At 41.9% G+C, this 144,179-nt stretch overlaps 1 protein-coding gene across 12 annotated transcripts; it reads left to right on the top strand.

Annotated features, from left to right (window-relative positions):
* The first annotated feature begins 13,119 nt into the window (after positions 1 to 13,119).
* On the top strand, positions 13,120 to 113,160 carry PKP4 (plakophilin 4). 12 transcript variants are annotated; one of them, XM_056861609.1, is made up of 22 exons: positions 13,120 to 13,250; positions 30,049 to 30,161; positions 51,795 to 51,829; positions 65,681 to 65,812; positions 65,916 to 66,106; positions 67,264 to 67,299; positions 67,501 to 67,819; positions 77,355 to 77,546; positions 79,070 to 79,286; positions 79,535 to 79,667; positions 82,210 to 82,423; positions 90,411 to 90,594; positions 94,879 to 94,996; positions 96,003 to 96,194; positions 96,393 to 96,566; positions 99,917 to 100,067; positions 104,264 to 104,459; positions 106,444 to 106,528; positions 106,662 to 106,779; positions 108,358 to 108,489; positions 110,508 to 110,581; positions 112,587 to 113,160. In XM_056861609.1, the coding sequence occupies exons 1-22, from the start codon at positions 13,125 to 13,127 to the stop codon at positions 112,833 to 112,835; spliced, it is 3,381 nt and encodes a 1,126-aa protein (XP_056717587.1). In that variant the 5' UTR covers positions 13,120 to 13,124; the 3' UTR covers positions 112,836 to 113,160. The 12 variants fall into 12 exon arrangements, with proteins under 12 accessions (XP_056717587.1, XP_056717590.1, XP_056717591.1 ...); XM_056861612.1 differs by having other exon boundaries at positions 65,916 to 65,980; XM_056861613.1 differs by having other exon boundaries at positions 65,681 to 65,806; positions 65,916 to 65,980.
* Positions 113,161 to 144,179: the final 31,019 nt, after the last annotated feature.

Below are 144,179 nucleotides of genomic sequence, written 5' to 3' on the forward strand. Positions count from 1 at the left end.
ATTAACATACTACAGCCTAGAAGCAGAGGCAATAGCTTTGTCACTTCCTATAAGTAACTTGCTGGACCTACAAGAAATGGATAACCACCGTAACTTAAAAAAACAAACAGACCTTAAAATGTGATTGTTGAGCAGCCTTGGGCCTTATTCTGTCTTGAATAATTGCTGTCTTGCCCCCCTTTTAAGGTTTTGTTTGATCATCAAGGGCTCTACTCTGAAGCCATTTAGCCAGGGAATGATTTTCCCCAAACCCTAAGGAGATTCAGTCAAGGTTTTTGGTTTATATGAAGTGATGACTTGTTGAAAGTGTATAAGTGATGCCTTGTACTAGTTTGTAAAATCCCAGATTCCTCGCTGCGGTAATGGGCAGTCCCCAGGAAATGGTTGACTCTATATTTATTTGCCTAGATTTGCAAGGCCGCCAAGAACTCATTGTGAGTACAGCTAAGGGACAGCAAAATGCATAGGTGCAGAGTTCCACAAAATGTCTGTGCTTACTAGCCAGTCATTTTTTTTTATAGTTGCCACATACTCTTACCCTTTCCCAGAGTTCTGTGGCACGTACAGGGGACTTGTGGGATGGACAATGGGGGGCATTCTCTGTTCTCATGCTGGGTTTTTGCAGAAGCTGAAATCCATGCCTTGCTATAGCTGCCCGCTGAAAAAGCCCATCCAATGTGGTATAGTGATTGGAGAGTTGGACTACTATCTGGGAGACCCATGTTCAAATCCCCACTCATGCCATGGAAGCCTGCAGGGTAACCTTGGGCCATTCACACCCTCTTTGCCTAACCTACATCACAGGATTGTTGTGGTGTAGTGGTTAAGAGCGCGAACTCTAATCTGGAGAACCAGGTTTGATTCCCACTCTTCCACATGAAGCCTGCTGGGTGACTTTGGGCTAGTCACAGTTCTCTCAAAATTCAGCCCCACCTACCTCACAATGTGTCTGTTGTGGGTAGGGGAAGGGAAGGTGATTGTAAGTCGCTTTGAGACTCCTTAAAGGTAGAGAAAAGCACAGTATAAAAAACAACTCTTCTACTACTACTACTACTACTACTACTAACTACATGGAGGAAATGCAAAAGATGTAAGCTGCTTGGGGTCTGCACTGGGGAGAGAAGGCTGAGAAATGCCCCTGTTTTTGTTTTTCCTTCTCACAGAAATTGGGAGAGACAGGTTTCTTTCTATTACAGACCTTTTGGCAGAAGTACCTGCAGCGGCTTACTGTTGCTTCCCTCTCCAGATCTTGCCAATTTCCTGTAGAAATGGAGAACTGCCATCCAACTGCCACCCCTTCATCCTGAGCTCTGCAAGAATTGCAGAGGCGAGAGAAAGAGGAATATTTTATCTGCCTTCATGTTCCCCTCTGCAATTCATGGAGGACTTTGAGGGTTGGGGCTGGAGGGAGGGGCCTTTGTGCTGGCTGGAGTAGAAGCACTTGTTGCGATCAGGCAAGTAGATTTATGGAAGCCTGCATATTCAAATTGAAAATTCAAAAATTAAATGAAGCACATATTAAAGGAAATGGAATTTTAAGGAAATCATATTTTCTTCTCAGCTTTCAAATTATAATGGCAGTGGGAAAGGCTGAGAACTATTTGAAAGTGCTCTGTTGCTTGGAGGGAAAGGCAGGGAAGGGAAATAGAAGTTACTATAATTTATGAAAAATCTTACGAGCCTGCACTGATAAAATATGCTGCCACCTACACAAGGCAGGAAATCACTGATCATATGAAAGCATCTGTGCAGTCTAGCCTTATTGTGGCTAAGGCAAGAGAAATGCCCCAGCCTACATTCTCTTACTATGCTGCGGAACAAAAATAGTGTTGCATCAGATTATCTTTAAAATTCTGCCTAATTTCACTTCATTTCCAGAGGAAGCTTACTATAAATCTTTTTTGCCCAGGTTTGAATCATTTTCTTGGCTTTCTATAGCCCAGATTTTGGCTTACTATTGCCTTTCAACCTTGTGAATCCTTGGTGGGAAGCAAGGAAGGCATAAGGAAGCAAAACCAGGTGGGTGGCAAAGCATCATATGAGGGAAAAGATCAGGGCAGGTATTTTCAATGAGGCTTCAAGTCAAGGTGGCTTGATCTAAATTGCCAAAAAAGGGCAGACTGTCAATTTTTTAAAAAAATTGCTCATTAAAAAAAATGCCTACTTATTAAAAAGAAATGCTGCAGCCATAACAGCCTATTTATTCCAATTGAAATAGAATCTTAAGGCAACCTTCAAGCGCAAATGTTTTTTAAGTGTTTAAAGTTAATTTGTTTTACTGGTTTAGTAAATATGTAAGAAATTGTTTATTTTTAGGTAATTTATAGTGCAATATTCAGTAGGTCTATTCGGAGGGGCTTACTCCCAGGAAATTGTTCATAGGATTGTAGTGTTCATGACTACAAACAGGGTCAACCTACAACCATGACAGATTTTGTAGAGGGGTGCTGTCTAGGCTTAGCATGATAAGATGCTGCTACTTTATCATTTCAGAGGGGTAGGTAGCCATGTTAACAAGGCAATCCTATCCACAGTTAATGTAGCCTAAGCCTGTTGAAATAGTGAGTTAAAACTAAATAAAACATGGGGTTGCACTACTAGTTTATTGCACAAAAACGAGCAAGAGACTTGTGACACTTTAAAAAGACTAGCAAAATTCTGTTTGAGCATTCACTTTCATGAAGAGGTAGACTCCAGTCTCCAAAAGCCTATGCTAGAAAAACATTTTGTTACTCCTTAAGATGCCACGACATGACTTCTTTTACAGAGATCCTTTCTACTTTCATCTGCCCCTTCCCCATGGTCATATAGGTGCCCTGTCCCATGCTAAAAAAAAAAAAATTAATAATCTGTGGCTGGTTGTAGCTCCTGAGCATATGAGTGAAAGGTCCCCCACCAGATCTGTGGGCAACACTTCTGACTTTCCCTGCTCTTGGTATCAAGCCACAATGTAGTATGGTGGTGACTAGTGAAATGTTTTCCATACCGTTCTTTCTTTACAAAGGAAAGCAGCTTTTCATAAATTCATGATTGGGTTGGAAATTCAGTTTTAACAGATCAGGTTTTGCATTAAGTTCAGATCTGGTTCCAAACCAGCCTGTTTTAATTTTTAAAAAATGCTATTTGATTTTTTGAAATCAGCTGTTTTTGCTCATCCTGCATTTAGGTCGAAGACGTTATGTAAGGTCTAGTAACTAAAAAAAAATTGCTTTCTAAACACTTTGCAAATGTTGCTGTATCCTATTTGACATGGTGTGGTAGAATAAAATTAGGGGATTCATATTCTATAAAAATCAAATACTCTTCATTACAACCTTTTGTTCATCACTGTTAACATGAAATAGAATATGTGTGTATACTTAATTCTGGTAGAGAGTATGCTTACTGGTGGCACATGTACAGTTTTCTTGCCTCTGGAGCTCAGATTTGCAGCTTGCTGATTGGCCGGACCTCATGTCAGTCACAAAACCAGCTTCTCTTTCCCTCCTCCAGGAATATTTTCAAGAATTAAAAAAAAAACCCAATTATGTCAGTTAAGCTGAACAGATAAAGGTGTGAAGTGTTTGATGAGCCTCAGCCCCCTCCCTACAGTAATTCAGCCTGTTAGCCTGATGCACTCATGACTAGCGTATGACAGGCAGTTTGGTAGCTCTATGTGTCCTTCGAAGAGCAGTGTGGGAGGGGGAGCAGATAACGGAGCAGAGTTCACCCACCTACACTTCTTCTTTTCTTTTGTTTGCAGGTATAGTTGTATGCAATTGTTCATCAACTGAACGCATGCTTTATTGGATTGACTCAATAAAGGAAGCCACAGATCTGAACAAGGCTGTCAAAGATAGGACATTTTGGAGGACTTTCATTCATAGGGTCGCCATGAGTCGGAAGCGACTTGACAGCACTTAACACACACACACACACACACACACACTAGATTAACCATAGATATTTACTCAGGGTGACTACAGATATTCCAAGATGTGCTGGTGGAACAGTCATATGGAGTTCAGTGTGTCTTCTTCCTAATGTCTCCTGTGAATGTTGGCCGCTTGCTGGGTGAATAGGAGCTTTGGCCTAGTTGTCTTTACACTGTTGCACAGTATGCAAAAAAAGGCACACACAACTTGTAATGTTTTTTTTTTCTGTTTACCTTTCAGATCAAAATCCAAACCCATAGAGATAAGCCACCCAACTATACTATATATTTAGCTAAGTAGTACCATTTATTTGGAGCCACAGATGAATAGTTGGTTGTCAGTGCATAATTTTATCTTTTGCTAAACCTGTATTTAGAGCATGCAGTAATAAAAGTAGTTAAACATTATATGTGCAGGAAGAAGAAAATATATTGCTTTGTACAAACTAGCTATAAGGTGTGTTTGATCACTATAGTGTTTTGGCGTGAGCTTGTTTTCAGCAATCATTTATTTTCAGTAAACAATTTGTTTTGTCAGGTTTTCATACAAAACATGGTTATTGTTATCCTAAACTTTGTAGTAGTATAACTCAGTTTTCTAATGGTGTACTTCTCAATTTTTAATTTTAAACTTAATTTAGCAACATATTCATTCCATTCTTTGCACTTATTTGCTGGCACTGCAAGTCATTTAAGCAGTGTGTTGGAGAAGATTCTTTAATTAAAACCAACAGGCTGTAATTATCAGATATCCAGTACCAATGTTACAATGAAGGTGAAATTGTCTGAATAAAATGAGTCCTAATAAGCCTTGGGGGACGCAAGGTTTTATCCTTCTCAGTGAGTGTATTTATTTTTTGATGTAACAACTCATGCATTGCGGAATGTGCAAGCAATAAGCTGAAACACACTTTTTATATTGCTCAGCTGAAACATCTCTTAAAAAAAAAGCAGTAATGCTACAGGGACAAAACCTGCATTTCATATAGTTAGTATAATTTTGGTATGCATCAGGGTCCCTGACGTGGTGCCTGTGGGCCCCAGGGCACCCACCAGCACCTTTCCTGGTTCCCGTCAAGTGTTTTTACAAATTGGGAGGGACCAAGAGGAGCAGGTATTCTGATTGGCCATTGGAAATCTGATTGGCTGGGCAGATTTAAAATATCATTGTTTGGCGGAAGCTGCCACCAATGTTGGTTTTATTCTTTATCGCACTCCTCTTTCCCAGTGTATTTTGAAACATTACTCCTCACGTCCCCTGCACTTGGGCTTTTTGTGTGTTTGTGTGGTTCTTGCTCGGAGGAGGAAGGCATCTAGCTTCTTGGGTGATTCCCAGTGGGTGCTCAGGGAAGCAGGGACTAATCTTCAATTTCCTATCTCCTGAGTGGGAATTTCACACTCCTCCTCAGTTTGTTTTCTGCCTTGCCAAGGAGAGCAGCAGCAAAGTAGCTCTCTGCTGCAGTTAGGCCACTTAGCTTAGGAAAGTTTTTCCTCTTAGCACTCCTTCGTTTTTTTCTTTTCTATCTATGCTCCCCTTCTGAGCCAACCCTCACCCCCTCTGTGCTTACTGCCTGTAACTGTGCAGACGTTCATTTTATTTATATTCCTACTCCTACAACTCCCCTACAACTTATTCCTGCCAAAACAAACAAAACAAGATGGCAGATCACTAGGAGAGTAGTGCAGATGGCTTCATCTCAGAGGAAGACCTGGACCCAGGTCTCCTCACAACCCTGCGACAGCCAAAAGATGACCCCTACTGCCACCGCAATCATGGTAGAGCGGAGGAGATGAGTGAGGGCAAGCCAACCATGTTAAAAAAGGCGAGACACGGTGCCCAAAAAAGGTGCAAAAATGGCTTTGGCAAATCCTTTGGCCCCCAGGGCTACCAGTTTGGCCTCAAGGGTACGTCCAGCTCCCCCAAAGCTATATTCCATTGGCACACATGGCTTCTTCTGAGATTCCTTCGATGGGTAACGTAAAGCCTTCACTTTTGATTTCATCTGCTGGAGGGGTGCAGTTGTGGAGATACTTAAAATGCACTGAAGGAGGGCTTGCAATTGCTCCAAATGCCTTCATCCGTCCCATCCATGTGGGAATCGCAGAGTTCTCCAAGATCCCCCCCAGCAAGGACCATCGTCTTAGGACAGCGCAGGGGTGGGACTGCAAAGCCATTAACAGGGATAATGGCTTACCAAGGCATTGAGGAAGCCCGTGCCTTCGGGCACCCACTCTGGCTGCATAGCAGAGGATGCCCCCTCCTCACAAGCCTCTGATGATGATGAGGTCAGAGAGGAAGGCTAGTTCTCCTCAGGAGAAGAGGAACCAGCAATGGAGGAACAACAAACTAGACTCTTTAATAGGGATGCATTTCAGTCCCTGCTGGCCAAGGCCATTCTGGCATTAGATCTGTCTGAGGACCCTGACTCATTAGAGGAGCCACAGGGCAAGAGATCTCGGCCAAAAGGCTCCAAAGAATCCCCCCCTCCCCTAGGAAATCAACTTCTGTTAAAGCAGCGCTGTTCCCGGAATACTTTGAGTCCTCGGTTAGGGCCAAAATGGGATAAATCCCTGGCAAACACTACCAATCAATCACTACCAAGAGGTTTTACAACCAGCCAAACCAGTCCATACCAGCCAAAGATTCTGCAAAAGAAGGACAAGAGACCTAGCCAAGGATCAGTAGTACTTCAATGACAGTCCAGTCCAGATTTTCGTGGACGGCAGTCTAACTGCATTGGGGGGCTCCCTTCTAGGTCACCCAGCCCAAGGCTTGTGGTCCATGGCGGAACCTCAACATCAATGTCCTGGAACTCAGGGCCATCAACAGAGCACTCCAGGAATTCTAGCCTCTAGTCAAAGGCATACATATTGTCATCAGAACAGACAGCATTTTGGCCAAAGCCTACATAAACAAGGGGGATCCAGATCTTCCTCCCTACACAAGGAAGCCAACAAAATCCTGACATGGGTGGAGGCTCGTCTTCTGTCCATTTTGCAGAGCACATACAGGGGTTGCTCAATATCCAGGCCAACTAGCTAAGTTGTCAGGTTGTCAGGTCATAGACAAAAACAAGTCTGTGGTTGATCAAAAAGGAGGTATTCCTACAGATAGTGGGCAGATTCGGGCAGCTGCAGGTGGACTTGTTCGCATTAGCCTCCAAGCATCGTTTACCGCGTTCTCCCACTATCACCACCTAAGGGTGGAGCAGATAGACACTCTCCTATTCCTTTGGCCTCCAGATTTTTCCCCTGGTTTCTAGTCTGTTCATTGCCTCAATCTCTGAATTTATCCACAAAGGGGGAATGTTGAGAATTAGATATATTGATGGTGTGGTGAAGTGGGTGGTACTGCCCACTTTGGGAACCACTGTTTTAATGCATTGTCTTTTATTGAATCTTAATATCTCAAGTTGATAATACTGAAGTCTTATTTATGGTACTGTTTGTCATATTGTCTATTTATTTGAAGTAGATTAGTTCCAAAATTAAAGGAAAGCCTCTACTGTCAACATAGGTTCTCTGAAAGGACATAACAGTCTGCGTTGACCTGTGTAGGTTATTTTTTTAAAATGTGTAGCAAACATCAGCTTCTTTTAAGAAGTTAAAAGCAAATCATGGACTCTGGAAATGTGAAACTTAAAAATGAAAGTGAAGCGTAACTGTGTTTTAATAGTGCTTCTCTAAGCCAAGCCTACTGAGTCACAAGTTTATACACTGCAGTTATACCTTGAGGTCATGTCGCTTCTCCCAATATAATCCTGTGAAAGTAGAAGTGATTCTTCTCCATTACGCTCCAGAAGTCCAAGTATCTCTTTCATGTTTGTCTTTTCTCTTCCTCACTGCTGTTAAGGCACTTGGACTGTTTGCTGACTGAATTTCCATTGCATGGGAAGCGATAATATTAAAATGTCATAAACATTAAGATAAGTATCTGGAAAATAAGTATCTGGAAAATATGAACCCAAAGCATGGTATTCTGAGGTCTTGATAATTTGAATGTTTATCTGGGCAGTTTCTTTAGCTGACTGCCTGCAGAAGTTTCTTCCTGATGATTGTACATTCTCGATAACAAATTTGCATTTACTGGCAACCATGCAAAACAATGATGAAAGAAGTCAATCGTTTGGAAACGATAATACATAATTACATTAACAGTGCTAAATTAAGAGCCTTAGGAATCTACCATAAACAGACTGCTTTTGGTCACTATATCAGTATTGGGAAGGTCTTCGTATTGTTTGGATAATAAGGAAGGTGTTTGATGATAAATCTGCCATATGTATAAAAGCTGTTCATCAAACTCATACTTATGTAGTGGGGAAAAATATTTTTCATCGTGAATAGTGAAGTGAAGACTTCAAAGAAGTTCCCTCACTTTAGAGACACCGTCGACAAACTGAAAGCATAACTGTTAAAAGTGCAGAAGCTGTACTGATGGGAATTTCCTCTCTTGTATGAGAAATGGAAAAGAACAGAAAAGTAAGGCAAGTTCATTTACGGTAGCGTGTGGAAGGGAGGGACTTGGTGGTTTATCTGGCCATAAAAACTCTTCCAGAGACGTGCTGTAATATTGCTTTAGTACAGCTGACTAGAACGGAGGTGATTCTAAAGCTTGGTTAAAGGACAAAGGATAGTAAAACTAATAACATTCACTTTAACTAGAATCCTTAAATTTTTAGACTGGCTTTAGGAATTGCCTTAACAATACCTGAAATCAATAGTCATAATCAGGGTGGATTTGATTTAAATCAGATTAATTTAAATCATGATTTATATCACGATTTCAATCACTAGTCAGTAAGACTTGATTTAAATCATGGTTTTCTACTTAAAGACTCATACTTGCTGGTATAATCTTAATATTTACAACCAGATGAAGGTTTCAATTTTAGAGCAATAACTTTTCAGATTATTATATCAAAATTACTGATTACTATTAGAAATACATAATTATGAAATTATTGCGAGGTGAATGATCTCTAGTTTCATGCAAGTCTACCAGGACTTGCATTTCTTTGTTGCAGTGTTTGCATTTTGCATGCCTGCCTGCCTTACCCATAGGTAGAGGAACTTCATTAAAACATTCCCAAACTGGGTCTCTTTACAGCCTGCTGCCATTATAGATTTTCTCCTCGAAGGAGAGAATATGATAAACCTCAGGCTATACACACAGGGATACCAAGACTTGTGGAGTATTCTGCTTCAAAGGGTTCACTTTCATTTTTAATGCTTGCCTCTCCCTCCTCACACTTAGCTTCTCATGCAGATCTGTTCCACTCCAAACAAACTTCTGTTCATTTAACTTCTTGAAACTTAGCACTTAAGAGGTAAGGGGTTGATTCTGTGTACACAGATTTGCAAAGGAGCAATGAGATTAAGGTCTTTTCTCAACTCTGTATGTTTATTTTATAACATTTTTACTGTGAAGAAGAGGTATGTTATCTTTGCAGACACAAATTCACAGTTTTGAGAACTGCAAAACCAAGCACCTGTGATAATATCTTCTTGATGGAAAAATTGCCCAAAATAATCTTACAGAAACTTCTGGAAGAGCATGACAATGTGAATGGATTAATGGAATTCATTTACAAAAAAATGTAAACATATTGCATGATATACAGTCTCATGCTGTCCCGGGACGAGCCCCTCTCAGGGCTGCCCGGGCCGTAGCCAGCCCCCCACCCACCCTGCCGAGCAAAGGCCACTCACCTCGGGGGGGGGGGTAACCGGGCGACGGGGAAGCCAGGCCCTGGGAGGACAGGCCCGGTGCCGGCTGCTCATCCCTGTCTTCCTCCCCAGGGGCCGAACGAGGCAACGCGGAAGCGCAGCCCCCAGGAGATGGCGGCCTCGGGCGCTTGGCCCCAGCACCGGCCGCGGTGCGAGAGAGGCGCGCCACCCCACCCCGCTCAACAGCTGAGCGTCGGGCGAGCCCGGGCGGGGCAGGAGAGGGCGCGCCGATCAGCGGCCTCACCGGCAGCCACGTGACCACCCGCCGCCCTTATAGGGAACTTCCGGGGGCGGGGCTGGAGGAGGAAGGGGCGGGATCTCTCTGGCCTGGAGGAGATATAAGGCCAGAGAGGAGCCTCGTCGAGAGACAGCAGGAGGAAGGTGGGAGAGAGGGAGCTGTCTCCCGTCATCCTGGCTGTTTCCAAGGGGGAGACCAGCTCAGATTCCCCCTCGGACTGGTCCGAAGCCGAGGAGGCTCCTCCGGCCGGGCCTTTCCCCAGGACAGAGACCCCGGGGGCGATGGCGACGCCCGGGAGGCGTGACACATGCAGCATAATTAAAAAACTAATCCTTAATTCATGATGAATAACATTTTGAATATAATGTGTCTTAATAGAAGACCATTTAAACAGTCTTTAGATAGATTTCCTCAAAAAGCATTTTATTTCAAAAATTCCTATTTAAATTTTTAAAAATCCAATTTAAATTTTAAAAATTATTTTTGTATTCTTTAATCATTGATTTTTATCCACCCTGGTTATTAGTGCAGGTTTTTAGCTAGACCTCAATTTTGCTATGTGAAATCTTTACTGAGATGCTTCTTCCCTCCCTCCCCCCCCCCCCGACCAGGTCGTATCTGACTTACGGCGACCCTGGCGGGGTCTTCCAGGCAAGAGACATTCAGAGGTGGTTTGCTATTGCCTGCCTCCACATCACGATCCTGGTATTCCTTGGATGTCTCCCATCCAAATACTTGCCAGGGTGTCTACCCTGCTTAGCTTCTGAGATCTTATGAGATCAGGCTAGCCTGGGCTATTCTAACAAAGCCTAATTCCCCAGAAGAACTTCGGGATAGTGTCCTAAACTGGGACAAAATAGCAAAGTTTGCAGATACTATGAATAAAACGTATAAAATGGATCCAGCACAATTCTTGATGGAATTCATAAGAACATTGTCCAATAAAACGGCAGATACAAATTAATATTGAGAAGTACAGAACGAATTGCTCTAGTAAAAATTGTCCAAATACAGACTGAAGCAGTATTTCAAATTCTTAAACAGCAGCATTGCCATTTTTAGAATGGGATGTTTCCAGCTGTGGTTCCAAGTACACACATGGAGTTAGCCACTAAAGTAATTGTTATCACAAATGCAGCTTTGCAATTCTTTGTTCTTTGAAAATATTGATGGTTACAGCCATCAAAAGGCAAGCATGTGTACATCAATGAGAACTACACTGCAATTAATAGGTTAATATAGGAGAAATGGCTCAAATATACCATGTATATTTTTACTTCTTGTTATTGGTTCACAAAAGCTGTGTAACCTAACCTTACCGGAAAGGTATGGAGGCAGTTAATTTTAGTTACCTGTCTTGTTTCGGAAGAGCTATGAGGTGGAATACTACTGTGAAACGTAGAAAAGATGCAGTATAGGAGCATACGATGGTTATGTGACCGTGAAATAAAGAAATACATGTGACCTTGAAGTAATGAAATATATCTTGCAGGCTTGTAAGTTGCCATTCACCTGCTTGTCTCTTCTTGTAGCATCTCCTTCAGGCAAGGACGCATTCATAAATGCGAGGACTTGGTTCTGACTTCTTTACTAGACCATAGATGTACAGCAGTTTACCAAGTGCAGAGTAGATCGAACAGAGGGCTAATAAAACTTTATGGGTTAGTAACTTCTGTGGTAATTTTCTGGATGGCAGTTCACAGATATGTCTGGAGTATAACAAGTGTAACATGATAGTCACAAGGAATGTGGTCAGCCAAACAAATCTGATAACTTAGGATAATAATGAAAAGGGGCTCTGAAGACTTCAGGTTTTGTGTTCCTCCTCTTATGATTTCTTGTCTGCATGAACCTTAAGAAATATATGTATTTCTTAAGTAGTGATCTTGTTTCTGTTGCTCAGCTACTTCTCCAATACTTTGTATAGCTGGTAGGGTATGAGCTTTCGTGAGCCACAGCTCACTTCTTCAGATACAGCTAGAATGTGAATCCATTGGTCTTTAAGTAGAGGAACAGTATGTAAATGTGAATAGCAGGCTTGATTGTGCAAATGTGAATAGCAGGCTTAAGGTGCTACTGGACTCTTGCCCTTTTTGACTACTGCAAACAGACTAACACGGCTACCCACTTTGTATAGCTGCATGAGGTCTTCACGTTATAATGCAATAGTGGCAGGCAGCTCCTGGGTTTTGACAATGTAGTTATTTTTGTTAATGGTACTCTGTGGCAGTGAAGGTTATTTAAGCATACCTTTGTAGAAATCTTGCATTGCCATGAAAATATACTACCTGATCAATAGTGAATCTGTTCTATAATTGTTAAATGACAGCGAATGCTTATGCTTTATTGCTGAAAAACACCTTTGTTTTAACCACTGTCACTAGTACATCTAGAGAGCCAGTGTGGTGTAGTGGTTAAGGTGTTGGACTCAGGTTCAAATCCCCACTCGCTCCATGGAAGCTTGCTGGGTGACCTTGGGCCAGTCACACAGTCCTGACCCTGGATAATATTGGGATGGGAGACCTCCAATAGATGCAGGCAATGGCAAACCACCTCCGAACTTCTCTTGCCTTGAAAACTGTACGGGATTGCCATAAGTCAGTGGTGAGTTGATGCCCCCCTCCCCCAAAAGCAACAACTAGTACATATACAACAAAATTACTGTTAAGGCTGAACTTTCTTAAACTTGTTTTGCACATAATGAAGATATCGAGTTATTTGCTTGTGAACGTTTGGTATAAAAGAGAAATCTTTCGTTCTAGTCCACAGTTCCCCATGAGAGCATTTTTTGACATAATGGTACTTTTCTAACCTGTTAAGTGGTATAAGAGTAGCAACTTCCCCTCTTGTTTTCAAAGACCCCAAACATTCTATGGAATTTTTAGGGGTTTGTAGTGTATTAATGAAGACTCACTCTTTTGATATGAACCTGTACACCAGCTTCGATTTTCTCAGTGGACCTTGCTCAGTATCCCATCACTTATGGAAGGCACTGTAGGACTGTCTTGTTCCAGATGTCATATAATTAATTGTAATGGGATTTTGTTGCAGAGAGCTTGGAAATTGTTTTTAAATTGGGTTTTTTTTTTTTTTTTGGTATGGTATTTGAACTTGGTATAAGCTAGTTCTGGCTTATAGACGGGAAAGGTGGGGCACGAATATTTCAGGTAATAACTAAAAAGCAAGAAGTCAACTGAATGAACAAACCCCAACTATCAAACTAATTTTCTTTTTATAGGCAACATGCCAGCTCCTGAGCAGACCCCCTTGGAGGAAGGGCTGCAGCAGAATCCCCAGGAATCTTCCACAAGCACGGGCATGGAAACAGAGGCTACTGCTACCACTATTCTGGCTTCTGTAAAAGAACAGGTATTTAAAAAAAAAAAAAACCTATCTGAGGCTTCACGTGTGAGCAAGCTTAAAAGGGACGTCCTAATTGGGTGGTCTTGGCACAGCCTACCTATTTATATAGCATCTTACTATTAAAAAGCATTGCCCATAAGCATCGATAAGCTACAGTCAGTCCTGTTAATGTGACTGCGGATTAATCTCTGCTGCGGAATGTATTCAGTCACAAGATAGAATGTTTTGATGCTTACAGAGTAGTTGAAAATTAAGTGATTGCCGCAGTCTGCATTGATATTCGGGGGAGTGGGTAATAATTACCAAGACTGGCTTCCCTGTTTTCTTTGGCAAAGTCACCATTTTAGCAGACAGGTATACTTGATAGGGAATCTGCAAAGCTTTTGACTTAGTCAGATATGATGCCCTGATAATAGGATTGGAGGCTCAAAAAGGCTGGGGACCCCTGTAATAGAGGCTGAACATAGTGGAATGATAGAGTTGGAAGGGACCAGCAGGGTCATCTAGTCCAACCCCCTGCACAATGCAGGAAATTCACAACTACCTCCCCCACACACACCCAGCGATCCCTACTCCATGCCCAAAAGATGGCCAAGATGCCCTCCCTCTCATGAACTGCCTAAGGTCATAGAATCAGCATTGCTGACAGATGGCCATCTAGCCTCTGCTTAAAAACCTTCGGGGAAAGAGCCCTTACCACCTCCTGAAGAAGCCTGTTCCACTGAGGAACTGCTCTGTTAGAAAAAAGTTTGGATTTAGGAAGTTGTATTTTGGCTCTCGTGCCCTGACCTGGATGGCCCAGGCTAGCCTGATCTTGTCAGATCTCAGAAGCTAAGCAGGGTCAGCCCTGGTTAGTATTTGGATGGGAGACCACCAAGGAAGTCCAGGGTTGCTATACAGGGGAGGGCACTGGCAAACCACCTCTTTTAGTCTCTTGCCATGAAAACCTCATAAGGGGTTGCCATAAGTCAGCTGCGACTTGACGGTACTTTACACACACACATTTTGGCTCTCACAGGTTCAATTCTTGTACTTGTCCAAAGACAGTTGTTGTTCATGCCAGGCAAATATTTATTTTATATTTTATTTTATTTTAACTTTGCTTATATCCTGCCTGTCTCTCCAATGGGGACCAAAACCTTCTTATGTTGTTCCAATCTCCTCCATTTTATCCTTGCAACAACAGCCCTGTGAGGTAGGTTATGCTGAGAGTGTGCGACTGGCCCAGGATCACCCACGAGCCTCCATATCAGAGTAGGGATTCAAACGTGGCTCTCAGATCCCAGTCTAACATTCTAACCACTACATGATCTGGCTATCAGTGAACAGCATGACTGAAAGAAAGCCAAATATTGCAGGTAATATAAATTGGGTTTTTAAAAAATGCATCACAGGTGAAGATAATATACTCATCATCTTCAATATGAAAGTAAATCTAAGACTTGGTGCAGCTAATAATTTCCTAGGAAAATTACATTCCCATAAAAATGGCACCATTATCTGTGAAGTTTGAAGAGAAAGTTAGCAAAGGACACCAGACTGTCCTTTCACCAATGAATACTTTATAGTAGTACCTACGGTTTTTAATTTTCTTTATATGCTCCAGTAGCTGGTCTAGTAGTAATTTGTGGTAACATTTGTATGTTTTACTCCACTCCTTAATCCAAACATTTTGCTCCAAAGTAGCTAACAGCACTGAAATAAGGACCAATTAAGATGTTATACAGGGCAGGGGTATTCAGTAAGGGTTGCATCTATGATGGAAAGCTGCCTGTCTGTTGCTGCTCCTCCTTCCAAAGGCCTTGATTTCGGTGGCTGATAGCTGGAGATGGAAGCATGGATGTGAGCTTGAAGCAGAATTTTTTCTGGGAAACGTTCTGATTCTCTAATGTGATCTGATTGGCATATTTGGTTGTCTTATTTGTTTTCCCCATAGAGATGAGGAAATTCCTAGGATATCATGATGTCACTGGTACAAACCAGAAGTGATATCAGGACATTGCACTTCATGCAACATCATTCCCCACACCACCACCAAAGGTCTCCTTTTGGCTGCTGCTGTTCAGCTAGCAACCCTAAGCCAACTGAATTGTGAACAGAGGAGCTGAACTGAGCACAGGGGTTTGTCAGTGCTTCATATCCTATATTTAGCCCACAAGAGCACTGACAACTGTAGATAAACAGTCTGTATGTACAAATGCGGGAGGAACATTGTTAGATAGGAGGGTTTTCTGCTGAAATTACACAACTGAAACATGCCTTTTATTGAATGTCGGTTGTTAATACAGCCATGATGATGATGAGTAGGATGCCCACCTCCCTCCCAAGAAGGAAGTACCAGTCACTTGGCTTCTGGCCCTTAGAGCAATAATAATTTTTATCGGTATAATGTCGCAATATGTCCAACATTCTTTCCCCCCTACTAAATCATGGGGGATGGGGGGAAGAGTGTCCTTATTGTATGTCTAAAGATTTGATTCTTCATTCGATTCCACTTTGTACCATCCATGTGAAATTTGTTACAGAGGATCTGTCTTGCGAGGGACGTAATCTGACTCGGGTTCCAGTTTATTTGTGAACTAGAAGCGGTGTTTGCAAGGCCAGTTGCTTGCTCACAGATCCTTCAATATCTCCTTTACAGCTTCCATTTTATTCATTTATTTTTACAAAAAAAGTTCCTGGGATGATTCACCCTTGCTCCTTCTGTCAAAATCAATTGAGCATTAGTAAAATAATTGTACTGCAAACACCCCAATTAAATTTTATATTGAATTAAGGGCAAATTATTCTGAACATTTCTGGTGGGTACCTCCTTCATGGAACGTATGCCCTAAAGAAAAATGGCTGTCACCTGGAGTGACATGTATCATTTGGACCTTGCTGGACACTGTGTGTTTTTTTTCCAAATGAGATGGCCTTCCATTCCTTCCTTCTTCCCAGAATGCAAATGCTGCAACCTAATACAACAGTTAAACTAGAGCCCATGATCCTGTCAGTACTTAATACCCAAGGCTGCCAAACAAGGGTCTTAAGATCTTGATCTGGAAAATCTGTCTTTTTTTCTTTTTTTGCACTTTGCTTTTTAAATATTGTAATGCCTAGTCTTATGAAGAGTTCTTTTGAGCTCAGAAGCTTGCACAGTGTTGTTGTTGTTTTTGTCATTTTGTTTGGCCCTCATAAATGTTATTATCTGGATTTTGCTTCTTGCAGTGACATGCAGACATTCCTTGGTTGGTTTTAGGCTTCTTTTCCCAGCACTGGTAGCCTTTGGTTGCGATCTCTCAGCTGTACTATTTTGCTCTTTTGGAAGTACACACTTCCAAAAATGAAACTTGAAGTGGCTGCAGCCTCCACTTCAAATGCCATTTCTAGCAATATGGGGACCTGAGATGCTCCTCGTTTCAGGTGGTTTTATCCAGCGTTGCTGATTTGTGTGAAATTCTGATTGACTTGCTTGGTAACATTTGATTTATGTTTCCCACCCCCTTTCCTAACATCTTCCTGGATTTCCCACTTATTTTAAACCAGTATCCCTGTATGTTCTACGGTTGGGGTGTTGAACTCTTTTGTTACGAGGGCAGGATATGACATAAATACATCTTGGTCGGGTGGGGCCATGCCTCACCAGCCCAGATTGGGAGCGGGGGAGTGGTGGTTGCCTCAGCTGGTGAGCCCACAGCTGGTTCGCCAGCCCAGATTGGGACTGGAGGGGGGTGGGTGCCTCGGCTGGCTCCCAGGCGGGATAAGAGCTCTCAAGGGGCTGGGTCCGATACCTAGGGCATATGTTTGACATCCCTATGGGATCCTAGCTTCTCAGAAAGTATAGAAGGGACTGTTATTTGCAGTCGATCAGCTACAATACTTAAGTTGCGTAAATCCACACATGCCCTTCAGTTCCAATAAAATTATGCAAGAACCAACTGGGTTAACGAACGTTAAGCTGTAAATATTTAGGTTTAAGTTTATATATTTGCTTCACTTGTACCCCACTTTTCTCCTCACTGGGGGATCTAAAGCAGCTTATATTTGTCTTCTTTTTTCCATGTTATCTTTACATAGGGTTGCCAGGTCCCTCTTCCCTACCAGTGGGAGGTTTTTGGGGCGGAGCCTGAGAAGGGCGGGGTTTGGAGAGGGGAGAGACTTCAATGCCATAGAGTCCAATGGCCAAACCGGCCATTTTCTCCAGGTGAACGGATCTCTATCGGCTGGAGATCAGTTGTAATAGCAGGAGATCTCCATTTAGTACCTGGAGGTTGGCAACCCTATCTACAACAGCCCTGTGAGGGGTTAGGTTAGGCTGAGTGTATGGCTGACCCAAGGTCACCCAGAAAATGTCCTGGCTGGAGTGGGGACTGGAATTTAGGTAACCGTTCACAAGACACTGGTCTGTCTTGGGATATCCACAGTCTACAACATGCCTGGCTTTCAAACCATCTGTTCACTAAGACTTTCAGAGAATTCTACATCTTCCCCCAAAGAGGCTTGGCATCAGCCAAATTCATCAGATAAGTGTGTACCAAATGTTTGCCCACGCTGCACCTGATGAGTTTCTGTCTGGATACTTCTCTCTTCCCCTCAGCTGAAAAACGTTTGCGCAGAGGTATGTGGGACCTGTCCCTTGTGCTTGTTTACATAGTACAGAAGTTGAGCTGTGGTTCTGTCTACCGTTTCTCTTCCACAAGCATATTCAGAATAGGAAAAGGTAAAGGTAGACCCCTATGCAAGCACCGGGTCATTCCTGACCCATGGGGTGACATCACATCCCGATGTTTACTAGGCAGACTATATATATATGGGGTGGTTTGCCATTACCTTCCCCAGTCTTCTTCCCTTTACCCCCAGCAAGCTGGGTACTCATTTTACCGACCTCGGAAGGATGGAAGGCTGAGTCAACCTTGAGCCAGCTACCTGAAACAGAAGGGGTTACCGTACTTTGTATTCCCAGCGATGTATTAAGAGTTTGAAAATGTTGTAAAAAACATCGCTTTAAAAGGGTTTTTGGATACCACGCCTTATAAATGGTTGGGACGTCTTCACAACTAAAGGGGCCAAACAAAGTGCAAACAGTATTTTTTATAACATTTTCAAACTCTTAATACATCACTGGGAATACAAGTGCGGTAACCCCCAGACTTCCGTTGGGACCGAACTCAGGTCGTGAGCAGAGCTTGGACTGCAGTACGGCAGCTTACCACTCTGTGCCACGGGGCTCCTAATAGAAAGAATAGAAATAAACCTTTAAATTGTATAGTCCTGTAGCATGAATAGCCTCAACACTACTCTCTCCTGTGAGGTTCCAGCCAGGAAAGGTGCTCATTGTAGTTTATTCCTGAAGGTCATCTCTGCGCTGGGATCGTTTCTTGACAGGCAGAATATTACTGCTCACTGGCCGTAAGATTCCCTTCCAATAGTCACTTTGTCATAAACTATTTGTTGCTGGTGAACCTGTCAAGCAGAGGCGCAGATGTAATTGCTTTTAACAAGAGAAAATTATTAGGTAACAGGAAAGAACTGGTAGCTACTTGGCTAATGTCTGGTTAATTTAAAACTTAATGTTCCGCCTCTCCTTGGTAAAGCGTGTCCATTTGAATAAATGCATTGAGCTGAATACCTACGAAGGGGGAAGCTGTTCCTTCCTGTTAAGAGTACAAATTTCGAAATAGCAGCTAGTATTCCCAAAACTTGTCCTTCAGGGCACATGAGTCAGTTTCAGATGAACAGGGAGCCTTGTCTCTTCCTTGGAAGAGACAGAATTGAGGGCATTAAGAAATCACATGCAGTTTTTAAAGATTCAGTCTTCTGTTGATATTACTGTGTCAGTGTTGGGTAATTAAACACTTCTTCCTGTATGGCAGAGGGCCCAGAGTTGAATGTTTTCCAATACAATTATGTACACTTTATTCAGCTCAAACTGAGGCTTCAGTGTTTTATTTTTTGCTTCTTGAGCGTCCTTTTTATGTTGATAATTCTTATTTATAATGGACTTCTGTTTGCAAAGTAATTAAGGCGGCTGCGCCTTACCTATTTGAACAACTTTGGAGGTGACTATGTAAACGTTTTATGTAAATATACGTCTTCTAACAGGAGTAAAACTGGAAGAATAGAAACACAATGAAACTGCGAATAAAATCTCACAACAGGAATTGAAAGGAGTGCAGGGTAAAATTAAAAAAAAAAATGCTTAGCCTATGAAGTTTACCTTTTAATCTTCCCTCTTTTATTTATTGGTTTGGGTTTTTTATTGTTTATTTATTGTTTGGTTTTTTAGCCCCACCCTTCCCAACCAAAGTTAGGCTCAGGGCGGCTAACAACCAGTGAACTATACAGTTAAATAAAAACCCTTTACAAATGTATAGGCTAACATTTAAAATCCTATTCGTCCCACAAGATACGTAAAGGTAAAGGCCCCCCACCCCAAAAAAGGAAGACTTATTCTATTCTAGAACGGTTTTTGATGTTATTTTGGTGAAAGGGTGACATTCAACAGTGAAGGTATTTTCAACATTACATTACATATTGGCAATTTTTAGTCTGTCATTCACAGCATTAAAAACAGAAAACCTCCCTCTTGGCTTACTGTCCTATATGTTAATTTTGATTTACTAGAGAGTAAGTATCTTGTAAAGGTCCCCTGTGTAAGCACCGGGTCATTCCTGACCCATGGGGTGACATCACATCCCGACGTTTTCTAGGCAGACTTTGTTTATGGGGTGGTTTTCCAGTGCCTTCCCCAGTCATCTTTCCTTTACCCCCAGCAAGCATGGGGCTCCTTGGCGCAGAGTGGTAAGCTGCAGTGATGCAGTCCAAAGCTTTGCTCACGACCTGAGTTCGATCTTGACGGAAGTCGGTTTCAGGTAGCCGGCTCAAGGTTGACTCAGCCTTCCATCCTTCCGAGGTTGGTCAAATGAGTACCCAGCTTGCTGGGGGTAAAGGAAAGATGACTGGGGAAGGCACTGGAAAACCACCCCATAAACAAAGTCTGCCTAGAAAACGTCGGGATGGGTCAGGAATGACCCGGTGCTTAAACAGGGGACCTTTACAAGATACTTACTCTCTAGTAAATCAAAATTAACATATAGGACAGTAAGCCAAGAGGGAGGTTTTCTGTTTTTAATGCTGTGAATGACAGACTAGAAATTGCCAACATGTAATGTAATGTAATGTTGAAAATACCTTAACTGTTGAATGTCATCTTTTCACCAAAATAACATCAAAAACCGTTCTAGAATAGAATAAGTCTTTCTTTTTTGGGGTGGGGGGGAATCCTGTGGCAGTTTCGATGACCAAAAAAATCCGTTATAACATTAGCTTTCCAATAAAGCAGTAGTCTGTTTCATAAGGTTTATGAATATTGTAAAGAAAATAGATATAGCTCATCCTCTCCATATCCCCCCACCTCCTAGTGCTACCCTGAATATTCATTTTTGAGAGACAAGGGCAAAATTTTGACCATTGTGTTTTGTATTTAATACTAGAATATCCTAAATATCTGCCTGTAGGAGTAAAATCATAGATCTGTGGAATGGCTGCTTCTGTATGTAAATATGTAAATACTATGGTTATCAGCAAATGAGCTGCTACATTGGCAAGCTAAAGGAATGACACCCACTGAGCTTTGAGGTTCCTGTTTATCATAAAAGGAAAGTCTTTGCTCTGCCTCCAGCAGCTTATTCTGAATGCAAACAACAGCACACACACCCCACATACAAACATTATAGGAAAATTTCAGCAATTGCAGTTGCTGGTTTATACCTATGTTTCCGGAATAAGACCTGTATTACAAGTGTGCTAAGGTATCGGCATTCATCTTCATGATCAAGGATAGCTATTATTAATAGATTACTGTTGATAAAAAGGAGTTGCCTATTAAATTATTATTTTTGTATTGTAGGACAGATGTGTTAGTGAGACAGAAGATGTCCAGCTTCAGTCTCCTCCAAACCATGCATTAGGCCTATATTAGCATTTCCATGTATCACATTTACCCCACCTCCCCAATCCAGTATTATTAGTGTAATTAACAAAAGGAATGTTCAAAATGGGTTATATTATTAGTGATTCATCAGATGATGAGCGACGGGTGATGTACAATGTGCAATGTTTATTTGGTACTTTATTATGCTGATAATGTATTCAGTTTATTTTAGGCCATGTTATTTTTCTTTTTCCTTTTTCCTTCTATTTTTAATTAATGTTATATAGGTACCTTTATTGCTTAGTTATTTTATGCTGACCAATGGCCGTAACAATAAATTACGATTACTAGTGTAATTAACATGTGCTGACGCTTGCGCTGATTCCTCAAAATTAACTTTCACTGTTTTGAAGTGTTTTGAGCCAGAGACCCCAACATCTTCCTTCCCTGAGGAGTCCTTTAAAATTCTGGGAATCACCTTTCCCTGGGATCCCCATGGACTATTAGCCATGCTGATTGGGGGTGGGGGGGGGGACACAAAACAACCCTGGTTTCCCTTCTGGCAGCAGAGCAGAATTGAGGGGAGGGGATCAAGGGGAAGATCTGCCTCCATCAGTGCCTTCCGTTGACTTAATTACCAGATCCAACCCTTTGGATCCTCCCAAGGCATTTCCTGCAATGTGTAAACTGGCTGTTTTGCAGCAGGGCAATGGGTGTTGGGAGAAAGGCGTACTTTACTTTGAAAGCACTTCTCTTACGAGGAAGGAGCCTGAAGTAGAATTCTCCCATAATAACCTCTTTGCAGAATGACAGTTGTTAATGTTAAATGCCTCTTGGCCTAGCATCGTGAGGACAGAAACTTCACAGTGTGTATGTGTGTTGTTTTAACAAATACAAGTGGGAGGGAAATAGTACATTGAGGCAATTCAGTTATTCTATGATGGATTTAGGTGATCAGCTCTGAATTTAGTTCTTATTGTTGCAGAGACGGCATTCTTTCTGCTGTCACGGCCTATCCTTTCCTCTCCTCATAGCATTCTGGGTAATTTATAGAGGGGGAAAAGTAGCAATATAGGGTTCTGTAGGAAATAATGAGATTTCCAGACAACTGGTTCTTTAAAGTAAGGTACCTTTTAAAGATTAATTCCTCTTAATTTCTGCCAATACAAAAGAATAATTTCTGTTATCTGCTAAATGCATTCTTTGTGCTGCTTAAATACTTCATCTTATTGGTCAGCACTTCCTGAAATGGAGTTGGCTGTGTTCATCATGAAAGCTTATCTTGTCCACATTGATCCTTTGTTTAATGGAGACATTGAATTTTTAAATCAAATGTCCATAATGAAGGTTATAAAACGAATAAATGGAATTGTAACACATACCGTCAAATAGACTGTTTGGTGTTATCTAAACTGAATCTTACCCCTTCCCCCTTAACAAAAGGCTTTTAATAGAATTGCAGTGAGGTCAGGCCTTGATTTCATTTTCAGATACTTTTGTGCATTTTTCAAAAGTGTGTGTTTTAGGGGGAAAGAACCATGCACCTTGCATTCCACATGCTCCAATTTGTGTACTAATTACTGGTTTCATTTTGTAGCTGCTTCCACACATAGCAGATGAACATGTATACCTTTAAAAGGGTATTTGTTTACTTGTGTATAATTTCACACCCGTTTTTTTAATAGGGTCCCAGTACCTTATACTATGTCAATTATATTGTGGATAAAAACGTTTACAATGGGTAGGCAATATAGCTGTATTAAGCTGCAAGACTGATAGCCATTTTCAGTTAATGTTTAGTTTCTCGAGCATTGGTATGGCAATTCCAAATTTACTGCTTACTGGCATTCATTTGATCACCATAAATCATTTTGTCTCAAAGGTTGGGGAACTGAAATGTGCCTGAAAGCTGCTTTTAAAAGTTAAAAAGATTCCCTAGTAAGGGAAAGAAATAATTGAGAAAGTGGTTGAAGGTCAAATGTAACTCTGGTAAATTTGAGACTAATGGGCAGGGTAATTAACTGGAGTGGTAAATTTGTCATTTGGGAAGCCAAGTTTCTACTGATAAAGCCAGTTTATGTCAGCCAATTGAAGAACAAGCATTTAAGGTACCATAATGTTTGAGAGTAGATGTGACACTAGGCCAGTTGTAATATGTTAACATATTCCTGCAAGACTTGGAAGATTAATAAACTGGCAAGGGGGATTATAGGTGTGTGAGACCACATCTATATTAGAAATGTGAAGCAATGCCACTTGCAATGTATGGAATTTAGCCAGCCAGTGTACAGGTTGATAATAGGCATGGATAGTGGAATCAGGAGGCAAGCATATTGCATACCACTGTTCAGTTGGAAGAAAGCAGATTAGAGTGGAAATGGTTTTGGATCTGGCCCAGTCGAAGCATGTTGGAGGTATTTGTCCGCAATGAGAGTCATTGTTACCTCCATGGTGCCACCAACAGAAGACTTTAAAATGTATGGAGAACAGATGGTCCAGGTGGCGCGTTCTTTAGACATCGAAGTGACTACAGCAGAGCTCTGTCCAAAGGACAAGCTCCTGGGATGCCTCTACTCGGACTCACTGGGAGTCATAGCTTTTCCTTTTAGTTAAAGAGCTACTGACGGGTTTTTATTTTCATTTTCTTAATAAAAGTTGACAACTTGGAGCAGAGGGCCTGGAGGGATTTGGAGGGGCCAGGCCATCCCAAGTCTCATTGTGGCAGTAGCACCCTAGCACTGTATTCCCATTTTATATTTAGAATCACATTTTTTTTTGCTACAGTGACGGGTATGAGCTTATGCGTATAATTTGCTATTAAACATATTAGGATATTTCTGGCATGACAGTGAAAAAACTAATAGTTGCCATAAAACCAAAATTAATTTTAGATGTTCAGTCTTCAAGTAGCACGTAGTGGTAGTGACCTGTGCTGTTTACGTTAAGAGGTTTGTAACTATTTTTTTCTCCTATAAGAAGCTCCTTTTCCTGATCTTATAATAAAAAGAACCAGTTTGGTTATATGTCGGTGAGGTTTACTTTTTATTCATTTCAAAGTCCATCAAAAGACAAGATGTACTGCAAGCACAGTAATACGTTGGCATTAGATCTTTTGTGGGACAGAGTTGAGGGGCATCGGGGAAAAACAATTTGAAATGTGGTTTTGTGCCTCAAAATGAAGATTCTTAGAAAAGCACTTGCCCTTTGTGTGTGTGTGTGTGTGTTTGGTGCAGGAATATGTAGTTACTGTATTTTAATGATCAAAGGCGTAAGTACAGTATGTCTGCAAGTAATCACTTTAATGGCTGACATTCTAGCATCCATTAAAGTTATTTTATGGATGGCTGTTACATGCTGTATAATGTTTGTTTGTTCTGAAGTCTGACCTTGCCTATAAATGCCAGTTTGCAGATTTAAAACCTTCAACACAAATTACATGTTAGTCCTCCAATATCCCCATTAATGTCCTTTATAGAGGCATATTATGATAAGAATGTGAGAAAAAATAATGACTATAACATATGGAGATATGATAAATTTTCAAACAGAAATTAGGTCTTGGCAAAAGATAAAGGATGAAGACATAAAGTACAATGGCTACTATATTTTCAACTAATTTCCAGATTAAAAAAGGACATTCATACAGGAAGAGGCATAATAAGGGAACTGACTGAATTTGAAAAGGTGATAACACAGCAAAAAGAATATTTATTAGTATGAATTTATAAGCTATCAGTCTGATACAGAAACAGAACAAGTTAGAACATGTATGGTTAAATGGATGCAAAATTTTGAGGAAGAAATCTCTCCAACAATGGGAAAACATGGACGAAAAATATAAAATTTACAGCCAGTCAAACATTAAGAGAAAACTAGTATAAAATGTTTTATTGGTGGTATATTACTCCAAAGGATATTGAGAAGATGGACAAGAACTGTAAACGGAAATGTAAGGAAGTGGACAGCATGTTTTATCATATGGTGGACGTGTAGCAAGACAAAAAAAATACTGGAAAATTCATGCTGAATTCCAGAAAACTTTAAAAATTAAATTATCTATAGAAGCAAAGTGTTATTGGGTATTTTACCAAAAAATATTCCAAAAATCTTGGAAGAACCGTTCCCCTCTATGTTATCCTTACAGCAGCCACCCAGTTGGGACAGTCATGCTTTCAGCCAAACCTACCTAAGGTCATCAAGTGAGCTTCCATGTCAAAGGGAGGATCTGAACCTGGGTCTCCCAGATCCTAGTCTACCAGAAAAATATAGTTGTTGTCAAAGAGAACTTTAAAGTAGAGGGATACTGCTATTCCTAAAGTTGAAGAACAACCTCTATAATTTGTTTGAATTGGCAATGGTCAGTTTAATTAATGTAAAACTGGGTTGAATTCTGGGGATGACCTAAGAAAAGAAATTCCATAGTAATTAGAGTCAGCAAGTTGTGTGCAGTGTTGCTAGTGGAACATTGGATGGGAATGTAGTGGTTGGAATTTAAAGGAAAAGATACAGAATAAAACATATTCAGGTGTGGAGAATATCAAGATCTGAGGACTGAATGATGCAGTGTATGTTCTGTTGTCAAGATTACTACAGTATTAATGCGCAATTATGCACAGCACAACTATGTTACCGTAGCTTTTATTGCGTTGTCTTTAGCAACTGTCTTTTAAGTGTTGATAGCTTGCACGGGTGAAAGTCATCATATTGCAAACTGCACAAATGGAGCTATGTAGTTTGTCAAATTTAATATGGTACTGTTCAGTAGTGACAGTTCACAAATTGTGCTGTGAGTCACCAAGCAGTAAGTAATCAGCTGGTGAGAAATAAAAAAGTGAACAAAGAAACCAACCTAGAGATAACTCAGAGTTACTTTTGTATTCCATTTCTCAATAATTTTATGACGAAAGAACCAGTTACTCCAAGAGCAGAACAGTTCTCTAAACCTGTGATGATACCCTTTTGGTCACTTGCGTGAACTTGCTTAATCCTACGGCTGCCTTCTAGAACTCTAGGGATCTTCGGTTGTTGATTGTGTCAATTAATTTCCACGTAAGTACTTAAACCTTGAGGGTTTAGCTGCAAAAAGGTTCAGATTTATTAAGGTTTTTTGTGGGTGGAATTCATTACTTTATGCAGGAACAGTTTTGAAATACTACTACTTCTGAACTGCTGTCTCAAAGCAGATTTGTAGAAGCAGGAAATGTTGGTGATTTTATGGCACTGAAATATAGTTGCTTATTTCTGTTTGACTGATTCATAGGCTTCATAGCTGCTAAAGAAAAAGGGATCTCGCTTCTTTATTGCCATCTTAATGAAGCCATGCGCTGTGGTGGTTCTGAGCAGGAAGGGGTGCTGGCTGACTTCCCCAGAAGGCTGCTTTTCTCCCTGCCTCTTCCCCCCATCCCCCAAAAAAGACAGTGAGTCTGCCCCTCAAAGGTCACATTCCAGGAGAGCGGCTGTGTTTGGCGTGGCTGTTGTATGAGTGTGTCAGAGCAAGAGAACAATTCTTCAGTCTTAGTCTGGACACAGGAGTGGGGGCCTAGTTGGCTTCCAAGAGGCCAAGAAAGCTTAATGCTGTTTTGGACGAGCCAGTGCTGTACTACAATGCAGTCCACTCTTTGCTTGAAGAAACCTGCCCAGCTCCTTAACGCATACCCTTAACTAACACATACTTCAGTAAAAGCAAACAGAAGCCAGAGTTAAGGATATTTCCAAGACAGCTTTTTTTCCTTCTCCGTTGGGCTCAGCAACTTCTGCTTTACCCCTTCCACCCTCACCTAGCCACAGTGATCCATGCGACGGTCACCTCCAGACTGGATTACTGTAACTCGCTCTACGCAGGGCTGCCTTTGAGCCTGTTCTGGAAGTTACCGCAGGTCCAGAATGCGCCTGCATGGCTTTTCACAGGGGCCCTGTGAAGAGTGCACATTCAACCTGTGCTCTGGCAGCTGCACTGGCTCTCAGTTGCTTTCTGGATAAAGTTAAAGGTACTGGTACTCGCCTTTAAAGCACTAAACATTCTGGGACCTTCATATCTTTTGGGACCTCCTTCTCCAATATATTCACCCCAGAGAGCTCTTCATTCGTCTTCTGATAATTTACTGGTGGTCCCTGGCCTAAAGGCCGTCCAGCTGTCCTCGATTACAGCCAGGTCCTTTTTGGCTCTGGCCCCTGCCTGGTGGAACTCTCCGTTGAAGGAGGCCCAGGCCATAAAAGATCCGGCTTAGGGTCTGCAAGATGGAGTTGTTCCACCAGGCCCATAATTGAAGACAGCTAAAGTTCAAATGGGCTAAAACAGACTGCTGGCCTGGTCTGTGAAGAGCCCCCTCTGCTTTTGCCACTCAGTCTACCCCCATGCCCCCTGACCAGCTCTTTTAGATTACGATCTGGCTGTGGCTGGTTGTTATGCTCCCTGGCCACTGCTAGTATTGTGTTTTAGCTGGGGAGGATTGTTTGATCTCCGATTTTAAGTGCCATTACTTTGTTTTTAGATGTAATGTGTGAATCGTGGTATTTTAACAAAGTGTATTCTAAGTGTTAGTGTATATTTTGTTAGCTGCCCTGAGCCCTGCTATGCAGGGAGAGGGCGGGATACAAGTGTAAATAAATACATTATCAAAAAAATAAAATATTAAAAGATATCCCTTCAACTAAAAAAAAAGAGAGAGAAGGGTCTATTTGACTAGGGCAGTGATCTGGCATGGCCTTCCAATGGGTTTTGTGGTGCCTGTTTGCTTCTTTTCCAGGCAGCGAACCAATCCTGGCTTTCATCTACCTCTCTGGAGCAGATGAATCCAGAAACAACTGACTTCCTAGAGAATGATTGGCTTGCAGCGTCCCAACTTTGTGTGATCGGCCCCAGTACCCTATGGAAGCCATTTCCTGATGGACTCCAGACAATCAATTTGAAATGCAGCTGTTTTGTGGTGGTTCCTACTCTGTTCTCAAAATGCTAAAAGTGCCCACACGCTCAACAAGATTGGGGACTCCTAAGGCTTGTTTACTCCTAAGTAAACAAAGTCTGCCTAGTAAACGTCTGGTTGTGACGTCACCCCATGGGTCAGGAATGACCCAGTGCTTGCACAGGGGACCTTTATCTTACCTTTAAGGCAAAACATTACTACTTACTTTGAGCCCTGTTTGAGGAAAGGGGGGTGAATGGGATGTTACCAATTGTATTCACAACAACGGACATCCCATGAAACACTCACATAAATCTCTTGATATTTTAAAACTTTAATGAGCTACTGGGCTGCATTATTAGGGGAAGATTTAAATAGGTATAGGGTTTAAAGAGTCCTTTAAATAGGTATAGGGTTTAAAGAGTCCTTTAAACCATGATAGGGTTTAAAGAGTCCTTTGCTTATATTATGGCTTTGCGCAAGACTGGATTTGTAAGTGGAGGCTGAAGCTGCTAGCTATTCAACTCCCACTCACTCAAAACATTGCCTTGTGAAAGTAACTTTTTTTCCTTATCTGTTCTGTTGCTGGGCACATTCTTTGCTCATGCTCCACCTTCAGGGTGTGTCCAACCCTGGCTCTCGCACCGCTCGGCTCAGATGTATCGCTGCCAGATTATTAGCTGCTGAGGGGGTCTAAGTGCTGCCGCTGCCATTGTGAGTTGCTATTAGAGTTATGCATGACCTCACTGCCTGATGTTTTGTGGCTGGCACCACCTCTTGTGGCAGCCGTGTTGAGACTGCGCCCATTGCACTGTGTCAGAATTCCAAAGGTGCCAGTAGACTCAAAGATTGAGTACCCTTGGCTTAGATCATAAAAGCTTTTATCACAGACTTTAAGGAGCTGCACGATTCCGTTTTAGTTTTGCTCTGACAGACTAACAGAATAAGTCCTCTGGGATTTTTCCCTTGTCTGCCACACTTCTTCAAATGACTCAGGAGAGCATGTGGGTGAAGAGAGAATCCTTGAGCAAAGGCTGGAGTGTATATGAACTGCCTATACTGACTCAGTCACTAGAACAGCATTGGCTGTGTTGTCTGAGATTGGCTCTCTCATGTCTCCTGCAGAAAAAGGTTCCCTCTGCAGTCCTCCTCCTTGCAATCCTTTAACTGGAAGCGGGACTTAGGCTCTCACATGCAAGGCATAACCTGTGACATGAGCTACTGCCCCCTCTCCTTCACACTTCCTTCTGTCTGTTGCGATGTTTCCCGGCTTCCTGATCTAGCCAGGGGAGAGGTGGCTGCCGGACAAGCGAGGTGTCCACATGAGCAGATGGATATGGGTGAGGCATGCAGGTTACTAGTCTCCTGGGTGGCTTCTGCTCATCTCATGCAAGGGCATTTCAAAGATACTTTCAGCGTTGGTTGCTGTCGGATTATATATGCTCTGAGCAGAAACTCACACATGCTCTATAAAGTACATGTCTCCGTGAAAGATGCTAGCGATATGTGGACTGTTTTCCAACCACAAAGCTTTGTATGCATACCACTGCACCCTCAGCTGTATGCAAACATGATATAACCCTAACATGCAAGTTTTACAGTGACTAAGGAAACACATGTTGCACCTGCTTTTTCTTTGGAGCAGCCTTTAAGGACAGTAAGAAAGTGTTTAACACATAACCATTTTGCTAAGCACGCCTTAGGAATCTTCAGGCTTATGTACTCCCTCACTCTTTGCTTGAAGCTAGGAAATTAAATGCTACTGTGCCAAACCAGGGTTTGTTACAACCAGACTGCAAGCTACAGTTTGTAGGTTCTGTGCTTTCACATGAGTCAGAACTGCTAGGAAAGATTCATGGTTTATTAGTGCCGTTTATATTGTGGTTTTCAGTTCTTTGCTCTGCAACATATACAAACATAATTTTGTTTTCTCTCCTGTAGCACTTTAAAAAAAAAGCATCTTCAAAAAATTCTTTTTGAATTGCAGGAGCTCCAGTTTCAAAGGCTCACCAGAGAGCTTGAGGTAGAAAGACAAATTGTTGCCAGCCAGTTGGAAAGATGCAGGCTTGGAGCAGAATCACCAAGCATTGCAAGCACAAGGTATGATCCTCCTGTTACTTCCAGATGTTTTAACCAACTAAATACTTTGAATAAAGTTTTTAATTGTGTGTATTCTCACTGTATTATCTTAAAGGTCTCCTCTCTTTTTAAATGTTTGGATATCACATGGCATATTCAGATGTGATTGTCATGTCACTGTTTGCATCTGGTTAGTTCATGTCGATGTTATGTAACTTGTGGCTGCCTGAACACAGTGGGTAACAATTTTGTGTTTCAGTGATTTACTGGACTGGACCATGTATTAAGTGGTAGGTTGCCACAATGTAACTCTGTGATAGGCTGGTCATCCACAAAGGGTCCTTACCCCATAGCGAGGGCAATTCTACCACATCTCTTCTTTCCCAGACTTCCATTTGGAAGCAGATATATTGGTAAAATGCTTCTGCTTACATCTCATGATGTCACATGGTAAAGAGGACTATGCTAATAGTTCACAGTGCAGGTTTAGAGTTTAGAGTTTAGGCACTGCATAGCACAAGTTGCAGATACTTTCCACAGAAATTTAATGGAGATACATTGTGGTCCAGGATTTGAGTATTTCTTCAGTTTGTTTATTGTGCAAATCAGGAGGAGCTGGTGGTGGTCTTTGGACTCCTAGCATGTTCCTGTAGTTTGTCTAAAAGGAGAAGATTTAATTCAATGTGGCATTAGCAATGTTAATGGAATGCAGTCTACTCTGGTGTCGGTCAGCATAAAAATGAGACTGCAGTGAAATCCCATAAACCAGTTTTTTAGTAAAACATGAGCACACTAACTCCTAGCTTTTCAAAACAGATGAGTTGAAAAATACTTCTACAGAACCATGGTATAAGGAATTTTATAACGTAGTTTAAAAACTATTACTGATACTCATCAGCTACTGTATGATGAAGTCAGATTCAGAATCGTAATGAAACTTTCTTTTCTTTGGGAGCAATCTGAATACTAAGACTGTCAGTGCAGCAAAAAAAAAAGATCAACAACATAGGCTGATGAAACAGGAACAGTGCCATTCTTCATCCTATTTTTATGCCTTTGTTCTGTTCTCTGCAGTAGCTCAGCCTACTAAGAGAAATGCTGGTGTATCAAGCTTTCTTAGGACAAAAGGGTGGAGCGGTATGCAAGTCCAGTACCATTAAATAGTAATAAAATTAGCATATTCAAGTATTGGTATTCTGTATTGATTTGTAACACCAAATACCACAGTTAAAGGTAAAGGTAGTCCCCTGTGCAAGCACTGGGTCATTCCTGACCCGTTGGGTGATGTCACATCCCAGCGTTTACTAGGTAGACTTTGTTTACAGGGTAGTTTGCCAGTTCCTTCCCCAGTCATCTTCCCTTTACCCCACAAGCTGGGTACTCATTTTACCAAACTCAGAAGGATGGAAGGCTTAGTCAACCTTGAGCTGGCTACCTGAAACCAACTTCCATTGGGATCGAACTCAGGTTGTGAGCAGACCTTGGGCTGCAGTACTGCAGCTTGCCACTCTGCGCCACGGGGCTCCAAATACCACAGTTAGTAGGGTTCATTTTCGATGTGTGCAGTCCCACATAGCGACTGCGCATGTGCAGGCCAACTTTGGATCAGTCATAAACTGAAAGTTCTCTAGGGGCGCTGTGCACTGGAATTGCAGGAAGGCTTTCCTGCCCCATCCATCATGTACTCAAGCGCACACATGCCCCTCTCCCTCAGTTCCTCTTTTGCCGCCTTAGGAGTCAGTCGTGTTTTCTGTAGCTCCTCTTCGCATCATCATTTTCGAGGCCCTGGTCGTTCCTGTGGTCTTTGATACTGTTGGACTTGTGGGTAGGGCATCTTGAAGTGTTGAGTGATTGCTGTCACATTTTCGGGGAGGCAGCAATCCTGTCAATCTATTGCTTTCTTCTAAATTGAATAGTAGAAGGGTGCTTGAAATAGTTTGCTTCTTTTTTGTGGGTGGTCTAGTGCTGTATGCTAGATATTGTTTTGACTTATTGTCGAAGGCTTTCACGGTCAGAGTTCATTGGTTCTTGTAGTTTATCCGGGCTGTGTAACCGTGGTCTTGGAATTTTCTTTCCTGACGTTTCGCCAGCAACTGTGGCAGGCATCTTCAGAGGATTAATCCTGCCACAGTTGCTGGCGAAACGTCAGGAAAGAAAATTCCAAGACCACGGTTACACAGCCCAGATAACCTACAAGAACCAATTGTTTTGACTGTTTGGGTTTTTGTAAATCACCTAATGCTGTTAAATGTTCCATCTTGCAAGGAGGCCCTGCAAGCCTCTAAACATAGTAGGGCATTCCCTGAGCTCTGGAATTGCTCTGGCCCCATTTTTACAGACATTCTGCTGAGCAGTGGGGTATTTGGGAGGGGGAGGTTCCAGGGCTTTTAATTGAAAGAACTGTTTTTAATCTGAGTTGCTGATTGACCTTGTACACTGTTTTCATTTTTTAACTATGTGTTGCAGATTAAATAATATTTTAATAGCTTTATAATTAGTGAATTTTGCTTGTGTTTTGATTTCATATCGGTTGTAAACCACTTTAAAATCCTGGAACAAATTTTTAAACGCACACCCCTGAGCTTTGAACTTGGTCTTTATTAACGGGGGAGTGCAATTCCAGCTAGAACAGGGCTGATTCAGGAAGACCAACATGGGCTTGTTAATAACCAAGTGCAATTTAGATTTATTTAGATTGAATGTCAGTGTCCTGGCCCTAATCCAACTCATGGCCACCTCCACTGTTTCAGGATGTCCACTGCTTCACATGACTAAGTTCAGAATGAGAAAAAGAGCCGGCCATCACCTGCAGATCAGTGACGCCTTAGTCCCAAACTTCAGACAGTCCTCCCAATTGGTTTCATTGAGATGTTAAATATCACCACAGGCGGTCTAGACACCCACAGGACCCCGTATTTTAGATGGCATGCACACAAGCAGTTGCCTACCAGTTCTCCTTTGAGAACCAGTTCACCAGGAAGGTTTGGGAACCATAATAGTGCAGTGACTTTACCTAACGGTCCATAAGGATTCTGTGGTTCATGGTATCAAAAGCCGCATTTGTTTTAACAGCTCTCCATGAGCAGACACCACTTTAAGATGCTCTCCAAGCTCTAGTTTCTCTGATGCTCTCCAAACTCTAGTTTCTCTGATTAGTGAACACAGATATGAAGAAAAATGGTTTTGTGAAATAGCAGAGCAAATATTTGTTCTATTCTAACCTTCATTTTGAACCTCAAAGCTTCTTTGTCCCCTATGCCTGTTTTCTGATTACAGAAGAACCTTGATACTTATGTGTAGTAAGGTGTTTAGTTAGAAAAATAGCTGCTTCTGAATTTTTGACAGGTTGCATAAAACATACATATGAAAAATTGACTTAATTTGTTGCTAATGGTTTTTCCTAAGCCTTCATTTCCTTAATTATGTGGACAGCCACCTATTAAACAAGAGTAATCATTACACTTGTTTGTGGCAGATGCTGATAAGTACAAAAGCACCCAACCCCACACAATCCCCATTATTGTGGCACTCTATTAGGGCAAAAAATACTTGGTCAAGCATATTCTTAGACAAGGACCAAAAAATGATGTGTAAGGTACCAATAAAACAAGAAATGTGTTCCAACTCAAAAATAATTCAGTTACTTCAGCTCTGTTCCTCCGTTTTATCAATGTAACCCTGAGTTCAAGTTTCCGGGTACTCAAAGTCTTTGTTTAGCATATCCTCCTGTTGGTATGAGCGCAGTTTCACTGCCATTTCTCATGTGTCAGTCTCACAGGTATGGTTGGTGCATTACTCTAGGCATGTTTCAGTGGTGTGAAAGCAAAATTATCTACTAGGTCTTGGATCTTAAGCTGTCTTTCCACTTGCACCCTTCCTCATCCAATTGGGAGGCGGTCCACACTTCTCTAGCACCCGGCATTTTTCAACCCATCAAAAGACATTGGTATAGCATGAGCAGAAGTACCTAATCTCAGAGGAGTGAGCTCCACAGCAGACTGTCTCCACAACAGAAAGGGGTGCTGCGCTAGGGGAATCAACTCTCTACTTTAAATGCTTCATGACTGATAGTACAATTTTTTTTGCCCTAAATCTTCAAATACCTCCAAATCTTTATATATATTCCACTAAATTATTGAATAATATATGCTAGTTATGGATGCTGTTACCATAAAATGATCCCATCATTTATAAGGCGCTTGCCAAGGTGATGAAATAATAGTACTGCACGTAAAACCTGATCATTTGTTACTTTCTGCCCAGAGTGTACCTGAGTTTGCATGTCTCCTCCCTTGATTATCAGTAGAAGTGAATGACTGATTGGGAAAATTCCAAGAGCAAGGGAAGGAATATATATATTTAAAGTTAAACTCTGAGACGAAATTTAAAAAAAAACATGTTTATATTTGTATATATATAATTATAAGCAGAAAAGTATATGTACTAGAATGAATTTAAGGTCTTTATGTGCTACAGAAAGCTGAACAATCATGCAAATTCAAGATTTATAAAGTTAACCAATTAGAGAAGAAGGAGGGAAAATAGAGCTGTCATATCGGTCCCTTAGCCTGGTTAGAGAAAAACCAATCAGACAACAGGGACAATGTAGCAATCCTGTTGGCCCTTTAGCAAACTTTCATAAGAGCCAATTACTAGTTAGTTAGTTTTAAAAAAAAATAGAGACAGAGGAAGAGCTCTGAAGAACTTCAGAAGACAGAGCTGAAGTCCACATAACTGCAGCGGAGAATTCCCTCCAGGAGGTGGAAGGTGCTTGAGGAAGCTGTAGACCAAGGAGGGCTGAATAGCTGTGGAGAGAGCTAGGCCCCAACAACCTGACTACAGCCCGTCTCAAAGAGGTCCACAAAGGGGGATGCTACATTGAAGTGCAGGGAAGAGGAGAACGCTGGCAGAAAAGGCCTCAAAAGAATTGTAAGTTGGAATTAATATGGAATAAGAACAAAGACATTTCTCCTGTATCCAGTTCTGTATTTTTCTATTGTTATCAAGTTGGTGTTAAACATTAAAGAATACAGGTCTTTGGATCTGAAGAGAAACGAGTTGTTCTTTTACTTGGGAAGCGAGCACCTAAGGCCTAACTACGTTAACCAACCCTGAGTATCCTGACAACTCCTCCACTTATTTTAGATTAGGACCCAACCTTCCTCCCATCCCAAGTAGCTTTTGTACTTCAAGTAACAGTGGAACAGACACCAATCTTATTCCAATTTTGCTTCTATCACCCTTTGTCATCGTGCTTCTGTGGGTAGCAAACTTAATCATGCAGGATGGTGCAGCTCTCGACAACCTAATGGCAGTGTTCATGTAAATGTTCTCTGTTATCACTCTTTTGCAGTATCTCTATTAAGTTTCTGCTCTAGAGAAGGAAAAGGCATTTATGGTTTATTGTATTAGTTTTGAAGGATGCCTATTTTCACATATCTATCCATATACAACACAGAAAGTGTCTCTGGTTTAGATAAGAAACTGTAGTTTGCCAGTACATAGTCAGCCACAGCACTCGGGGTGAATGGCACCAGTAATAGCATACTTCTGGCTAAAATGATGTAACATTTTCCCCTACTTGGTTGATGGTGGCTTCGTCAAAGGAAACCCTTTGCAACCACCTGAAAATTGCCATCCACCTGTAAGAAGCTGAGTTTGGCTGTCAATTAGGAAAAATCCAGGCTCATCCCAGCTCAGAACGTTCAATTTATAGGGGCTATCCTAGACTTTAGGAGAGCTAAGGGTTATCTCCCCATGGAAAGGGTTACCTTCTCCTCTGGACACGTTCCAGCTCAACCTCTACTTCATTCAGTTTGAAGCCTCCCTCTACCACCCTAAGAAACCTTCTGAAGGAAGTGGCTCTTCCACCAGAGGAAGAGCCTCTTCTATCGGAGGAAAGCTCCGTAGGTTAGATGTTGCATATGCTGAGGTACTGTACTTACAGATGGGCAGAAGAAATAAATCCAGGCCCTAATATAAATTTTTCATAATATGCCTCATAAACTGGCTGACAGCACAGCAAATTGTGTTAATATTTGTAAACTGCCTACCTGTTGCTTGTACCTGTATGTTGTTGTTCAGTTAAACTGTTTATTGCCAAGAGGCCTTATAATGTGAAGCAAAAAAAAATATTGAATTGACATTCTGTAGAGTCCTTGAGATCTGGAAACATACTCAGTGCAAAGGCATCAAGTTTATTGGACTTTTGCATTCTCTGTAATAATTCTTTAATTTAAAAGACAGTAATGGAAAACTTCTAAATATGAAGAAATACTCTAAACCACAGTTTATGGTATTCTCAGAGAAACAAAGTTTTTGAGATTAAACTGTGTAAAAAAAAAACTAAGAATTTGTCTAACAGCACCGAAGAATAAAAAACACCATTTTCATGCACACTCTGGATTTAAACGTTGGCCTCTCAAATGTCTTGTTTTATGTCTTAAAAACTTGAATCACCAGAACAATTTCTCGCTTTCTTCCATTGCAGTCACTAGAGCCTCTGATTATCCCCCAGTGAGTGATGCAAGTGTTGGCAAGGAAGCTATTTCAAATGTTTAAAGGGCTTGGCCATCCAATTATTCTCTAGCTTGTCATCAACCACAGTTCTGAACAGTTACTGCATGCAGAATTGAACTCCTAATATCTAATCCCTATTGTGATTGTTCTGTTTGGTGACTAGATATGTTGGTTTATTCATAATTTACTGGAACAAAATTTGAAAATATGGGCATGTAAAGTTAGTATATCATTTGTTGAGGCTTTTCATGATCTCCAAGAGAATTCCCTTTAACTTCACCATTGGCTCGTGCAGATGGTATCAAATCTAGTTCATTGCTCAAGTCTTGATTGAACTTGACTTCTAAGCGAGTATCTACTTTTTCACATGTTGGTTTGTATTACCTTGGGTTGGATTTAGTGGGATTTTAGCTGCATTTCTCTCTTCACTGCAGTCCCGTACACTAGAAAGTCACACTTGTTACATTCAGTATCTGTGTGGGATGTGGGCAGGTGCTGCAGCCAGAAGGAGGAATTGTGAGAAATTAGTCCTCTTTCACTAACAGAGCAAAACCTTATATAAGTAAGTGTATGGGTGAGACAGAATGAGTAATTTTTGCTGTTCCCTCTTTGTGATAGAAGTCACCTGTGCCACATCCCACACTATTATGGGGGTCCCATTGACTATTGTCAAAGACTTTTGAGAGTTACAGGGAGCTGTTCTGAGAAAGGCAGCAAAGATCTCCTGCTGATGAATGATGGCATCTTATCCATTGTAATTATACTAGTATACAAGTGTTAATTATACTAGTTTAACTATTCAAGGCAAAGCTATTTGCTTCCATTTATATCGTACATACAAAAAATCAAGAGGAAATATAGGGAAAGACCCAGTTCTTTGGTGATTCTGTTACTCATGTACATTATAAGGGTGTGTAAATATGACCTTATACCACCAACTTTCCGTGCAAGTCCAAACTATCTTTAGCATTCTGAACAATTCTAATTACTAGGATTGTAACCTGTTTTTGAGAAGAGGCTCCAATAATAATGAGTGTAAGTTGCTTCTTTCCCGACTTTGTAATGGGATGGAGGTGTAGAGCTACTGGTCAGGCATAGCTATGGCCTCTCACCTTCTTACCTCAAATGTGTGACTTGTAGCGTACATCACCAGAGGGCTGATCATCCATAAGCTGAGGTTTTGAAGGACCACAGGAAGGGTAGGTCTTCGTGCAGTTACCATCTTTTAGCTGTCGGAATGCTTTTAGAGTCTTCCTGAGTAGGTTTGGATACTTAGCCCCCTTATTGGCTAATAAGGCACTAAAGCATTTCTACTTTCTACTTTCAATTTCTACTTTTTCCCTGTGTGGTGTTGGAAAATGTTACCCTCTGTAGTGGAAAGTATATCTAATTATAATAGAACTACCTATTCCTTCCATTAATTCAGTCCACTGATTTTAAAAGGGGCAAGTTACTAGCCCAGAAGGTTCTGGGCTAGTAACCAGCCATTTTCCAAACTGGAAGCAAAGGCTCCTCTTCAGATTGTGTTGTGTGGATACCCATTTGTATCATGAAACATCTTGACTAACATCAGGAAGACCTTGTCTTCACTCTAAACATTATTAAATGTTTTGGTTACAAATGATGGATTGGATTCAGAGTCATGCTTCCACAGGTGCAAGGATTTCCATACACAGAGTGCAAATTTTCTGCCTCCCTTGTTCCGCAGCAGCCCAAAATGCCTTCCTTGTCTGTTGGTGTCCCTTATACCCCAAGAAGAGGACTTCAGGGGCATTTCAGGCTACCGTGACAGGAGATGCACCCAGGAAAATGTGTTCTGTGGGTGGAAATCCTTGTGCTTGCGGAATGTCTAATCTGGATCCAAACCAATAAGACAAGGTTTAATCTAAAACCTTTAAAGCTTTTTTTATTGCAAGTTTGTTTTAAAATAGCAAGTATAGAAGAGTACAGTAAACAGTAGACCAATACCTCAGCCAGTGAATACTGGAGAAGTACATCTCCAAAAGAGCATTTTATTTGGAGCAGTTCATTGAAGCAGAGCTCTTGAAGCAGCCATTTTTAATTGCTTCTTCTCATTGCCATTTTGTGCACAAACATTTTATGCCACAAGTCAATTTCCTCTGGGATGTAAAAATCCAAATGGTAATGGTCCCTACCAGCTGGAATTAAAAATGTATATCTAAATCTCCTGTAGAGCAGTTATGCTTTAGGTAATTCACCCTGTTTTCCCATTAAACTGAAGCATTCAAGCTGGCTGCAACAACCTAATGCTGTGGCCATATGAATACTTTGGTTTTAAACTTGAACAACTTTCAAAACTAGTTAGGGTGGTTTATTTGCTTTGTCGGTTGTAATGGATCATTCCTTGTTCCACAATATAAATCAAAACATTGTTTTTATTTATGTGTGGAGTTTTAATGAAGTACACTCATACTGAATGCTTGAAAAGTCACCATAACCGTTTCCCCCCCTACTATCTGTAGCATTTTATCTGAGGAACAGAAGCCTAGTAGGACAGGCTTTTAGCAAGACAGCTGCCACTGTATATGTTAGCTGAGTGCTTAGCAGCATGACACACAGTATATCTGTCCCTTGAAGATGCACTGGTGTCAGATATAATATTCCAATAAACTTTAAAATCACTGTCTTGGTGAATTATTGGGAAGGGGGTTGTAATAGCAAGCTTGATTAGACAAGTTGATCAGAAGAAAGTACTGCATATAGGCCTTTTTTCTTACTGATAGGAATTCTCATCCCCCATGTAAGGAAGCTTCCTCTATTGACTTTCGGTGGTATAGACAGTAAATAATGGGGTGTGAATGCACAAAGCTTCTCTTCATGATAATGGTAGAATAATTTCTGCATGGCGGAATTACCATGTTCATCGCAACACTCTGGATTAGGCTCCATGGCTTCCTCTCCAAAAAGTGTGCGTGTGTGTATATATATGTGTGTGTGTGTGTGTGTGTAAATATATATATATATTACAGTTTATAGTAAGAATATATATATATAATTCTGAGGTGTCATGGAAGGCTGCAGCAAGCCAGTGGTTTTACTTTTGTGATTAAGCCATTCTGGACTAGTAACTCTGTTGGGAATGTTCTAATATTTAAGAAAGCATCGGGCGCAATACTGAATAGAGTATTATAAGAACTCGCCCTTGTTTGGTGTTGTTGGTGTTGTTTTTTGTCTCCTGTTACAAAACTAGCCTTGTAAGATTTTATGTAAATAAAGTAGCGTACTGACTTGCCAGGAAGAAAAGGGCCAGTTAACCTACAGAGACCTTGCTCGCTTTGTTGGATCCATTTATGTAAATAATTTCACAAACGGTATAAAAAGCATTTTCTTCACAGGCTGCATTCTACTTCTTATTTTTTTTTAAATCCAATTCCTCGGAAGCTTGTGGCAGGTTATGTGCATACAGCCAAAACAGGCCTGACCTTCCTCCTGCACCTGTCAAGATTGGATCTCCAGTGAGGTGACAATTAAACAAAAGCAAATGAAGAGTTATCCTGAGCTATGTTTGGTTTGCCACGTTCACACACATTTGTCCTCTGTGAAGATGGCAGGGCTCTTTTTCCAGCAAAGCCAATCAACCAATTGTTCGAGGTAGCACAGTGAGGAAAGTGCCAATGCCCTGCATGGGTTCAGGTCATTTGTTCCCAGGTCTCGCTCTGAGGGAAGGGCACCTTGGAAACTCTGGGTGATTCCTATTGCACGCTCAGGGAGGCAGGACCAACTCTTCATTTCCTGTCTCCTGGGCAAGAATCACCCTGCTGGCTCAGTTTCAATCAATCAATACCTTTATTGGCATAATCGTAACAAATTCTACTTAAAATTTACCAATCAAAAGACCACGATATCTAGAGTATTTGCAATTATCACATCGTTAAGTAAAGCACGCTGGTGGGTGAGCCCATTCAGTGCGCTGTTCCTAATGAAACTTCAAGAAATCTAACTACTGACCAATGAGTATTACAATCATTCAGCAAATAGCGTACAAGCCTCGCATCAGTTTGAGCTCTACTGTCTTTTAGAAGGGGTTTTATATATTTCTCTCTTGCCAAGGTATGTAATTCGCAGTGCAAAAGGATGTGGGCTACTGATTCAAGTTGTTTTTTTGAGCAGGAGCAGAGTCTCATAAGGAGTATTGATATATCTGCCTCTAGGCTCAGTTTCCTTCCTGCCTCACCAGGGAGAGCAACTTTACAGCGCATCTCTGTGCTGAGATCTAGGCTTTTAGGAAATTCCTTCTAATTTCTCTCTTACTGCCTATTCTAGCCTACCTTAAACTTAATCCTACCTCCTAATCCTCTCTTCTGGCGTTACCTCTGCCTTGATAATCTTCGACTCTGTCATTGCTTTGTATCTTTCTGTCTTGTTTGACGTGACAAAATGGCGGCTGGATGAAATAGAAAGGAAGATGGTTTCCTATCCAAAGAGGACTCTGACCTGGAGCTGGTTCGATCGATCGCCCCACAGGACAACGAGCCCTCTAACAGCTGCTCCCATAGTCTCTTAGAGGACCTCTTAGAGGAGGAACAGGAGTCCAACACACCTAAATGACCACTGAGTGAAGAGCTTGACGTTGAGCCCTCTATAGTTGAGGATCAGCAGCCTAGGCTTTTCTTGGCTGAGAATTACCAGGGCCTGCTATCCCAAGGTTATCATGGCTCTAGACTTAACTGAGGTGTCTCATTCTGCCAAATGAGTCTAAGTGTAAATCAAGGCCAAAGGGAAAAAAGGTATTCTTCCATAGACTCCACAATCAAAGTACAACCAGCAAAATACCATTTCCTGAATACCTTGAAAAAACAGTGAAAGCGGAATGGGACAAACCTGTTGCCAACAGACAGTTCCTAGCTAACACTAAGAAGTCATATACGTTAGCTGCTCCACATGCAATGGAGATGCTACAAATGCCCCTAGTGGATGCCCCAGTACCTGCCAGTTAGTCCTCGGACTTACTTTCTGAGGATGGAGTTGAGTCAAACACATGGCCAAACACTTTTGCATGGAAACGCTGCACTCCAGTGTGGAGTCTCTAAGGCCCAGAGCCTTCATGACAGCAGTAGATGCCCTCCGATGTGCATCACTTCCTAACATGGCACCTTAATGTTGTATTGATAGCCCTCACCAAACTTGGTTTCGAGCCACTACAGGAGGTTCCCCTAAAAGTTTTGAATGATGGTTCTTTTCTTGATGGCCATCACATCAGCCTGTAGGGGGTCAGAGCTGGGGGCCGTCTCCATCAGAAAGGGACTGTATTTTCCATGGGGATAAGATGGTGCCGAGACTGGACCCCACCTTTGTTCCTAAAGTTAATTCCACCTTTCATCGCAAGAATTTCAGTTTTGTTTTGTCCTCAACCCAAGTTCCAAAAGGAAAGGGAGTGGTATTCTCTTGTTCTACGTAGAGCTCTGAGAATATACATCAGAAAAACTGAAGGAATTAGGTGGTCAGATTTGCTGTTCATTTCAATCCCTAATCCCAGAAAAGGGAAGAAGATGTCAAGAGCAGCATTGAGTTATACAATCAGACAATGTATCGCTCAACGATACAGTTCCAGCAGCATCCCTGTTCCAGAAGGCATCACAGTGGACTTGGTCCGCAGAACGGCAACTACAGTGGTATTCAACAAACAAGATTCTGTAGAAGACATCGGCCATGCTGCAACCTGGTCATCAGTACCCATCTATGTTAAACACTATAAGATAAATACTTTCACCTCTGCAGATGCGACCTTTGGCCATAGAGTGTTACAACACATTGTGGATGACTACTAAATCCCACCCGGAATCAGTAGCTCTTGGAGATCCCACAGTTTCCAAGATGCCCTTCCCTCAGACCGAAAACGGAACATTGATTACTTTCCATGAGAATTCATTCTGCTCTGAGGTAAGAAGGGCATCTTGCCTGCCCAAAGTTGGAAGAAGGAAGGCGAACTACTTGGGAGAAGAATATAGTGGGATACCAGGAGTTCCGCTTATTAAGCAGGAAGACTACAATCCACAATCTACAAAAAGGAGGGTCTGTTTTCTTCAGACGTTCTTTTCTCTCTTCTTTCTGTTTGGTCGGTACCTTACCTTGACTCCTTGTTGGCTTTGTTCTTTAGACATTTACCTTTTACACGTGTTATGACCATTGTAGTTTCTATTATATCTGTTCCTGTCATTAGTTAGCTCAGTAAGTATGAAACTGAGCCAGCAGGGCGACTCCCACCCAGGAGACAAGAAATGAAGAGTAGATCCTGCCTCCACAAGCATGCAATGGGAATCACCCACAGTTTCCAAGATGCCCTTCTTACCTCAGAGCAGAAGGAATCCTCACAGTAAGTAATCAAGGTTCCGTTATCACCACTGGCAGAGTCCAATAAGGGATGGGTGTACCTTGTACAAGGTGACCAAATGCATCAAACTCGCCCTTTAGCTATAGCTGCAGTCCATTTGGATCTAGGCTGAGCTTTTGTTTCGTTCTTGTTAGTGAGACTTAAAGCCTGAACATGGCCAGAGTCATGAGACCCTTGGCATACTGTGACTTGATGGACCAGTGGATTCTAGGCAAGCACAGGACATTTAGTGTACCTTTCAGTTTTACCTGTTTGTTGTTTACATTATACTGGTACTTTTGTAAGCCTCTTTGGATCCCCGCTGGGGAAAAAGAGGGGTAAGAAATATAAATCAATCAATCTGGAGGGGCAATATGATGATGGTGGCAACCAACATCTTATTCTAGAGTTTGTGATTATTAGTTTTTTAGCACAAAGCCTCTAAAAATATACCCCACGGAACTCAAGCCTCAATAAAATTTCATCTGAATGGATCCTAGAACATTTTCAATAGAGATGTGATAATGAATTGCCAAAACTGGAAAATATAAAAGTTGGAATTAATACATTGTCATGAAGTCTTGTGTATTTTTTATCTTTATGGTTTGTTAAATAACATTCAGAAAATGCATTGCATTTAAATATTCTCATCTATATACTTGTTACTTTTCAGCAAATTATGAGTGATAGTCCCAAGTATGGTGTTTTCTCCCATAAAATACTTTAAATATAAAACTAACTGCCAAACATTCCTCTGCTATTCTGCCTTGTCACATAAAGATGTTGATATTACTGTTTAAACCTTTTTGAGCAGGATCATAATTTGATCTTTAAGGAAATCCCTAACAATAAGAAATTCAGATTTTATAGGCATGCATGATATTTTTTCCTGTTCTGTGTCTTGTGTGTGTTGGGCTGGCCATGACTTTGTGAAATGAAAGCTTGGGGCCCCTGAGAAGTCATGTGTGTGTGTGTAGGGGGGATCATTAAACTATGTAGAACCTCCCCTCCTAATCCTATCTGCCAGAATTCTACAAACCCACAGGGTGAATTTTCCTCATTGTCCTCCATTTCTCCCTCCTTTTTGGCTATTGGTGGTGGAAAGTGCCTTCAAATCGCAGCTGATTTGTGGCAACCCCATAGAGTTTTCAAGGCAAGAGACATTCAGAGGTAACTTGCCATTGTGCCTTGCCTCCTCATGGGCTGGGAGAGTTCTCCACAGGCTTCATGTGGAGGAGTGGGGAATTGAATCTGGTTTTTCAAATTAGAGTCTACCGCTGTTAACTACTATACCACGCTGGCCCTCCTTTGGCTATTGGCTGCTTCCAATGTTCTGTGCCCCTTGGGCATGCTTAATCCACATTAAGTGAAGTTTTTTGAGGTGGCGGTTTCTTCCTCTAGGGTAGTGTGTCCTTCCTTGTCTATGAATGTTTGTGATGTGAATGTCGGTGATGTTTGCCGCTTTTGTGATTGGTATAGAGGCCTGTCACTTCATTATTAGGTACAGTGATATCAAGTATGGTTTTCATGTGCAAAAATAATAAAATCTTGATTCCCTCCACACGCACACACAAACTTATCTTTAGCTAAACTAATTAACACTGCAAGTGAAACTGGTATGGTTTTGAAAAGTAGTGTATGCAGCCCTCTGAAGATTATCTATTAAAGTGTATTTGAAAATAACCAATATGTTAACAGTATTGAATGTGATGTTTGTCTATGAAACCTTGTTCACTGTCTGAAAGTTAAACAGACGTGCTTAGTGACATACTCTTCTTCCACCACCACCCCAACCTTCAAGCTGCCACTGCTTCCATAACCCCAACTAAATGTATTTTAGCATACACATCTGATTTGTTTAATGCACTTTTCATTAAGCGGCTGGTACAGTATTATGTTGTGGTAAAATGTTATTTCCCCCCTCTGTATGTTTTTTATGGTGAAGCAGAAGAACGGGGCAGCTGTTAAACGATAAAATTCACATGTTTGATTTCAGGAATAGGCATCTGAAAGTGCCCAGGCAAGCTTAATCTACATTACTGGACTTCAGTTAGTGAAGCAGGAGGGAAAAAATAAGTGGTTATGACCTGAACTAAGGTTGGTCATACCATTGCCACTGTTCCTTTAACTGCTTGTTCAGATTTTGTAGAAAGATGGGAGGAAGAGATGGAAGGAGATTTTAGAAATAGGTGTACATGATTAAGAAAAAATATGAGGTTTTAGTTATTTGTTCTTAAACTGAAAGCTGCTACTTTATAGTCAGTCTTTAGAATGCCCCAGCCCTCCCTCACTTGATTCTTTTGCTGCTCTGAACTAAGACAGCAACCATTCTGGAATTAATTTAAGAAGACATAATTAAGAACAACATTTATGATGTAACAGCTATAAATTTATGCAACAATATACAGCAATTGAAAGGCATGCTTGGTTCACCTAACAAACCCCAGCTGGTAAGTGGGTGTTAATAGCTTTAGTTCAGATACGTAGATTTTATTTTCAGGAACTGTTTGATCGTTCTATCAAACTACAAAATGTTAAAGATGGCAATGGTACACTTCACTACTGTCTACATCAAATGAGGACAGGGTGGAGAAGGGTGACATTCTTTTGGGACAAATTTCAGTTAATGAAAGACCGGGGGTGAGGGAGCTGCCCTGTCAATCAAGCCTTTATTTTATTACTTGGGGTTGGCTGATAAAGTATACTGCTATGAAAATATTTACTCTCTTGTGATAACACTCCATACCTCTTGAGGTAGGTTTTCCTCAGATTTCAGGCAGCTTGGAGAAATGGTAGAGGCTTTTTGAAGGAGCAAAGAAGGAATGGCGGTAGGAGAGGGCTGACCAGTTTAAGTTAGCCATATACCCAGGTTATGCGTAATTCAAATGGTTTCCCTCAGGTGGTAGTCAGTGCATTTCTGTGACCTTCATAAAAGTAATGTTTACTTCTTTCTGGCCAAACCTATGTCCCTTTGCTGGAAAGGTGTGATATTGTATCAGACCATAAGATGTACAGTGCCCCACATTGGTAATCTTTTTCAGGAACCTCCAATTAGTGCTTATCTCTCTGAAATAGGGTTGCCAGGTCCCTCTTTGCCACCAGCAGGAGGTTTTTGGGGCGGAGCCTGAGAAGGGCAGGGTTGAGGCAGGGGAGATACTTCAATGCCATGGAGACCAATTGCCAAAGCCGCTATTTTCTCCAGGTGAACTGATCTCTATCGGCGGGAGATCAGTTGTAATAGCAGGAGATCTCCTGCTACTACCTGGAGGTTGGCAACCCTACTCTGAAAGGCAGCTCCTGTTACTGTAAATCATTAGACCTGTTGCTGGAGGTTTTCTGTTCCTTCAACCAAGGAGTTATTCCCTTCCCACTTTTGTCTGTATCCCTCATCTATAACTATGATAGTGGAAGCAACTAACTGGAAAGATGAGGAGGATAATACTTTATCAAAGGTTGAGAGAAGGGATAGGTGAGGTGGAAATTACGCCTATCACTCTCTCCAAGGAATATAACTGTTCAGCACAGTATACATTCTTTTGTGTACTAAAAATCTCCTGGTTTCTTCTTCAGATGCACATGTCCTCGTAAACGTGATCTGTAACTGAACTAACCAGTTTGTTTAGTACTAATGGCTGTGTTTGAAAGAAAATGAGATTCAGGACCTCTGCTAATTAGAGGTTTTTTTTAAAGCAAGTAATTAAACTATTGTACAGATGCCACATTTACATTAGAAGATATATTGCAATCATTGTAAAGTATTCTTATTCAGAAATTGGTACTTGGGCATGAGAAAATGAGACACCACTGGGGAAGAGAAATTGATTTATGAGTTTAGAAACAAGAGTTTAAAAATTGGGTGTTTTCAATTATTTATGCACATTTAGATTGTGAGCAACTATTTCTGGGGTTCATATTAACCAACAGACTTTATTCAATCCCTCCATATTTCTTTTAGTTATTGGTTAAGCCAATCGAAATGGTAGACTAGGTAGTGATGAAGATTCATATATATATATTAGTACTATTGATCTGTTAAAAGAGCCTTGATACTCTCTCCTTAATTTCACTAACAGTTCCATAAAGGCACACGGTTAAAGCAATAAACTAGACTGAAAATGAAGAAATAGTAACATCTGCTATCAGGATTCTCTCATGTACTAACACATATCTGATAACTTGTCTGCCTTCCTTTCCTTTTCTGTCTCTTGCGTTCTTAAGGAACATGTATTTATATTTTGGTTTTAGATTGTAAATCTGTGAGGTGGAGTTTCTTTTCAATGTAACTGTTGTACAGTGCATTGTGTCTGAGGTGACTTATAAAAACAATTATTGTTGAAGGAGATTGGTCACTTGAGAATATTTGTGATGGTAACTTATAATCATACTTCCCGTGTGTGCATTTTTAATTAACTTTGCCAGAATTCCTTCTAATTCAGTAGTTTAGGGAACTTCTGGCACAAATACATAAGAATTGCTTCAATCTGACCAAGATTAATTTAGTCGAGGGGTTTATCCCATTCGGCCCTAACTGAGAACTCAAAGTAATCTGGAAATACCACTGCTTTAACAGAAGTTGATTTCCTGGGGTGGGGGGTGGATCTTTGGAGCCTTTTGGCCGAGATCTCGAACTCTGTGGCTCCTCTAGTGAGTCAGGGTCCTCAGACAGATCTAAAGGCAGAATGGCCTTGGCCAGCAGGGACTGAAATTCATTCCCATTAAAGAGTCTGGTTTGTTGTCCCTCCACTGCTGGCTCCCCTTCTCCCAAGGAGAACTCTCCTTCCTCTCTGACCTAATCATCAGAGGCTTATGAGGATGGGGAATGCTCTGCTATGCAGCCGGAATGGGTGCCCAAAGGGACAGCCTTCCCCACCGCCTTGGTAAGCCGTTGTCACTGTTAATGGCTTGCAGTCCCACCCCTGTGCTGTCCTGAGATGATGGTCCTTGCTGGGGGGAGCTTGGGAGAGAACCCTGTGATGCCCACATGGATGAGACAGATTAAACCTTTTGGAGTGATTGCACTGAGAGGGCAAGGGCCAGCTAAGAAGGGGAGCCTGGATAGAAAAGGGGGGAGAACAAAGGAGTGCTAAGAGGAAAAGCTTTCCTAAGCTAAATGGCCTAATTGCAGCAGAGAGCTACTTTGCTGCTGCTTTTCCTGGTGAGGCATGAAACAAACTGAGGAGGAGTGGGAGAGTCCTGCTTAGGAGACAGGAAGTTGAAGATTAGTTCCTGCTTCCCTGAACAACCAGTGGGAATCACCCAAGATGCAAGATGCCCTCCTCCTCAGAGCGAGAACCGAACAAACACACAAAAAGCCCAAGTGCAGGGGATGTGAGGAGTAATTTTTAAAAATACACTGGGAAAGAGGAGTGCGAGAGAATAAAACCAACATTGGTGGCAGCTTCCACCAAACAATGTTATTTTAATCTGCACAGCCAATCAGAATCCCTGCTGGGCAGGAGCTCCACTTGGTCCCCTCCCCTTTGTAAAAACATTTGGTGGGAACCAGGAAAGGTGCTGGTGGGTGCCCTGGTGCCCACAGGCACCAAGTTGGGGGCCCTGGTGCACTCCAAAATTATACTGACTATATGAAATGTGGGTTTTGTCCCTGAAGCATTACTGCTTTTTTTTTTAAGAGAGATGCTTCAGTTAAGCAATGTAAAAGGTGTGTTTCAGCTTATCACTTGCACATTCTGCAGTGCATGACTAGTTACAACAACAAAAAATACACTCACTGACCAGGATAAAACCTTGTGTGCCCCTCAAGGCTTATTAGGACTCATTGTTATTCCTTTATTTTCTGCTCAAGGCTATAACTGTATGAGCAATGATAAGACAGATACTCTATCATCTATCAATTTAAAAATGCTTCATTTTTTAAAACGTTTTTTTGAAAATGCTTCATTTTTGAAAACATTTTTATCTACTTGAATAAAGAATGTACAAGGGGATAATGTAAATTATACACATTTTGAGGATTACTGTAACTGTGAAGGTCTGTCTATTAATGTAGCGAAATCTAAGGTTCTGATATTTAGTAAAAGGAAAAAAAGGCTAATCTTCAGATGGCGTATAGCAGGCCAATCTATGGAACAGGTTACTCAATTCAAGTACTTGGGAATCCATTTCGATGCATCCCTCACATGGAAATAACATATGGACCTGGTGGGAAATAATGCTTTGAAAGTCTGTACGACAATTGTAAAATACTTTTATATAGCAGGAGGTAGATTTGTCCCCTCGGCTCTAAAGGTATATAATGCCAAGGTCTTGGAGGGCAGATATTAAAAAGTGCCATACTCAAATAGAACAATTATATGCTCACATGACAAAAAGACTTTATTAAACTGGCATCAACTGTTAACTTCTGCTAACCATCTACTTCCTTGATACAAAAAGTAGACAGGAAGTAATGACAAAGCAATGCATGGAGGGATAAGTAGAACAAATATATTCATGGCAAAATAAAAGTCTCTAGGAGAGGAGCAAAAGCGACTATGCAATATTACAACATCAGTCATGGTCTGCGTTGTACCATATTTGCACACATTGAAGAACTGAGTAAGATCCCCCCCTTTTTGCAAATGGTAGGCTGAGCCATCTGTGTTCACCTTAGATTAGGTATTGTGTCCTACTGTTTTGCTCTCTGTTACAATATCTCACGAGCGCCTATGCAGATGTAATATTTCCAAGTTCCTTAACTGTTCTTAAGAAATCTGGAATGGACTGCATTATAGGAATGGGGCAGCATATTTCTTCCTCCCCATGCAAATAGTTCTTTCACTTTATCATGATTAAGTTATTCCCTAAGGCATAGGGTGGCTTGGGTCTTAGCTGTCTGTGGTTAATGCTGACCACCTGCTAAGTATTCAGATAACATTATAGAGTTAACAAGATTCTCTTGCAGTGGACAGAGCAGTCTTCAGAGTACATTAGGCAAAAGCAGTTTCTCCATTCTTTCTAGCAAAAGCTGGCTCCATCCCCTTGGCTTTCTTTTTTCAATCCCCCCCCCCTTTCTGGGAACTTCAAACTTTAGGAGGGCCTGAGACATTTTTTGCAAGTGAGATGTTAATATGGCAAGATTCTAGTACAGGCAAGCCTATGGAGATTTGGATATTTTATTCATTTGCATCTGAAGTCATAACGACCGTGTTTCTAGTGGTTCATCCAAAATATGTTTCCTTAGTACTAATTCCTAATGATTTCAATGAATCACCTTCTTCTTAATTATTGGGATAAAAATGTATGCTGTAAACAGAAATGCGAAAACCATGCAATGAGTCAGGGTGCAATTGGTACCCTATCTACAGCCATTTTTTCTATTCCAGGCTGAGTCAGTTGCAGAAGCCTTCTTTGTTGCCTTTAATTCTGTTTACGGGAAGTTAGTATATATATATTGAAATAAGTAGTCCATTTCTATGTCTGGTATTTAGGATAGTGAGATGATAGTGCTAAACCCTTTCTTTCCCCAGAGACTTGCAGTCTGTAAAACGGATATGGATTAAGTGGTTTTCCTTCTAATTTTATTTTTTCCTGTAAATACATCTGAACATTTCAGTGTGAAAACTCCATCTATGTATTTGACTGTGCTATTTTGGCAACTGACAGAAATTGGCTTTGAATGGGTGCAAATTAATGCCTTATTAGCAAATCTCATATTGTAAAGGAATAAACAAGTTTACATGAATGAATCCTCCAGTGAAATATGTTATTGAAAAGTAATCTTTTTATTATTCTACATGCTGGAAGGGAAGAATACAGTTTGATTGTTTGTTTCCACATAGCGAATACAAAACATGGATGCAATCCTGTTTAATTTTCTAGTTGTAATTTATAGGATGTTAGCAGTGCAATCCCAGATCTGCACCCTTCTAACTCCATTGAAGTCAAATGGCTAAAAAGGGTATACTCTGCTTAGGACTGCACTGTAAAATGTATAACTTTCTAGCAAGATTGCATCCTACATTTGTTACTGTTTCCTGTGTTGATTTTCAGAAACCATAACAAATTGGATAAGTAATATTTTTGGTGTATCTGATTTTGTTAATTGGAAATGGGAGGTGTGTTTTGGGCCTGCCACAGATACTTCATCCCTTTTCATCTGCTAAATCAGGTTCTTTCATAACTTGGGTAAGCAGATGGGGAGGGCTGGGTGTGGGTACAGGGGATGCATACAGGCTTCTGGTTCTCTAAACCAAAGCTTCTTAAACTGTGGGTCGCGACCCCATGTGGGGTTGCATAACTGAATGTGGGGGCCGCAAAAAATTTGGAAACAGTAAAAGGTTTCTTTATGATTTATTATCAGTAAATGTTTTATTTGTATACCTATTTTGTGTGTAAAGTGTCGTCAAGTCGCAGCTGACTTATGGCGACCCCTTTTGGGATTTTCACGCCAAGAGACTAACAGGTGGTTTGTCAGTGCCTTCCTCTGCACATCAACCCTGGTATTCCTTGGTGGTCTCCCATCCAAATACTAACCAGGGCTGACCCTGCTTAGCTTCTGAGATCTGACGAGATCAGGCTAGCCTGGGCCATCCAGGTCAGGGCATATACCTATATACCCAGGGTCATGTAAAAATTTCTTGGGCGAAAAGGGGTCGCAAGTGGAACCAGTTTAAGAAGCCCTGCTCTAGACTGCCCTAACACACTGTAGGTGTTTATCTGAGAGGACGGAAAGGAAAAAGGATTCTGTTGAACCCTATAGGGATTCTTCTGTATGCAAGTATTGATCATGCCTTATGTGACTGTAAAATGAAAAGTAAGCTTTTAAAAAGTCTTAAGGCTTGTTTTTGTTTCCTTCTCTATAGCTCTACAGAAAAATCATTTCCCTGGAGATCTGCAGGTACAGTTGTTTGTATGTATGATGTACATCTCAAATGCAACATGTTTCTTAATTTTGCTCACAAGTTAATAACGATGCTAACTCAAACCGGAATGTTTTGTTGAATGCAAGATACTGTTGATTTTATTCATGTTGAAATGTTTTACTCAGTAAAATACTTTGAATGTTTCTGATATATGTTTTTGCGTATACACTAAAAGCAAACCTTACAGATTTATCAAAACAATTTGTAAGTATTGTCGAAGGCTTTCACGGTCAGAGTTCATTGGTTCTTGTAGGTTATCCGGGCTGCGTAACCGTGGTCTTGGTATTTTCTTTCCTGACGTTTCGCCAGCAGCTGCGGCAGGCATCTTCAGAGGAGTAACACTGAAGGACAGTGTCTCTCAGTGTCAAGTGTGTAGGAAGAGTAATGTATAGTCAGAAAGGGGTTGGGTTTGAGCTGAATCATTGTCCTGCAAAAAGTATCAAAGGTAATGTGCTAATCATTGTCCTGTAAGTATCAAGATAATGTGCTAATGATACCACACCCTCATTAGCACATTATCTTGATACTTACAGGACAATGATTAGCACATTACCTTTGATACTTTTTGCAGGACAATGATTCAGCTCAAACCCAACCCCTTTCTGACTATATATTACTCTTCCTACACACTTGTCACTGAGACACTGTCCTTCAGTGTTACTCCTCTGAAGATGCCTGCCGCAGCTGCTGGCGAAACGTCAGGAAAGAAAATACCAAGACCACGGTTACGCAGCCCGGATAACCTACAAGAACCAACAATTTGTAAGGTTTGCTTTTAGTGTATATACTGTTTAAGTGGTCGTAGCTTCTTAAACACCCATTCTTAGCAATGTGTAAGGGGTGTGTCATATTATGATTGTGTACTGCTTATCATTTCTGTACAGGAAAACAATAGGGTCATGAGTGCATGGTCTGTTTCAGCATAAGTATACTGCCCTGCTGTCTGCAGTGTGGCTATATGAGATACATAGTGTCATTAATGGCATAATTACCGTGTCGATTAAAGTGAGCAGGGTCTTTCTTATGGGGTACATGTGGCTACAGATTACAGTGATGTAAAGCTACTGTTTGAAGTATGTTGTAATGCTGAAGTTTTCAAACTGTGTTCCCTAATGGTCAGTATTGAAGGATAATTTGCATGAAAGAAAGTATGTGTGCCAGTATAATCTTTTTCTCTGTAGTGCACATAATTCAGTTTGCAAGACCTGAGTAAAGTTAACAGCAGGACTTTTTGGAGGTCATTAATTGATAGGGTTGCTATAAGTCAGAAATGACTTGCTAGCGCACAACACACAGTGCACGGAATTACATTCCGTGCAATCCAAAGCAGAGATATACTCTTAAAGTCTGTTGAAATCAATGAGCTTAGAAGGATCTAACCTTGTTAAGGGTTGCACTGATTTTCATAGTTTGATTGATGACCCCAACAGGGCTCACTGGCATCTCAATAAGTGTGTGCCAGATACAGAGATCTAAAATATTTAGATATCAAATTAAACTTTACAAGATTGAATATTTAAAATAACCTATTATCATCAAACACATCATCTATGGATACTAACATCTGGAGATTGAGTCCATGAACAGACAAGACAGATCTTTCTACCCAGCACTACTCCTCATAGGTCCCCTGCTAATTATAACATAATGTTATAAAACCAAACATATCCTTGAAAATATGTTGTATGAGGTAACAATATATATAGGAATCATCAAATGCTATATATTTTCTTACATTAAAAAATCCATGCTACATATTTAGAGTGAGTAGAACTTTATCTTAAAACCTTTTACCCATTCCAGAAAAGCTTTTTTCCCAGTACTTCCCAAAATTTCCCAATTTTGGGGGGAGTAGGTCCTTGGTGGGAGGGAAGAGTTTCTCCCCTATTTTTCCCACCCTTCATATCTTCTGGGCCTTTATATCTCTAGCCCTGGAACATGTCCCAGAATTCTCTGAAATGTGCAGGGCTTCCTTAGCAGACAAACTGACATGACTTGTTTATTGTGGGAAACAATAGTAAATCTGCCTACCGTATCTTCTTATTCTGTGTAGCGTGACCTCAGTAAATCAAGCCAGTCCCTAGCAGGAGGTGGAAAGGTTCTAATTGGTTTGATATAGACATTACATTATGACTTCAAAGAAAATAAAAAAAAGTTATACAGTGATCTTAAAAATGGTGCCTATGGATGCCATGGTGCTTGCTGACGTTGTTGCTAGTGCTTGCTTGTTCCTTCCTGGAAGCACAGATCCAGTCTTGGCTTTTTTTCACATGTGAAGCAAGATGTTCTTCAGAAGACCTTTGGAGACATTACCTTTGGTCTACAGGAAAAACCCATGTACTAATAGCTGCCTCAGTCATATTTGCTTGGAACCTCTCAGTGTTTAATGATTGAGTCCATCTCTTGGCAGCCATTTTGTGGTGATCTCCCCTATGCTTTTTCCCAATTCCAAGAAAGCCGATACTGTTCAACGAGGTTGGGGATCCTGCTTATTAAACAGCATATGGTGAACTTGAAATGTCCCCGGTGTGTTGAACGCTTTGTTAACAAAAGAAGATGCTAGTTTTTTTAAGCAGTAACTATATAAATCATAGGTTTTATGTTCTACATTCAAGTTGGAATCCCTTGAGAAGTGACAAGCGTCATCATGTAAGAATTTATGTATGTATTTTGTTACATCCACCTTACCTCTTTTTAAAACTATGAAGTTTGGGGATGGTGTTGGAGAGGCTTGACCCAGGAACTTGGGATATCTCCTGCTCAGAATGGGGTTATACTCCCCCTAAAGTTCGTAGCTTGGGGGGGCTGCTAGACCCAGCCCTCCTGCTGGATAAAAAGATGGCACGGGGTGCCTTTCACCAGCTGTGGCTGGTGAGCCAGATGTGGCCGCTTCTAGGTGAGAAATGTCTTGCCACTGTGGTGCCTGCCTTGGTAATCATCTAGATTAGATTACTGAAATGTTCTCTACATGGGACTGCCTTTGAAGACTGTCTGGGAGCTACAGTTGGTACAGAATGCTGGGACCAGAACATTGACTGGGTTGTAGGGACCATGTCACTCCAGTCTTGTTCCATCTACACTGGCTCCCAGATTTCTTCTGAACTCAATTCAAGGTCCTGGTATTGACCTTTGAAGCCTTATATGGTATGGGGCCAGCATACCAGAAGGATCACCTTCTCCCATATGAACCTACCCTTCCACTCAGGTCATCTTTGGAGGCCCTGCTTCAGGTGCCCCCACCACCTGAGGCTAGATGGCTGGCAACCTGAGAAAGGACCTTCTTGACAGTGGTACCAAAACTTTGGAACTTCCTCCCCTAAAAGTTTCATCCGTCTCCCTCTATTGTCTTCCACCATTGCGTGAAGACTTTTGTTTTGGTCAGCATTCCCCCAATAACTGCTGTTGGTGCTCCTCCTTGGATTTGTTTTTATGTGTGTCTGTGTGTTTATATGTTTTTAATTATTTAAATATTTTATATAGACACTGTTTTAATGTCGTAAACGTTTTAATGTTCTTGGGGACCCTATATGGGAGGAAAGGTGGCATAGAAATGTTTTTAATTAATTAACAGAATAAAACTTGTGTTAGCAGTAATGTTTTTTCCAAATAAAGTTTTAAAATATTAATGCAGCAGATATATGTTGGAAATATTTGTATATGCTTAGTTGTCCTTTTAAAAACCTCTTAATTTTTAAGGTGGTTGTTCATTCTTCCACGATGTCTGTCACTCAAATTTGAGGTGATACTTCAAACTTTTATTTCTTAATAACTTCCATCACATTATATCTTTTTACATTTTATTACTGCTCAGAGAATATACTCTGTTCAGCATTTTTCTCTTCAGACCATATTCCTGAGAGCCATACTTATGGTCTCCCACTGTGTTCCTAATGCAGTTTTGCATCCAGAAGCAGGTTAAATGTATCTGGAAGCTTGTGCAGGGATAAACAGGATCAATTACTTGCTGAAACTTGTTTGCTCTCCTGTGGGTCTTACACCTTTAACACTAACAGACCCCTTTCAGAGAAATTAGGATCCGTTGGATATACTCCTAGTAGCTTCATAGCCTTGGGTTATTCCAGAACTAAAACAGAAACTAAGGAAAGGATATGGGACACTAAACTTCAACACCATTTAAGTTCTGCTGCAAAGTACCATAACTTCAGGAACAAGAAACTGGTGTTGTCAGACTTTACAGTTCAGGTATTGATTCCCAAACACGGTGTAGTTTTCATTTTGGCCTGTTTCAATGTTCTTCCATGCGCTTTATTAGAAGGGATGTACCATGGTGTGCCACTTCAGGAGCGTTTGTGCCCTTGCGCCACTGGGAAAATTGAAGCGGTTGGGCATGTGTTCTTGCATGGTCCCTTCTAAAATGACCTTAGATACGTATGTAGAAAAGAGCAAGAGTCCAGTAGCACCTTAAAGACTAACAAAAATATTTTCTGACAGGGTATGAGCTTTCGTGAGCCATAGCTCACTTCTTCAGATACCATATTTATTACAGCTATCCTCCAGGCAGAATGGTGGAATGATATACCTCCTTTCTTATGGAAGATCTTAAATCTGAAACCTTGGATAAATTGCCAGATTCTGTGCAGATGCCAAAGTCCACAGAGGTTCAATATTGATTCAGTGATACTTATTGGCTTTTTATATATATATTTTATTGGAAGACCATATGTTCTGGTAGCCACTCTGTTCACGTAAGTTTTGTCTGCTGGTTTATGACTGTATGGCTGGTTTATGCTCCTCCTATTCTGTTCTGTCAGTGTGTATCCAGTACTCTGACCTTAGACACCATTGGCCATCTTTAGCATATTGAGTCTTCTACATTGTTGTTGCTTGTTCTCTAACAATAAAATTGCAAACATTTCTTGTTTGTTTGTTTTTCAAACATGTATCCTCTAAAGTCCCCCCCCCATACACACACTCCTTTTGGTTGAGCCAGCATGGTGTAGTGGTTGAGAGCGGCGGACTCTAATCTGGAGAACCGGGTTTGATTCCTCACTCCTCCACATGAGCGGCGGACTCTAATCTGGTGAACCAGGTTTGCTTCCCCACTCCTCCTCATAAAGACTGCTGGGTGACCTTGGGCTAGTCACGCTCTCTCAGCCCCACCCACCTCACAAGGTGTCTGTTGTGGGGAGGGAAAGGGAAGGTGATTGTAAGCCGCTTTGACACTCCTTAAAGGTAGAGAAAAGCGGCATATAAAAACCAGCTTTTCATTGTTGTGTCTATGGTGCAGTCCTGTATGGAAACTGCGCAGGCACAGGCCAGCCGCAGGAACTCTTCCAAGCTTTTCTTGAAGCTTCAGAGCTATCGGAGTGCTCTCCTGCCCCTTCCCTGCCGAGGGCAGACTCCCATTTTTCTGTCCAGGGGGTCATGTGATGGGGCGGGGCGAGCGCTCCTCCCTGAGTTCTTGCCTCAGAAATTTTGCCATCCAGCACTACTGGATTTCCCTGTGAATTAGGATTTAAGAAACTGAGCTTTTGGTTCCTTTATTTCATCTGGAGCTAATCTCTTAGCTCAAACCAATGTGAATACATTTTGAAGGAGATTTGGGGACTTTTTTCTTTGTTGCCAGGCTTCAAGAAGATTTGGAGTTGCTTTCAGGGTGTAGATTAAGCTTCAGCTGCCTCTGCACCAGCTGTATTTACCTTCCTAAAATACATCAGCTGTGGGAGCAAAAACATTCACAATAGGTTTGTGTTGCTGAAATATGACCATTGTGCAGTCTACAATGGAACTGCACAGATTGAGTGCCTGTGAGAAGTACCCGTTGAAGTATAATAGAATGACTGAGTTGCAGGGATATATAAGTAGCTTGCTGTTTCCCTTCCCTTTAACCTTGCCAGTCTAGCACTGTAGCATGGTTGCCCTAACTTCAGAGATTTGAGGCTAGGGGAGCAGGGGCTGGTCATCCAACTTCGAGCATGTGTAGAATATAGGAGTATGATACGTTTTTCTCCTTCCCCGTGCTGCAGATGAAAATTTAAAGAAAACTAAACTTGAAGTTGGGGGATGCTTACCTCATAGATTCAATAAGGTTTTAGGGGATTCAGTCACCTAAAGAACAGAGAGCCCTTGGAAGAGATGATTGATTAAGAATGGAAGAAGCTAAATATCCCCTCCCTTAGACTCTCTTTGCTTCAAAGTAATCAGAGCCTTTATAATCTTATATTAACCTTGCCTGGTGTGGGAGAGGTTTATGGTATGAGAATGGATGCTTCCTGGCACGCAGATCCCTATCTCCAGTTATATAGGGCTTCAGCAGTCCAATCCCCCCTTTTCTCTCCCTTCCCCCCCTCCCAACTTTAACTGGCACATTTACTTTCAACATGCTAATTGTTCCTTGGGCCACTGGCAAGGAGAGCTCATGTTAAAAACGATTTTTTTTTCCTGCATGCTTGCAGTCCCCCAAGTAAGAAGAAATGCTGACCTTGCCAATGGGTGGCCTCATTTTGCTGCCGTACTATGTGGCCATCAAACTTGCTGTTTTACAGTAATTAATTCTACCTTTTAAAAAAACTGTATGGGAAAGGCAGAAGGTTGCCCTAAAAGCTTCTAGTACCATAGTTCCCTTAAATCACCTGTTAGTTATGCAAAAGGATTGCCTGGGGTTTAACAAGACCAATTAATTCATTGAGGAAGGAGTTCCCGCTTATGACTTTTATGCCTTCTGTGCTTTTTCTACTGTGCCTATATTATTCGAACTGTAGGAGCCTTTGAAGCAAGTATGTTTGTTTTATATCTAAAGTACAAGCATAAATATCATAGCTAGCAACACATTCATCAACATCTGCTTCAGAATTTTTCTGCTTAGGAAATACGTGATGTTCAGCTTTGGAGAATAAATTTGAGAATAAAACAGCACCTGCTTAGCACAAAGAAATCCTTTTTTAACGTATTTAATGTTCACATACAAAAGTATTTCTCTTGCACAATTACTTAAAATTACTTCTTCCTGTAGCTTATTTCAAGTATTAGAATCTAATTCTCTGTGCCTAGTGAAATATAGTTGGATGCAATAAAGCATGAATGGGACAAGGACTCACATTGGATATCTTCCTCTTTTCCGTTCCATTTGCCTACTGAAAAGCTGATCTGAGTATCCAGGTGGGGTCAGGAAGACTCTGCGCATTAGACATGTATCACTTCTTGGTTTGGCCCAAAGCCAAAGAGAAATAGCTTGAATGTAAGGAGGAAATCCTCCTTTCTCCACTTTGCACTTATGCTAAAGGAACTGCTGACAGGTTCTATAGTATTATGAGCCTGTTCACCATCTAGGATCCCCCCAAGCAGCTTTGTGGTTGAGTCTTCTTTAAACTGTCAGATTGGCCACAGCCCACACCAGATCTTTTTGGGTGGCAGATGGGATGGAGAATAAGAATACTCAAGCAATACAGTGCCAAACAATTGGAAGCTTACTAAATGAAGCCAGGTTTTCTGAGCACCTACACAATGAGCAGTGTCCTCAAGGGAGAAAGCAAGAAGCCAAAGAGATTGAGCAAGAGGAAAGACTAAGGCTGCAGCAGCTCCAGGCAAGAAATCTAGCTCCCAAGGCAGAGGCTGAACCATCAGGGCAAAAGGGAAGAACAGAGGGAAATAAATCTCATTATGTTCTGAAAGACACTTGATGAAGTGGACACTTGATGAATGGATAGCTTCTATAGCAGCACGCAACAGTTTAGCCAGTGGAAGTGTGATGACCAGTTGAGGATATTCTGATCCCAGTTATAGAACCAGTGTCTTGACTGAAAACAAGATTTCTTTGTGTCAGTGTTTAGTAAGGGGGCGGTGTGGGGAGGTTGGTTGATGAGTTGTGTGACTTTACAAAGGGAAAGAGATTCCTGTGGAAATTTCCCAACAAGGTGGGGCAGTTATCCAGGTGGAGAGGAGTATATTTCTGGAGAATCTTGATTAACATTCTGGTAGCTCAATTCTGGGTGAGACTTGGCTTCTCTCTGGAACAGCAGTTTTTCTTAGTAAGTGCAATGGAATTAGGTGGGGTCCTGCTTACCCAGCTGGCTTTCTTGTGTTTGTTGTGGTGACGAGCTACATCTTGTTCATGGCCTTTTCGAAGTTAAGGAGCAGAAAAGCTGGTGGTGTATCAAGATAGAATGGAGGGTTACAAGAAAGGCATAAAAGCCAAAAGTGGAGGCCTGGTGGCAACCAAATAGGAAAGAACACAGGGGGCTTGAACTTGAAGTGAAAACAAAATATACCACCCACACGCTTACGTATAACCACAAAAGGAATAAGAGGTCACACAAGGTGACAGAGTTTCTGTTCATTCCACTTTATTGCTGCAGCCTCTCTTGCTATGCCCCACTTTTTTCCTGAGGGTCCCTCACCCCTTCTTTTACTCTTTTTTTCTCTTGCACTTTACTTTCTGTAATCATGTTTCATCTTCGTGGCTTCTGTGCAGTCCCACATTCGCAGGCCAGCCACGGTAAAGATTGCCAAAGCTTTCTAGCAGACTAAGAGCGCCCTCCTCTCTCTGGCCAAAACGGCCACCTGGCCAGGAGGAGGGGCGCTATTCCCTCTGCTCTTTTTTGCTGCCACGAAGAGAGGATCTCCATGGCTGTTCTGTGCTTTTCGTCGCCTCATTCTTGAGGCTGAGGGGACTTCTTTCTCTCATCAGTAGTCATTCTAGTGAAGAATAAACGACATTTAAAGAAGATAACGCTTCTTGGCTTCTACCTTGTCGTTATGGCTCAGAAAGTGCCTCCTCAGGATTGTGCCAACTGTGGCTTTAAAATGGTGCTGATAAAACGCCCATTCTCTGTTCCTTATCTGCCTAAGGGATCACAGGGCGGAACTGCCTGCTCTTTCTGTCACTCATTTACCCTGAAGGCATGATCTGATAGAGTTGGAGAAGAGCTCTTTTTCAATGGCTTTGGCTGCGGGCCAGCCTGAATGAAGGCACCTTTCCCCCTCTGTGGCGAGGGGTGATCTGACGGAGCCTCGGATTCACTGGCTCTTTTTCAAAGGCTTCGGCTTCACGCCCGCCTGGATGAAGGCACATTGCCCCTACTTGGCTGCATCAGCTCTGAGGGGAGAGACCTGGAGATGTTGCCTGACAGAGGCCTCCAATTCAGAATGGCTTTTTTCTAAGGATTTGCCCGACTGACTGGAAGAATCCCTCCCCCTACCACCTGGCCTTAGTTGGATCTGAGAGCCTGGAGTTGTGGCCTGATGGGGAGCCTCTTCTAAAGGCTTAGCTATGCCTCAGTGAAGGAACTTTTCCCTGGCTGCCCTCAGTTTCAAAGTGAAATCCTTGGAGGCATGGGTTAGCAGAGACTTTCATTCTTGATGGCTCTTGGTGAAAGGTGTTATATATCAGGAGGGCCTTGTGTTTTTTAGTTGGGGTTGTTTGGACTCTTCAGCCCTTGTAGTTTTTGGAGAGTTGCTGCAGTGAGTGGAGTTTCCTGTTCTTGTTGTGTTCTGAGACAACAAGCAGGCTTAAGGCCTGCCCAGCTTCATTTTACTACTCTACACAGCAGCCTTGGTCCACTATTTTGCGGCAGTCTCTCAGCACTGATACATAATCCTAAGGTGCTTTCAGCACAGGTGCTGTTTCAAACAGAGGCAAGGCTTGCTATTGTCTTCTCCATGGGGGGCTTAGAACTGATCACCAGCAATGCTTTTTGGAGGCAAACCTAAGCAGTTTGCCTCTCGGTTCCCCGGCAGCCTTCATAACCATCAATGTTGGTTTGGTGCTCCTCAGCTGCTCCTGTTTTCAATATCCATAATAAACCTGCGCCCCTAAGCCCAATCCTTTTGTAGGCAGTTTTTCCCTGTTGGTTTCATGTATGCCCGCACTCCCTTCTTCCTACCAGGGAATGGTACTGACTCTCCCCAGGGTTCTCAATCTCACTGCTGCTTCTGGGAGAGAGCTCTTATTTCACCTGGTTCTGACTGTCTCTGGAGTCACTGTTAACGTGACAACATTTGTGGTGAAAGCCAGTGTGGTTTATTGGTGAGAGTGTTGGGCTAGGATCTGGGAGACCCAGGTTCAAATGCCATTCTGTCTGAAAACTTGCTTGTGACCTTGTGCCCATCACATTCTCAACCTGACCTGCCTTGCAGGGTTCTGGTAAGGATGGAATGGAAAAGTGTAAAATGTTATAAGCCACTTTGAGTCCCTATTGGGGAGTAAGATGTGGTACAGATAACCTCCATACCCTTCCTTTTAAGGGACAGCTCATGTTTGTACTCAAGACAGGTGCCCCATGGGACAAAGTCTTTGACACGCAATCTCTTAATTATTGTCTGATGTTAGAGCCTCTTCTATAATCCTTTAGCAAATATATGCTTGCTTCCACTGGTCATCTCTATAGCTGTAGATGGCCTGCAGGTTAAACAGCACTTCATCTCTAATTCAGCCACTGCGGAGTGTGAGCGCTGTGGCCTCTTAGCCTGGGTGGGAAGTGGAATTTCTCTGTCACATTTTCCCTTTAAGGTGTGAATCAGCAGGTCCATATGGCCCTTTTACTGGTTCCTTTGGAGTGAGCTTGATGCGTTTCTCACTATGCATGTCCATATGGCCCTTTTACTGGTTCCTTTGGAGTGATCTTGACGCATGTCTCACTATGCTGGTGGTGTATGTGACAGATCTGTTCCTTTAATCTAGTCCATGCTGGGAGTTAGTGTAGAAAAGACAAGAAAAGAAAGGAAACTGGTTTTTATGGTGGCTCCACAGAGAGACTATGAATTCTTCAGTCCAGTTGGACATCACTCTATGGGGAGTAACAGGCTTGCTGTTGGATCCTTAAGAGTCACCTTCCCTGCCTTCAAATAACGAGGTGTCTCAGAGTGGTGCACACATCCCCCCCCCCTGTGCAGGATGCCAGATGCATTGGCATCTCCTACTGATAAGGTCTCTGGTAATTGGACTTGTCATAAATCCTTTAAACCCATTCATCAATTCTCTATGGTGATATGCTCTACAAGAGATAGTAGGTTCTGTGGTATGCTTTATTGTCCACCACACACAGGTTTCTTACTGTTCTTTGCACATCTGTGTGGGATCGGACCCAAGAACTTTCCTACCTCTCCTCTGAGGGGAGGTCACCTGTCTTCCCACTAACTAGATTATTAAGTTCAGCACTACCCCTGGGACAGAAAAAGGGTGCTATATTGAATTATTTTTAGTTGCTAAGGAAGCCACCTGAAAAGGCCTACTTCTGTTCCAGGTCATCCATGTGTGTGTGTTCCAGGTCATCCGTGTGTCTGTTCTAGGTCATCCATGTTTGTGCCATCAAGTCACAGCCAGCTGATGGCAACCCACTAGGGTTTTCAAGACAAGAGACTAGCAGAGCTTGTTTGCCATTGCCGTGGTGGTTTCCCGTTGAAGTACTAACCAGGACCAAACCTGCTTGGCTTTTGAGATCTGGCGAGGCTAGCCTGGGCCATTCAGATCAGGGCTCAGGTCATCTAATTATATGTATTATAGTCTTTAAACTTTGGTTGTCTTATTCATAGACCTCTCTACCCTTCCTGCAGAGAATCCCTCTGCTGTTGAGGGTGGAAACTGCCAGTGGCAGAAATCCAACATTCCCCTTGGGATTATGCCTTTGCTGTTTTTCAAAATGCACGGTGATTACAGTGGTCCATGTGAGGCTGCTATGTTGTTTTTCCTATGCTGTTGACCTAAGCACTGCATTTTTCTTAATGCACTTCTTTGGACTCTGAGTCTCGGGAAAGTTAGTGCAATCTTGGATGCCTCCTCCTATAGTGTGGGGACCCTGCTGTGCGCATGTGTCTCACAGGGACTCTTGCTTTCTGCAAATTGGTTGGTTATATCACTGATTTCACCAGAGTACTAGAGGTACCTTACCTTTGTCTTTTACTTCAGTGCAAACATGGAATGCATTGCAACTATGTTTTCTACAACTAACGGGGACCAACTCCCAGATACTTTGTCTGGAGGCCCTGGCTATTTGGTCTTCGTCCATACTGAGACGTTCTATGCACTGTCCTTTTTTCATTGTTTTCCTGTTAGGGACCCCCATCACGGTGGAATGCCCTTCTAATCTCTCTAATCTCTAACCTGTTTTGATGTTTTCCCTGGTCATTTTGCCGCACAGATTGCTCTGCAAGCGTCTGATGGCTCATGTATGGTGCATGCTCTTCATCCTTTTTTTGGGGGCCACATCAGGCCGGTTTACTTCTTTCATTATTATTTCATTATTATGGCGCAGATTGGCTTATTCTCACTCCCATTGTTGACTTCAGTAGTTTTGATCAGCTTCTTCCCTGTATTGTAGCTGTAGCCTCAGATTTTCTGACTAGAGCGCTCTTTCACTACCAAATCATGTACCTCTAGGTGGGAAAGAGGTTCACCTGAGGCTGTAACAGGCTTTAGACTATGCTTCTTGTGCTGTTGATTATGTTTTGGCCACGGGTTGGGACTCAAACTCCCTAAACTTCCCAGTTCCTTATTGGATTTCTAAGGACATGGCAAACAGAAATATAACCCATCGTTGATTTTTTCCACTTCCCTCGTACTTCATTTATAATGGGGCTTTTTAGTATGCAACACTTCCAACTGTGGAATGAGGACATTGCGGGTTCTCACCTATAACCTCTTTATACATGAAACTTCATAAGGTTAGGATATCTGATGTCCTGGCCAAGATTCCCTACCAGAGATTGTCTCTCAGTCCTCATGTCTCGCAATGTTGTCCTTACACTTGTTTCTGATGCCAAACACCTGTGCACTCCTTACATTTCTTGAATGTGACTTTCTTGGGTTTTGTCTGCTAGGGACCCAACACTACTTTCTATTGGACTCTCAAGCTCCAAGAGCACAACCTGTCCTTGGTAGAAGCTAACTGTCTTGAGTACATGGCTATCTATCGAGTACATGGCTGTTCTATGCCACTTTACACATCACGGCTGTCTCCAACAGAGTGCTGTTTTTTCTTTGCCTTGTTCCTGCATATATTTCTGTTGGGACGCTTGTAGAGAGCTCCCTGCTCCTTTATAAGACAGTTCTGGGTGTTTGGGACTATTGTAGGGAATCTCCCTGCTCCTTTATAAGACAGTTCCAGGTGAAAGTCAATATTGGATGCTGAACAACTGTTGGGAAGGCGGTCATCTATGGTCTCTTCCATTGAGAGCTTCACACCCACCTCCTTAACTCAGTGAGCTTGCTAATCTCCCAATGTGGGACTGCACAGAAGCCACGAAGATGAAAACAGAATTGTACTTACCTGTAACTGTTGTTCATCGAGTGGTCTTCTGTGCAGGCACACATCCTTTCCTCCTTCCCTGCTGTGAACTCTCTGGAACCTTAGTTTCTTGGGGTCCCCAGCAGCAGCATGGAGAGAACTGGGGGAGTAGCACCCCTCCTCCTGGTCAGATGACCGTTTTGGCTGTTAACTGCCAGAAGGAGGAGGGGCACTCCTAATCTGCTAGAAAGCTTTGGAAATCTTTTCCCAATGTGTACTTGCACAGAAGACCACTCAATGAACAACAGTTACAGGTAAGTGCAACTCTGTTTTCTCATAAATATTCTATGAAAGAATGTGGAAAATTGTGGCAAGATGCATAGTTTTAGATTGCTTATAAAACTCCAAATGGCCAAAAATGATCATTCATGCAGGAGATAAATAAAAGGGATTAATGTCTACCTGTATATAGTTTATATAGATAAACTAGGAACTGTTCCCCTTTCTGTTTATTATTCTTAACTATTATATTTTGTTATACATAATGTACAGAATAAAACTGAGAAGAAAAGTTGACATAATGAATTCCGTATATGTATAAATAGTTACAGATATTATCTATAACTAATGCAACTCTGCTTTCAGATTTGCCAAACACAGGTGTAAATAAACTCAGAACATCTGAGAGTGTTCATATTACTTCATATCATGTTGGAACAGAGCCAGAACAGGGGAATCTCTACTCGCCGGAGCAGACATCGCTCCATGAAAGTGAGGGTCTGTTATATAACTTTTAAATAAATGGAGGCTTATAATTTCAATGATTTCCCCCCCATACCTGTGTAATAACTTCAGCTTCATTATGTCTTTATGTCTCCAGGATCAGTGGGTAACTCAAGAAGTTCAACACAGATGAATTCCTATTCAGACAGTGGATATCAGGAAGTAAGCAGTTTCCATAATAGCCAGAACCTTAGCAAGGGAGAAAACAGACAGCAGCATTCCTTTATTGGCACAAATAATAAACATTTGGTGAGAAGTTCAAGGGCTGAAGGACAAGCTTTAGTTCAGGTACATGCAACAGAGTCTGATTGTCCTTTTATTGCCAAAAAAAGTGTTTTTAGGGGTACAGCATTTAGTTCATCAATTGTTCACAGTGATCAATTAAACCCCATTAGAACTGGCAAATCCTGCCCAAAACTAATTTTTCAAAACATTAAATACAAGTGCTTTCAAAGACATGGGTAACTGGTATCATCTTAGAGAAGGCATTCCCCTCTTTAATAGGCGGAAAATGGTCCTCTGAGATGGAACCTACTAGGATATGTGCATGCATAATTTAAAAAGAAAGCTTTAAAAAATCTTCAAAATGATTGATTTTAATATTGTGCAAACTATACAGATTTAATTGATTAAAATTAATATGATTATGGATGAGAGCCCTAAACATTTCATATGGTGCCATTCAACTTGTACATAATGATGCAATGGAAGACATACATTCCTGCTTCTGTTTTTATTCAGAGAACAATTCCGTTTTTGCTGCTCATTTCCATTTGACTGTAACCCTAATTAACTACAGAGAGGCTTCGTATACAATTTATTGATTAGACTTATGAAGATGAAAAGATTTAGAAAGAAAATGGAAAGGTAGCTCAGGGAAACAAGATCAAATAAAAAAAGCAATTTGCTCTGAACCAATATTTTAGTGACATTCAAGTCAGAAACAGAAGGACATCAAGCTAAAAGTATATCTGGACAGTAGCCTTTTTTAGACTGATGTTCCATTGTGGCCATTCAAGAGGGAAATGTATTTCTGCTTTTCATTTGGGATATGAAACAGATTTTTCAGTATTTCCCAAGAATGCAAACTGGGTAGGACCTATAGTAGCACTTTCTATAGCACTTCGGGCACAATCCAGCCAGTTGTGCACTTTTTAGTGTAATCCGTTTCACTGGGAGAGACCGAAGCAGGACTCTGCCATCAAAGTAACAGGCCTTATCGGTGTTTAACTTTGGTTGGTGGAATCCTTTAAATTTGTAGCAGAAATGTACTCTGAAATTAATTTTACCAGAGAAACAAAGATACATTGCTTGAACGTGGTTTTTTTTATAAGATATATGAGCCAAAGGACTGATTTTTAAAACATGTTTTTTTTCTGATGCCTTTTTACAGCACACAAAAATAAAACTATGTTGTTATTATGTATTGTTTTTCTTCTTAACAGACATCAAACATAGCTGCCAATCGAGCCATGAGACGTGTAAGCTCCGTTCCATCAAGAGCCCAGTCCCCCTCCTATGTAACTACTACAGGAATTTCCCCTTCAAGGGGATCGCTCAGAACTTCTCTAGGGAGTGGCTATGGTTCACCATCTGTCACTGAATCACGGTCTCTTAATTCTAATGTGTTTTCATCAACAACGTTACCTCCGCAACGAGCTGCATCTCCATTTACTACACAGAGACCTGCTTCACCCGTTGCAGTGCGCCGCATGGGTTCAGTAACATCCAGGCAACCGACTAACTCCAACGGGGGTACCCCACAGTACCAGTCTTCAGTCAGGGTTGGCTCACCTCTTTCGCTAAACGAAACGCAGACAAGAATAGCCTCTCCACCCCAAACCCAGGTTGGATCGTCATCACCAAAGCGTTCTGGAATGACTGCGGTTCCGCAGCATTTGGGAACAACGTTACAACGGACAATTCATGACATTGAGCAATATACACAACAGTATGATATCTATGAAAGAATGGTTCCACCTCGGCCCGATAGCCTTACAGGTTAGTAAAAAGGTAAAGACACTTAAAACTTTGGGCAAACCTGTAAATACAGTGAATTGCATTACCAGGAAAAAGGAACTGTAAAACGTTACAGTGTAAAGAAAAGTGTGTAATTCGTTTTTCAAATAAGTTATACATATCAAAGAATGTAATTAGTTTTCTGATACTGAAATTTGGGGGAAGGGATTTTCTAGCAGTTAATGCATAGCATTAGCCATGTATAAAATGACTGTGTGCCTTGAAAGCTTTACCTTTTAAGACTTGAGTCACTTTTCAAGATGGGAAAGTAAAAGGTTCTAGTAATAAACAGCTGTTATTAAAACACCGGCATAGGTTATATGCTCAATAGGATCAATCTAACTCATTTTTAAATATATCTCTGTTCTCAAACATTTATGTTTCGTATTGTGTTATTGAACGTTTTGGATCCTAAAGCCCTTTAAAGTTAGCAACTTAGGCTGGAATCTATATCAAATGAAATCAGTGGCAAAGTCTTGTTGGTTTTTGTCAGTTGTGTCAGCAAATGGAATTGCTAATCTATGTTCACTGTATCATTAATTTATCTTCCATAGATGCTAAGGGGGGCATCCTGTGACACCCTTTCACAAACAGAAGAAGCCTTCTTCTATTGGACCAAACATTTGTCCACCAGAACAAGGCTTTATACTTAGCAAAAAGGGATCCAACACTAATATTTATATTTATGGCTTTTCCCACTCCCCTGTCTAATACACTTCAGTAATCCTCCAGTATCATTTGGACATACAAAAATACTAATACCCACTTCATTATTCAATATATTTGATAAAAAGCTAAAATATCATTTTATATGTTGACTGGAAATCTACTTAAGAAGTTTGAAAATTGCTATACTGGGCATATCCCCAACACACCAGCATGTTGTAGTGGTTAGAATGTTGGACTAGGGTCTGGGAGACCCAGGATCGAATCCCCACTCTGCCATGGAAGCTTGATGGGTGACCCTGGGCCAGTCACCCACTCTGTCTAACCTCCCTCACCAGATTGTAGTGAGGATAGAATGGAGAAAGGGAGGAGGATATGAGTCACTTTCGGTTCCCATTAGGGAGACAGATTGGGCATAAAGGAAGCACAGAAGTAAATAATGATAATAAATAATATCCCTATGAAAGCTAAGCACATATAGACCCTGTTGGTTTCAGTGGAAAAGTTAAGGATATATTTTACTTCCTCCTGTTGAAATTAGTAGACGTGCTTAACTTTGGCTGATCTATGCCAGCTGGTTTTTAACTCCTTTGACTAAAAAGGATTTCTAGTTACAAGCAGGATAGCCCATTTTTTCCTGTAATAACCTTGTATAATTGGTGTCATAAATAAAGATGGGCATTTCAACAAGATTCACTCTGTAACTGTGAAGCTTGTCCTAATAAGACCCTTTCAGCCATCTACCTTTCAAGAGTACAATAACTCTGTGTAATTCTGCACTGAGCTACTCTTTGACGTTTTGTACTAAGTGAGTGTTCTCCATGTATCATATGCAGTGTGTCCAACCTTTACAACTATGAATCACAATAAATGCTGAATGAAAACACATATAGTTAGAAGTTTGCTTTATAGTTAGAAGTTGGCTTTATTGAACAGAACATATCCAAAAGTTTATTTTTGCATAGTTACCCAAATTCCACTTCGACACATGGCCCCCATGTCACCCAGAAGAGGTTCGCGCAAGCATGCTTGCATCTACAATGGTAGCAGTATCAGTGATCTACTGTTGTAGTGTTGTTGAGTTATCTACAATCACCTAGAACACCTTTTTTGCTGTAATAAACTTTCTGAGTTGCTTTATGATATGCAAAAAAGCTATTACATGACCCCATTTGGAAGTTGTACCTATTCAAGGTTGTAAAGGTTTCATGTGGGCATCCTGTATTTCATTACTCTTAAAAGTATTTGCTTAGCTATTGGAAATAACTAAAAGCCTTCTGGAACTCTTACCCATCTAAACAGTCTGATTATATGACACAAGTATAAATTTTGTAGATTATTATCTCCCCCCCCCCTTTAGTTGTAATCTGAAGGGCTCTTATCTGGCATCCATTATATTTTGCATTGTTTTTGGATGTGTATTAGAATTTGTCTAGATTTTTTAAGTACTGTAGTATAGACAGAACCGGAATGTTTCACCATCTCCTTTGATAAATGTAATAAAATCATTAACATATCACATGATTCTAAAAACAATAGTTTATTAATGATTTTGAACTGTGATATTTTTCATGGGATAAGAGGGTATCATTGATAAGCATGTGTTGGTTTTACTGAGGAAAGGTTCTAAACATTACTGCTTTGTGTGTTCGTCGCTTCAGAATTTAGTTCAGGGTTAGTAGCACAGACTAGTTTGAATGGATGTTTTGGGAATGGAATTGTTCTAGTTCTCATTAAAGGAAAGGAAATGTTCTGGGTAATCATCAAATGAAAATAATTCTTTCCAGATATTTATACACAAAATACTTCTACTGTACAGAAAAGCTGTCTGATACCAGGGGTGCCAACTCCAGGTTGAGAAATACCTGAAGAGGGCAGAGTCTAGGGTGGGTGGAGTGTGGTTTGCTTGTAAAGTACAAATATTTAATTTCTGAGCCACACATGCAAGGAGAAAGAGGAGAGCGTGCAGGGGAAGGAATTTAAATGTAGCCATTGAACCATTTAAGGAAAAGTTACCGAGTGCGTATGAGAACCTAAGCTGTACGTTTTTAGAAGAGAAATAGTGTCATGAATATCTAAATTGCTTTTGCATAAGAAAAATACTGGTAATAAACTTAAAATATATTAAGCTACATGTACTGTTTGTGTATAGTGCATAATTACTGTAATTTATCTGTTTCTGACCTCTTTTGTTAAGTTCCCGAAAGGTTCTTATTTCTTGATTATGTGTAGGAATACAGTATGAATTGCTAAACGATTAGGAAGAAGGCTCAGTGCTGATGTTAGGTTTCCCAGCCCAGTTTCCACTTGTGACCAAATAGATATCATAAGAAAATGATGAGAATGGAGGAGGAGAGAAATGAGAGGAAGCCTCCACTTCTTTTGACAAATGGAAATATAAGTACCCGCCACTTGGAATCTAGTTCGCAGTTTCACATTTCACTCATTCATTTATTCATTCTGTAGTCTGCTTTTTTATCCCCAGTGGGGGCATAAAGCAGCTAACAATACAGAAAAATGTACGACAGAAGCAAACATGAAATCAGGGGAGGTTTCTGAGTGCCAAGCACATCTTGTCTCTCTCTCTCTGCTAAGCCATCTTCTGCCGAGTTCCAGGCTACAACCCTCCGGCAAAGGCATCCCCAACCTTCTTGTGCCTGCATGTACCTTTGGAATTTTGGGGGAAGATGGAGGCTGCCACAGGAGGCAAAATTTAGCCAAAATTGTTGCTAAAAAAAGGCGAAACTAAGCACGATGCCCTCATCCTCACTTTGTAAAATGATTGCATGGTAATAATTCTGAACACATGAAGCTACCTTTATTCAGAGTCCAGCCATTGGTCTATCAAAATTATCTGGACTTTGATTGGAAGCATGATCCAACCACTGGCATGGCTTCTACTGCTGAAAACTTACATTTCCTCATGTACAGCCATGGTAACAGTTGGTAAGGCCTGAAGTGGGAATTGAACCACACACTGACCAACAAACGTCCTCCTGATTCTCTATTGGCTGTGGCTGCCATGGAAAACCCTTTCATTTGAACGAGGGCAGCCATGACGGATCTCCTTTTATTTTAATTATTTTACTTCTTCCTCACCAGCCACAACTATCACTCCTGAGACTTATGAAGTCTCTCTTGTTATTTTTCTGTCCCACACTTTTGAATGGTTGGGGGTCCGCACTTTTGAATGGTTGGGGATCTATATAACTATCAATGCAATGTTTATTCTGTTTGTGGAAGACTTTCAGTTTAAAGCTGTGTTGTCATGAAAATTGCTCATACTGGTTGATGTTCCCAGAGAAATCTCGTAAAAGGGCTTGGGCTACTTCAGAGCCCCCTGTTGAAAGAGAGGTGAAAGAGAAGGTTAAAAAAAGCTCTCAGCCTAAAATGGTGTCACCTCAGCTCCATCTGATCCATTTTCTGTTGGTGACCAATGGGCAAAAAATAGGGTTAAGAAGACCTCTCAGCCTAAACAGATGTCACCTCAGCGCCGACGTTCACCTCTGACATGTCAGCAGGCTGCTTCTCAGGCTCGACAGTGAGATGACTCTCCTCTGCATCAAGCACCTCCACTTCCTCAGCACCAAGATTTCCCCCCATAATTGGAGTCTAATGACCCCTCGATGTTGGGCTTAGGTACCCCCGCCTAGACAGAGCTAGTTACGGAGCCGGGGCTAGAAGTCCAGGAACATCTCAACATCAAAGATCCCCTTTTCCCTGATGTCGAGCACTCTCGAATCTGTCAAGGGAAACAATTGTTAGGAAGAGTCCTGACCTTTCCTTATCATCTGAGGATGATTTCCCCTTTCCTTTGAAAAATGATCTTCTGCTGAGCCCTTGCAAGGGGATCTCTTTGAGGTTCTTTTACCTTCTTGGGAGCATGGACTGCAAAGCATGTCTGCACCTCACTTCTTCCGATAATTTCCAATGTACTCCCTGCCAATCTTCATGGCACTGCTGCTCATGGTTGCATACGTTTCCATGGGTATACTGGGGTGTTCCTCCAGTGTGGCAGATGCCTTCTCACTGGCTTTCACCATCGACTGTGAAACATCCATTGATTTTGAGAAGTACTGAGGCAATAACTACTTTGTTGCATCTGCAGCCCGATCCAGCTTACTTCTATTTCAGAGGGAGATTCTGAGGACATTCCTTTGTCTTTCCCAGAGGACAATTTTAAGCTCTCTTCAGAGCAGTGAATCCAGATGGCATAGGCTCTGGGCATTGACTATGCTCAGCCGGATCCAAGGTCTTCCAATCCAATAATGAATGTATTCTGCAGAACCAACACAGGGCTAATTTCCCTCCCCTTCATTAAGGGAATTTGGAAAATACCTGAGGCGCGTCTACGTTTCTTTGTTTAGCCAGACTTCTACCAAAAGATGTAAAATCTTCATGGGAATGGAAGGGAGGGATCACAGTTCCAACTGTGAGCCTGCAGAGAGCTGGCCAGCCCAGATCAGGACTGGGGGGGGGGGGGAACTGCCTTGGCTGGCTCATGGGCTGGATAAGTGCCCTCAAGGGGATAGATCCGCAGACTTTGTTTGACACCCATGACCTATAATATTTATTAATAAGACCACAAGACCTGGGGTTAGAGAGTCAGAGGGGAGAGAATTGGAAATGGAACAGATGATGAGCGCAATCCTAACAGGGGTACTTAGCCTTGGCCCAGGGATGGCACAGCCACACCGCCTCCTAAGCCGCTTGCAGCCATGTGCCACAAGCCGAAAATGCCTCTTCCAGGAAAACCCCGTGGAACTTTCCATAACTCGATGTCTGCAAAAAGGGTCATTCCCAGGCCAAAAGGGCTTTGAAAGCTGACTAACGTCAGCTCTGCCACCTAGGAACGTCCCCTTTAATGCCGGCCAAGCCCTGCGCTGAGAAAACACTGTTGGCGAGGCTGCGCCGGCTCCCGAGGCTTGTGCTGCCGCACGGCTCCCAAAAACCAACATAAGTGCCCCAGGGCCAGTATTGGTGCCACTTTAGCCAGCACAAGTGTCACTAATGCCTGTGCTGGGGTCACGCTGGCTCCAAACCCCTTCTCTTCCCCCACCCCACCCCCATTAGGATTGGGCTGCCCAGAGATGAATGGAATGGATATATATCCAATACTAAATATTTGCTCCTGGAACATAGAATGATGATGCTCTAGAATTAGTCAACCAGCAATAAAAGAACCACTTGTTTCTTTCCATATAATCAGCCTACAAGAAACATGGGTCACAGATGAATTCTGTCTTGAGGCCTACACTATGTTCTGTGTCCCAGCAATTAAGACAGGGGTTCTCAACAAGGGGGGAATTCCCCCCCAGGGTGGAATTGGGACCACTATTCAGCAAAGTGTGTTATCCTGTAGATTGTATACAATCTGTGAAATTGTAGTTTGTTTTTTTGAGTTAGACTATCTTGGGAAGGAGGGAATTATATTCTGAACAATGGTGAAAGGGGGGAATGGAGCAAAAAAGGTTGAGAACCACTGAATTAAGAGTAGAAGAAAGGGGAGACCCCAAGTGGGTTTGGCCTGTGTTATATCTAATTTGGCCTGTGCTATATCTACCACCATATAGTAAATTTGAAGAGCTCCTCTCCAACTGGATGATCTTAGAGGATATATGCCTGAATGTTGTCTGTAACTACCCTCAGGCTCAACTTTTAATAATGGGAGACTCCATCTCACGAGTCGGTTCAAGTAATGAGCAGGTGATAAAAGTTATTTTGGGAGATGAAGGTGATTTGGCGGATAACATAATGATTATCAGGATAATTAGCAGGTTGATTTGGCAGATTATGTAATGATTAGCAAGATAAATAAGGCAAAGAAATTCATAATGCACTTTGTTTTGATGTCTGGAATGATAATTTTGAATGGTCTCAAAGTCTAAACAATAATGGAGATGTTACTTGTGTGCCAAGCAAGGGAGCAGGTGCTATTGATTTTATCATGGCTTTTCAAAATCTTACCCAACAAACTATATCCTTTGAGGTTGGACAGTGCAATGGAGGTGACCATCTACTAAAGGGTTTTAAGTTGTCAATGAATATCCAATCAAGCAATAAGAGACTCTGGAATGTTGATCTAAGACAGAGTGGACCTAGACTGAAACTAATGCAGTGGTCAGACAAACTGGGGAATAAAGACCAGCAGATTATATGGAGTAAGAATGTCAGGGAATTGGTTAGGAGATTTCTTATGGAAAAAGAGAGAGAAGGAATTCCGAACAAATATGAGCTAATAATCAAGCTCTTTAGCCCAATTATCCAGAAGAAGATAGCCGTGGGTTTCAAACAAAGAAAGAATGGATGGTTTTACTCTGAAAGTAGATGGTGGATCAGAAAGATAAGGAGGTTACATCATTATTTTAGGCTAACCAACTCAATAAGGATATTGGAAAAGCTCTAATTCTGTAAGAAGAAATGTAGAGAAGTGATAAAATTTAAGAAATGGGGCATGCTAGGGAGAAAATGGGAACAACTTATCTTTGTAACAATAATGATAATTGTGTCTTTTTGGAGCTTAGTAAATTCAAATGCCTGTGCTGGCTTTTCATTCCCACTGGCAATTCTCCCTCCACAATTTGGGAAAAAATTCTACCGGAATTTTTATGGAAGGAAAAGTAATATAGAAACAATGCCAGAAGCTGCAGAAGGAGAATTGGAAACCCGTCAATCTGTAACTAAAAAGGAGATACGTGCCCTGATATGATCCCGATAGAATTGTTAAAAGCAGATCCCGAGTGGTAGGCTATAATTTTAGCCCCATTATTTACAAAAATTAATGAAAATGGTTAATTTCCAGCAAAATGGAAGAAATCTATTCTTGCTCCAATTCATAAAAGGGTTCAAGATATGAACTGGCAAATTAAAGACCAATCTGCTCATTATCAGTAGTCTCTAAACTTTATTCTGCCTTTCTGAATGTTAGGTTACAGGAATGGGTGGTGAATTAACAAAATATTATTCAGGAACAGGCAAGCTTTCAAAGAGGTTTAGGCATTACAGACCATGAGTTAGTGCTACACTTTCTGGTAGAGAAATATATTGCCATGAGAGTAGGGCTCCTATATGCAGTGTTAATGGACTTACGTCGTTCCTTTGATTCTATCTCACGAGAGAGATTGTGGGATACATTGGAGGAATCCTCTATTAGCCACAGGCTGTTACAACTAATGAAAAAATGGTATTTATATGAGAGTGAGGTGTGAGTTTCATGGTAACCTATCATATAGGATTATGCAGGATAGAGGAGTACAGCAAGGCTCAATTTTATTGCTAACATTATTCAATCTTTGCTCAATAATCTTCCAAGCTACTTTGGAGATAACAGTTCCATTCCCCCCTACTAGCCAATGAGGAGGTCTTGTTTCTGCTATATGCAGATGATGTAGTTTTGCCTTCTCAAACAGAAGTTGACTTACACTGAGTACTAAGGTCTTTTACAAAATTCTGTAAAGATAAGGAATTAATTAATTATGATTAATCAAAGGTAATGATTTTTACTTGTGTATGCCTCAATAAAGTTAATTGGTCAGTGGATGGTCAGTTTTTGGAGGAGATACAACAACTGAAATTCCTAGGGATCCTTTTGGTGTGAGTATAAAGTGCCGTTAAGTCGCAGCCGACTTATGGCGACCCCTTTTTGGGGTATTCATGGCAAGAGACTAACAGAAGTGGTTTGCCAGTGCCTTCCTCTGCACAGCAACTCTGGTATTCCTTAGTGGTCTCCCATCCAAATACTAACCTGCTTAGCTTCTGAGATCTGATGAGATCAGGCTAGCCTGGGCCATCCAGGTCAGGGGAGGGATCCTTTTTAGGTGTAACTTAAGATGGAAACACCATCGGACATTAGCACTAGAGAAGGCCAGAATACCACCTATATCAAGATTTTGCCACAAGGAGAGGGGACGCTATGTCGCTTCCGCACTGGCAATATTTCAGGCTAAAGTAACTCTTCAAGTAATTTATGGTGCAGGGATATGGATTAAGGAAGTGACTGAGAAAACTGATCAACCTCTAACCCACTTTGCAAAAAGGATCCTGGGAGTTCCCAACTGGGTTTGCAGTACTGCTCTAAGGGAAGAGCTTGTGTTGCAGTAGTTGGAGGCGCATTCCTGGCTCCAAGCTGTGAATATGAAAATGAAGGTTCTCTTTTCTATAGATGCTATTAGCCAGAGTAAAGCAAGAATATTATGGGAGGTGATGGTTCCACCCTATTGCTGAAAAAAAAAGAATGCCAGGAATAGAAATGGAAACCCTGCAGGAGGTGGGCAAAGCTGCAGCAGTCTCCCTTCTGAAAAAGAGAATAGAAGAGAGATAGGATAGGACATCCTCTAGAGCAGGGGTCCCCAACGTGGTGCATGTGGGCACCATGGGGCCCGCCACCTTGTCTGGCGCCTGCCAAGTGTTTTTAGGAAGTGGGTGGGGCTGGGTAGGGCTTTTGCCAAGCAAGGCTTCCAGTTGACGGAGATTTGATTGGCTGTGCAGATTTTCTTTTAATGTTGCTTTGGATCTGCACTGTGTCACTGACGTTAAGCTGTGGCGATCATTTGTGGATGCCTCTGTCTCCTACTGCAGACATTTTGTGGCTGCCATTTTGTTGCTATGCCCACTGTGCCATTTCAGAATTTGAAATGTGCTCTCAGACTTGAAAAGGTTGGGGGACCCCTGTTTAACTACTGATTAACACAGCAAATTAATTTTTGCCTTGCTATAATTGAATACTGTGATATGAATGTGTGGTAGAACCACATGCACTTGTCAGTCTGATAATGTTATAAACTGAGATGTCTGACTGTCTCTTGTTTTGCCTCTACTAAGTTCAGTATATCGTGTTACTTTTTCCCTGTAGGATTGAGGAGTTCCTATGCCAGTCAACACAGTCAACTTGGCCAAGAGCTACGTTCAACTGTATCTCCTGAGCTACACATTACTCCCATATATGAAGGCAGAACCTATTATAGTCCAGTATATCATAGTCCAAATCATGGATCAGCTGATGTGCACCAAGGGTCTCAGACTGCATTATATCGAACTGGATCAGGTAGGTGTGAAACTGAATTTTTTTCCCCTATTGTCCATGAATACACACACCAAATTTTTAATCTGCAGTTGTTGGATAGGAAATTATTGGGGTGGATCTACTGGAAGAGTCCACCGAAGGTATTGGTGTCCTCTTCCAGTGGCTCCAACCCAATGTACTATGCCTTTTCTAGTGGAAGCAAGTTCTAAAATATTTGTTCAGGTATAATTAACCTAATTGTTATATAGAGAATACATAAACACCCTAATTAAAAATGTTTGATTCTCTCTCTGAGTGAACCTAGGTAAATATTTACATTCAATATTCAATCTTGTTTAGAAAACATGGAGTCTAGTTCTAAGAAAACAGCCTACTTAATTATGCAGTATGACTTTGTTCTGGAATTTGTTCAGCACAGAGGGCCATGTCTGATAAGCATAGTTGGTTAACCCCAGTAATTTTGCCAGAAACCTATGCCATGCAATAATTTGCACTTCTGCTTGATAGTCTTATTTTGTATTCATACACCCTGGAAGTGAAGTCTAGACTTGAAACAGAATGTCAACCTTAGGAATTCGTAAAAAAATAAAATAAACCACCAGCTTTTTACTACCCATTTGGCCTAATACAGACCATTCCCTTTTTAAATTAACCTCCGGAAATTATATTTTGAAACAAGTAGCTTAGCTCACAGTTCTTTCCACTGTTTAACTTTTTCAGGGTGAGGTAGAATACTTACGAAGAATCTGTCACCTATACCATTGACCCCTTCCTGGAGGTTCAGAGCAGATAACAGTGGATTAGAATTTAAATGTTTTTTTGGGGGGGTTGTCGTCAAGTCACAGCTGACTTATGGTGACCCCATAGGGTATTCAAGGCAAGAGACATTCAGAGGTGGTTTGCCATTGCCTACCTCCGTCACAATAATGTTATTCTTTGGAGGTCTCCCATCCAAATACTAGCCAGGGTCAGGGCTGAGAGTGTGCAACTGGCCCAAGGTCATCCAACAAGCTTCTATGGCACAAGTGGGGATTTGAACCTGGGCTTCCCAGGTCCTAGTCTAACACCTTAACCACCTCACACTGGTTCTCAAAAAGAGTTTATATCCTAGGAAAAAAAACTAAAGGTCCAAAGAAACAGTTAAAAACATAAATACTGAACCACAGTCTCTGTTGGCGTAACAACAGAACCACAGCGCCAGTCTAAATAGAAATTATTCCAAGGTTTCCAAAAGATTCTCAGGCTTTATTGAGTTTCAGCAGGAAGAAATTAAGATATTGTCAGATAACTCGTGAACATGTGTGTAAACACGCACATGCAGATGCATTGGCTTGTAATCCCTACAACTCTTCTAAGCAAAACTAAAAGCCTTTCTCCAACCTAAGGAAGCTTCTTACAACAGACATGACTCTTCCTCCAGCAGAAGAGCCACTTCCATTGGAGGAAGCCTATTTGTTCTCAAGGGGAAGCTTACAACTTTGCTGAGCAGCGTCGCAGGATTACAAGCCATTGAAATATGTCTTAATGCCGATTTTACGCACCAGGTGTTGGAAATCTGCAAAGATCTTCCAGTCAGCGTAGCACGCTTACATACCAAAGAAACAATTATGCTCTGAACACAACAGCTACCTACGCGGAACCCTACAGGTCGCTTCATTATCGACTTCCGGAGTCCAATTACAACAGGATGCAGCATGCAACTCCAGCTGACGATGGGACGACAAGATCTCCATCCATAGACAGCATCCAGAAAGATCCCAGGCAAGCATACTTGATGCTTTAATAAACTGTGCAGTTGCTATAGCAAAATAATTCTGAAGTACTTCCTAGCACTTCCATGTTTAATTGTTTTATCTTTGCGACAACCTCTGTTTTAATTCCTTTTAAGGTTTAATCACACATATTTGTACAATTACAGTTTGTGGTAAGACTGGCAGTGGTATAAAAATAGCATATGATATGCAAAAAAAAATTCACCCTTTCCTTTGAATTTTGCTTATCTAATGAAGAGAATTTGCATGGCGGGATCCAGAGTTGCCTGAAGTCATTCACATGCTTCAACATCAGTTCCCATCAGTTCAGGCCAACGCCGCAGCCTACCTACAGCACCTGTGCTTTGGAGATAACAAAGTAAAAACAGAGGTATGGCACCGAAGCTGTCTCATTCAGAAATTGTCAGTAAAGAATATTTCAGAGCTCTTAGTCATTTACTTTGAAGTTTTCACGAAATTGATGATTTACGGTGACTGCAAACCCTGTCATATCTCCAGTGTGAACACATATTAATGCTCTTAGGTTTTATTACAGTAACAGTTAAGAAGTTGAGAAATCTGGGTAACCACTTTTTGGACCATTTCCTTTTCATCCATTTATTCGGGATAATGTATTTACGATTACAGTCCTCTGCGCACTTATTTGCAAGCGAGTCCCTTTGCACTTACCGGAGCTTAGTTCTTAGCAAACATGCATAGGCTCAGGTCTGTGAGATCTAGGTTGAAGTTAAAAAGAGGAAAATTTCCAGTGGAATATTTTCAGTCAGAATGTTAAGGAGCTTTCGGAAAAATGTATACATACATAAGACTTATTGGAAAAAAACTGAAAGAGGAAGAATGTTTTATGATTTTGAAGTTGTGAATGTATTCATATTTGTGTTTTGTACTAATAATTGACACAGGGTACAGTAATACCTCCTACAAAGCTCTTTCCCATCCTATAAAGCTGTTTCATTATAGCACTCTTTGTCCTGGGCATAACTTTTTAATATAAAATGTGGCAGGGAGGGGATCACTGGCTAGACCAGAAGTCAATGTGGCCAGGCAAAAAATGATGCAACATAGCCACAGGCAGAATGGCCACCTCCCAACTATGTTGGCGATCTGTATGGCTGAAGAAAAGGGCCTGCAGTAAAAGCCAGGGGCTGACAGAGAAGATCGCTACAGCTCTCCTTGGAGAATGCCTTGATGTGGCAGGCAACCCAGAGAGGCTCCAGAACAGTATCCTAAGAGAGGCAGTCGGCTGGTAGTTGCCACCTCACATGTCACTCATATTTAAGAAATAGCAATATTATCATTTTTTGCAGGGTTTTTTTTTAGTACACAGGATTCTATAAACAATTATTGAGATACCATACCTTACTTTCCTCTCTCAACTGAGCACTTCGCATCTGTATAATAATAGTGGTGCAGTTTATCAACCATTGTGTAGTTCATTTGAGACTGGCCTAAATCAACTGTATGAATCTCTTACTAGAGGAAACAAATGTCACAAACGTCTCAGGAGGTAGAAACTTCTTCAGTGAAACAGTCAGAACTTTCATTGATTATTCCCCATTTTCTTAAATAAAAAAGTCTCCTTAGATTAAAATGCTGGAGACAGACCTACTCAAGCTGTGTATCTTAATTAAGACCACAAATAATGAGGCTAACATTAACCCCCAAACCAAGACATGAGTAACTAAAAAGCAATTTTGCTTGTCAGGGCCGTAAAATGACTTACAGACAGAGACCAGTACTGAATACTGTGTTTAGTTTTGAATTTTACATGGTTTTAGAGGCATGATTGTTTTGTTACAGTGAAGCTCAACTTAATTTTTTAAAATGTCAAGAGTATCAAAGTCCATGCAGAACGGACTAAAAAAAAAAAGACTTGCATAGCTGGAAGCGTTATATTGTTTACGTTCAGGGAAACCATTTGATTTACATGCAAAGTAGAAGGCTGTATTGCCATATGTCTGGGCTAGAAGCATGCAGCATTTCATACAGAGATGATGAGACACTTTGTAAGCTATTGGGACTTCATTCTAAATGTTTTCATCAGCTAAGATGCTATATTGTTACTAAGATTTCCCGAGTATGATTACTAGCAAAATTTATTTTTTTCTGAACTCTTTTTCTAAACATCTGGGTTTTTAATTCTGAAGGGACAGATAGCTTCCTTCCTCACATTTACATTCCATACCATGGTTCTTCTATAATGTTTTTTCACCAGACTTCACTTTGGATGTATGTGCATTCAACTCAGTGATAAATTCTTGCTCAGTTTAAGATTTTTCTAACACTTTGAGGCATGTTCTGTCTTGTAGTGGGAAGGGTCTGTTTCCACTCATTTCCACCCTCCAACATCGATAGCCATCCTTTGCCTTAAATGCTTGTTCTCAGATTTAGCTTCTCAAAGGGAACAGAGAAAGCCCCATTCTGTGAGGGGAACTCTGTTTGCAGTTTTTAAGATCCTAAGTTTTCAGTTATGGCAAAAAATAAATGTCACTCTGCATGCAAGATTAGTCACTTCACAACAACTGGAGAAATTCTTCCTTGAGAAATGTGTTTGTATAAAGTGTGTCATGTCACAACCAACTCACGGTGACCCCATAGGGTTTTCAAGGCAAGAGACTAACAGGTGGTTAGCCATCTCCTGCCTCTGTATAGTGACCCTGGACTTCCTCGGTGGTCTCCCATCCAAGTACTAACCATGGCTGACCTTGCTTAGCTTCTGAGAGCTGACGAGATCAGGCTAGCCTGGGCCCTCCAGGTCATGGCCCCTTTTAAACAGATGTTAAAAGGCAGGCAAGATATAAAATGCTTACAAGAATTAGGCCCCAATTGTAATTTCTGCATTTTGTTATCTTGAGATTCTGTTCACATGTTGACTGTTAATTGAATCTGGTGTTCAACATTTTTTCCCCTAGGTATGTAGGTTAGGAGGAATCAAACATCTGGTTGACCTGTTGGATCACAGGGTCCTTGAAGTTCAGAAGAACGCTTGTGGTGCTCTGCGAAACTTGGTTTATGGAAAGTCTACTGATGAGAATAAAATAGCAATGAAAAATGTTGGTGGGATACCTGCACTTTTACGCTTGCTAAGAAAATCAATTGATGCAGAAGTAAGAGAACTTGTCACAGGTAAAGTTTTAATAGACAGGAAGCAAATGACATCTAGTCAGGTGAACTGTGTTTCTATATTCAAAAAAAGGTTCAGTGTTTGGAATAGTTCAGTTTAAAACATAGTTCAGTTTAAAACATACCTTAAAAGAAGGACTTAATAATATAGTTTTCTACATGACCGTGTGTCTTTTTCAGAGTGTTTGTGATAATACTGGAAAAACTCTGGAGTATCTTTTGCACAATTAAGAAATTATCCCCCAGCGCTGCTAGCAACAGCTCGTGGTAAAGATTAGTTTGGCCCATCAGGCAGTCAATACTTTCCCATTCTTCATTCAGAACTATTTATTATTAAGTCTTACAGTAGTATTCATACAATATTAGGATTCTGTTATCAAAGATCTTATAGGATGTTTTAGAGATTTTTAACATTTTTTAATTCAAACTCCTTATTATCATCAAATTATAATTCCCTGAAGAATGTTGTCAGCTTCATTGAAACTTGATTTCCATGGCCTTTGTACATGCTAACAAGAGAAAGTTCTCTGATTTGTGAAGTGTATTATGACTGACCAACAACGAGCTCAGTTTAATCCATGAAGTTCCATGTTTGAATCTGACTGTTTTCCACGCTTAGAGAGTCAGCATCAGTGCACTTGATGCTTTGTAAAAAGTTTGAAACACACATTAAGCAACCTGCCAAATGAACTGCTTGAAATGGCCAGGTACAGTAAATAGCAGTGGGATCTGCAAACACATTTTGTGAATGGAGCACAGAGAAAAGGGAGACTCTCCTTGACCTCCATTCCTTCACTCTCCCAACACACCTTTTCAGGGTTCCTTTGCCAAGTGCCTCCCCTAACCAGGCAATACTACTGCCTTCAGGCCTACTGACTTGGAAGCTCCGAAGCTGCGATAGACCACCTCCATGCAGAGAGTTTGCAGAAGAGATACCTCAGGTGCTGCCAACAACTTGTCTTGTTTGTTCTGTCTGGGAATTCTCACGCTGGATTGGCCGGCAACAACCATAGCAGATATCCCCTGTGCTGTTACCTTCCAGGTAGTCTAAAGAGGCCTTGCTTGTGGATGGGGAGCCCAACCTAAATAATCTGCACTACTAATTTTCTTTAGTTATCATCACAGCTATAATCATGTCTGCTTCAGCCATCCCAGATTTAGCATATGTTAATCTCAGCAGCCAGAAGTCAGCTAGTTCTCTTCCACTACCACACCCAACATTTTAGGTCGGGACTGGATTTCTACAGAGGGCCTGTCTGGGCAACTCCAGTCCCACGTCATGCCTTTTCTCCCTGGATTTCCTATGAGAGTATATGCAGGCATTGTCTTCATTTAGTACTGGAATACCCAGCAGATTTTTCACCCACTTTCTATTATGACTAAACATGTAGGCATCTCTGTTTGGTTAACAGGAATAGATTAAGACCTGTTTCAAACAATCCAAGCGTTTCATTGGGTCCTAGGACAAGTGCCCACTAAGAATTTGCTAAACAACTCAGGCTGCCTACGTAGGAGGGGGGCACACCTACCTTTTGAAGATGTACGTGTTATTCATGCATCCACCAGACGCGATGGGTGTTGCCCACTCTGACAGAACCAATTGCATCTTTTGGGATTTAATGTTGGTGTGCATACACTTTTTTGCCCTTCCCCTCCTTAAAAAATTGTTGCTGATGTCCGCCTTACTAACCATGTCACTTTTTCAAAACTGCTCACACTGAAAAACTGTGGGAGAAGGACATCTAAAATCTCTGCCCATCTTATAATATTCCAGTAGGGGAGTTCTAACCAATTTCTTGGTATGAATGATGTAATGTAGGGTAATGAATGCACTTCTCTAAATCTAAGGAATATGTAGGCCTTGTCAAGCTGCTCTAAGACTGGGAAATACTTACATGTTTGTCAGAACTAGTTATATATAATCACCACTTCCACATTACATTTTTAGATCTAGGAATGATTGTCAGCAGTTTTTTGCTTCAGTACTTTATAGAAAGAGAAGCTGTTCTTTAGCTAAGTGTGTTTAATATGTTAGGTCTATGCTGCTTGTTATGCAGAAGAATTGCAAAGCAAGGATTCAGTCTTTAGTTTCATTGATGCTGAAGTGGGAAAATAACCCTTATATTTTTTACTTTTTCAAACAGTCTTATTCTGCCTAAGGGTGCTGTTTGTTTACTGCCATAGAATCTCATTTTTCATGAGTTGAGCTCTATCGCAAAAGCTGATGTGATATATTACTTTTGAAATTGCAGAGGCAGTTAACAAACCGTATCTTAGTTCCTTGGTCACAAACAGTTGATAGGAATACTCTTATTACGAGCATGCTTTCCTTATCGCAAATACTTTTGCTTTTTTACGTACTTTTTTACACTTACAGAGCAATCCTAACTGAGGGGGAAAAGACAATAGGAGCCGGCGTGACCCCTGTGCCATCATTAGTGCCACTTGCGCTGGCTTAACTGGCACTGCCAGCTCCAGGGAGCAGCACAAGCTGCAGGTGCCAGCGCAGCCTCACCAGCAGCGTTTTCCCAGCGCAAGGCTCACACCGGCATCAAAAGGGACGTTCCCTTTCAGCTCGGGAATGCCCTTGTTTGCAGGCACCAAGTTACACCTGTAAAAAAGCAGGCGTAGCCCTGTGGAACTCAATGGAGAGTTTTACGGGGTTTTCTTGAAAAAGGCTGCTGCTGCTTCACCACCACAACCCTTAGGATTGTGCAGTATGTGCTTTTAACTATGTAGGGCACAATCTATAATAAGTTATGTGTGCCACAGGCTTGAAATCCTTGGAACCAAAGTTCTGAACTGTGTGCTTAGGTAACATTGATTTTTACAGAGATTTCTGTCTATCTCACTTTTCTATGGATAGCACCTATAATTTATTCTTTTTTAAAAAATGTAACACAGAAACTTTGAGTTAGATGCTGCCAACTTTTTTGCTCAAGCCCATCCAATTCTATTACAGTCCCTGTTCCACATGGCTATTGCATGTGAAGGTACCATGAGCCCCAGCATAGACTCCTTTGGTGATCAAGAACCTCCAATCCAGTGGGCTCTTGTCATAGGTCAGGCAGTATTCAAAATTTACAAGACACCCGAGGCACAAATCCTTACACCCCAGGAGGGTAGCTGCCACCAGTCCCTTTATCTAACCTAACCAGCCAGAAGCCAAGGGTCAGACTTCCAACCTTCCTGAGCTTAACAGAAGAAAGTCACCCTTCGAGATTGGCCACCTGCAATGTGAGTTTCACCATTTAATTATCTGATAGGTGTAGCCCTTGGATCGAGGTACTGAAATTAGATTGAAGCCACCTGAAGACATTAAAACCCCACACAGATATAAGTAAGAAATGTACTAAAATTGTGCAAGAATATGTTTAAAAGAACAAAAGCAAGTGAGGCATTTAAAAGTAACAAATCCTAGAGCAAGTCAGCACTAGCCAAACAGTCAAACACTAATTCAAGAATCAAGATACAAAATTCAAGCTTCGGGATGTTACTCATCAAAAGGTCCCCTGTGTCCAGAGTCAGGAGCTGACAACATGTCCAGGCCCCATAGCAAGAATCACAAAGTCCAAAAGTGGATCGTGGAACCATGGCATAGGATCCAAGAACAAAGCTGAATTGGGAATGCAATTCTTTTATGCCAAAAAAAAAGTGCTGAGTTGGCCTGAACTTGGCCAGAGCTCTTGACCAATCCGATCCTTGGCTGATGATCTCAACTAATTGTATCAGCTTGAGGTGATCGAAAGGGGTCATCATGAATTAGAAGTGGGAGGTCTTTTCTGCAGCTAAAAACTTCCTACACCTGGAGTTCTTATCTCCATGGCTAATTAGTTACAGGTGGCTAAATTCCAAGCAATGACAACGCAATTTTTCTTCTTCATGAACTTTTTACCATGTAGGCCCAGAAGAGCCTAACTCAGAGAACTAATGTTTGAAAAAAAAATCAGAACAAGAAACTTAAGGGGTTCAGTTTCTTGACACTCTTTGCATTGTTGTGTTATTGTGTATGATTTTTTTTTTTTTTTGCATTTATGTGCTGCTTATACTTTGTTGCCCAGCTGAGTCTTAGGAATGGGATTGGTTAGAAAGCTATACATTGAATAACTATGCAAGCCAGTCTTTGGAAAAGATGCTAGAGTATCGCACTATAGCCACAGAAATATGTCACGGAACAGAAGAGACAGATTTGGAAAAATAATAATGCATCATTTGTTTTACCCAGTGAAGCTCCAAGAAATGAAATAAACATAAGCTACTATCTTTGAAATTTCCCTTGCTCTGCTGGCTGCAGGAGCTCTGGATACTTTCTTGAAATGAGCCTCTCCCACTGCTGAGTCATGAGGCTCCCATGAACGATCTACCTGATAAGGAATTAAACTACCAGAACATAAGAAGTTACAGTTGGGGGTTTTTTGTGTGTGCTGAATTTGCATCTTTTGAGAAGTGGGTACAGTTCCCAACTAAGAAATTCCAGGAACTTAAGGGGCTTTTCTTTCCATAGCAGATAATCAGAGAAGGTCCTTTTCTGTCAGTAAATTAAAGGTTGTTTTTTTTTCAAAGTAGCTAAGATTTGGCAGATTACTGAGCGCAAGTTTATTTCATTTACGCAAACAATGAGCTCAATATTGTGAAAGCAAACAATAGAAGTGTTAAATAATCTGTCCCCACTGAAGTGTCTTCTCAAATATTAAAGTCAAACATTTTCCTGCAACATTCAGAGCACATAGTTATGCTTAGCGCTAACACAATATGTGTGTTTATTTATATGTAATAAGGTTTCATTTTCTCACATATGGCAGGAACAATGTATGACACCAATATTTCAGTGGATAAATGTCCGTTTGGAGAATGTGGTTGAAAGTATATTTAGAACACAGCAGCAAGAGCTACAAATAGGTTGGATTCAGGCCATGCTTTGTAATACTGGAAAGAAATATGGGACTGTAGGCTGCTTTCCCTTTCCCCCTTTCATGCTTCTTGCATCTGTCTTTACTGTGACTGAGCTAGGAGTGTATGTTTTAGTGTAATAAGAGCAAATGATTGTAAGTTTCTGTACATTATAGAAAGAAAATGGCTCTGAATTGTGAATGAGCCATGGACTCATATGCCCAATCTCCCTTCCTTCCTTCCTGCTTATTCTGTCCTAACAGTAGCCTCTTGACCAGAATATAGGTTGCTCATCAGATGTTGTTGCACACCCATTGCTTTTAACACCAGCCATAGCCTTTCATGATCACAGTCAAAAGCTTTGCTGTGATCTATGAATCATGAGCTGATTTTTTCTGAAGTTTACTTGTTTGCTCCAGTAACCAAGACGGGGGAGGGGGGGAGAATCCAACCTGAAAAACCAAAAGCTGGGTACCCAAGGTTGGGTGGAGAAAAGTAAAATGCTATATTAGAGAAATATATTTATTTTAAGGTTCTTATATCAAGGTTAAAAACATTAAAATTGATAAAACAAAGCACAATTGCAACTGGTAAGGTTGATAAACATAAACCACACACTATGCGCGTTTCGGCCAACAGGCCTTCATCAGTGGTCAGATAAAAAGCTATATAATGCACACACAAACAATTTATCACAAAATATAAACAAAATGATAAAAGCCCAGGTATGTATGTAGGGTGTATAACGAGTTTCAAATTTGAAAGCCTAGATGAAATACCTGCAAGTTGTTCTACTTGTCAGGCTTCAGCAAATACACAGCGTTTCAGGCAATAGACCTTCAATCCAGGCAGAGCAGCGATTCAAAGATTTATTTCAGAAGTCAGTGATTTCAGTAAGAGACGCGCAAGGTTGGAATACATGACAGGTGGAGTGTGGATACATTTATAGGGCTGATACAATAGGATTACAGGAACAAAGAGACAATGTAGTCGTTTCCTGCCGGCAACGACTTAAGTAAAACTGAAACAGAAACAATCATGAACAATCAGTGGAGGAGATGGCCAAGCTCTCAGCTTTGTGCGCGGGACCCGATATCAGATCGAAGATTTACACGGGCGGGTCCCAATACAATTGTAAATCTCTGGCCGGAGCTCGTGTGCAAAACGGGAGGGGGGGAGGAGTGTACGGAGAACTCCATTTTGTTTGCGGGGGAACCATCTTGTTTGAGGACGGAGCTGTCAGAAGCCCTATCTGACACTACTCTGGGCTGTATTTGTCTCCCATACTGAGTGTGTGCATGCTAATATCATCCTGGAGCTAGCACCATTTTACCAGGTTGATATTAGCATGCACACTCGGTATGGGAAACAAGTATAGCCCAGAGAAGAACAACTTGCTGGTATTTCATCTAGAGTTCTTTCAAATTTGAAAATTGTTATACACCCTACACGCATACCTGGGCTTTTATCATTTTGTTTGTATTTTGTACTCCAGTAACCAACAGAAATTTGCAATATGACCTCTAGTGCCTCTTCCTTTTCTCAGTCCAGCTTGAACATCTGGCATGTCTTGTTCCATATATGGTAACAGTCCTTATCGTAAGATTTTGAGCATCACTTCACTCACATGAGAAATTATGCTGATGATCCAAAAGCTGCTGCAGTCTTTGACATCTTCCTTTTTTGGAATTGGACTGTAGATTGAGCATTTCCAGTCTGTGGGCCATTGTTTTGTTTTTCATGTTTATTGGCAGGTTCTTGTCAAGGTTTTGATGGACACCGTTTCTGTGGCTTGAAACAGTTCTATTGATATCCCATCTGTGTGTGTGTAAAGTGCCTTCAAGTCGCAGCCAACTTATGGCGACCCCTTTTGGGGTTTTCATGGCAAGAGACTAACAGAGGTGGTTTGCCAGTGCCTTCCTCTGCACAGCAACGCTGGTATTCCTTGGTGGTCTCCCATCCAAATACTAACCAAAGCTGACCCTGCTTAGCTCCTGAGATCTGATGAGATCAAGCTTGCCTGGGCCATTTACTCCTAGTGATTTGTTTCTCCCAATTGCTTTGAGTGCAGCTTTCATTTCACTTTCTAAAATTGCAGGTTCTTTTTCAAAAGTCATCCTTTCTTCAAAAGATTCTTCTTGGAAGGAGTCTGTCATCCTTTCATCTCTTTTGTATAATCCTTCAATGTATTGTTCCCATTTCTTCTTTATTTTGTCCTGTTCAGTTAATGTGTTTCTATGTTGATCTTTCAGCATGCCTAACTGTGCTCTCAGTTTCCCCTTGATTTATTGGATCTTGTGGAACAGATCTCTTGTTCTTATCTTTTTGGTTGTTCTCTTCTGTTTCTTTACACAATACAAATCCATTTTGCACGTTTTATATTTCAATTCGGAAAGGAACCAGATCAATACAGTGCTGATTCTGTTATTAAATATTTCTGAATCAGCAAAGCCTCATCATTTGAAATCCATCCTGTCTCCAGTGTTTTGGTTTTGATGGCAGGTTGCTGCTGATTGCACACACTTGAGAATGTAAATACAGCATTCGAGAATTAGCAATTCTAGTTCTTCTAGTTATGGACAATGTCAGGTTTTTTCCTTGAAGTTGACAAATGCTCTGGGATCCATATTATATTATATTTGTTAATTGTAGAAAAACCTTCTAAGTTCCCTCGTACCTCATGTCCGGCATCTACACTGGTTTTACATTATCATTCAAAATTCTGGTTTTCATCTCTAAATCCTTATTTCACAATCTTCAGATGCTTCAAATCATTGTGCCTTCTGTGAGCAAGGTTGTTGGCTTCCCTCATCTACTGAAATCCCTTTCCCTAGAGCCTTATTTATATACAAGCCCAATTTTTTTAAAGCTCTGTTGGGATTTGTTGTTTGGGCTGGCATTTTACAGCTGAGTTAATCAGTCTTTATGTAACCTAATCTTTTTGTACTTCATGGTTTGATGTCACTAAGTTTTCTTTCAATTGTTCTCTGCTTTAAATTACTATTACTAGTCCTGCACTCTTATGGCATAGGGTGTGCAAGTTGAAATAAAGAGATAATGGCTAATTGCCGTTAAATGATATAATGCATCTTTTTCATAGGTGTTCTCTGGAACCTGTCTTCATGTGATGCAGTAAAAATGACAATCATTCGAGATGCTCTGTCAACATTAACAAACACTGTGATCGTTCCTCATTCTGGCTGGAATAATTCTTCCTTTGATGATGATCATAAAATTAAATTCCAGACTTCTCTAGTTCTACGCAACACAACAGGATGCCTAAGGTAAAACTATAGTGTGTATCGAATGAATCTTAAATGGCAATTTCTTATTATCCTTTGTAAACTATTCTGTCACTCAAGCTAACATGCAAATTTAGCTCTGAAGGCATATTTCTTTGTGAATGACTTTGTGTTTATATTAAATGTTCAGTCTGTATTGAATTAAGTTTCAGCTGTCCCGAGTCACATCTAGTAACTTAAACGTCATTGTGTTAACCAGCTACTACTTTGTGGTCTAGCCCATTTTTTGGGGGGTGTAAGCTTGAAAAAACAAATCAGTGGGTTATAAATCAAATCAAGCCTGAACTGACCCTAGAAGCTAAAATGACTAAACTGAGGCTATCGTATTTTGGTCACATTATGAGAAGGCAAGAGTCACTAGAAAAGACAGTCATGCTAGGAAAAGTTGAGGGCATCAGGAAAAGAGGAAGACCCAACAAGAGATGGATTGACTCTATAAAGGAAGCCACAGCCCTCAATTTGCAAGACCTGAGCAAGGCTGTCAAAGATAGGACATTTTGGAGGACGTTGATTCATAGGGTCGCCATGAGTTGGAAGCAACTTGACGGCACTTAACACACACAAACTTGAAAGAAGTATTAATTGTTTTTGCTTTGAAAAGTAGGCATGCACCATGCCATCACATATATTGCTTTTTAAAGCAGTGGATCGAACCAGATTTCTACTGGTGGAAAGGGGAGGAAGAGATCCCAAAAAGTTTGGAACCCGCTTAGGCGAAAACTATGTGGAACAGGGGACTCTAATAAAGAGGGGAATTGGCTTAGATTGATCCCACACTTTACAAGCAGTTAACATTTAGCATTTGAGATCAAAATTATCTCATAGCATTATTTTAAACTTGAAAGCTGGCGGTATATATTTGTAATCTAGAAAGCTAAATAATAACTACAGAAAGTGTGATAACTGAATAGAATGCTCTGAGCTCACAATATATTGCATCGTCGCTACATTCTAACCTTTGGGTTTTAGAAATGCCAATGTTGTACTTATCCTTGGTTGTATCCTAGCAGCTTTTCCACCAGTGAAAGTGGGAGGTAGGTGCTTTCAACTCGAGTACAGAAAACAAAAGCTAGAGAGATTTTGGTCTCTTTCTTTGACATCAGGATGAAAAATATCATTATGAAACTTCATTTGGAGAATCATCTAAGTGTAGATGATACACCGCTAAAAATCCTCAAAGATATTCCTCGTCACCTGATTGGAAAGAGAGCCATCTATAAAGACTTTGCTGAGACATTGAGAAACAAGGGAATAAAATACAGCTGGTTGCTACCACAAGGACTTACCTTCACCTATAAACAAGTTAAATATGCCGTCAATTCGTTGGAAGATGTTAAAAACTTTTTGACAAGAAATAATGAGCTGTCTGACCAAACTACAGGAATGCAGGAAGAAGAATCAACAGCCCAAGGAGTAATGGGTAAAGATTGTCACAGACAGGAGACCACCTCAAGAAAGCATGTAGATGGCAACAGAAATTCCAGACAGAAGAAAAAGTTTTAAAAGAAGGGTTAAGAAAGCCGGAAGAATACCAATTTGACTCTTAATAAGGGAAAGGGGGGTAGAAGAAAAATAATATCAACTTAATTTTTTACTTGGGGGTATATAAAGTTTTTTAAGATCTGATCCATTTTCTATGACAGAGAGGAGTGACTGAAGAAAATTATGTAAATGTGTTTTGTTACGTCTCTGTTTTTATTTTTAAAATGATTTTTTCTTTTTATTCTCTCTATTATTAATATTATATTATAATTGCTTATCAAAATATATTAAATAAGGGGAAAGTATAACATTAATGACTTATACGGATTAGAAAATATTAATACAAAGGAGATACCAGATATTTGTAGGGAGGGAGGAAGTCAGTGGGGAAGTCAATTATAATTAATTATATTTAATACTGAAGACATGCACCTAATAATTTTTTTAAATCTTTTTACCGAGTCAAAGATTGGTATATAGGATGTATTGTCAAATGAGATGTATAGTAATTATTGAAAAAATAATAAATATATATTTATTATTTCATAGATAGATAGATAGATAGATAGATAGATAGATAGATAGATAGATAGATAGATAGATAGATAGATAGTGGATGGTAGCTATGGTGAGTAGGGAAATCAGATAGGTTTGAATGGAAAAGCAGGTAAAATCTAATCTCTCTGTCCAGATAGCCTCTCTCCAACTCTCATGTGTTGCTTCAAATTCCACCTTCTGTTGTAGTCAGTCCATCAGCTGCCTTCCAAGCCTTTTGCCATATTTCTTCACCCACTTGCCCATCAGTTAGTTCCTGTCTTTTCCTCCACCTCATTTTGCTGTTCTCTGAAACCATCTGCCACCGCTGCAGCTTCTTATTTTGTTATTTGTTATTGATGTTGCAGCATCAATGCCTATGGCACTTTACAGTGTGTAAGAAAACAGGTTTCACAAACTTTCCAGTTCTTTTCTTTTATTCACAAATAGATAAGGTTATTGCGTAGGGACGTTGTTCAGTGTATTCAGTCCAATTGGATTGTCTAGTACAGGCACATAGCCGGTGAGCCCTGAAATAGGTTGTAATAGTAATATAGGTAGACATCACCAGAAGAACAGTGTCTAGTTGTGTACATTATATCTAAACACCATAAACATCATGAAGACTGAATGGATTTTTTTTAACACTTGTGGGAAGGGGATGTACTCAGTTAGTAATTAGCTTCCCCAGACCAGAGAGGTTTTAAAGATCCAAGAGTCTCTCTGGCAACATCCATTCATTGTGGCCTGGACCCTTGCCCAGACTAGACCACACTGTTCAGACAATGCCAAATAGAATTATTGCAGGCAGTGGTAGAATGAGTAGGTATGCAGGCTACACAGCATGTGTATCATTTATTATGGCCAAGACCATGTCTGGATAAAAATTTGCTGAACAAAACAAGTTGGCTGGGAATTGAAAGAGAGCTGTTGCTGATTTTTTTCCCCACCTAGATTTATTTTGGAATAGTTCAGGAGGAATAAGTTACTGAGAATAGTACACATATTTCTGTGTTAGATTTCTTAAAATAATCTTCTTGAGATCTTTATCTGCCCTTCCAACAATTTATGCTTTAAAAATATGATGATAAGGGACATTCTGTTGAAAGGTTAGTTTGAGGCCTGTTCTGTTCAATGAGAATGGCTTTTATGGGGGTTTTTTTTTCCAGTAAACATCTTCAAGACTGCACCAAATTAAACTCTTCCACATATTTGTACTTTCCCAGAATATATCATCCAATCTAAAACATTTTTTCTTCTGTAGATAGCCACATATGCATTCCATGATAATAAGAGTACCAATCTACACTGTGTCTTAAACCATAGAAAATTACAAATGAGTTCATCAGAGGGATCTCATTGCTGCCTCCCCTTTCCACTGCAGTACCCTTTGCGGCCTTCCCCCCTCAATAAATCATCTCCTAAGGTCATTGATGGCCCAGGTTAGCCTGATCTCGTCAGATCTCAGAAGCTAAGCAGGGTCAGCCCTGGTTAGTATTTGGATGGGAGACCACCAAGGAATACCAGGGTTGCTGTGCAGAGGAAGGCACTCTGTTAGCCATGAAAACCCCCAAAAGGGGTCGCCATAAGTCGGCTGCGACTTGATGGCACTGTACACACACAAGGTCAATGAGCCCTGTGGCACAGAGTGGTAAGCTGCAGTACCGCAGTCCAAGCTCTGCTCACAACCTGACGGAAGTCGGTTTCAGGTAGCCGGTTCAAGGTTGACTCTGCCTTCCATCCTTCCGAGGTCAGTAAAAAGAGTACCCAGCTTGCTGGGGGTAAAGTGTAGATGACTGGGGAAGGCAATGGCAAACCACCCCATAATCACAATATGCCTAATAAACATTGTGATGTGACGTCACCCCATGGGTCAGTAATGACCTGGTGCTTGCACAGGAGACCTTTACCTAAGGTCAAGGGGCTCTTTGGCAATGGGAAGCATTGCAATGCTGGGTTTGCAGCAAGAAAGGAGGGATCAGCAGAAATCACCCATTTACATCAATGTATGGTTTGAGCAGATGTTTGCCAAAGGATGGGAGCAATTTCCACCAATCCCCCCCATCAGCTGCAACCCCTGGCATTGCTTGACGTACTGTTTCCAAGGTTTACATGGCCCTGAAAAGTAGCTTTTCGGTGTGTGTGTGAGGATTGCAGAGGAAATGGAGAGACAGCTTTTGCAAATTGTTAAAATCCAAGCCCATATTTAGTGATATGCATCCTTATTTCTCTTATGTTTTATGCCTTTAGGAATCTAAGCTCTGCAGGTGAGGAGGCACGGAAACAGATGAGAACTTGTGAAGGCCTGGTTGATTCTTTGTTATATGTGATCCACACATGTGTGAACACTTCTGATTATGACAGCAAGGTGTGCAAATGTTATAACTATTGGGGGGGTTCTTATCAGAAAAGTTGATAGTTGCTGTTTGTATACACCATTTCAAGGCCAAACTACACATGACAAGATAATTATGTGATTAGATTATTTTATGGATTTTTAAGAATTAAAAGGAAGTCTCACATAATTGCTTTGAAGATCAAGGGTTTAACCTTTTCCTCCCATGCCTCTTCCACAACTTAAATGACCCCGCTGAAGTTGCAGTTAGCTCCACGGGAAGGAACAAACAGGTATAAGACCTGTTACCAGGGCCGGTGCCAGTCATTTTTGCGCCCTAGGCAAGGCTAACTACTTGTGCCCCCCATTGCCAACTGATTTTCAAAAACAGATGTCTTGTAGAAAAACAAAAGCACAAAACTTTTTATAAGACGTTATAATTAATTTTATTCCATAGCACTGCTGTGGTACTTACCTTAAAATAAATAATATAAATTGTCAGTTGCATTTTTTTCAAGAAACGAATTGGTTTAAAACTGTGCCCCTCAGGCCAGTTCTGCGCCCCTCTGAGGTCTGCGCCCTAGGCGACCGCCTAGTTCACCTAATGGTAGCACCAGCCGTGCCTGTTACAGAACTCTCGCTTCATATGTCGTTTGGGAATTTGTGTAGAGTCACTGATTATTCAATGTGTGTGAATGTATCAGTATTAACCTAACGTTATTATTTTATCTTTGAACATAAAAATATTGAAGAAAACCATTTTTCCCCCTGGACTCTTTCAGACCTTTCTAGTTTCTGTCCAGCCCTTCCATCTTGCTTACTTTTGGGTAGGCTAAATTGTCGTTGACATGAAGAGATTCACTTTGGACAAGTGTGAGAACCAACATGTTAAACTAAGGAATAATGAGGGATTAGTGTAAGCCTTATCTTGGTTTAAATTTAGAAGACCCAATTCCCTAAATGCTTTCCCAAAACTATGTTACTATCACTGGTTTACTAGTGTACTTCACCACAGAATCTCCTTATGTTTGGTTTACAGACAGTAGAAAACTGCGTGTGCACACTACGAAACCTTTCCTACCGTCTAGAACTTGAGGTACCTCAGGCTCGTCTGCTGGGTATAAACGAACTGGATGACTTTTTGGGAAAAGAATCCCCTAGCAAAGATTCAGAGCCAAGTTGCTGGGGGAAAAAGAAGAAGAAAAAGAAGAAAATTTCTCAAGATGATCAGGTTTGTTTTCTTCCATTGCTATTTTTTCCCTTTGCTTAATTGGCAACAGGTGTGTGTGTCAAGGATACTTTCACCAATGTAAGTTAAAATACTTGTGAACTGAAATGGCTACTTCTGAGAATATATCAGGGTGAAACCTCTGAATCTTTGCTTCAATTGCTGACACTACATATATTAAAGAGTCTGTATTTTTCACAGTGGGATGGAGTTGGTCCAATACCAGGATTATCAAAGTCTCCCAAAGGTGTGGAAATGCTGTGGCATCCTTCTGTGGTAAAACCATATCTAACTCTTCTAGCTGAGAGCTCGAATCCTGCCACTTTAGAGGGCTCTGCAGGATCTCTCCAGAATCTTTCTGCAGGCAACTGGAAGGTAGTGTATGAAGCTTGTGGCTATTGACATTTCACTTATAGCAAAGAGAAATAAAAGGGCTGCACCAGTAACAGGAAATAAAAATAAGGGCAAGGCCAATGGCACAAAATAGAAATTCCCAATGCATTTCGCCCAAAAGGGTTCTTAGGGAATCTGCAATATAAAATATGTAATACATTACTGAGTTTATAAAAATAGTTATTTGGTTAAAATTATACAGGCAAATAAAACACTATATTAAGGGTCAGAATACAAGCTATACCATATATAAAACTGCTAGAGCTTATTAGTCCCTGAGATTACATGGAGCAAAAAGAAAAAAAATCCTTACACTTAAAAGGATTCCCCCCCCTTTTTCCTCTGTGTAATCTCAGGGACAAATAAGCTCTGGCAGTTTTGAGCACAATCCTGAAGGGGGGGTAGATCCGTGATGGCCGGGAGGGGTGGAGCTGCACTGCTGCCTCAGAGGCTTCCTGGCCACCGTGGAGACAAAAAAAGCAATTTAAAAATAACGAAAAAAGAGGGAAATGCCCCATAGCACAAAGCAGGGCTGTGCCACCAAAAAAGGTAGCACTGCCCCACCACCGCTCAAGGGGGCGTTCCTGGTGCAAAAGGACTGCGGCAGCTCCATCCCTGGGAAAGCCCCCCACCCGGACACTGGTGTGTTTGCCTCCGCACCAGCATAGATGCCACCATATCATAGTGTTTTATTTGCCTTTATAATTTTAACCAAATAAGTATTTTTATAAACTCAGTAATGTGTTACATATTGTATATTGCAGGTTCCGTTGAAGAAGCCTTCTGGGCGAAATATATAGGAAATTTCTATTCTGAGTAATAAAAAATGTTACCTGTTTTGCATCATTGGCCTTGTCCTTATTTTTAATCTCCTGTTGACATTTCATGCAATCTATTTTTGCAACAGTGGAGAACTAGTTGCATTGTAACTTTTTTCAATTCTGATGTTTTTCTTGCAGCCACTGGTAGGTGATCTTATGAGCCAGTTTATCCAGGAACCTGCCTCAGATCTCAAGAGCTTGTCTGAGCTACTTCTGTGTTGTTGTTTTGCTTTGCTGTGTTTTGCTTCCAGGCAAAAAATAAAATTAGATGCATGAACCTGTGACAGCTATACCACTAGTCTATTGGTACAAAACTGAAGTGACCCTAGGTAACTTACTAGCATTAATAGAACCTGTTATCAATTGTTGGCTTACAGTGCCATCCTAAGTATAGTTGCACCCCTCTAAGCCCACTGACTTCACTTCAGTGGGCTTAAAAAGGTAAAGGTTGTGCAAACACCAGGTCGTTACTGACCCATGGGGTGATGTCACATCCTGACATTTACTAGGCAGACTATGTTTATGGGGTGGTTTGCCATTGCCTTCCCCAGTCATCTACACTTTACCAAAGCAAGCTGGATACTCATTTTATTGACCTCGGAAGGATGGAAGGCTGAGTCAAACTTGAGTTGACTACCTGCAACCGACTTCCTTCGGGATCGAACTCAGGTCATAAGCAGAGCTTTTCACTGCAGTGTTGCAGCGTACCACTCTGCGCCACAGGGTTCAGTAGGCTTAGAAGGGTGTAACTGAAACAAAACAAAAAAAAGACTGGAAAACCAAAAAAAACCACCATGTTTTTACACTGCAACAGCAAATGCTTGTAACAATTTTTTCCTACTTAGATGGAAGTTTTTATTTCAGATTCAAACTAGGCAAGTAAATGATAAAACTGGAATAAGAAGTGGAATGTGAGAGATCCTCTGATCTCTGTTACGTGCACATTTAGAAATTACCAGGTTACAGGAGTGCAGCCAAATGCTTTCAAAATGTCAGTGGAGAAAATATCTGTATAGCTCTGTCAGGAATAATTCTATGAAGAAGGATGACGCAGTTAGCAATTAATACCCCAGAATCAGTGGCTCCTTGCAGTGCTGTTAGCAATTAATAAACCAGAATCAGTGGCTTCTTGAAGTGCTTACGTAAAATTTCAAGCACAGTCTTCCTCTTACATGTGGAGGCTGACAGAGTTCATAGGTACTAAGGATTCGTTTGGCCTCTACAAGGAGTTGTGAAACATTCTTAATAGAACAGCTAGATTCGAGTCCAGTAGCACCTTGGAGACCAGCAAGATTTTCAGGGTATGAGCTATTGACAGTCAAGGTTCCCTTCAACAGATATCTGACAAAGGGAGTTTTGGCTTTCGAAAGCTCATACCACTGAAATCTTGTTGGTCTTTAAGGCGCTACTAGACTCGAATCTAGCCGTTCTACTGCAAACCAACATGGCTACTTTCTAAAACATTATTCCCAGAATTATTCCTGACAGAGCTATACAGATATTTTCTCCATCGACATTTTGAAAGCATTTGGCTACACTCATGAACCCTGGTAATTTCTAAATGTGCACGTAACAGAGATTAGAGGATCTCGCACACCCCATTTCTTATTCCAGTTTTATCATTTACTTCCCTAGTTTGAATCTGAAATAAAAACTTCCATCTAAGTAGGAAAAAATTGTTACAAGCATTTGCTGTTGCAATGTAAAAACATGGTACCTTTGTTTTGTTCTCCAGTGTCTTTTTGTTTCAGCATCCATCCATTTCTCAGTGTCCAGTTGCAGAAAGTGAAATATTTATGAGGAACATTATAAATGTGACACTATTAAGAATGCAGAGATTTTCTTGTTAACAAGTATCTACTAAAATTAAAAGAACGGTTGCCATAATTTTATTGTATTAAGCTTTAGGCTTCTGCAAAGGTTCAAAAGTCAGCTTTTTTTCCAGAGGCTAGAGAAGAAAGGTTTGCTTAATTAAATTAGCTATTGCACAGATAGCTTTATCAACAAAAAGAGAAGATTAATACAAATAGGTATTATCACTGAACGCTCCTGCTTGTGATCTTCATAGCTGGTATCCTGTAAAAGCACCGCATTACATCCCTTTAATCGTTTTTTTTATAATTTATTAAAAAATCCCCTTTTTAAAGCTGTAAAAATGTGACAGATTTTGTTTTAGCAGCCGGTTTTTTAAAATAAAAAAGTTAAGAAGCCAAATATTGTCTTTTTTTAAAAATAAAAGGTTATTGCTTACTTAATAGCTATTAAAGCCACCATGATAACACTGAGTGTATTTCATCTAATCTCTTAATTCATTTTATTATTTTGTGGCCCATAATGAAAAGTCTTCAAAGGCCATATTGATGCCAAACACCCACTTAAATTAATGGGAGCTGAGTGCAATTGTTCCTATTTGTGCTTTTAAAAGGTATTAAATTTTGTAGATGATAAGGTTGTTTCTTTTTTGGAAAAAAACACATTAATTTGCAAGTAATTTTGCATTTTATATAACAGTTTGCAGCTTATATCCGAGCTGCTGTTAGAAAAGAGAAGGGGCTCCCGATTCTCGTGGAATTGCTAAGAATGGATAATGACAGGGTCGTTTCTTCTGTGGCAACCGCTTTGCGAAATATGGCATTAGATGTTCGCAACAAGGAGCTTATTGGTAAGTACTGAGGTACACTTAAAATGCGTAGGTTGCCACCACAAGAAAACACAGTAGTGTGGATTTATTAATTGTGTTTTACATACCTGTGATTCTCTGCAACAGCCAGAAGTCACTGGAAAACGAACGGTTTCAGACATGAAGTCGTGTGCGCAAACTCTGATTGAAAATGACCTTCTTCCTCTTTGTTGTAAGGTCGTTACCTTCTCAAGATCCATTGATGATAGATTTTTGACAGAATCCAAATATATTTTTCCATTTGAGATCAACAGGGTTTTCCAAATTATTTTAAATTTTTTCCTCCCTTCCTTTTGTCTTAATGCATATTTCTGTCAACATGTGCGTAGGAAGGTGTGTTTATACAGCTGACACAACCCATTTCCTACAGATGATTGATTCTTTATTCTTCTTTCTTCCATGTGGTTTTGTTGTGACAAGTATTGAAGGGCTTAATCTAGGCCATTGATGTTTCAGTCCACATTCTGGGGCATCTTTGAATTCCTTGGAAACTTGCTGGATGAGAAGGTCTTTAATGGCAGACCGAACTTCCCTGACAGACACTGTGGTCCACCACAACAGTACTTCTATAGCTGCAGGAGCACATGTTCTAAGCTATGATGTCAGTTCCAGTGGGGTCAGTCAGCCTGACTGTCCTAGATGAGATGTGTGCACTTTGTACCGTGTTTCCCCGAAAATAAGACACTGTCTTATATTTATTTTTCCTCAAGAAGACACACTATGGCTTATTTTCAGGGGATGTCTTATTCCGAGGGAATCAGAACTGTCCTCCCTCTCGGCTCCCGTTCTCGCCTTACCACCCCCTTCCGGTCCCGCCCCCAGAGGCCCAGGCGCGCTGGTTGCCGGGCCTTTGAAGTGGCCGCGGGAGACTGCATCTGCTCAGCTGGGCTCCTCCTGTCTTCCCCGCCCCCAGAGGCCCGGGCGCGCTGGTTGCAGAGCCTTTGAAGCGGCTGCGGGAGACCGCCTCTGCTGAGCTGGGCTCCTCCTGGTCTTTTCCACCCCAGCCCCGGGCGCGCTGGTTGCCGGGCCTTTGAAGCAGCCGCGGGAGACTGCATCTGCTCAGCTGGGCTCCTCCTGGTCTTCTCCACACCAGCCCCGGGGTGCCTTATTTTCGGGGTATGGCTTATATTAAGCAAATGCTTAGAAATGCTGCTACGGCTTATTTTATGGGTATGTCTTATTTTCGGGGAAACACGGTAGCACGAGGTGCTTAGAGGCAGAAGGGGATGTGTGTGTTGAACTGGTTGAAATAATTCCTCATGAACCGGACTCAAAGGGATGCTGTTGGAAATCAGGTGTCATTAGTGTGGGTCCTATCTTGTGGATCAATTATGTCGTCCATGCTTTTCAATCTCTATGTAAAGCTCTTAGGACAAATCATTTATTGGTTGGTTGCCATCAATATGCTGACAATACCAAGCTCTATGTATCCTTGTTCAAATCTCCTGGTGATATAGTAGTGGTCCTGATTAGCTGCCTGACTGCTGTGGTTAATTGGCTCAGAGTGAAGAAATTGAAACTAAACCCTGAGAAGAGATAGTGCTGCTTGAGAAAGAAGAGATCTTGAAGGGCATAGTTCTCCCCACTTTTAATGGAGTTTAGCTGACCCTTGCTGACAGTTAAAAGCCTGGAGATTATACTGGATCCAATTTTATTACTGGAGAAGCAAATTAACACAGCTGCAAAACACGCTTTTTATGAACTCACCCTAGTCCATAACATGGCCCCTTACTTTGATACATCTGGTCTGGCCACCTGGATCCATGCCACTGTAACATCGAGACTAGACTACTGTAATGCACGGTACATTGGTCTCCCCTCAAAATCAATTCAGAAATTCCATCTGGTGCCGAATGCAGCAGCTCTACTATTATCAATAAATCAATCAGTGTTTATTATGATCAAGAGATCAGACAACAACAATTTAACAGCACAGTATACATACAGATGTAAAACAAACAAAAAAAATTTGGCCATCAAGTCACAGCTGACATATAGTTACCCTGTAGGGTTTTCAAAGCAAGAGACTTTTGGAGGTGGTTTACCATTGCCTGCCTCCATGTCATGGTCCTGGTATTCCTTGGAGGTCTCCTATCCAAAAACTAGCCAGGGTCAGGCTCAGAGTGTGCAACTGGCCCAAGGTCACCCAGCAAGCTTCCATGGGGTGAGGGGGGATTTGAGCCTGGGTTTCCCAGGTCCTAGTTCGACACCTTAACCACTCCACCACGCTGGCTCATAAAATTAATATACAAAATTTAATATATAGCCTTATTGTACAGTAATTAACTATAAAAAGGTAAAGGTCCCCTTGTCAAGCACCGGGTCATTCCTGACCCATGGGTAATCTGTCAGTACTGTCAGTACTGTTTCACTTGCACTAGATACAACTTAAGCCACAGTCGGGGGAAAAGTTGATGTTCCCAGTCCACAAGTGAATGGCAAATCCCTTACTTGCAAGCAGCTTTCTGTTTGTACCAGGGACCATGTAATCACATTTGATAGAAGTCTGCTATTAAGTAGTACTCGTAAGAACATAAGAAAAGCCATGCTGGATCAGACCAAGGCCCATCAAGTCCAGCAGTCTGTTCACACAATGGCCAACCAGGTGCCTCTAGAAAGCCCACAAACAAGACGACTGCAGCAGCGTTATCCTACCTGTGTTCCACAGCACCTAATATAATAGGCATGCTCCTCTGATCCTGGAGAGAATAGGTATGCATCATGACTAGTATCCATTTTTACTAGTAGGCATGAGTACCCCTCTTCTCCATGAATATGCCCATTCCCCTCTTAAAGCCTTCCACGTTGGCAGCTATCACCACATCCTGGGGCAGGGAGTCCCACAGTTTAACTACATGTTGTGTGAAGAAATGCTTCCTTTTATCAGTTTTGAATATCTCACTCTCCAGCTTCAGCAAATGACCCCATGTTCTAGTATTATGAGAGAGGGAGAAAAGTTTCTCCCTGTCCACTCTTTCTATACCATGCATAATTTTTTAGACCTCTATCATGTCTCCCCTTAGCCGCTTTGTTTCCAAGCTAAACAACCCTAAGCTTTTTAACCGCTCCTCATAGGACAGTTACTCTAGCCCCCTAATCATTTTGGTTGCTCTTTCCTGCACCTTCTCAAGATCTGCAATATCCTTTTTTACTCGTTTTCTAATTTTAGATCTGCATTTTCTGCATCTGCTTTAAGAAAGTACAGTGCAATACTTCTTTATAAAATGTACCTATTATCATTTATCTACAAATAACATCTTCAGTTTTTATTTTTCAGGGAAGTAATTAATGAGCAGCTGTTGAATTATCACCCTAGTCCAAACCAAAACATTTATGTTAGCCTTGGTTGATTTCTTTGTTTACCGTGCAGTTCATTTCTTTTCATTAGTGAATAACTGAAATCCAAGACCCTTGGATACTGTTGTCGTTTGTAGGTAAAAAATGAACTAATTTGCTTATCTGTCCAAAATGTACTTTTATGTCCCTTCTTGAAAAGAAACCTTTCACTAAACTCCAGTCCCATGTTCTGAGGAAGGGATTTTTCTCTCTTCTGTATCTATTCTTATACATATACTATTCCCATACTCACTGGAGCCAAGGAAGAATTTTTTATCTGTCCCCACCCCCCTATGCGCGCACACACACACACACACACACACACACACACACATTTTGTTGTCCATCTATTTCAGGGCCTCCTTGGAGGGAAAAATGGACCATAGTCAGGTGCAGTGTCTATTATATATCTCTCAACTACAGATTGCTTGAAATGTATGCAATTAATTTTATTGCGTTTTGTCTCGCTATAAAATGGCTCAGCCAAAACAAGCTTATCTAAAATAAGCACCCAGATTTGTGTATGTCTGTGTACTTTGGCACGTTGCCATAATCATTTTAATCACTTTTTTCCTAATCCAGTAAAAGAGCGCAATACATTTTTAATTTGAAAAATGACATGGCAGTATCTCTTTCCCACTCCGTACAGTGCCAGGATTTTTTCCTCTTTCCATTTCTTACAGAACTAACTTGTTTTTGTTTTTTTGTTTTTTCAATGTCTTTTTCCTTGTGGTTAATTTTGGATCTGTATGTTTCCTCACAGCATCACTCTGTGACATGTTAAAAAAATCTATATCACTGTGCAATTTATAGCTTGGGTTTTCCTATACGGATTTTTCTAGGTAAATACGCTATGCGAGATCTGGTGAACCGCCTTCCAGGAGGCAACGGACCCAACATTCTCTCCGATGAAACAGTAGCGGCAATCTGTTGTGCCCTGCATGAGGTCACTAGCAAAAACATGGAAAATGCCAAAGCCTTGGCTGACACGGGAGGAATAGAAAAACTGGTGAACATAACCAAAGGCAGGGGGGACAGGCAAGTGCAAAGCTAGAATTTTTCAATTAAAAATCTTTCTTCTGTTTCTGTCAACACAAGAAGCTTTTATTGCTGCATTTCCTGGCTTCCTTCACAAGCTATCTTCATGTTTGTCCCATCTGTTCAGCAGTGAAGGAAAGGTTGGCATCTACTTCCCCCCCCACCGAAATCCATACAGTGCCTGCCAGCCTTCTGCATTTGTTCATGGACAACATTTGTACTATTTTTAGTGGCATGTAGACGTTCCTATCTTTTAGCTGTATTAATATCACCATTTGTTTCTGCAAATGCATACAAAATTCCATGGCATGGAGACTTGTGTGTCTTTTGGCTCTCTTAACGTCAGCCCCTATAACACAGAATCGACTTCTGGCGTTATCATACGATCTGCAGATTTGGATCAAGAACATAAGAAAAGCCCTGCTGGAACAGACCAAGGCCCATCAAGTCCAGCAGTCTGTTCACACAGTGACCATCCAGGTGCCTCTAGGAAGCCCCCAAACCAGATCCTGGTTAATTCCATTAGTGGTAGGAGATGCTTGAAACTCAGACTATTATACCACAGTATACCGTGGACTGCCAAAAAAACAAATCAGTGGGTTATAGATCAAATCAAGCCTGAATTGACCCTAGAAGCTAAAATTACTAAACTGAGGCTATCGTATTTTGGTCACATTATGAGAAGGCAAGAGTCACTGAGAAAGACAGTCATGCTAGAAAAAGTAGAGGGCAGCAGGAAAAGAGGAAGACCCAACAAGAGATGGATGGACTCAATAAGGGAAGCCACACACCCCAATTTGCAAGACCTGAGCAAGGCTGTCAAAGACAGGACATTTTGGAGGATGTTGATTCATAGGGTCACCATGAGTCAAAAGCGACTTGACGGCACTTAACACAGAGAGAGAGAGAGAGAGACGTTCATATCTTTTAGCTATATTAATATCACCATTTGTTTATGCAAATGTGTACAAAATTCCATGGCATGGAGATTTCTGTGTCTTTTGGCTCTTTTAACTTCAGCCCCACACAGAATCAACTTCTGGTGTTAATATATGATCTGCAGGTTTGGATCCTGGAGGTCTATTCTTAAGTACTGTGGTAAGTACTAAGTGGTAGGAGTATAGGAGGGAAAACTGTGGGAAATGGCTCCCATGAAGCTTTGAAAATGAGACAATGGAGCTGAAGGGTCATGTCATTGTGGTTGCTCCAGAGCCAGAAGAATGGGGTGATATGGGGCAACAGTCTATGCCACCTGTGTCACACAGTCATGTCTCTCTGGACTTCTAACCAGTACTTAAGTACTAAGTGGTAGGAGATGCTTGAAACTTTGGCTATTATATCACAGTATGAAAATATGCTGGGGTTGTTTATAGAAGACTTGCGAACCAGATTGATTGATAGTGTTGCATAAGAGCATTGCCTTGTTTCCCAGATCCAAAAGACCCATTGCAAAGATGTTCCTGTGTGCAGGGGTTTCTGACCTCCATCTCCTTCTTTTATTGGCCAGCACTGTCAGCTCTGGCAAGGCTTGATGACCCATTGTGGGGAGATGCAAGAATCAGGTGCACAAACTTTCTCCAGTGAATGATCAGTGATCTCAGAGCTGACAGATCTAACCATCTGTTCAGTGATGCACCTACAGCTTTTAAAAAAAATTCTGGAAGGAAATGAAGAAGATTCTTAACTTTTTCATCAATACAATACAATACATATACCTTTAATGGCATAATACAATTTTAAAATACAATTTTAAAAGACTTTTTCATCAAGGCACACACGTTGCCTTCCTGTCTTCTTCACCAACATTCCTCTTGCAAAGGTTCGCAATTCACTCTGATCATAGAATCCAGATTTTTCTCTGTATTACTTTAGCAGAATTCCATTTTTTCCTGCATGTGGCAATTCACTTTCTCGTGTGTGTCGAGGGTGTGCATTTCTTATAGTATTGTTCGCTAAATCTTTTCCCCCCTCCTCCCCCCTTCAGGTCATCACTGAAGGTTGTCAAAGCAGCAGCCCAGGTGCTGAACACATTGTGGCAATATCGAGACCTCCGAAGCATATACAAAAAGGTAGCGCATAAAAATTGATTTCACAAAAGTTAGTATTCATGAGGAATGCAATTCCACAATGAACTCTTAAACTGCTTCTTTTAATGAAACACGATTCTTTTTTTCAAGTAACCTCCTTTCTCTTCTCACACAGGATGGTTGGAACCAAAATCATTTTATTACTCCAGTGTCAACACTCGAGCGTGACAGATTCAAATCACATCCCTCCTTGTCTACAACAAATCAGCAAATGTCACCTATCATTCAGTCAGGTTAGTTAACAATTCTTTTTCCTAAATGTGAACAGATTTGATATTCATTTCCCTGAACAGATCCTGTACATTTCTTTTCAAACCTTAACTTCTGCAAATCCTGCAAATCCATTCTGCCTCAATTATACTGTTTTATTATAACAGAATTTGTTAGGGTAAGCCTATCAACTTTTAATCAGAAACTTTCCTCCTGCTTATAGGCTCTGTGTGTGAGACAATGCTTACACTCTCACTTAAACTGTATAGAGTACAAGATGGCTCTGAGTAGGAAAAATTGTGGTAACAAGCATATCTGAAATCCATTGGAGACCACATTTTCACATATCAAATCTTGCCTTATATGTGTTTGTCCAGTCTACTTTCAAAAACATCTAAAAAGAAAGAGCCGGGTGATCCATTCCACATGTTAGAAGTTGGCACTGATTGTGACATGATTGTGTTGGTTTAACGTCTTTTGCAATAAAAATAAGACTTTATTATTCTTACAGAAAGAACACTGAAAATATAAACATAAGAACTTTATTTGTGCGTGCATGTATGTGGGTATTAAAGCACAAAGGAGAAATTAGAATCTCAGTTTTTTTTCTTGTATGGAGCCCTCATATTGTAAGGCTTTAACCTATAGCTAACCTAAATCTGGCTTTGTTTGCAATGCTGAAATCAGGAAATTCATGATATGACAGGGTAAATCCACAAATCCTTCCAGGCACAGTTGCCATTGCTATATCCTTCCTTCCTTAACCAAATGGATGCGAGGACAGGACATGAATGTCTAAATCAGTCAAAAGACATAGTGTGTCTTATTTATTTATTTATTTATTTATTTATTTATTTATTATTTCCATTTGTTACCCCTCTCTTCCCGACCAAAGCCAAGCTCTTCTGCCTTTCTGCTGGATTAAATGTCTTGATGCTGTATCAGCACTTATTTTCTTACCGAATGCTTCTCTGTATGCGTTAGTCTCTTGCCATGAAAACCCCAAAAGGGGTCGCCATAAGTCGGCTGCGACTTGAAGGCACTTTACACACACACACACACACACACACATCAACAGATTAATTCATAAAGAGCCATACAGTCGGTAGTTCAGCCAACGTGCTCCTTTCAGCCATTTTGCAATAGAGGCAGCTTAGGAACTGGGTACCTTGAGTTACAGTAAAATCACAGAACGGCAAACCACACCTCAGCCTGGCTCGTAAAGTCTCTTCTCCTTTAAGACAAAACAAACCTGGATTTCTGTTTTCTAGTAGTCTGGAACACAGATCCCCAGGAGGCAACTGAGGATATCTTAAAATTCAGACACAAACCTTTAATTCTAAAACCTAGACCTAGCATAATTTATACACACTGCTGTAAATGTCAACGTGCTGTAAATTCTTCTTCCAGAGATTTCGTGTGCGTGGTTACCAAGTTGCATTCATTGTCGCTTTTACCACAGTCAAAGTCAATTTATTACAAAGCTGGCACTAGCATTTCCAATCAATCCTATGCCTTTTCTAAACTTTTTTTTCTCTGACGCTGATTCTCTCTGTCTTTTTTTTCTCCCCCCCCCCTCTTTATTTCTGCCTTTTCCTCAGTTGGCAGCACATCTTCATCACCGGCACTATTAGGAATTAGAGATCCTCGTTCCGACTATGATAGGACACAGCCTTCTATGCAGTATTACAATAGCCAAGGTGATGGGATTGCACATAAAGACATCTATACTGGTAAGGGACCAGTGAGATGACAGCAGAGAGGCTGTTGGTTTGCAAAGCACACATTCTGCTTGAAAGAACAACAAGGATCCGACTGTATTGAAAGCAGCCGTCAAAGAGGAATGAGTTGCCCATGGGCAGTCCTCCCATTTAAAATTGCTTGTACCATTTTCCTCTGTTTGTTGCATATTTTTTTCAAAAACCATATGGCTGTTAATGAAACCCTAGCAGAAAGCTGCTGTTTTATTCACACTGAAATCACAGTACAGAACTCCAACAGCACAATCCTCGGCAAAGTTGCACCTTCCAAGTCCCTTGACTTCAGTGGATTTAGAAGAGGGTAACTATGCTTAGGATTGCACTATCAACACTACAGTGACTAATAGCCAGGGGCTTCCTTGCTTTTCTATACTTTCTTCTTCTGTTCAGTGTCTCCCCACTGTAAAATATACAGATAACTGTGGAAGCTGATAGAACCTACAAACCAAACTTGAGCCTGAGGGCACTCCAGTTTAATAAAGGGGATGTTCAGTGGGAGAAGGTGTGTTCCACAAAATGGTTTCATGTGCTTTATCTTGCCCAGCCCGTAATCTAGAGCAGAATATTTCCACCATCGTATCCGTTTGCAATTGAGAAGTTTAAGGTTGTGGTCGAGCAAAATCCAGAATCACAGAACTGAAGCATTTCAGATTTTTCAAAGTCACATTTTTGTACATTAAGGTACATTTTTGTACCTTAATAAAAAATTTCAAATGATTTGAGAGACCTGTATGACAATAGCAGGAAAGTAGATGATATTTTTTGTTAGTTCGGCTAGTTATTTTGGGTACATTTACTACTAAACCTGTATGATTCTGATCTTCTCACCCTACCAATTCCACATTTTAGAAATAGCTGGTTGAGGAAGTCAGATGCAACACAGAGCAAAAACAGTCTTCGGGATATTGTCTCAGGATACACTCTCAACAGACAGTTAAATATTCATCACAGTTAGTATTTTGTGTGCCCGTTAAGTATTAGCATAGTATACACCTTGCAGGGTGTTGCAGATCTGGAGAGCTTGGTTGGGGTTGAATGTTCTGGTTAGAAAATGTATATGACTGAGGCGACCTTTGATAGTTTTGTTACTGCTTGTCCTGTTTTGAGTTCTCTGAGATCCCATGTTATTTTCTTGTGATGCTTCAATATAAGATTGCCCCTGGGATATAAAGAAGAATGGATAAATAAATGAATAGGCAGAAGGTTAGTTCAGTGGTTCTTGACCCTTAATCCACTATCACCCACCAGTTATGCAACGTTATTAACAAATGCCCCCCCAAGCCCCAAGTAAAAATAAGGATATAAAACAGCACTCCAGACAAGGGAATTATATATTATATGGGTATATGTGTGATGTATACAGACAAGGGACAATCAGGTTCTCAAAGAAGTGCCAGTTTTTATTTGAGCCTGATTCACACTTTTGGGAGAGCATGTTAGCCCCTTGTCTTTGTTGCTAACCTCTCCGTTTTCTCCATTATGGATGGACTAGTATTATTTTGTTGGGGTTTTCCCCAAGCAAAGAGAGGAAATTCCCATTTTCTGTGTATCATTTCATTTTTTAACGGTCTGGTAGGGAAATTCGTGATTTTATCAGTATAAAACAGCTTGCCTCTGCTGCTGTCAGAAGCCACTGCAGGTAGGGAGAAATAATTATGTCTAAATTGACAGTGTTTCCAAGTACTTGGCTTCGGGTTCTAAATACTGAATGCTGCATTAGTAAGAGTTCCATAAGATGTGTCTGCTGATCAGAATATCAGTCACTGAAATGAGGACAGGTCTGTTTTCCTGGGGCCAGATGTCCAGATAGCATTAGACAGAGATCATTTGTGTTTGGAGTATGTAGTCCTCTTCCCCTAAAAGATTTCAAAGTGCCATTTATTGAAATTCTTTATCCAATTCTGTTCTACTTTCAGTGAAGTATCAAAGTCAGTCAGTATAAAAACTGATCAAATCAAATCCTGTTTCAATGTTCTGCTGTTTTCCTGCAGGGTCCAGCAAACCATCACCAATTTATATCAGTTCCTATTCTTCACCAGCAAGGGACCAAAATAGGCGGCTGCAGGTAATTGCTGAAATCTTAATTTAAGGGATTGCCAGTATTGATCACAATGATGGTGCATTTTATTTTCCTGTAACGGTTCTTAAACAATTATAATTGATGAGTTCTTCCTGTCTGAAATAGTTGTACCTTCAAGTGGTTATTTACCTAGATTATGACAGTCAATTTTGCGGGTATTGTGCCGTGTTGTTGCATGAATAATAAAGCCCAGTAAATGTATAGCTCCAAATAATTTTAATCTTCCCTTTCGGAGCATGTTTATTCTCCCTCCGGCCTACAGAACTACTTATCTATCAAGCAACTATGTCTGGTGGTTCATTGTGCCTCCTGTTTATGCTGCCTGCTGAGAACTGGAAGTACAGGAGCTTGTGTCCTTCTGTCCAGATGGCAGAAGGGTGCTTCCATTGGGGAGGGGGATTTCCACCCATTCTCCTCTCCCCCTGCAGACCCCACATTGCCCACTATGGTGTTGCTGACCCCCTAGGATCAAAATTTAAGGGTGATTGCTGGGCCACAACAGGAGGGGAAGCACAAAAGTCCTGGTAGATAAATTCTATTCTGCCAGGGTGTGTTGTAAAATACAGTCCAGGGAAATTGGGGGGCTTTGGTGGGTTTGGGTTGCAAAAGTTACTCTTCCAGCTGTGTTCAGTGCCACATAGTCATGCATTCTGCATTTGTTCTATGTTTTATTGCCAAAAAATTTAGAAAAGCCCTGAGATTTCGTTCGTGTGGTCTCAGCAAACAAAGATTCAAAACCTCAGCAGTATGGCAACATAAGCTTCCTTTGATTCAACAATGACCTTGTGAAATTGACCTGTATTGGGTTGCATACTGTGAATTTAAAGACAAGTTCAGTTCCCAGAACAGAACTTTCCTGCCTCCCCGTTTCTACTGCAGCTCACTACCTCCCCTGAAACCCCAGGATCAGTGGTGCTGAGCATATTGTTGGGGTCTGTAGTGGGGTGGGGGGACTCACAAAAATTCCCTACCATTCTCCACCAGCATTCTTCCCCAAGTGGAAAACAAGAACAGAAGACAGGGCTATTTATGCAAGAACGTCCTGTGAAATCTGATTTATTTCCCAATCAGGAAGAGTGTACCTTAAGCAAATGGAGAAATGAACTCTAGGATATATAACTAATCCTAGGCAAGGAATTAGAAAGGAGACAGGGCTATACCAAAATATTATGGAAAATACCTTGCTTTTTTTTCAGATATAATGAATATTTACAAATTATGTGTTTTTATAGATGTGAAAGAATTCCCCCCCCCTCTCACTTGAATAACTAATTACACATTCCTCATGTACTTCTGCAGAGGGGGGGGGAATTAGAAAGTCAACAGCCCAAGAAGATTTGCAATTAGCAAAGAATGAGAAAGGCAAAAAAGAAGCAACACTATAAGTACCTTTACCAGGAGGAGGTTGATGAAGCAACACAGCATGAACCACTAATGGAATAGCAGAGGAAACATTGAAAGATTGTGATTGGGCGACTATTTCTCACTAGTGAAAAGTCTAACTTTCGTCAGATGTTTTGACATAATTAATACTTATACAAATTGGGACATAGAAATGGGCAGAAGTACACTATCAGCAGCATTTCTTCATGATTATGAATCACATTGTTGAATAGCAGCAGATAGACCACAGCTGAGGTTTGCTTCATATGTTTAAAAAGTTGGACAGACCTGCATAAAATTAATGTTTTAGGAAATGTGAGAAACCTACGAGGGCAAGTTGAATCAACATCTCTTATAATGGAAGGCTATAGAGATGGATTTCAGATGTGTAAAAGGGATTCTGTAAAAAGCTCACCTCACTAGAAGTTATAGATCAGAAAAAAAGTTAATGAAGACATAGTTTGGTATTGTCTTTTCAGCAATCTGTGCTGAAAAGTCACTACACAACTCCTGGATAATATATTTGCTGTGTCTATGCATGTAGATCTATTATGCAGCTCTAAAAAGTAGTAGACATTCAGGTGTCCTCTTTCTGCTTTCTCAATAGCATCAGCAGTTGTACTACAGTCAAGATGATTCCAATAGAAAAAACTATGATGCATACAGGTTATATTTGCAGTCACCGCATAGCTACGAAGACCCATATTTTGATGATCGAGTCCACTTCCCAGCTGCTACAGATTACTCAACACAATATGGACTGAAATCAACCACAAACTATGTAGACTTCTATTCCACCAGACGACCTTCTTATAGATCAGAACAATATCCTGGGTCGCCTGATTCCTGGGTGTAGCATTAGAAAATCACAAAGAACAACACTGTATCTTTCTAACTTTGCTTGAGAAGAGATTTGAGTTATAGGTTTGCAGTTTCGAGGGAGAAATGTGAAAGTGAATTACACAGAAGGAAAAAAGGAAGAGATCCTTTTCAAGGGGATTATCAGGAAGACATGAAAGGAATTGGAAAGGGAGAACTTTTGCTCTGTTTAGATGTTAGATCTAATACCTTGTAGTTCCTATAGTCTGGTGAAGGTGTGGGCAACGTGATGAAAGGTTTGAGAATTGAAGGAGAAATGGTTTTGAGAAATACATAGGTCAGATCAAATTACCGATGATTTAAAAAAATGTGAATAAAAGTCTTGTTCTCATAGTTTGTACAGAAAAAAATGGATGCCCTTGTTTTACTGCTACTACTAAATGTCAAGATTGTATGCTATCATGTATTGTAAATTTATTTCCGTTTTTGTAAATATGGAAATGCCACATTGGTTGAAAGTGCCATCATTTGTAATGCCGTGTGTCATTTTAAAAAACAATTTTAAAAGCTGACATCTTTAAAAAAAGAGAGAGACAAAATATAAGGAATTGATATAAATAAATATCATTTTGTTTTTTAAATGAATGGTGTAATTTTGAAGCACAAACCTCGGTCCAGTATATCTGCATCTTTCTCATTCCCTGCCTCTTTCATAGAAGTACATCACTGCCAATTTTTATGCGTATGGGAAAAAATAAATATGGACGTCTCATCCACGGAAAGTAGTTCCCTGCTCATTCTTCTTTATTTTCTGTGTTTAGTGTTCAAATACAGCAAATGTAAAGGCTCTTGGTGAATCGTAAAATCAGGTTAAATCTACATCAAAGCATTTTGACTAATTTTTTTTTCAGTTTTGTGGAGTTCATCTATTTCTTATGTATCAAGCGAGCATTCCAAAACCTAAAAAGGTGCTGTTCCCTGCCGCCTTTTTATTTCTTCAGTACCCATGAATCCACTCCCTCTCACAGTTTATCATGTTCCCAGAAACTAACTGAATGAGTAGAATAAATTACATATGCTGTTCTTTCACAGAAATTTTATTGAGTAATTTGTCAACCAGCTCATCCTTCACAAAATTCACATATTGCTTTCATAAATGCGAATGAATTAACTGCATTATTGTTCTCCCCTTGTCTAACAATAACTGTTGAACATTTAAACCACATTTATTTATTCTGTATTTGCTTCTGTTCTACTGCTTCATGAAGTGCAAACCTAAGCAGAGTTGCATTTTTCTAAGCCCATCGATTTCAGTGGGCTTGGAAGGGTATAACTGTTTAGGATTGTGCTGTTGCATATCTAGGCAATGATATGTCATGGTATTATGTGTTTTAAGGCTTACAAGAGGCAAGAAGAGTCAATCTGTCATTTTTTGATAAAGGTAGAAGAAAGTGAAAGGTAGAAGAAAGTAAATTGGATCTAAAATAGCATTTGCTTGAGCAGAAGGCAATTGCTCAAGGAAGGGAACAGCGTCTGCAGCCATTTCCCCCTCAAGCTGCAGCACCCTCTACTGCATTCCATTCTTTCCCCAAGGATATCCTTAATCCTTGGTTACAGCTTTTCAGCTGGTACAGGGAACTATAGAAAAGGAGGGAGGTGGGAAATATCAATCTGGGGAGCTGTAGAAGAGGGGGGAGTTGGGAAAGATCAATCTCTACCAGCTGTTCTTGGGATCTAACCCAAACGCCATCATGGAAATCCAGGCCAAATTTCTTTTTCACCAAAGAGCCATTCTAATTCTTATTTTATATAGGTGTGGATATGTTAAAGACAGCAGAAACCGATCCCTTTTTCAAATAGAGATGCCTTCTTTTTCTTAAAAATATTGCATTTTTAACCATTATTGTTCTTTGACACTATGGCTTATAGCTTCTTCTTTGCCAGCCTTCAGTTACCAGATAATGTGATAAAAAGAAATTTGTGCACCACAATTTAACATGAAAGTTAGTGATTTCACAGAGGCCGTGTTTTGGGTTGATTTAAATGAATGCCCACTTCATTAAAAACTTATACATCACCATCCTGCAAAAACCTTTCAATGTGGCTCCAGTTGTTAGAATGATGCTCTTTGTCTAAATTTAATACATGGCTTACTGCAGTACAGAGTTTGGCCCATTCTGTTGCTAAGCAGTTGTTACATTTTTTTTCAGCCAAGCGAAAAGTAACCCAATTCTCCAACTGCCATCCTTTTTTAAAGCAATGCAGCTTACATCAAGGAGCAGCCAGAATTCTTAGTATGAAGCGAACACCTTCCTCAAAGGATACTGGGATTTTGTGGACATGTTCACAGTATTCCTGAGAATATAATTGTTGGTGCCGGGACTGCCTCAGCTACCTGGTATGCCATAAAGGCATATAGGAGCAAGGTTGACACTAAAGTGAACCACACTGCCAAGGGACACTGGAATCCATCTTTGTGTCTGTGTAAAGGCCTTGGGGTTGGCAGGCAGGGGTTACTTTGCATTTCTCCAGGGTGTAAGAGGTAGATAGACAATAGGAGTAAGCAAAGCCTCTCTCGCATACTAAATGAAGCACTCTTAGCAGACACCTGAAACAATAAGGAGAACTTCTAATTCCATCAGCAATCAGGGCTATTCAGGAAAAGGTCTGGCTAGCCCTTGCATAACTGATGCCCTGCAAGCATTGCCAAACATTCAGAAGAGATTAAGCCAACCATCTCATGTCTGACTTATACCCACCCTGAGAAACTTCTCAGACATCCCCTCATATCCCAGTATCTATAACCAAGCAATCGCCAGCTATCACAGCTATCACAGGTATTCTGTAATTTACTTACATGATCTCATACCCGATCATACCCTATTTCCCGGGCTACCAGAGGAGCAATCAGGTTCTTTGTCCCTGGCAAAGCTTTTCATTGCCAGTTACTTCATATTGCCCCAGGACCCATTTCTGGGTATAAATATTACTTCCAGTGGCATTCATAGTTTGTGTGTGTCTTGGATCCAACACTCACCCATTGCTTGTGTGTAGTGTTACTCTCTTTCTCTGAGAGAGTTCAGAGAGAACTGACTAGCCCAAGGTCACCCAGCAGGCTTCATATGGAGGAGTGGGGAATCAAACCAGGTTCTTTGGATTAGAGTCTACTGCTCTTGACCACTACACCATGCTGGCTTGTTTCTCACAGCTGCTTCCATCGGACATCGCTCTTCAAGATTGGTAATTATCACTTAAACCTTAACTCTATAATCCTACCATTCCACCCTTTTACTTCTGAGCTCTTGTATGAGTTGTGTGTGTTTGTGCTATTTTTGTGTGCTTGAAATCATTTTATAATAAAACTCAATTTCATTTGGAGCAAAACTTCCTTTATTGGGTGTTTTCCATAAGGGCTTATCCCTGTAGACAAAGGCTGCAAAGATCCTGGTTCATTGTCATGTTTATGGTGCAGTCCCACAGACTGCACAGGCACAAGGCAGCCGCTGGAACTTTCCAAGCTTTGCTTGAAGTTTCAGAGCTATTGGAGTGTTCCTGCCCCCTCCCTGCCGAGGGCAGGCGCCCCTTTTTCTGCCCAGGCGGTCATGTGATGGTGCGGGGCAAGCACTACTCCCTCAATTCTCTTCTTGCCATCATGGGAAGAGGACATGGACTTCAGAGAAGGCAATAGTTGCCATTTTTTTTCCGTCGGAGGATGGGACTTGGGAGGCCACAATGGCTTTATTCAAAAAATGTACGAAGTGTGCACAGAATGACGACCGTGAGAGTGGGGAAGGACACATTCTGGAGACCTGTTCAATCTGTAAGTCCTTTACCCCTAATGCCCGACATGAGAGGGCATCCTGGTTGAAAGCCTCCCTGTGGGAGAAGTCTATGAAGGCCAGACAAACCAACCAATAGAAAATTAGCACAGCATTGGTGCTTTCGTTGCCGCTGACCCCAGTGAACCCTCAGGGAGAAGCAGCTTCTGGAAATAAAAGGGCAGCCTCAGAACCCCTGGTTAGAACAAGAAAAAGCCTAATGCAGCCGATACCTCAAAGGGTCTGAAGGAGGTCACTCCTTGAACCTGAGCCTCGACGCCACCACAAGAGATAGTGGAACTGACGGGACAAGCCCCGTGAAATCTACTCAGCCCTAAAGATCCCCTCGAAAGCTCACCTTGGCGTAGGAGAAAGTCACCCACTCTGTGAGCATTATCAGCAACCCAGGATCTTCCCAGATTGCCCCTGCATCGTCGGGGCAGGTCTCCTAGGTGCCGTCAATCTTGGTGTCCACTGTGGAGCTCACCTGGAGTGGAGGACCTACTTCCCCTGCACCCAAGAACACCGCCACCATTCAGAGTGCAACCGCTATCATTGGAGGACGAGGTGTTTGAAGTGCCTATTCCAACTTCGGCACTATCTGACCCCTGGATGAGGAGCACCAGGACTTAGGGTGCTATAGATTACCTGCCCGAGGACTAAAAGCCTATAGTTAAAGGACTGCAGATTGAAGGGATGCATCTAGGGAGGCAGCAGATTAGCGCCTCTAAGCATGTGGCGGATTGCGCCAGCAGAGCCATGGCTTCTGGGGTTGTTTTGCACTGACACTCTTGGCTCAGAACCTCGTACCTCCCAACAGACACCAAAACACGTATTGAAGATCTTCCATTTGAAGGCAGTAATCTTTTCAGTGACCGTACTGACACTATAATGGACAGGATTAGGAAAGGGAAACAAGCAGTCAAGTCAGTGGGATTCATGGGTCTTACAGGGACATACAAACCAAGATATTTCCCTAGACTCAATCAACACTACTCGTATAATAGAGGACCAAGATTCCAGCCCTACCAACAGTTTGGACAGGGGTTTAGACAGCCCTACACTCCACAATATTCAGGAAAAAGAGCTCAGAACAGGGGCAAAGGTAGATCTAGGGGCTATTCTCCCAAGAAACATCCCCAAAAAGGAAACTCAGGCATGTGAATAGACAGGAAAAAGTTATTCCTGGATAGGCTGACCCACTGTGTTGCCCAATGGGAAATTATTACCTCTGATCAGTGGGTGCTATCTATAATAAAACATGGTTACCATTTAGACTTTAAAAGTGTGCCTAAGTGTTCTTTATGTCCTATGCACTCTTCCACACCTTGACAGGTGCTCGGGGACATCCCCATGTTAATGGAGAAAGGAGCAATACAGAAACTACCTTTCCCTACATCAACCAAGGGATTCTAGTCTAGATATTTCCTGATAGGGATGGAAGATGAAGGTAAAAGACCCATCATAGACCTCAGGGAGGTGAGTAAACACCTACAGATCCAGAAATTCCACATTTTGTCCGTAATGGACGTTCTTCTGCTTCTGTCCTCGGAGTCTTGATTCAGAATTCTTGATTTAAAGGACACTTATTTTCATATATTGATACATGTGGCAGATAGGAGAGTCCTATGATTCATGTACAAGGAGATGATTTACAAATACACTGTACCACCCTTCAGGCTTGCTACAGCCCCAAGAAATTTTACAAAGTGCCTAGCTGTGGTAGTGGCACATCTTAGACTTCAGAGCTGTGCAGTCTACCCATACCTGGATGACTGGTTGATTTTGGCAAAATCTCCTCAGAAGCTGGACCAAGACAACCACCAGATCACCTCCCTCTTCAGGGATCTAGGGTTGATTATAAATAAGGATAAATTGAAGTTGCAAGACAGACACGAAGCAGTTGTGGGGAAAGCAGTGTTACAGTCGATCTTTCGATTAATGGCCCACGTCCACTGCCAAGGTTAGTGAGCTTGCTGCTCTCCCATGTGGGACTGCGCCATAGACATGATGATGAAAACCATGTTGCACCTACCTGTAGCTGTTGTTCCTCGAGTGTCTCCAGTGCAGGCATGCATCCCTCCCTCCTTCCCCTCTGTGGGCATTGTACAAAGGTGGGACTCTGGTAATCTTCCCATGGCAGTGATTGGAGAACTGAGGGAGGAGCGCTTGCCCCACCCCCATCACATGACTGCCTGGGCAGGAAAAGGGGAGCCTGCCTTCAGCAGGGAGGGGGTGAGGGAACACTCCAATAGCTCTGAAGCTTCAAGAAAAGCTTGGGAAAGTTCCTGCACCTGCGCAGACCCATGCGTGCCTGCACCAGAGACACTCAATGAACAACAGTTACAAGTAGGTGCAACGCTGTTTTACCCAACCACTCGCAAAGCTCTGTCTCCATGCTAATTCCTCCAACCAAAGTGGTGACACTATAATTTGGATAACACTGTCAGGTGGAGGAAGCATGGTAGCTTTTACTAACTTGGACACAAAGTGTGTGGAAAGGCAAATTCCTTTGCCCCCATAGAGATGGAGCTTTTATCGAGTGTCAGCTTCAAGTTAGCATGTGTGTCTTTACCTGGAACATCTGTCCATGCCTGGCGCATCAGAAACAAGACCACTGGGAAGAGTTCAAAATGTAAATAAACCCAAATAAGTGTCCCTGATTAGTCTAAAATATATGGGCTAAAAGTTAATGTACCATGTATTATTCCAAAGTACTAAATGGTCTGTAGCAAGAGGCGCAAATTTCTAGCTGTTTTCAAAATGGAGGGGCTTGCTAGCACAAGGCACGCTGATTATACTTGACACCTGCAACTGTTGTGGAGACTGTGCTGATTGCGATTCTCGTCACTCCACTTCAAATGGACTATCAAGAGCAGCAAAAGTGGTGCAGTCCAAATCAATAACTGCAACACTTAACCTCCATGTTACTTGATATCTTTTCCTATTATTGTTGACAGGCAAAGCTGCTGCCTAGACTTACGCTTGCTGGGGCTTCATGGATCCATTCATGCCATTGTGTAGTCATATATCTCCATTTTGGTGCAGAAACCGCTTAACCTGTTCTCTTTGGCCTGTCCTCTTTCATTCCAGCATGTATTTGTATTGTGCGTTAGTGAGATGTTTTTTTAAATTGTCTTCATAATTTAAATGCCAAATCAGGGCTCTTTAATTATGTAAATGAAACATAATGGTGAGTTTCAATTTATTCCTGTTTGGCATGTTCTTTTTTATCCCTCCCCCCTTTAATGCAGGATTAATGTTGGGTCAGCAAGTTAAGCTCGCGAGTGTAGGTTGACCTCTCCACTGGGAACAATTACGCTGATGAAAAGTAGTTGTTAGAGCTTGACAGCCTTTGGAAGGGGGAGATGCTGCTTTGCAAAACAGACTGTCAATATACTAAACAGAGGCAATTGTTCTGTGTGTTCATAGTCAGATTCTCCTATGGAATTATGGAAGTGAAAGCAGTAAATGTAGTGTGAGGGACGTGTGCCAAAACAATTGATCAAGTAGGAATACGGGTAAAGCTGAGGCAGGCGTGCCTTGCTAAGCATCCACAAAAGAGGCTGTGAAGGTAACATGGTTAAGAGACAGTGTGGTGTAGTGGTTAAGAGTGGTGGATTGGAGTGGTGGACTTTAATCTTGAGAACTCGGTTTGATTCCCCACTCCTTCACATGAGCGGCAGAGGCTAATGTGGTGAACCGGGTTGGTTTCCCCACTTGTACACATGAAGCCAGTATTGCTTTATATATTTGACATCTTTGACACTAGCAATTTCCCCTTTGATATCTCCATTTCTCTTTGTTTATTGTTACCTTATGCAAATAAAAAACCTTTTTTGCAAAAAGGCAAAGATCAGTGTGCCCTCTGGCCTAGGCTGCAAAAACATTGACTAGAATTCACTGGTTTTCAAAGAAGACTTTCTCTGCTACTTAAGGAAGACTCAAACCGGCCTACAATCACTTTCCCTTCCCCTCCCCACAACAGACACCCTGTGAGGTAGAATTGTGACTAGCCCAAGGTCACCCAGCTGGCTTCATGTGTAGGAATGGGGAAACCAACCCAGTCCACCAGATTAGCCTCCGTGTCTTGGGAGATGGGACATGAGGGGCTCTCTGGGGGCTCAGCAGCAGCAAGGAGCGGCCTGGTGAAGTGGGCAAAGTGGCAGGGAGTTATCCAGCCATCCAAGGTGGCAGGCCAGAGTTGGGGCGCAGCACAAGACAGAGGAGAAGGCACCAGGGTGTTTCCCTAGATTTAACATCCACTGGCTATCCATCAACCACTTCACACTTTTGAAAGGGGGAATGAAATTTAATTTTTCCTTGACACTATAATGAGAAAAGTTGCCACATCTCTCACGCAATTGACCGATCTATTTGACAGCAGATAACGCTGTTTCCGCTTCTCAGAAAGTGTGTTTCACTGAACCCTCTCCACTCTCAACTTAAGATGCCAGGGGGAACCCTAAAACAAAATGTTTAACCCATAGTAGGGTGGGGCCCCAACTGCAATGCACAGCAGGTATAGGGACAATTTTAGTTGCAGAAAACAGGCATTCATACTTTACAATTTCATAAATATGCCAAATATTGCAATATTATATTAAACTAAGTTACATATGGGAACGGAGGGAAGGCAGCATGGTATAGCCCGATCTCATCAGATCTCAGAAGCTAAGCAGGGTCAGCCCTGTTTAGTATTTGGATGGGAGACCACCATGGAATACCAGGGTTGTTATGCAGAGGAAGGTAATGGCAAACCACCTCTGTTAGTGTCTTGCCTTGAAAACCCCATAAGGGGTTGCCATAGGTTCGCTGCGACTTTATGGCACTTCACACACACAAGTTACATACGATGCATTTTATGTTGTTAGATCAGTAAAGTAAGTCTGGGTTGAACAAGAATGTAAGTATGGCATATATTTTAATTCTTCCCAAAGATTCTGTGACTGTCTTTTTTATGCTTCTGGTACAAAATCTGAAGGGGAATGCTAGATCTCCCTCCTGCAGAAAGATTTGCCAGCTCTACTTTCATCTTATGGTTATACATTCCACGGCAGGGGAGAGGGGACAATATGCAGTTTCCCTCTTTGGATGTTAAAGAGAGAGTCTGTGTTATTGACACTCTCAGCTGTGTTATTGCCACTGTCTGTCTTGATGACTTGAGGCAGGGAGCAGTATTAAAAGCAAAAATTCAATAAAACCTGTGAATAAAAAAAAGTGTAAGCTGAGGGCCTGCGATGTATTGAGGGCAGGGGATAAACAATTTGGAAATCCCATCCTTCTCTTCAAAATCTCCCCCCCCCCCAAGCATTATTTGAGTTTCAGGTGCTTGAGTAAGCTGATTTTTTCTCCTATTTTTCCCTCTTTAATGGATGTGTACCTGCTTTCGACATCCTGTGACTTCCAGAGAATTTTCAGTTCTCATTGTGATGATGCTCCACACTCTTCCCTGATCTCCTAGCCCTGATCTCCTAGCCTCCTAGCCGAGAGGCTGTGGGGCATCTGCGTATGTGTGTTGAGAGGGCTTCGACTTCCCCTCCTCCTTCCTCTCTTCTTTACTTCAGGTAAGTTGCCACCGCTCAAACTCTGCCCTGTTCTTCTGCTGTCTGTGGTTTGAGGCGCAGATAAAAGATACATGCATGTGTGGGAGCTGTAGTACACACCCTCTCTTGCCCTGCCTGGTGGTTCACCTTAGCCCAGTCAGGAATTTTTAGTCTACGCATCAACAAGCAGCCAGGCAGCCTGGGCGAGATCTTTGAACATAGATTGAGATCTTTAAAAGGAAAAAAAAGATATTTATTTGCTAACATTTATTGCTAGTCACTAGAGCAAGGGTCCCCAACATGGTGCCTGTGGGTGCCGTGGCGGCCAACAACATCTTTTCAGTGCCTGCCAAGTGTTTTTAGGAAGTGAATGAGGTCAGGGCTTTTGCCCGTCAAGGCTTCTAATTGACTAATTGAGAATTGATCGTACAGATTTTGTTAGATGGTGCTTTGGCAGCAACTGGATGGGGATCTACGCTGTGTTACTGAAGTTAAGCTGTGGCAATTGTTTTGTATCTGGCTCCACCTCCCTTGGCAGCCGTTTTGTTGCTGTGCCCACCAACGAGTGTCGGAATTCCAAATGTGCCCGCAGGCTCAAACAGGTCGGGGAGCCTGTGCTAGAGCAGAGGAGCGCTGGGAAGACTATCAGAATATCACAGAAGGGTTACAGAACTAAGAAAAAGACGCAAAACATTAGGCTAAGTTGTGCAATGCACTATAATAATGCACTGGTATTATAGTGGCATTCTCTTCAGAGGAATGGACACAAGCTCCACTGAAACCTTGAAAGAGATGTTGGTCAACGCAGGCATCACCCATTTCTCCCAGTCCCTGGTTCCTTGTCTTCCAACTTTCATAGACGGTATTACACCTTCTAACTTTTTCCCAGCTTGGAAAGTTTCTCCCTGACCTATCCTGGAATTGAATTTGAGTTCCCACGTGTGTTGCCTCGCACTAGTCCCCAATCATACCAAGGCACACATCCTTAAGCTTTACAGCCCAAACTCAGGATACTAAAACAGCATTGTGTTTTCCTTCCTCCTGGCAGGTGGGCAAATGCTTCTGTTGACCTATTTGTCACCATAACCAGGAAACCAACGTCCTCCTTGTCTGAGTTTTCCTGCCCCTCATATACTTCATTTGCTGAAAAATTCAGAGAAACCAAAGGGGTTTGCCCAGTTTTTCAAGGAAACAGCACATTTATTTACTTTATTTGAGCACTACCTTTCTCCTCAATGTGGACCCAAAGCACCTCACACCATGGTCTTCTCCGCTTTATCCTCACAACAATCCTGTGAGGTAGGCTAGGTTGAGTGCATGACTGGCCCAAGGTCACCCACAAGCTTCCATGTCAGAGTGGGGAATCGAATGTGGATCTCCCAGATCCTAGTCCAACACTTGCACGACTCCACACCAGTTCTCCGTAACATACTTAAAAAAAAAACAGTTTCTTTAAACGGCGATCATAAAGAGAAGTGTGCTGCTTCTACAGATTTTGAAATCAAAGTATTCTTTTGGAACTGGAATATAACCCTTGTACATTTAACGCTTTTGCAAGTAAAAGTATTTGCAATCATTGTGTGAAGGAATCGCATGTGAGCTGTAACGCTCAAGCAATGTTCACAGTCTAGTAAGACTTTATTTTGGGATTTATACCTACACCCACTTTCCTCTATGAGGAAGAAGCTATCTTTGATCTCATTTTCGTTTACTAGCTTCATTGATAAGAATTCATTTTGGTCAACATAAAAGATGCATGGCTTAATCCATATGCCTGGTAATTGCACTTTTTTGTCTGGTGGAAAGCATGTACAGGATAAATGGAGGGCATTGTCAGAACCAGCAGTGCGGAAAAGGACAGGATTTTCTCCTTTAAGATAAAATTATCCCTTTCATTTTCAATGAATCTCAACTAGATCATTAGCGGGGCTCTGTCACATAGAGTCTGCACTTGCAACAAGATGTAAACACCAAAGTCGTGACTGCTTCCAAAATAACTTTAAAACAGATTCTGTATTTCATCTGAGTAAATCTATTGTTGCATTAAAGTCTGTCGAGATTTACCAGCCCTGCCAAGCTCAATAGCTTTTCCGTACTGAATTGTTTTGTATGTTCTTTTTTAAAAGGAAAAGGAAAAAAGCTTGCACCCTTCACTGAACTAAGTGAAGGTTGTGTTATTACTGTTATTAATATAATAGGGGCACAGCTGAACTGGAAAGCTAGAGAGTGCCTGGGAAAAGAACACCGTTCTTGTATAAGACATCCTATTAACTTTCCTTCATTTAAATCTTGAATTCTTGGCTGGTGATCATGAAAAACAAATGGTTTATTCTAAATCATTTCCATCTTTGACCCGTCCCTGAAGTGACTTGTAAATGTATTTTTCATGAAGCAAAATAATGAGACTTTTGCTTTTGACCAGAATTTGAATGCCAGGATTTGGTTGCACAACAATTTCTGTTTGTTATAAGTATAGGTCTTGGTGACTGTGTCATCAGGTAACAGTTTACTCTTCATGTAAGCATGAGGAACTGACTAGGAAGCATGGTATGAAATTTCTGCATTATGCTGCAATGTTTATGCACATTCTCTGGCAGCCTTCAGTAGTCATCTCTGGTACAGGTCTATTAGCACAGATCTATATACTAGAATATCAGAGCGGCCATTTTTTACACTGAAAATAGGTTTGGAATTGAAGAGTTTGCAAGGAAACTAAATAGTAGGTTGTGTACAAGAGGAAAGGTAATTTCACTCTGAGAGATTTACAGTGCAATCCTAAACAGAGTTGCAGCCATTGAAGTCAATTGACTTAGAAAGGTTCAGCCCGGCTTAGGATGGTACTATTAGGCTGCAATCATATGTACTGAGGAGTAAGGTCCACAGAATATAGTGAGACTTTGTATATTAAGGTCTCTCCTAAGTTTACAATAAGGAGCCCCGTGGCTCAGAGTGGTAAGCTGCAGTACTGCAGTCGAAGCTCCGCTCACAACCTGAGTTTGATCCTGACAGAAGTCGGTTTCAGGTAGCCAGCTCAAGGTTGACTCAGCCTTCCATCCTTCCGAGGTCGGTAAAATGAGTACCCAGCTTGCTGGGGGTAAAGTGTAGATGACTGGGGAAAGCAATGGCAAACCATCCCGTAATCACAGTCTGCCTAGTAAACATTGTGATGTGATGTCACCCCATGGGTCAGTAATGACCCGATGCTTGCACAGGGGATTACCTTTACCTTTAAGCTAGCAGTGTCTTACCTGCAAAAGACTGATCCAATAAAAGTTATCTGACTATACCCACCATTCCTTACCACAGCAAGGGTAGCCCTATCTAGGAGGGATGATAATGTATGGATGTGTTGGAGAAAGGGAAACAGTTTTAACCACTATTGCAACTTGGGGGGGTTGTGTGTGTGTGTGTGTGTGTTTTTAGCAAGACTGAATTCCTAAACTCTAAGGGTAATTATGTGAAAATGGTCACTTTTTTTTCTTTTGGTCTGCATTTTCATGTACAGTTTTCAGTATCTGTATCTGAAAATGCGGACTATTTTACTGGATGTAAAATAGATATTATGCTACCGTTAATGTGTGAAATTTAATACATGTTGAGATCAAGCTTTTGTGTCTATTTGAAAACTCAAAATATATGCCATTTAAAGCTGGTAATCATCTTGAATGTGTTCATTCATATCAGTGTTCATTCATGTAGATTCAAAAAGTGTGGATGCTGTAAACTTCAGTCTGGGCTGTTAGCTTTCATGTGTGAATGTAGACATTCAACAAATTTTGGACATTGACCAAAATTAGGCAGATGTCATCAGTCCCAAACAGAACTGTTAATGCCCCAAAGTAGATATTTTCACACTCCTTGGACTTACACCAATGATTGTATGCTACATGAGAGAGTGAAAAGGAGGTGGAGATTACTTTTTTCTCAGGTGTACCAGAGCCACCATTTATAAACAACCACTATTGCAGTAATCACTTTGGAGAAGATGCTCTTTGTCCTAACAAGCTCTCCAATATATAACAGCAGGAAAGTAGTGAGTCTCTAAAACACAAGAGACGTCCTGAAATTAGAAGTCGGGCGGGGGGGGGGGGAATAGTTTGTGATGGGTACTGGAATCGTTGAAAGGACCAAGATCTTGGTGAAACCCCCTTGGGGTTTCCTTTCATGCAATAATGATAGTTTCTTAAGAATGCTGGTAGCAAACTGTAAAGAATTCAGCTCTCAAGCTATTATACAACTAAGTGTTCTCAAATGTATTATAAAGTGGAAACATGAATGTAAGGATAAATCAAGTTGATTTCTCTCCCAATAGCTACGAAAAGCAGATGAGAGTAGATTTATCTAGGGATGTTCAGAGCTCCTGACACTGGTTTAATTACAGATTCTGTGTCCATTAATCAAGGATTGACTGAAGACTTTGGAAGTGTATACACTGTTAAGAATGTCCCTTCTACAAAGCCCCTAAACAACTACTTAAATCAAACAAATCCTTGTGGGCTGATAAGAAAGAAGCAAGTTCAAGATAAGGATTTTGCCTGCCAAAGCCACTAAAAAGTATTTTGATTTATCTCCATGTTCACAAGGGCGGTTTTCAAGGGCTTTGTTACTTCTGCATTAAACTACTAGAGAACGACAGGAGTATTGATAGTACGTAGTTTAAGCAAAAGGCTTGTGTATGACGTTTAAGTAAGCTCCATCCTGACCTCCATATTGAGTGGAGCTTTAAGTGAGCAAAGGAAAGCTAGAACACAAAACGCTGCTGGGAATTTTGGTAATATCTTGTTTCTTCTATTCCCATTCCTGTCTCCCTCTATAAAGAATGGGAGAGGGATGAAGTGTGGAGCTCAGCTTGCTGCCTGCTCAGGACCCAGAAGGATGGGACTCTTCCTCCTCAGCTCCTGTCTACTCTCTCATAATACTGAAGCTGGAGGGTGAGAGATTCACAACAGATAAAAGGAAGTATTTCTTCACACAACACATAGGTAAATTGTGGAACTCCCTGCCCCAGGATGTGGTGATGGCTTCCAACTTGGAAGGCTTTAAGAGGAGAGTGGACATGTTCATGGAGAATAGGGCTATCCGTGGCTTCTGGTCAAAATGAATACTAGTCATGATGCATACCTATTCTCTCCCATATCAGAGCAGCATGCCTATTATATTAGGTGCCATGGAACACAGGCAGGATGCTGCTGCAGTCGTCTTCTTTGTGGCCTTCCTAGAGGCACCTGGTTGGCCACTGTGTGAACAGACTGCTGGACTTGATGGGCCTTGGTCTGATCCGGCATGGCTTTTCTTATGTTCTTCTGTATGTTCTTAAAGAGCAGGAAGCTCAGCTTCAGTCTTCCTTCAGATTCAATAACATGGAGGTCTTCCTCCTTCAGTGTGTATTTTTCTACCTTTGGGGGAAGCAGTGTGGAGATGAGTGCTTGTTCTTCTTAGGAGCCAATGGGGAGAGAACGTTCTCCCATGTTTTCCCTGTCCCACTGGAAGAAAGAGGGAGGGAGCTGTTGTATGATGGTATACTTCTGATCTATTGGCACCTGTTGTAAAAGTAAAGATGGTTCGTCCTATAAAAATATGCCAGCTTTCTTTCTTTCTTTTTTTGATTGCTGCGCTCTTAACACACAGTGAAATTTAGTACTTTGTATGTAGTGTGTGATTTGGAAAAGCTTAACTCTCTTAATTTCACCAAGTCGGGCTGCTGTTAAAAGTACAGAAGCAAACAGGCCCGTTTTAAATCTGGAAACCCTACTGGGAACACCAGCAGTGCTTTTCCTGGTTGTTTCTTTTCTTTACATGGTTGTTTTGTTGTTCTTTTGACTATTTACAGAGACTGCCGGAGTTGGCAAGGGAGCAATTCTGCCATTGTTGGTAGCTCTGCCATTGACATTCACTAATTGCACGCAATCCAATGATGTAACCTTGGTGGAATAACATGAGCTTTTATCTTTAAAATAGCAGGGGCTTTGGTTAAGCTGGAAAGGCCAGGTGGAGGAGAAGAGAAGCAGCCTGTTCTAAGTACTGTGCTTCTCTTCACTGATATTGCCCATTGGGAGGCTGAAACCAGCTGAAGCTCTGCAAATACACTCTCTCTGTATTTCCCTAAAGAAATGTGGACATCAGGGCCATTTTCTTAACTTCACCTGGATCTTGAAAAGAGATCCCACAAAGAGTCAAACTGTATATGCTGCAGATTCCAGATTTCTATTAGGCTTTTGAAGGCACATTACAGCCACATGCCACTCTGCACAAGAGGAGGGTGAAAACTTCCAGTCCTTCACAATTTTACCAACTAAAATGGGGGGTGGGAATGTGCTGTCATTGTCTGTATCTTTTTTTTCCATAAAGAGATATTAACAGTGCAATCCCTTTCCCACCCCCACCCCCCAGGTTTTGGTTAGAGAAACTGTGGAGATGCAATGTATAAACAACCTCTCTCACCCCATGTGGCGTTGATTTGGATTGTGGCCCATATACAGCTGTAATTTGCCTTTCTTGTAAAAGACAAAGGAAGATCTGTGATCTGTCATTTCTAGTTTGGCTCTGCCCTGTACTCCCATAGCAACCATGCATGGAATTTGGCTGCAAATACATCTCATTGTTTGAATGAGATAAATATTATTAAAAGACACATGTGCTTATCAAGATGATTGGTTAAAGAGGACAACATTTGTAGTCCTTCATCAAAACTCCTAAGAACTCCTAGGGCAGATCTACACCACCTTACATTACCTGGTAAATTATATCCTAGTAAGGATCTATTTAAAGAGCCCCATGGCGCAGAGTAGTAAGCTGCAGTACTTCAGTCCAAGCTCTGTTCACGACCTGAGTTCGATCCCAACAGAAGTCGGTTTTAGGTAGCCGGCTCAAGGTTGACTCAGCCTTCCATCCTTCCGAGGTCGGTAAAACGAGGACCCAGTTTGCTGGGGATAAAGGGAAGATGACTGGGGAAGGCACTGGCAAACCACCCCCGTAAACAAAGTCTGCCTAGAAAACATTGGGATGTGACGTCACACCATGGGTCAGGAATGACCCGGTGCTTGCACAGGGGACCTTTACCTTTTAAGGATCTATTAGGAAAGGAAGGTGGAGTGGTGTAGCCTGATCTTGTCAGATGGCAGAAGCTAAGCAGGGTTGGTACTTGGATGGGAGACCACCAAGGAAGACTCTGTAGAGGAAGGCAGTGGCCGACCACCTCTGCTTTTCACTTGCCTTGAAAGCTCCTTGCTGGGCTTGCCATAAGTCGACTTGGCCGCACTTGCAGATGTACCTATGCATTTATTAAAGGGGCAAGACATTTTTCCATGCGGTTGGAAACCCAGGTTTGAGGGTACATTACCGCTACATGCAGCTTTGTGCAAGAGGGTAAAACATGACAGTCCTACACAATTTCAACCCTTCAAGTGGTTGAAATTGTTCCCTGATCATATGGGATTGTCAAGAAATACTTTCTTTGCTATTATAGAGACTGGAATTTGGGTGTTTTTTTTTTTGTCATCTAGCCATCTTATGGACACTATTTACCTGTTTATTATTTCTGGTTCTAATATTTACGTACATGTTTGGTATAACACTTTAATGAGTATATGTTCACTAGAAATTTATAGCATACTGTTTGTGTATGTATTGGTTTGTGGCCATGTATTCTTTACTTTGAGCAAATAAATTCTCTGGCACTGTAGCATCTCTCTAGTATCTTCTCACATGACTTTTTCCTGACCCCAACAGCTAGCAATACTTATTTATAATTTATTTATAATTCTTTTCCTATGTAATGGATTTAGAGTTCAGAGTGTCATCACACATTTCAACATTGTGAAATCCCCACTATTCTGTTGCTGAATATTAATTTAAGTCACATTCTCATAATTTCATATTATGGTTTAATCTTTATCAGGCTGTTTGATTACAAAACATCATCCAAGATACCAGAAGCCTAGGAATATAAGCACTCGAAGTGCATACATTCTGGGAGAGATTTAACTTCTGAACAATGTACAGGGCCCTTTCACACAGCCCAAATAATGCACTTTCCATCCACTTTCAGTACACCTTAACGATCGTTTGCAAGTGAATTTTGCCAGTTCACACAGTAAAATCCACCTTCAAAGTGCATTGAAAGTGGATTGAAAGTGCATTATTTGGGCTGCGTGAAAGTGCCCACAGTGTGTGTATTTATAAGAATACAGAACTGTTAATTTACTTTAGCCTTCAGAGAAAACTATAGGTTTGAATTTTTAGGAGTGATGAGGATCACAGAGGCCTGATCTGCTGCTCTTTTTCCCACCACTCTGCAGTAACAGGATGGGGGGAAAGGCGTACTTGAGTGGACCGTGCCAATTTAGCCAATGGACCGAGGATCCATTGCAGCCCTGGAACAAAACCTTGTGCATTTTACATTCTCATCTTTGGCAAAAAGGTCTACTGTTGGGAGTGCCCTACTGATCGAAAATGGGTTGAATATACTGAAGTTTCAGAGACCATCCATGGTGTATGGTGACATCTCTGCTGAGTTTGTCAGCGGTGACGTTTGAGACACCTGCGACTTGAATGGCCAATATGGACACTTGGTGACGGATCGCCCATTCCCAAATGATGGTGGCTAAATTGCACATTGTGATGGAGCCTGTGCCTCCCTGTTTGTTGATGTAATACTTGGTGACTGTGTTGTCCGTCGCCACCAGCAACTTCTTGCCACAAAAGAGATCTGAAGCGTATAGTATTATAGCACGCAACTCTAACAGATTAATGTGCAGAGAGGACTCTGCCGCAGACCACCTTCCCCTAGCAGTGAAATTGGTCCAGAGGGTCCCCCTGCCACCCAAGGAGGCATCTGTAAACAACTGACATTTGTGAGTTTGCACACCAAAGGAGATACCAACCAAAGGGTTGTGTTCTTTTTCCCACCCATCCAAAGATCTCAAAACAATATAGGGAATGGACAACCTTTTCCACTGGGGGTCAACATTGATCTTAAAATGTCTGATAAACCTGTTTTGGAGTGGACGCGTTCGCAGCCTCGCGAAGGGCACTATGGTGGTAGTGGAAGCCATGAGCCCTAACATTTTTTGGATCCTAACGGCCTTTTGGAATCTAAGCAGTTTGAAGGTCGCTGAATATCCTTAATCATCCAACAATTGAATATCCTTAATCATCTGAAGCAGGGGGGAGAGCTTGCCCACTTGTGAGTCTAAAACTGCACCAATAAACTCAACCCTTTGTACTGGTTGCAGTCTGAATTTTTTACGGTTGAAGACAAAACCCAAAGATGTTAGCAGATGGACTGTCGCCTGGACAGTGACCAGTAAAGCCTATGGGGAGACAGCCACCAATAGCCAGCCATCCAAATAAGGAAAGATAGTATGCCCATATGTGGTTAGATGACCTACAACCGACCCCACGCTCTTAGAGAAAACTCTGGGTGGTGTAGCCAAACCAAATGGAGCTCAAATGATATGATCTCCATGCCCTATTTTGTCCTCTCAACAACCCTGTTAGGTAGGTTAGTTTGACAGAAAGTGACTCTTCCAGTGTTCCCATTGACATTCACGGCAGAGGGGGCATTCGAACCCAGGTCTCCAAGTGTAGTCTAACCACTACACCACGCTAACCACTACACCACACTGTCACTCCCTTTAAACACATTAATAGTTCTGTTGTTTCAACTGACTTTCCCTCTTAAGAGATTGCAAGAATTTCCAGCAGCCTTCATTTGTTCCCAAGGTAAGTTAACACTTGGCTTTGGCTTTCCACAAGGAGCAAGGATATTAGTTGAACGGATATGCTTATCTCTGTGTGATTAGATAAATACATATGTTCTTTGTGGCAATGGGACAATGTAGAGGGAAGGAAATTGCTTAGCTCACAATTTCAGCAAGGGGGAATGGAACAGAATGTATATTCTTCTATGCCGCCTGTGAGGAGCAAGCCTGTTCTTCATCAGAGAAGTTTTTTTTAAAGTGAAACACCAACTGCTCTGCAAAAGGAGGTGCTTCCTTGTGCTGTGAGGGAGGTAGAATTATTGTTCTGTGGAAAGGAGCCCATTTTCACACAGCTGAATAGGCAACAACAATTCTATTTCGGTCCTCTGGGGCATTGTGCTCTGGGCAATTTTTATTTTAGCCGGGATTCTTCTCCAACGGTTTGCAAGTAATAAACATACCAGACCTAATTACCTGAGGGAGCCAGTTAAAAAATCCATGTGTGTGTTTTAAGTGTGTCCAGTCGCTTCCGACCTATGGCAACTGTGAGGGTCTCTGTCTTTGTGTCTCTGCTTTCCATCACCTGCGGTGTTATCAGTGAACTCGTAAAAGCAGTTCACACCTTCTGGTCTCAGGCGCCAGGCCTGATGGCCCATGTATCTTCCCCCCCGCTGTTCTTCCTGCCAGTACTCCCTCAGGCCGGTGCGGCCTTGGAAGTGTGATAGCCGCACCAGACTTCCTGGGATCCGTCTGATGTTTTGTATTATGCCAAGCTTGTAACTTCCCATAACAATAAGTGTGAACCCCAGTGCCCCAGGGCCCTGGAGTCAATATATTCTGTAAACCCGTATAGCCCCTCACTTGCAACTTTCTACCTGTGCCTGTCTCATCTCCTGAAGGCTTCAATAAATCTATTGTTTCTGTATCAACGTCTGAGCAACTGATTTGGAGAAGCAAACTCAGAGAGGGGGATCTCTCACATTAAGTTGCAAGTCCTTGCCTCTCGGACTGCAGCTGTACCGCTTTGGACAGAATGTCAGCCGACGAGGACACCACCCCTAACCCCGATGCCCCCAAGGAACCGGACGAGCCGGAGAAGCCGGACCCGAAGGAGGAGGGAGCCAAGCCAAAGAAACCGAAGGGTAGCGCACCCGACCAAGATCGGGACGGACGTCCCCGGGAACTTACTTATTGGCTGGACTCTCCCAAGGGCTGGTCGCTCTCGCGGACTGCGGCGAAGGATCGCCGGTTGGCCTTCCCCAGCACGGGACTCGAAGGGGACCCGGCCCGCAAAGAGGCCCTCATGGAGGAAGAACGAAAGCAGTGGCAGGAAGACCGCCGGGCTATGCAGGAGCAGATGGAGATCATGCAACGCGTAATGGGTGAGATGGCCACGACCCTAGATGCGCTGAAGTTGCAACCTCCAGCCGGTGCTCCCCCAGACGGGGCGCCGGTAGTTCCGCCCGCAACCCCTGCCCCCCCGGCCCGTCGGGACCTGAAAGTCACGTATGACGGGTCGGGAGACCAGTTGACCTTTTTTATGGTCCAAGTAGACATTTTTATGCGGGAACAAGGCCGAACCTTCGTTTCTGAGGAGTCCCGGGTGCAGTACGTGGCTTCCTTACTGCAAGGGGAGGCGGCTGCCTGGATGGTGTTGCAGTATGAACTCCGCTCGCCGGTGCTGCGAACCCTGGACGAGTTCATGGTAGCACTCCGAAGCCGTTTTGAGGACCCGACTCTGGGTGAGCGGGCTAAAGCCTCCCTGATGCAACTGCGCCAAGGGACTAAGTCGGTGGCGCAGTATGCAAGTGAGTTCCAGTCACTGGCTAGCCGAATTCTGGACTGGAGTGAAGCTACCTTGGTACAATGTTTCAGGGAGGGTCTCAACCCAGACCTCCAACATTGGGCCTTCATGCAAGGGAACCCCCCGGATGTGGAAGGTTGGGTTCGCCATGCTGCTGACATCGAGAATCGCAAACAACTCCTGAACTTGTCCAAGCAACGGCTTGGGCGAGACCCCAGGCCCCGAGGTGACCGTGGCCGGGAACTCCGGCAAGGGGGTGGCGGGGGTCTCTCGGCCGCGGAACGCCGCAAGCGGTTCGAGGCCGGCGTCTGCCTGATCTGCGGGGGAAAGGGTCACTTTGCATCGCAATGCCCCTCTCGCTCAGGCCGTCCGACCCCCCCCCGCCAAACCCAGGCCGAGCCGACGAAACCGGCCGCCGACAGCCAGCCTCGCCGCAGAAGTGGACCACTGAGCCGGCGCTCCGGCGCACCCTCCGCTCTCCACGCGCGCCCCCAGGATGGGGCATCCGACTCTACGGTCCCATCGGGGTCCCGGATTACAAATACCGTCTTTGATTCGGACGGCTCCCCGGAAGCCACCACCCCGTCCCCCTCTTCCAGCGAGGAGGAAGAGTGGGAACAGCCGGCAAAAAACGCCGTCGGTCTGCTGTAGAGGGGGCTCCGCAGCAGACCGTCCCTATCGTTGTGCAAGGAGCTCCACCGATGGTAAGCGCCCAAGAGGACAATGTATTTGTGCGTGTTCATCTGTCCCTACCCAAAGGGGGTCCCCCGTTAGAGGTCCCCGCGTTGGTCGACTCGGGGTGTGCCCGCACCATGATAAATGAGGAAACTGCCAAGAAGTTGGGTGTCCGGCGCAAGCGGCTTCCGGGACCCCTCCGTTTTTCCCAAATGGACGGGAGTGACTTTAAACGGGGCCCTGTGACCCACAGAACTGCAGCCGTGATTATGTCCGTGGGGGAACATTGGGAACGGTTGTATTTCACCATCGCCCCTATTGTAACCCCTGTGGTGTTAGGGATGAACTGGTTAAGGGGACACAATCCCTCCATTGATTGGGTTAAACGGGTGCTTTCCTTCCCCGAAAACCCCTGTGGGTTGCATGACAAGGAACGGGTACTCAGAACTCCAGCCGCCGCACTGGTAGGGTCCCCCGCCCCAGTCTCTCCTCAATTACCCTCTGAGTACTCGCAGTTTACTGATGTTTTCGATGTTAGAGAGTGCGACGAACTGCCTCCCCACAGAGAAACGGACTGTGCCATCGAGATTGTAGGGGAAGGCAAACTGTCTAAGGGAAAGGTTTACCCCATGAGCCCTAGTGAAAAGACTGTATTGCGAGACTATCTGGATGTCAATCTGGCGAGGGGTTTCATACGCCCCTCCAAGGCTCCTTATTCAGCCCCAGCTTTCTTTGTAAAGAAAAAGACGGGAGATTTAAGACTGTGTATTGACTTTCGCAGACTGAACGCAGTCACCCAGTCTAATGCTTACCCCCTCCCTCTTATTCCTGACCTTCTAGCACAATTAAAGGAGGGCCGAATCTTCACCAAACTGGACTTGGTAGAAGCCTACCACCGCATTCGCATCAAAGAAGGAGACGAACCCAAAACGGCCTTTTCCAGTTGTTTTGGGATGTTTGAGTACCTGGTCATGCCGTTCGGACTTTCGGGGGCTCCGAGTGTCTTTATGCAATTAATTAATGAAGTTTTGCATGATTTACTGTTTCGGGGGGTGGTGGTATTTCTCGATGACATTCTTATTTACTCTGAGACCATGGAAGAACATGTGCGCCTAGTGCGAGAAGTGCTCCAGCGGCTGCGGGAGCACAAACTGTATGCTAAGGTGTCCAAGTGTGAATTCCACCAACCTTCTATTACATTTCTGGGGTATGTGATTTCCCACCAAGGGTTGGAAATGGACCCCGCCAAGGTCCAGGCGGTGCGGGACTGGGAAACCCCCACTACCCGCCGCCAACTTCAACAGTTTTTGGGGTTTGCCAACTTTTACCGGAATTTCATTCCCAACTTTGCCCAAGTTGCGCTTCCCCTCACTGCCCTGTTGCGTACCAAGGGCAGGGGGGCTAGCGCCGCACTCCCCTCAGCCCGTCTGCAATGGTCTCCCCAGTGCCAGCAAGCTTTTGAACGTTTAAAGCTACTTTTTTCATCCGAACCCGTTTTGGCTCACCCGGATTGCACCAAGCCCTTCGTGGTGCAGGTGGATGCCTCGGATGTAGCCATGGGCGGGGCCCTATTGCAGAGGGATGAGGGGGGACGGTTGAGGCCATGCGCCTACTTCTCCAAGAAGTTTTCCCAGTCCGAAATCAACTGGGCCATTTGGGAGAAGGAGGCAGCAGCGGTCAAACATGCCCTTACCATATGGAGACACTTCTTAGAGGGGGCCGAGCTGCCGTTCGAAGTGTGCACAGATCACAAGAATCTTGAGGCTCTCAAGGGAGCTAGAAAACTCAATGCCAAACAAATTCGGTGGGCCCAATTTTTTGCAAAATTCCGGTTCACCCTCAAACATGTCCCTGGCAAAGAAAATGCCCTAGCTGATGCTTTGTCACGACTTCCCCAGTATCGCAACGATTTCGATCGCCCCGTCGACTCCCTGTTCACTCCCGAACAGCGAGGGGAAGTCCCTGGCTTGGCCGTCACCACCCGATCCCAAGCCCGCCAACCGGAGACCCCCCCTACGCTCAAAGGTATCCCGGAAGCATTCCAACAGCGACTCCGGGACGCCTCCTTACAGGAGGAGGAGCACCATCTCCTCCCCACTGGCTTGGAACGAACCAACACTTGGTGGGTGCAAGGGGGGAAACTATATGTCCCATCTTCCCTTCGCAAAGAAGTATTGGGACTTGTACATGGGGCCAGGCTAGCGGGTCATTTTGGTTTCATAAAAACGCTTCACCTGGTTCGAAGGCAATTCTGGTGGCCCGGTATGAGATCTGATGTAGAGTTGTATGTGCGCAGCTGCCCCACCTGCGCCACAGCCAAGAAACGGATGGGAAAACCCCCGGGGCTTCTCAAACCGCTTGAGAACCCCTCCCGTCCCTGGGAAGTCATCGCCATGGATTTTATCACCGACCTACCTCCAAGTCGGGGGAAAACGGTTCTCTGGGTTATCACAGACCTCTTTTCCAAACAGGTTCATTTCGTTCCATGTGCAGGTCTTCCTTCAGCCCAGGGCTTAGCTAAACTGTTCATCACGCACGTCCTCAGGCTACACTCGATCCCGAGGAAGGTCCTCTCCGACCGGGGGGTCCAGTTTGTTGCCAAATTCTGGCGGGCTTTCCTAAAGTTAATGGGAGTGGAGGAACAGGGCCTTTCTTCCGCCTATCACCCCCAAACGGATGGTCAAACGGAACGAGTAAATGCGGTAGTAGAATGTTATTTGCGTTGCTATGTAAATTTCCACCAGGACGACTGGGTCGACCTGCTGCCATTTGCCGAATATGCGTACAACAATGCGCCTCATTCCTCTACCGGCTTTAGTCCCTTCCAAGTTATATACGGGACGGATTTTGGCCCTTTCGGTTCTGCCCCCGTCTCGCCAGAGCTCCAGTCTACCCCTGATCTTCAGGAGTGGATTCAGGTGGTTAAATCCACCTGGCCATGGTTGCTCAAAAATCTGGAAAGGGCAAAAAGCAAGTACAAGGAACAAGCAGACAAACACCGGTCTCCGGGATGGGAACTCAAGGTGGGGGAGCAAGTCTATCTGTCCACCAAAAACCTCCGCTCTCTTCGCCCCTGCAAAAAACTGAGCGACCGTTATGTAGGACCTTTCCCCATTACCAGGGTAATCAACGAGGTTACCGTGGAACTGAGTCTCCCTAAGACTCTCAAGGGAGTTCATCCAGTCTTCCATATAAGCCTCCTCAAACCTTATGTAGCAGCTCCCCAGTTCCACCCCCCTCCCGCTCATGAGATTCCTACCGTAGTAGGAGGGGATACCCATTTGGAAATATCCAAGGTTTTAGATTCCAAATGGAAGAAAGGGAAACTGTTTTACTTTGTTCGCTGGAAAAACCTTGGCTCCGCTCATGACGAATGGGTGGCCGCACCCCACATGGCAGCTCCTCGCTTGGTCCGAGAATTCCACCTCGCTTATCCCGATAAGCCTCGTCCTCTCGGAGGGGGGCCTTAAGGGGGGCAGAATGTGAGGGTCTCTGTCTTTGTGTCTCTGCTTTCCATCACCTGCGGTGTTATCAGTGAACTCGTAAAAGCAGTTCACACCTTCTGGTCTCAGGCGCCAGGCCTGATGGCCCATGTATCTTCCCCCCCGCTGTTCTTCCTGCCAGTACTCCCTCAGGCCGGTGCGGCCTTGGAAGTGTGATAGCCGCACCAGACTTCCTGGGATCCGTCTGATGTTTTGTATTATGCCAAGCTTGTAACTTCCCATAACAATAAGTGTGAACCCCAGTGCCCCAGGGCCCTGGAGTCAATATATTCTGTAAACCCGTATAGCCCCTCACTTGCAACTTTCTACCTGTGCCTGTCTCATCTCCTGAAGGCTTCAATAAATCTATTGTTTCTGTATCAACGTCTGAGCAACTGATTTGGAGAAGCAAACTCAGAGAGGGGGATCTCTCACAGCAACCCTATGAATTAATGCCCTCCAAAACGTCCTCTCGTTAACACCCTTGCTCAGGTTTTGCCGACTGAAGGTTGTGGCTTCCAGGGAGCGTTCCACAGCAATAGAAAGACATAAGGCCTTGAACTTTTAACTTTTTAACTCTGAGAAGCCCCTGGGAAGGAACAGAGGTCCTTTTTTTTCAAAATAAGAGGCTAAAGTGCAGCCACCCCTCCTGGGCACAGACTGCAGCTTCATTCTCCTTTGTGTTACCTGAGAACAGCTTTGGCAAGCATACCTTTCTAGGACTAGTACCTTGTGCCACTTCCTGCTAGCCAAACTTTTCCTTTTCAGCTTATGATGCTGCTGTATACTGTTAGGCTACTGGTCCATCTTACTCAGTATTTTTTTCCCTGACTGGCGGTTGCTCTCCAGGATCTTGGTCCTTCTCTTCCCCAGCCTGATACCTTTTGTAATAGCACATGCTCTACCACTGAGCTCTAGCTTCTCTCATGGATGAGTTAATGGAATAGAAAAAGTCTTCACGTGCTGGTGGAAGAATGCAGCAGAAGGGAACATGGTGTCGTGATTAAGAGCGGTGGTTTGGAGCGGTGGACTCTAATCTGGAGAACCGGGTTGGTTCCCGGGTTGGTTTCCCCATGCCTACACATGAAGCCAGCTGGGTGACCTTGGGCTAGTCACAGCTCTCTCAGCCCCACCTACCTCACAGGGTGTCTGTTGTGGGGAGGGGAAGGGAAGGTGATTGTAAGATGGTTTGATTCTTCATCATTTTCTCCAGGGGAACTGATCTCTATCGGCTGGAGATCAGTTGTAATAGCAGGAGATCTCCAGCCACCACCTGGAGGTTGGAGCAACCCAAAACAGCACTATAACACTATAAAGCAAATAAGTGAATTTTATAAAGTGCAAAGTGAATAAATATATACAGCATATACAAAGGGAGTACAAACAGATACAAAATTTACAATAACAATCCAATAAGTATGACTTATCAAGAGGATGCCAAGGATCCTGATTCAACAGATAAGTTCAAGTAATCAACCAATTAAGGTATCATTTGATATTAGAATTTTTTGAATCATTCAAATTCTTTTTAGGTTGCAGTTATTGGAACAAAGCCACAGGAAAAAGATGTCAGACGTGTTGTCTAGATCGGGACCACGTTTCGCATATGGCTTCTTCGGTGACCTGTATCTGTGTATCAAAAATGCATGTATTCAACTAATAAATCAACATTTATAATAGTCATTAAAACATTATTTAATCAATAATAAAAAGACTATGCAAGCATAAATATTCTTACCAATAATAGATATAAGTATAAGTGCCTTAGTAGGTGTTGTCTCATAGGGACCGCAAAGATTTGTATCCAGGTCTCCAAAAGGACAGAATAGTCAAGGAAAGATAAGGATGGTATTTAAAAGTAAAAAGGATTTGGCTCTTAAATGATCGCAGCTGTAGCAGACAGGCTCAGAAAAAACTCAGAAAAAAGGGTTCTTAAAGTGATGCTATCCTAAAAAACAGGAATAATCTAATTCATTGTTTAGACCATTGGGAGACAATGTTCCCATAAGGAAAATAAGTTTAGTCTCCATTTGGTGCAGTGTTTTTTGGATATTTTGCGAGTCATAGGGTCGACCACGGAATTGCCATAAAACACAAAAGGAGAAATCCCTATCTCCATGTCCTTTTTCCAAAAAATGGGCAGTGAGCGGGGCTTCTAAATTTCTGGAGCGAATTCTAGAAGAATGTTCAGAGATCCTGATCCTCACGGGACGTATGGTGCTGCCAATGTATTTTAAACCACATTTACATTCCACGCAATAAACAACATTTTTTGAAGCACAATTAAAGAAATGTTTTAGAAAAAAACGGAAACCAGTGGTAGTAGATGTGAGCTCTTTAACTGTAAGGCATAAATTACACACTGAGCACGTACCACAACGATGATGTCCTATTGCTGGCGGCAAAAGTAAAGAAGTGGAAAAAGAAGGCTGGGGAGAAATGTCAGTGTGGACCAGGAAGTCACGCATGGATCGTGGGCGGCGTAATCCGCATAGAGGTGGATTTTTACAGCCAGGTAAGGTTTCTACTAGGTGCCAATGTCTTTTGATTATGTTATTGATCAGATGAGCCTTGGAGCTATGTTGTAAGGACCAAGTAATGTTAGTAGAGGTTGGCAACCCTAGTGTGGCTTCTTGGGGCAGCCATTTCATAGTTGGCTCCACTTCCTGCAGCAGCCATTGTAGTTGCATCCACCACCCTGTATCAGAATTCCAAAGATGCTTGCAGGCTCAAAAAGGTTTGGTACTCTTGGGCTAGAGACTTTTTAAAGTGAATGCTAGAAAGTCAAGAGAGCCCGATAGCCAGAATATCATAACACTACAACAATATTCAGTTGCCAATACAAAAGTTCTGCAGTGCGGAGAAAATGATGCCAATGTGAGTGGGACTGGGAACACTCAGACTTTCCCATCTACATGGGTGCCACCCTGGCTTTTTTGTGATTGTTCTGGGACCATCGTATCTGCGGGACCGCCCCTCCTGGAGGTACACAGAAGAACCACAGTGTGACTGTTGGGGTGGGGGTGGGGGGTAACCTGCTTCCCAATAGCATGCAAGCTGGGCAAACAACCTGTATGTAAGTGGGCCATATTATACACAATACGTCATTTCAACACCTGCTTTGTGAACAAAATTTGCTGGGTTGACCTAACTGGCAAGATCCCATGGTGTGGAGCTGAGACTGAAGTAACTTTTATCCCTGCTTCAGCAAGAATCCTCACCCTCACCACTATTACTTTTAAAGTGCAATCTGTCCTTTCATTAATCCTAAATTAAGGACAGATTGCCCTATTAACACCAATAATATCCAGTACGCCCATAGCAGTCAAAGGGCTGGGCAGAGTCCTCAATCCGACAGAGGGTGATGCGTGCATGTTTCCTAGGGTTGAGAATTCTGCTCCAAGCGTGGGTCGGCTTGTTGTGCCTAGAACCCGTCTCCTGTTTGGGAGAAATGAGTAATTTCAGTCCTGTTTCCCCTTCCAACAGCAAATCTGCACTAGTCAAGACAATTTGACTGGAGCTGTGTGTTGATGTGCCTTTATGGGGTTGTGTGAATATTTGTATACATGCACACAGTCTTTTGCTTAGAGCCAACAGCATCCTTCCCAGTTTATAAAAAATGTATGTGACTCATTTTCCCCCTTCCCATTGTTTATTTTTTCCGAATTTTGGCTGTTTGTTGGGAAAGCATGCCATGTGTTGGCACCGTCTGTTGCACTGTTATGCCACAGAGCAGTTGACTGTATGTTCCATTCAAATCCTGCTTTTCACTGACTGCTCCTCCTTACATTTCTGGATGCAAGATATGTTTCTCCGCTGCTCTTTATCTCTATGTTAAAACAATGAAGGTTAATTAACACCTTCAGTTATCTGTGTTCCTTTTTAAATGCCCAATTAATCAGTGGAAGTACGAAAGACAGTACAATGTCTCACAAAGCTTTATCAAACAAAAATGTTTCAATGAAGTTTAGGGAAACTTTCTGTCTTTAAACTTGATACAGTTTATTCAATAGAAATGATTAAGATGTTAATAATCTTCCATGGTTCTGTAATTTTTTTTTCCGTAATAGGACTATACCCATTGCGGACAGATGCTGTTTCCATGAGTATTGCTTTTAAGTAAGGGGCATTAATATGGACATTTTTTTCAGTACAGGAGATAAAGGAGATATTAGCAGAAATGTAAGGCTACTGTGATCTAAACATCTATGTTCAGAGGTACAGTACAATCCCTAACTGAGAATGGTACAGGAAAACTTTATTTTGCAGTACTTTGTTTTAAAATGTTTATTCCAGATATGAGTTGGTTTACAACCAGATTAAAACCCATAGTACATCCTAAAAATCAGCAAAGTTATAAAACCGTATTTTCAAGAAGCCACAAATAGGACAATCACAGCACCAGGCATCCTAAAAATAGTATTAAAAGTTATAGTAAAACCAGCTAGAGAGAGAGAGAGAGAGAAGAAACCTCAACCAAACCCTTGGGCAAGTGACAAAAAATTTGTTTTCATGGACTCAAGGCAGCTAACAATGCACCAGATGACATAAAAAATCATCTATCAGTTTAAAAACATACACACTCTCTTCCAAATGCTCTCTGAAATAGAATTGTATACCTTCCTAAAGGTAGGTTGTGAAGGCACTCTCCATACCCATATGGAGGATAGGTAAAACTCTCCATATTTGGAGGCAGCAAACCTCTGAAACCCAGTGCTAAGAGGGAACCCTGTGCCCTGCTGTTGGCCCACTGCAGCAAGTGGTTGGCCACTGTGTGAAACAGGATGCTGGACTGGATGGACCACTGGTCTGATCCAGCAGGGCTCTATTTATGGTTTTACCCACTAGATCTACCACAGAGAAAGCCTAAGACATAACCTTTGCTGTATGGACATTCCTGAGAGAGGCCACTTCAAGGGAAAGGCTTTCTGAGGAATGTGATGGGATCACAGGAGTATACTGGGAGATGCTGTTTAATAAGTATGAAGGACCTAGGCCATGAAGAGCACTTTGAATTGGGTCCAGAAGCAAATAGGTTACTGGTGCAATACTGGGGTGATAGGTTCCCAGCGGCTGACCCCTGACAGGAATCTCACCACTGGAATTTGTACAATCAACGCTTCTGAGCCATCTTCAAAGGCAACCCCACACAGAACATATTACGACAGACGGGTGTTTTTTTCCTACTTCTCAGTTGTTTGTACTGGGATTTAACAGAGCTTTTACTGCAATAAGGAGCGGCCTTGAGATACAAGACTGGTAATTTCTTATGCTTCATACCAAGCGCATCTGCTCACCTTTCACTGTGGGCTTTCCACCCTCGGTCACCTTCACCTGCAATCAATACCTATATTTCCTCACTGTGCTAGTTTATTGTTGTTATTCTCCAGCTAGATTAAATGCTTTACCGAGTGTATAACTGTTTGGAAGATTATCTGTATTCCACATGATCAAAGATTATGACTTTGTGGTCTCTGGATTCCTAAAAGTATCTAACATTTCTTCCATTTTTATAGGATCTGCACGGAATTGCGGGCATCCCTGCTTATTCCACAGTTCGTCCCTTCCCCAAGTCGCTCTGGCGACTATCATCTCTATTATTTCCGGAGAGAAGGAGAACACACTGGCAATTGCAAAACATATATCTGTGGCTGTGACTGTTTATGCTTGGTAATTAGCAGGGCGTTCCAGGCTGAAGTGCCCCACATATTTTTTTTTATTTCTTCACACTGAACCTTCATTTGAGACATCACTGCAAAGCCGGTGCATACCTGCCTCACATTTCCTAAGAGTCCCTTTAATGCGACCTTTTGTATTTGTTCCGCCCTCGCCTTGAAGCATTCACTGAAGGAAGCATGAAGAATCACAGCCGCTGCTTAGCTATGCAAATGACTATTGCTAATGACTATGCAAATGTAGGAACGAAGGAGCAGGTGAGTGGGAAGGGGTGGGATTTGTTTGACTTTCTCCTCTTGCATAGGGACCGTGAATTGTCAAGGCCGGATTTAAAAAATCAGCATTGAGTGAGGAGTAGAATCGACTCTGCATAAATGGGGAGACTCAGTAATATTTATTTAATGATAGGTTGATCACCACCCCAGAATTTAACTCATTTGTTTTATTTGCTTGATTCTGCTGTTGATTTTGTTAATCTTAAATTGTTTAGATCAGGAGGTTTGTTCTGTTGTAGTGGTGGAAATTGCTGTCAAATTTTCAAGGCAAGACATGAGTGGAGGTGGTTTGCCACTGCCTGCCTCTGTGTAGCAACGCTGGATGTCCTTGGTGGTCTCCCATCCAAGTACATACCAAGGATGACCCCCCCCCCTTCTCCCCAGCTTCCAAGATCTGATGAGGT

The sequence above is a fragment of the Euleptes europaea genome, chromosome 15 (assembly GCF_029931775.1).
Source record: "Euleptes europaea isolate rEulEur1 chromosome 15, rEulEur1.hap1, whole genome shotgun sequence".
Classification (NCBI taxonomy): domain Eukaryota; kingdom Metazoa; phylum Chordata; class Lepidosauria; order Squamata; family Sphaerodactylidae; genus Euleptes; species Euleptes europaea.

Excerpts from the sequence above, each read along its gene's own strand:
- PKP4 (XM_056861602.1), top strand. The coding sequence starts at position 13,125 with ATGCCAGCTCCTGAGCAGACCCCCTTGGAGGAAGGGCTGCAGCAGAAT. Across the intron at positions 65,813-65,915 it reads ATCGCTCCATGAAAGTGAGG|GATCAGTGGGTAACTCAAGA; the intron begins GTCTGTTATATA and ends TTATGTCTCCAG. Across the intron at positions 110,582-112,586 it reads ACCAAAATAGGCGGCTGCAG|CATCAGCAGTTGTACTACAG; the intron begins GTAATTGCTGAA and ends CTTTCTCAATAG.